The 144,179-nt window shown below is 40.2% G+C and overlaps 1 pseudogene; it reads right to left on the bottom strand.

Moving 5' to 3' along the window:
- Positions 1-135,128: 135,128 nt before the first annotated feature.
- LOC144520397 (uncharacterized) lies at positions 135,129-138,172 on the bottom strand (annotated as a pseudogene).
- Positions 138,173-144,179: the final 6,007 nt, after the last annotated feature.

The following is a 144,179-nucleotide window of genomic DNA, read 5'->3' on the forward strand; positions in this document are numbered from 1 at the left end:
GGTTGTTGGGAAAGAATCTGAATGAGTGAGTAAGCTAGTGGAGATGCCTTGATCCTTTACTTGCATCTGGCAGTCTTATTGATTTTTCACAGATTCCTGTTGTGTTTGAACTAGGTGGGCCAGGTTATGTGACAAGCACCTTAATGGTAATGCTTTGTGTCTCTTTGAAGCTGACTAAGGTGGTCACCCACAGATACAGTGGATCCTAAAGATTCACTGTATCACATGTATGTGTAACATTAAAACATGATTTATAAAATAATGCCAACAGTTATTAAGCTATTTTACTGTAATAGCTTAGTATTCTATGCAAAAAAAGGTATGTATAAAGGCTTTATGCCACCCTACACATTATTGTAGGCCCAGTTTAATATGCAACTTAATGTAGTAGGGGGTCCTCGCTCTGGCTCTCTTTCAGTTAAGGGGTCATTGGCTTAAAAAATGTTGAAGACCCCTGTCCTTAACTATTCAGCAAAATACAAGGCATAAAAATGAGTGGTATCCACAATATCACATTTTGAGTTTTTATATAAGAAGGACAGTGTGAGTTTGTACAGCTATGGCGAGTCCCAAGAGTAAAAATGTGTCACCATTTGCACTGCTAAATGTGAGGTACACTCTAACAGTCATTCATTACAGAGTGAGTTTGTGTAACGGAATTGATCTTGTAATGTTTTTGCGGTGACCCATGGAAGCGTGTAGCTAGCTTGATTATGTACATAAGCCACAAGTAGATGGGGGAAGGTGAGAGGTTTTGTCGGGTTCAATGTATTTACCAGAAGCTGGAGACCAGTACATACTGAGCTCGAAATATTATCGCCACAAAAGGGTTGTTGTTGTTCATGGCATGGCTGAGTTGCCATGTTTTATTTTGCTTTCAATAAGTAAATTGTTAGTAAAACTTTCTCCCATTCCAGCTGACCACAGTGTAGCATTGCAACGTCATTAACACCAACTGTGCTATCCTACAGTGTTGGAAAATTGCACTAGAATGTCATAAGATTGCACAGAAAGCAGCCTTCATACTACAGATTCAGTTAGCCTACATGATTTGAAAGCTCAGAGAAATGTATTTCCATAACATATTTAAATGATACATAAGCAGAGAAACAGTGTGTTGAATAAACAGAGCACAATTCTCATGTGATGTCGCATATGATGCCTCTGAACTGATTACAATGCCAACGAGTCATTTTAAAGCACAAGCTGGTAAGACTTTGTAGAAAGTACAGTAAATTGCCATATTCAATCAGCAATGGATTAAACAATCTGCAATGGATTAAAGTGTTTCTATTGTGGCTCAAACCTCTCATTATAAAACAAACAAATGTTGACATTTTGAACAGACAGAAAAATATATAACCAAGGGACTCATTACCCATGTTAAGATGCTTAATTGATCCCAAAGTGATGAAAACGGTTGGTTGATGCGTAAAGTGCAAGCAGAGCAAAATACAGTAATTGCCAGGCTGCTGCAATGTTATAAATGCTTAATTGGTCTGTGTTTGCACTGTTAACATAGAACACCACCTATGACATTCTGCACAATGGTGCCATTTTGCCAGAAGCCCAAAACACAGCAAGGTGAGAAAGGGAACTAGGTTGCAATAATGGTCTGACGCTTGGCTCTTGGCATAATTAATGAACCCTAACAGTATTGGGGTCATGAAGAGGTAAGAGTCGTCACGAAAGTATCGAAAGAAGCCTAAAGATGAAAAGTGACCAAAAGACTTAACTGTCAGCCACGCTGACCTTTTTCCTGTAAAGAAACTCATTTGTGGAATTAATTTAGAAGGATATCATACGAATTGGTGTGCATCATTTTTCATACAATATCATAAAAACCCATTCATTAGAATGTTGTTTATTCACACAGTTTCAGGTAGTGAATACAATGCTGGTAGATTTTTTGTTTCATACTGAGCTTTGCAGGATGCTCCATCTGTGGTTTACAAATAGGAGTGTGTGTGTGTGTGTGTGTGGGGGGCTTGCTGTAAATGTAAACATCCATGCTTGCCAGCTCCCTGCCAGCAGGTAACAAATAGTAAATGCTCAAAGCGGGCGATGCACAATGAGAGCTGAGCTTTTGTTTATGTAACTTTTTCTTTTTTGTTAGTAGACAACGTACAACAAACATACAGATAGCACATAGCTACAAATTGAACAACAATCACATCCTCTATTGCAATTGTAGTTAATTGATGGAAAAAAAACTATAATTAGGATGGGAGTGATCCCAGTGGCATTGATAGAAGAGAAGTAAATCATGAATCATGATTCATGCTTTTGGTGAGTAGGCTGGAGAGTGGTCCACACAAGCACTCTTATGTATCACAAATAAATGGGAAGTCATTGAAATGTGAGACACTACATCAGTGTGTCAAAACTGATATCAAAAGCTGTCCTTCCAGACTAAATAGTGAATAAATTTTGTGATGTGAATTAAGTCTGAAAATTAACTAATCATCTGCATAATAATTTACAATTGAGGTAAAAAAAAATGTTTTGGTGAAGCCAAAGTAATTTCTAAATTAAAAGAAGTAAAAACAACCCCAAAACAAAACCAAAAAAACATCCCATTCTCTGCCCATGGAAGTGAAGGGTCTGGCATATGGATGCTAATTAACAGAGCTGGGCATGTGTTTAGTTAATGTGATTACCTTTTCAGTAATGAGTAGTGTAAGGCATTATTAGAAATTAAGTAATTGCAGCAACTACGTCCAATAGACTGCCTACATTGTTAATGTAAAAACACTAAATAGCACTGCTTAATATGCACAGAATCTGCAAAGAAAACAAAACCTAAGAGAATATTTTGCATTGAGTTGGGATTTCGCTGTCCACACTGCATGCATTTTCCTTGCAAGTTTGAACCTTCCATTACTACTGCATTCTGCTGCACCTCTTATCTTAGGTTTTATCTCTATTATCCACTGTCATGACTCAGTCAAGCAAGATACTAAATTAGCCTCAATGACACTGAGCACTTAATGGCCTTGAAGTAAGCACTGAGCTATATGCAATTAAGGTTAATAATGTTGAGAGCAGGCTTCCTCCGATTAAGAGCATGTTTACAAAATGTCTGACTTTGATAGGATGAAAGACACTCTGAGAAAGCATGTCAGCAGTAAGTCTAATCAGTGTATCAAATCTTCTTTTGCACCATTTCACACACAAAAGTCTAGTCTGAACTCTTCTTGTAACAAGACGCAAATGTGTCACACTTAGGGTTGGGTACCGAAACCCGGTTCCACTATGGAACCGGTTCCTACGCAACCGGTAGTACTTGGACCGGATTAGTACTTGGACCGGATTAGAACGCAAATGTTTTCTCTCTGTCATTTCGAAACAGACGTAAAAATATCATACTTTCTCTGTAGTCTACCATTAGCTAGCTACCGGAAATGTAGGCTACTTTTAAAATGCCATATTTTCCCTCTGGGCTCACCAAAACGGACATAAAAGCATATTAACCAACCCGAGCCGAGGAAACCGAGCGCAGTCGATAGATTTGTGCCCAGCGAGACAACGGATAGAGCTTTCCACGGAGCCTGGCATGTTCTGTTTTACCTGGCAGTGGGAAAGGGCCGCTGCCTGATGGCGACGCTGGAGAGGCAGCTAGGGCGCAGTACAGGATCTTGCACTTCCTGCAGCATGAATGAGCCTGTTTCGAAGTAGAGAGAGCACATTGGGAGGTGGAATGGGCTGAATTACAGGTGAAAACCACTACATTTTATGTATACACGGTTATATATTACTGGCACTACCTGGGTTTTGCGCTGTTCCTTTCTAGTAACTTGCGTTGAGTTTCTGTGTTTGATTGTTCTGGTTAGTAGGCTAGCTTGTTTGCTTTAGCTCAGGAGCTAAAGGAGCTGCAGCGCCCCCTGACCCAACTGCACGACGAATGTTTGCGACGTCTTTACTGTGACTGAAACCACTGAACTTGCTTGTTGCCTTTAGGAGTTGCAGAACAGGTGTTAGAGTAGGCTTATAGTAAAAAATAAGTGTAATTAAACGACCTACTGGAAGCTACATTTATTAGCAAAGTAGTGAATTTATAGTGCTAAAACGTTGTGTAACACAACGGCTACCTGCCGTTAAACGTATAACAGCTAGCTAAACGTATAACGTTAGCACCCCGCCTTAATTTGTATTGCATTTTACCTCTAAACCCACAAAAAAGACGTGTAGGAAAGGTAGTAGCTACACTTCTTAAGTGCTTTGATATCTTGAGAGCTGTCAGTGCAGACAGCTTACAACACATAAGCAACTGTGGAATCAGTAGCCTATGTCTTGTTTAGGAATCTTATTATACAGGCCTCTTGGACACCATCTGAGAGAGTTTTCTCATGTGCAGGACATGTCATAGGTCAGGAGAGGTGTCGTATCTTGCCAGAGAAGGAAAATATGGTCATTTTTCATCAAAAGAACTGCTAAAGTTTGAAGCTGGTTTAGTTAGCATAACAACTCAACATTTATTGTGTTGTTACTTGTTAATAGTGTAACTGTTATTTATTGTTAAATGATTGTAGTTGAATGTTAGGTGACTTAGGTTTACTTATTATATATTTAAGTACTTTAAAATGTTAATATATTGTTAAATTTAAATAATTTTCAATTAAAAAAAAACCTCTATAAAAGAGCCTTTCTTTGATGTCATTTTTCTGCTTACTTTTCCAGATTATTTACCCCATTTCCCCCCACTTTGCAATGGGAGAGAAGGTTCTCATCCTCCACGCTAAATCCAACATATTAGGAGGAGAGCTGTAGACATGTGTGACCTCCATGACAGCTGAAGAAGTCAGTAGTACACCGACAAGACACACCTAGCAGCTGTTAAAGGGCATTTCATGTCACAGGTTAACAATATGGGATGATATTATGTGTTTAAATTTGTGCCCACACTCACTCTTTTTGAGTTTGTAGAAGTAGTTAGATTTAACTGCATGCATGCACTGCATGTAAGAAAGGTCACCAGGCTTGCCTCTGACTAGTTTACATTTGTTTCCAGTCTTGCTCTCAGACTGTCTGACATTTTGGATTCCTGTAATGGAGATACAGGAGCTTTCGAAGGGGTTTTTATAAGGTGCAAATCTCAGAGGTGGTTTGACAGCTCTGCTGAGAGTGGTGAATGAAATGGCCTCATTTGGAATGATTCTTGTAGCTGAGTGATAGACATATATCTGCAGAGGGGCTGAGGAAGAACGCCTGACCTTCTCTCTCTGATTGCTAAGGGAAGGACCAAGGGCAGGGTATAATGACATGTTAACCTTGTATAAGAAAAGTGTTAACATTGTACCTTTTTTTCAGGCTCAAACTTGATTGAGTTTTAATTTGTACAGCAAACAAACAGAGGCAAAATTAAAATACTGTATAACTGTAACTGTATTGTGTTGATAATGAAATATCAGAGTGAGGGCACTAAAATAAGATAATAAGGATAGAATTATACTTAAAAAAAATAAATAAAATAAAATAAAAAATACAATAGAATAAACAGTCCATGACAAGAAAAAATAGACATGTTAAGCAGTCTTTCCAGGAGACTTCCAAAACACTGCTCTCGTGCTCGTGTCCATTTATTGTCCAATGTGAGGTTGAGGTAGTCCAATAAACAGACCCCTGTATTGCACCCAGACCACTTCCACCCTCAATTCCGTGATAACTCCCCAGGAACAGGCCATAATGATCAGAGTGTATACACATACCTTCTAGCTACCATGTAATGAATACAATCTTAAGAACAACATTGTACCTTTTTAAACCAGATGAAAAACGAGACAGACTTGTTTGTTTCCATCTCAGTGATTTAGATGTGCCAAAGATAAAAACATTTCAGGCAGATTTCCTGGTTTCCAGGTAACACTGTATTGTTGTATCCCCTGCTAAACAGTACTCAAAGAACTTGTGATTAATTTTTTTCTCTTCTGGTATCAAGGGGGCCTGACCTCAGAAAATCTCTACATCTGTGAATTAATGGAATACTTTGCACTCACACAACATAATATTTTACATGACTCAGCCTTTATGCAAACTTTCTGCTTACTAAAAGAGTTACTGTGCATCGGTGGGCATGTTTACTGTACCATCCTCCAAACAGAAGATGAAGCTGCTCAAAGAAAACAAAAAAACTGGGTGCAAGCAGGCAGGGAAATCTTCATGGATGTTTTTTGTACACTGGCTGAGTTTAGGCTTTGAAATGTTTTGTAGTAGAATCCTCGTCATTAGATGCATACACTTTGTGATTACATAAGCTGTTGTATGGGTGCATGTTAATTGCTTTTTGGCTTGGGTGTTATAAATGCTGTTGCTACAGTATGTCTATGCTGCACAAGGACAGCCGCTTGACAGGACGTAAATTCCGGGTGGTTTAAGGCAGATGAGAAGCCCTGAGTGTGCAGGAGGCTTCATCTGTCTCTTTGGTCATGTTTGCTGAGCTTGTGGTTTTTACCTTAATAACTCAACCCCATTTAAAGTGAACCGGACCTCCCTGACAGGGATCACCTCCATCCACACCACACAGAGCCAGGGAGGGAGCAGGGGGGGGGGGTTAATTATGGGGTGCTTAAAAAAAACACAGAATAACTAAAGTAAAGTGGTTACTTGCTCTGTGATTGGCTTTTCAAAACTGGGATTGGATTGTCGAGCAGACAGCAGTGGTGAAGAAACACATTCACAGAGCATATGTATATGAGCAAATTCCACTAAGTTGCCGTAGGTCAAGAAGAATGACCTGTACCCACTGAAACAGCAGAAGACAATATGAAACACCATCAAACATGAAAGTATCATTAGCATAAAATTAAAAGCCTAAAGGCTTTAAGGCTGCATCTAGAGGCTGCTGTGTTTATTCATTCACGTGAAGTTTGTCCGTGTTGCCTGTGTTGCTAGAGGAAAGGCCATTAAAATAAAAATGGTTTATTCCCCCTGGGAGCATGAATGTACACAGTAAATTGTATTATGAAATATTTTGTAGTGATAAGAAGACCTGTTCTTTTAAGTAACCTGGATTGAGTCGGTCACCCGCCACTAGCGAAAAGATTCATGAATGACTCTTTTGGTTTACTCCCCCCACACTGCCACCAGCTCAGGCTGGGAGATGCGTTCGAGAGAAGAATTTGCTACGTGAGGTTAGAGTTAGGTGAGAACCTGGCTATTATGCACAACTACACATGCACCATACAGCAGCAAGATTTTGGATTCACTTCCGCTTGCCAGTTGAATTGTTCAAAAAGAACAATTCTGTGCACTGAATCTAACATCACTAATATTTTGTGTAAGAAAACTTATAATTTGTCTTGAGGGTGATGCTATAGGGAAATTCATAAAGCGTCTGAAACGGAAATGGTTCATCCTCTGGAAATGTCTTTGCCTATTAGATATGTTACGTAAACAAAGAAATCTTGGCTTAAAGATGGCACAATGGAGAGGTCAGGGGGTCGACAAAAATGATTTACCTTTTGAGAACCATGCATGACTATTGGCAAGAAATATCATGGAAATATTTTTGGAACGCCTTGTCTTGGAGTCAAGTGTTGCTCAAGCTTAAGCCTTTATGTACCAAAAGGGTAGATAAAGAAATGAATAAAACAAGATATTGACGATTGATCTTTTTTTGACTAAATGGTGGTGATAGTTAAAGGACCAGGAGGTCACTAAAATCTTTAGGAATCACAAGCTACAAGAAATTTGTCCAGTTGTCAAGATATTTTGTTCTCGCTTCTTGTTGGGTCTAGGCCTGAATGGATTGGGGGGGGGTAAGAGCTTAAGAGGAGCCCTAAAACATGGTCCAGGGATTGTAGATATTTATGGTGTCAGAGCTGTAATTAAGCTGGTTTCAGTGGACCCAGGTGCATTTGACAAATGCTGACTGATCTCCGTCAACAGCTAATGTACAGGGGGTGGACAAATTCAGCATAAACTAAAGCAAACACTAATTTTATTCATTTGTTCATGCAGAGTCCAGACTATTTCACAAAAACAATCTCTCTATATCACACCCGCCACTTCAATGGTAACATAAACTTTGATTGCACAACACACATGCATCACTCAAGCTGCTGAGCATAAAAATCTGTATTGTTGACATCTTCACTCTAGCATTTCAGCAGGATTGCTCTGTGCTAAAAAAAAAAAAAAAGCCAGTAGATTCAAAACTAATTGATGTGCTCCTAATCTGCATATTGATTGGGAACTTCATCAGGCATCCCTAATGAGCCCACACAAAAAAGACCTGAAGATAAGATTTGTGATTATGATGAAGTTGCCATTAAAAATCATACGTGGCTCCTCAAATCAAAATCCACACACATTTAAACATAATCAATTACAATGTTTCTCCTTCAGATCTGCAAGAGGGACGGCTCTCCGAAGATGTTTACAATGTGGATGTTTTGAAGATGATTTAAATGATAACATCATGTTTAAAATGCTCCAACCAAAGTAAATCAGTACCGTGCTTGTTTTTACAGTTGTTGATGAATCAATCATGTGGCAAATTCACTTGTATAACTGCAAGTGGAATTCTTTTACAGATGAACTCGTAAAATACGGACACTTGGGAAGTGGCTGTCAGCGTCAGATACGACGCAAAAAGCACCCTTCAGCGTGTGTGTAGAACGCACCAGGCAGAGCAGCAGCTACATGGCGCTTGAAGATGACGTAGTATTAGGAGCGACAAACACAGGAAATTCCGCCGGATGCATGTATTTTCCATTTCCTTCCGCTTTCTATGTGTTTTTATATTTTAAATTCAGTGGATTTATGAGGACTATGGTTAACTACTCCTACAATCTCTGCATGGTAAATTGAGACAGCTAGCTAATCGAGTTTTCTCTCGCACAACTATTTTGCAGCGGCTTTGTGCGGAGTTTAGCACCGCCCATGACAATTCTGATTGGTTTAAAGAAATGCCATTAAAACAGCATGTTTTCCTCCCATCCCCAAATGCTATGTGGAGTAGCTAGACCCTCCTTCAGCGCGCTTTGGAGGAGGGTCTGGCAAAGCGAGACTACGTTTCCTAAACCCAACTGTCCTGTTCTTGTCCCGTTCTTCTTTTCCTAAACCCAACTGTACCATTCTTTTTTTCCTAAACCCAACTGTCCCTTTCTGGTCCCGCGTGTCAAGGAAACTTACCTTTTATAAGTCCACCTACGATCTTTTCTTTAACCTAACTGCGTCAAAAGTGACGCCAGTAGTCCCGACTAAGCGCGTTTAGATAAAGCGTGTTTAAATATGACGCTAAAGGAGACTTAAGTATCCATATTTTACGTGATGGGAGTGAGAATGTGTTTCTTTCACAATATTATGGTATCCTGGTGGCTAAATTGTCATAAGCAAATTTTTAATGAAAAGTAACAAGACTAAGCGTCTACTGCCATGCTAGCAGCTCTGTGAGACTGTACTTAAGCACAGTAATGCTTTGAGCTAAATGCTAACAACATATCCACGGTGACAATGTTCACATGCTGTTAGGCAAGTATATTGTTTATCACGGCCCCCATCTTAGTTTGGTGTGTAAGCATGCTAATATTTGCTAATTAGCACTAAGTTTAAAGTACAGTTGAGGCTGATGGGAATTACTTTTGCAGATATTTGGTCACAATTCAAAGTATTGCACAACTTTCGACCTGATCATGGCAGTATATAAAAAGTGTTTACAAATTATCCTGTGGGGAACATGAATGTCTGTACCACATTTCATGGAAATCAATTCAATAGTTGTCAGGGCATTTCACTCTGAACCAAAAATGTCAATCTCATAGTGGCGCTAGAGTAAAAGTCAGAGGCTCTCCAAAGTCACTGGGATTCATCCTTTAGGGACCACGAATGTCTGTACAAAATGTCATGGTAATCTATACTATAATTGTTGAGATATTTCACTCTGGATCAAAGTGGTGGACTGGACTTCCTACATTGTAATCCCTAGAGCCCTGCCACTATAATGGCATCATAAAGCCATCAAAAAAACTAAAACAAAACAAACACCCACAACTCATATAAACAAATCCCACAGCTCTGAGGGATTCTGCTGGAGAGATTTCACATTTATGGAGAGATGTAAGGATTTCTGCCATGCAATGTTGTAAGTGTGTCCTCATGTCCTTGTGTTATAATCCTTAACCTAAGAAAGGTTCTTTCTCCCAGGGAATGTATCCCCTGTTGTCTCCGAGCCAACCATGGCTGCAGCAAACCAATTAAGTGCTGGCTCATCCTTACCTAACTGTGAGCCAGCATTTTCACTTAGCACACCTTTCCTAACAAAACACGGCTACTGTATAAAAAGTGTGGTTACACTAGACACAGGCCTGTTACAGTACAACATTGGAAGGACCATCACTGTCATGGCTTCCTGGTAATGAACTGTGTTATCAACCCTTGCTATATATAAATTAGGGCAGTCAAAATAACGCGTTAATTTCGATTAATTAATCTGAGAAAAAATAACGTGTTAAAAAAATTAACACACAATCCATTCCATATTGACGTTTGCATACAGACGAAAATCTGGTGCCACTGATATGTCTGCCCTTCTCTCTGCTGCTCTGAAACAGACGTTACAGGAAACACAAACACCGCTGCATGTGACGCTAGTTAACACAATACTCAACAGCAGCTAACGTTAGCCTACCGGTAGCTAGTGGCTGAATTAAACACGGTTACAATGCTGACAGCTAACGCTAAACGGTGTAAAGTTTGACTGTGTTTTACTGTAGAGGATTCAACACCGGTATGTAACAATCTGCAGCTGCCGTCGGAGAAAGAACACAGCCGGTGCGTTCAATGAAACTGGTAAACTACAGTCTCGTGGTGCATTTGAAGTTATTGTAAATGTCCTTTTCCTATCTGGTTGTTGTTTTTGTTGTTCAACAGCAATTTTAGTGAAATAAGTTATTGTTATTGTTATACATTTTTATTAAATCATTTAATTTTGACCATATGGCCTTAGCAATAAACAAGCCATTCTTTGATGTCACCAACTGTTGTTTAGTACCCTTTTTTTTTCTTTTCTTTTTTTACTTTCTTAAAAAGTATCGGTTCAGGCACCATTAATTAAGTATGTGATTAATTTCGATTAATTAATCACAGAGTATGTAATTAATTAGATTACATTTTTTAATCGATTGACAGCCCTAATATAAATACATCAACACTGCACAACTTCATTATGTTCTCTGGAATTGCCTTTGGCCATAAAGACATCCTTTAATTACAACACAGTGTTGCTATTAAAAGTATTAGTATGTACTTATTTATCCAATGGGTATTTTAATAGCAGATATATAAGCATAGTATAGGGGCAAATAAAACATAACATTGTAGCAGAAGCTAATTTACAGTTTGTTAATTAATGGGTTTGTACTAAAAAACAGATATGATAAACACAATAAAAACAATAAAAGTACATTGAAAATTGGGGAGGAATAAGGCTGGCTGCATTACTGATTACTTCAAGGCGAAAATTTCAAAACTGTTCCCAAACCCAATCAGTTTTGAGTTTTAGTGAAGTAAGACTGTCTGGCTTTTGCGATGAGGCACTTTTGAATTCCCCACAGAAGCATCTACAGTAATTGAGCAAAAAACCGTAAGAGGCTTGATCATGTTTCTGAGAGCCTTGGCAGCCTGGGCACATACAGTAAGACATTATAAATCATTTTAATTTTTGCAAAGTTAACGAGATAGTAAGTTAAAATGTTCAACTTCTTTAAAATGTTGAAGTGTAACTGGCTCCCACACCAGAATTGTTATTGCTTGGTTGTGTATTACAACACGGTATCACGGCAGTTCGTGTAATTGTCACTTTATTTTTAATCTATTGATTCGTGTACAACAACATGTTTATTTTCGTGGTGGCCATCTATTCAGAGGTTGGGTTTCGGAAAAACTCAACGGGGAAAGGATGCCTCACACACCGGGGGACGGCCGTGGGGGACGCGCGACAATAACGGGATGGTTGTGATTAGGAAGACAACAGGGAAACACACACGGGACACGATCCCCGGTCTCCCGGGTGAAAGTCCTGTATTGTTTGACCCATCCACCACCCTGACCACCCTCCCTACCGTTTTGTGCTGTGATCACAAAATATGCTTCCCATTGAAATATATTACTTTACATTTTCTTGCTGGCCACCACGAGAAAAAAAAACGAGAAAAACGTCCCCGTGAACACGACTCAATAGATTAAATAACGCGACCATTTCACGAACTGCCTTGAGACTGGGTAATATACTTGAGACCATGCGATTTTGCAATAACTTCATTGTGAAAAAAAATCCCTGAATGCATAAAAATATTCACAGCAAGGATTTGTGAACATGTTTTAACGAATATAACTGTGTATAAATTATGCTTTAGTTGCTCATGTCGCCATTGCTGGTGCACATTTGAAAACTTATAGTGAATATAGTGTTACATTATGTTACATTAAATTTAGATAGTAGACTTGTTATCCATGCAGAAACAGTGGGAAAAACAGTTTCCAAAAAAGATTAGCTGTATCATACAGAAGCTCAAGGCAAGCTGCTAATTACAAATAAAACCCATAATTTTGCTCAGTTTGTGCGCACAATTTAAGAACGAGGAAGAAGGAACAGAAATAAGCTTGACAGCTACTCAGTTGTAGTGTGTTTTATTGCAGCTCCTCAGCAGCAACTTCCAAAACCTCTGATAACGGGTTATGCATTGATATTAAGATTGAGTTCATGAACTTTTTTGAAGAAGGCCTTCACCTGGATAATTGAAGCCAAATTTTTCTTATCAGTGTTTTCAAATCAGTTGATTGTACTACATAGTTGTGTTAAACCTAAAGCTATTTTTTGCCAGCCATTATGTCAGAGACAACCACATGTTATGTAATGTTCCACGATGGTAATTGGTAGTAGAGGCATCTTTTTTTAATTTGTGCTGTAATCAGGGCTTCATTGGAAAAAAGCGTCATTGGAAAAGAGTATATATATGAGTAGCTGCAGCAACTCAAGTTTGCCAGCACTGATTTGGGTCGTTTTTTATCAACAGTACTCGCATATTTATAGCGATCAAGATTAACGTAAAAATTGGCCGGAATTCTCCTTTAATGTCTAGATAGGGATAATTACGCAAGTTACACATTACTAGCTTGACAAAAGAGGCCAAAGTGGCCATGTCAATACATGGCTGTAATAAAGCTGGACAGAGAAAAGAATCCTGTCATATACTGATACTGTACAGTAACTCTCACAGATGCCTGTTTAGTGAAAGGAATAACCAGAAGTTGCACCCCTAATTCATGCATAGTCTCATGGGGCTATACATAACATGTGTACTGTTCATTACAAGAAAACAGTGGATACCTGCCAGCCAATCAGAATAGAGAATTCCCTGTCACCAATAAGTGCTTATGTGTAACCTCAGTTTGTGCTGCTGACTTATTTAAAAATATTTCTCTGGCTTTTCAGAATTCCTGCAGGAAAGGAGAAGCGATGCATTTAAAGGTTACCAGCTAAAACTACTGTCCATGGCCAGCAACCGGAGTGGGCACAATGTCAGGAGAGTGGAGGTTTTTTTTATACAGAGATAATCTGCTCACCATGGCAACAACAGTGCTGTGTAGCTCGAGGCTGGCTTACTGATTTGGCTTCGTAATGCCAGTATAATGGGCAGCCAGTCATTGCTTGGGCAGAAATAACCGTCACTGCAGCATCACCACTCAATAGCTCTCAGCCCACACTCATTTCCTGCTATTCACATTTGTAAAATGTTGTACCGGCACTTGGCAACTGTCAATAATATTTCAATTCTATGATAGCTGCCTACTCAAAATAAATGAAGACATGTCAGAATAAGTCACTGTCATGGCATACTGTAATCCACATACAGTACAGTGTACTTAAAATCAGTTTTCATTTTAATCCTACATACTGCTAGTTTTACGTTGTATGATCCCTGCACACCAGAGGCCTGTACTACGAAGCTCTGGATTTATTTCAGTTACCCGGCTTCACCTAACCTAACAACCACGGTCCTGCATAAGCTGTGTCACGACGGTGGTTCACAACTAGTTCAATCGACCCGGGGTTTCCCAATCCAGCAACACGCGCGTTCACATAAAAGAGGCGGTGTTTGCACTGCATGACCAATCACAAACATCTACCAGAGCCTCATATTTTATATAAGAAGAATAAACTATAATTCTACATAAATATGAAGAACACAGACACGGTTTTACAGGCAAAACGCAAAACTATCGCTGCTTCCTAAAACAGGATGGAAAGCTGGCAAAGAAATTGCAGATGCTGTAATGCGTAAATCACAACGCTTATCAATATCACTTCCCCGTCAGTCAGGACCAAGATCTGACCATAATTACACTTGTGCTTTCCATAAACTTTAGCCTGTTATTTCAGTTGCAACCCTGGCAGTGGGAAGCCATCGTGAGAGCAAATAAAAAAAATGAAAACATAATTCAAACCGATGTGTGGCATTGGTAACGCACGGCTCAAAAAGCCAACAAATAGCCTACGTAAATCTTTCAAAAAAATTACCCATCAGGGAATGTTAACGTGGTTGTCGGTCTCTAAATGTTTTAACTTTTCTGAGCGCACCTCTCTCTCTCCGCGCACCGTGCTCCACCGGATCTTCTAAGAACGGTGACATCGTTATCAATCGAGTATTGATTGATCAGTAGGCGGTGCTTTTACACCGGTTGATCTCTAATCTCCAACATAACCTGCTCCCAAGCAGGTTAGGTGTTCAGCATAAGTTACCACGGCGATTTAACCCGGTAACAAGTGATCCACCGTCGTGATACACAAAACCCTGGGTTGAACTTGAAGTTACCTCGTTAACGCCAAATCTTGCTTCGTAGTATAAGAATCTAGTCTCATCAAAATAAAGCTGGAAAACTCAGGACTCAGTCAGGTCACTCAGTTAAAAACCGCAACCCGGATGACTTCCTCCCCATTTCAAGGGCTCCTTAACGGGTCACTAGAGGTCAAGTGCAGCAAGTCACCTGAACCTAAGTCTTGACATTTGCCACTTCTACAGAGCTTAGGGAGCATTGGGAGATCTTAGGGAAGCATAGCTAAGGGGAATTCAAAACCTTTAATTTAATATCTAATGTCTTCGTGTTTTCCTGGCTGTTATGCAATGCAGGAGGATTTTCTGCTGCCCGGGCTATCAATATGTCTTGAATTGTTGTATTAAAAATAGATCTACTGCCTCTATAATCTGAACATGTTCATGCCACATTTCCAAACCGACCGTATCGGACAAATAAATTATCTTCGGACTTTTCAAAAGTCAAACTTTATTCACTCCTCAGGCTATTATTGAAGGGATATACATGCATAGATGAGCCCTGAGTGGGAGTACAACAAACATCTCTTTGAAGCATGCAGGAAATAATACGCACCCCTCACAGCAATATCAATTAACACTGGATAAAAGATAAAAAGTCAAGACTTTCTCCCTCTACGTTTACATGTGTATGTCTATGGTCTATACATTGTGAACAGCTGTTTGTTAACAGTTTGGTAATGATTACACAAATATGGAGAATAGCGTTTCCAATGATAAATGGATATTTACTTGGATTTATATGGATCTGTCTCAGTTTATCCAATCATTAAGAATGTAGCAGTTAGGGAAGCCCCTTTGGAAATCAGTAGCAATTAAATACCAACAATAACATTATCTGTTTCTTTCTTCTAGTACTTGGTGTTTGGTATGTGTAATGTCTCACAACATGTATTTCAATTTTGTCAACTTAAAATTTTAGATTGGATTAGCCTAATGTAGGCATGTCTGTATTCTGCATGTGCAACAAATTAGAATTTAGCTGTGGGTAAACCTGCGGCTGTATACTGTAATGGGCATTGTTTGGAATGGAATTTGTCCCTGGTGATAACTGGATATAGTTTAAATTAATCACCTTTTTACTGCAACATCACTTCTTATAATGAGGTTGAATTAACACAGGCCCTGAAATAGATTGTGAGTCTTCATCCCAGCAGCTTTGTGACAGCTACTGGCTTAATAACAGCAGTGAACAGGGCTGTGCCAAAAGCTGCAGTAGGGAACATTGAAGAAAAGGGATCTTTTACAGCTCCCATTGTTATTAATAGAACCTTATTAATTACTCACTGAGGTATCAAATATAGCACAGACAACAGGCCTTGGCTCAGCTGGAGAGCGCTGGCCATGCAGCGCTGCTGAACGTGGAGCTGGCCCTGGAACAGCTGCTCAGGCCTCAAACACCTGAGTCCACAGCAGCCACAGCTCATCCTGCCCTCCATCAGCTGTGGATTAGCACTGAATTTGCCTTCTCCTTGGCTGTGCACGATTCAATGACACCACCAATCCGTACGATTCAGAAACTCCGTAAAGGACGTTAATTTGCTATTTCTCTACACATTGCCCTATCAGAATCAGAATCAGATTTTTTTGCAATGTTTTACTACCTCAAAATGTGTACATTTATACATTTTGTTGGTTCACCTGCTGCGTGGAAATACACCATGCATTGTAGCAATGTTAAAGATAGCTAGCTGATAAACAGTAAAACTCAGGTTTTTGGTGTTTTGTAGAGGCTGACTTTGCGGGAAAAGAGTGGTTTTAGTTAAACTGAGTAAAGAAGAAGTTAATATTAGCATATCCTTAATTCTGATTGGTGCATGGAAATACCTGACGTCACTTCCTTCGAACAACGTCCCACCTTATTTAAACCAGTGAGAAATACAAAAAAGAGAAATCTCTTAACTGAAATAACCACAACCTTCAAACTAGGGCTGGGCGATATGGAGAAAATCAAATATCACGATATTTTTGACCAATTACCTCGATATCAATACCACAACGATATTGCAGTGTTGACTATTGGTGCTTTCACAAAATATTTACACAATGAGATTTTTGATAAATAATCATCAGTAATGTGGATATAATGACTAAGTGGGTAAAGGCAAATAATAGAACAGTTACACCAGTCTGGTAAGTTCAGAAAATGACATAACTTTACTGTAATGCAGCCTTTCAAACCAGGAAAAGACAACAATTATGCCATATTACGATATCCAAAATCTAAGACGATATCTAGTCTCATATTACAATATCGATATAATATCGATATATTGCCCAGCTCTACTTCAAACCATACGATAGAGGTTGTTTATTTTTACCCTCTAATATGACCCATAGGGGCATTTCATAAATTATCGCCCCTAGAGGTGGCAGGAAATATGACCCACAGGAGCGTTTACCATCCTCATATCTAAACCGGAGTACGTAACAGCCATGGTTTAAAACACGCCGTTAACGTTGTAAAACAGTTTGGTTATGTTTAGGCACAAAAAGTAGTTTTTGACTTGGTGTTTGCTAAGGCACCTTAGTTTTTTATTTGCCTGTCCCTCTGCTTCAGTTTCACTCACCACTGAGTCTGACCTAATGTCGCGTTCACTGTAAATGCCAATCGGTTCCAAAAATCAGTTATCAGTTTCATTAACTACTATCAATCATATCGGCCTTAAAAAAAACAGCATTGGTCGATCCCTAGCTGAAACAACATTGTAGTTGGGTTGTTACAGACACATGCTTGAATTGAAATGCCACAAAGTACCCCCTGTTGCACCGGAAGCACTCTAGCGCTTGTCTTTGAGTTATAATTCTTGTATGACCTATAGTTGCCATCAAAATGCTGTCAGCAGTGATGGTCACCAAAATGCAATAACCCTTATGGCAGATTATATAAATACACATCTTGCCTCTCAGGTACAGCAAAATGCTTTTATGCCGTGACAGAACTGTACATGTTTCCCTTATCGGAGGTCTAGAGCCACTCTACAATCTGCATGTACTGAATATGCATCAGGCAGAGTAGGGCATGTACTGTGTGGAAGCAGCATCTGTGTCTCCTTTGTTTCCGATGAGTGGAGCGTTTTCTGATGCCCAGTGACAAGCACCACGGTTCACATCACAGGCAGGTTCCCAGCCGTGTGGCGTACAATAGGCAACACAGTCGTTATGCTGTTGTGGAACACAATGCTCGCTATGACCTGAACAAGGAACAGCAAGGTAATGTGTCATACTTGACCTCTTAATTGGACGTTGTTGGCGTTTGGTCTATATTCCACTGTCGTTTATCCCCATATGGTTACCTCTGTCACTTAAAAAACAGAAACTAATGAAATAATGAAATTTGTCAGTAGACTTCTTGACAGTAAGGTGAAAGTAAGGTCTGTTGAGAATCTACAGAAGACTAAAATATTTCAGCATACATTTCTTTATCTTCACTTCATATGATTACACCTTCAAAATATGATACACTCTAGCAAGATAGACTTCAAATCTGCAGTGCAATTGTTTGATGTTTTGCAGAAATGTGAAAATAATGTGACCAGTCACAAAAGACCCTCTCCAGATTGTCTCGCCGCAGCCTCACGAGTTGCCTCAGACTCCATTTCTGTAACCTTTTCTATAATGCGATGGAGGATCAATGAAATTGCAATGGCTGTAGTGCTCTCACGTATTGATCGTAAGTTGTCTGTGGCTGTAGTCAATAACCTGCAGTTGTTACTTGGGACTAGGTCCGGGACAATCGGCACAATCCCATAAGGCCTCTACAATGTGCTTTCCTCATAGGCTTGCCGGTAACAGGTGATTGTGTGGCTTGTGAAATGCTCAATAACAAATTTAAAGGAGGTCATAACGGTGAGAGTTACTTTGTTGCTTTGGTGGGGTGAAATTTCACACTGTTGAATTATGCCAGCAAAAGGCACATTACGCAATCTACAGTATGAAGTTTATTGACCCATTACATTTATTGTAATTTATTTAATTTATTGTCATATTATTTACTTTTTTTAACAGGCAATAACAATTGCTTGAGAAACATATCACGTTGTGTGATGCTGTGTGCGATATGTATACCAAAAGACAAAAAATGTGAGACTCTGCCATGCTGTTATAACCAGCATCTGTTACAATAACTAACAAAGTAGTTTTCTAGAAGTCAAATAGTCTGAAGAAATGGATATGAAATATGATTTATTCTATCGTTTCGTTTTCTGTTTTATTCAGATGTAACTTCATGTAGCAGTGATCGTTGTGTTTTGGGATCATTTTTGTCAATGACAGCTAAATGTCAGTTACAACCATTGGATGAATTGCCATGACATTTATAGAGTAACTGCAGAGCCGGAGCACATATTTGTGTGCACAAATTACTATGGTGTATATGTTTAGCTTGCGTTTAAATTATTACATTAACATTTATTTTAATAAAAGTATCACTACAATGATCTTTTTATAGTGCTAGCAATGCTAAGTGTCACTGCAGAAATCACACATTAGCAGATGGATGGTTGTAGAGGGAGGCTCCTCCCCTGAGGAAAGCTGGCTCTAAAAACCTTTGACTCACCTTACTAGAATAAGCATTAATTTACATAACTCCATCCATCTTCCTACATCATCAGGGGGTTAACCATACAAAGTTAAGCCTCTACAAACCATCTATTTTAGTCATCACTTTGAGGTAATGGATCATCTCAGAGTTGCTTTAAAGACATTTCCCTAAAGATTTTGTCTGAAGTCCCAAATTTTGTAAGTGGAAACCCAATCAGTAAGCAATCGCCATTATGTGGTTGACAGCTGGTCAATCCTCTGAAAGTGGCCTAACAAAACAAAAACGCTGCCGACAGCTCTGATGTGGTTAGCAGGTTTTGGCCGGAGAAATCTTTGCCTTTTCCATGACACTCGCAACCTTAGTTAATTAGATTTTTTTAAATCAGATATATAATCTCAGAGTTGTTTATCACCACAGAAGTGACATGTTCCCTCTAATTATTATGTAGTATTGTTTGTGTGAGTCTGTGTTCAACAGTGGGTGCAATATTTTTCCCAGGCAATTATCTCTCCAGTGTGTTTATTTATCTCACTGTTTCTCCAAGTTGAGTCTAATAAATATGTATGATTAAAGCAACCAGGTCTTTTGTTACTTCATGTAGAACTAATTAGAATTTAATGACAGCTTTTAATGCTGCTGAATCTGGTTGGCAACCAATTAATCACAATTTTATGAGCAATACATCGCTACGTTTATCACTTAGGTTACGATGATATGAAAACATACGTGAAAGATGCTGCTGACAAACCCTCTGCTCCGCTGATGGTCTGTGCTTTGGAAGAATGCTTCTGTCTGGTCCTTCTTATCCTGTTGGCTAAGCCAAACTTTATAGTAAATACAACCTTCTTTTTTATTTAGCCATTCAATGACTGTTTTCACCACTGAGAAGTAGTGCTTAAATTGGTAATTAGTCATCTTGATTGTTGCACTGATTCTCCCCAATTTCAGCCTGAAATAGGAGTCAAATTGCAGGCAAATTGAAATTGATTGGACCCACACTTTGACATAGAAAAAAAGGACAAATTTAAAGATTCTCCTTTTTTTTTGGTACAACAACCCATCAGGTATAAAGTATTAGATCATAGAAGTGCAGCAGGACACTTGTCCATTTCATTGATTTTGCACCGCATGTTTAAGCGACTGGGGAATCTTCCTGCCCTCACATCATTAAAAAAACGTAAAACCAGCTCTTGTGTGAAATATTGGTCAATGACGTGGCCAATATCACAGCCCTGGTTGCAGAATGCAGCATAGATGAACTCTTACTGAACCACTGGTAGGAGAACAACATATTTTCACCCAGAGATTTTATTACTCAGACTGTTTTTCTAATTTTAAGGCATTTTTGTTTGTATTCTTAACAGTGGGGCGCAATTAGGACAGACCGTCCTCACCCAGAAAAATTACCATATAGGTCAATTGTGCAAGAAGCTCATAAGAACTCATAGGTACGTTTGTTGTTAGGCAGCAAACTCTTCTGGCCGTAGTAATCATCACAAGAGCAAATGGGGCAGTGAGGTGACAAGTGTGCTAAATTCTGCGTAAATAGGCAAACAAACAGGACTTTTACTAATTAGACCAGGGTTTGTGTCCAGAGTGAAACTAAAAGTCAGCTGTCACTTTTTGAAATGAACCAAGTTTTATGGACCTTAGTCCATGATGCAATGATGCCCGTGACGTCATGTTATGCGCTGATGTAGTTTACCCGAGTCATTTTAAGCCAATTCCTGACATTTTACTAACCCTAAACTAGTTCCGTTTTACAATGTTAACTACGTGTTTAAAAGTGCGACTGTTACTCTAATTAGAACTGTCACATGATAAAAACTGTCATGACTGCGGTCTTGTTACAGTCACATGTTAAAAATGGCCATTGTGTGGCCTTATCAATAGAACACTCATATTTGTCGTTTTGCGAGTCTATAGTATTCTGTCATTTAGGTATGACGGTGTGTTGGATAGGGAATATGGAAAGAGAGGGAGAAGGGCTCCATTTAAATGGACAGACTGCACTCGCAGGGTTGTTCCCGGGAAGTCCGTGAAACCCTAAAGTTGTCCTTGTGACTTTAAGTCTTGGCCTCAAGCTGCCTCGGGTGCAGACTTTAGCAGACTTCGCTTATAACAGAGTTTTTTAAACTGTGAGGCGTGCCTTCCCAGGGGGACACGGGAGAGGACCTCTGGGCTCACATGTTCAGAGGATGGACATCTGGAATCAGCCAAAAAGTAGATTGGATGGCATGTAGGCAATTAGGTTACAGGAGGAAAGAAATAAACAAGGGGCAAAATATCAGTTTGAGAGTTTCTTTCTCTGCATCACACACCATTATCACTTAAACGTCCCATGGCATGAAAATTTCACTTCATGAGGTTTTTTAACATTAATATGAGTTCCCCTAGCCTGCCTATGGTCCCCCAGTGGCTAGAAATGGCGATAGATGTAAACCAAGCTCTGGGTATCCTGCTCTGCCTTTAAGAAAATTAAAGCTCAGATAGGCCAATCTGGAATCTTCCCTTTATGTCGTCATAAGGGGAAAGGTTACCTCCCCTTTCTCTGCTTTGCCCGCCCAGAGAATTTGGCCCGCTCATGAGAAAGAGAGAGACATCATGGCTTACAAACAAGCGAAGTATGGCAGTTGGTCAAGGCCACACCCCTATCCTCCACCTTGCCCCCCTATCTCCTCCTCAATAGAATTTAAAGCTACAGACACTGAAATTGCACATCCTATGTAAAGCTCATTGTGGGACTGGCTCTAGTGGCTGTAATTCTGCACTTAGGCTGAATTTCGGGAAAGAGACTTCAGATACATATATTATATTAGGGGACCACTAAGTCCGATATAAAAGCATCCAAAAAGCAGCATGTCATAGGACCTTTAAACTGCCAGTAGTTTTCATTGTAGGGATTGAGCAAAAGGATTTTGCAATAACAATAGTCATCCAATCATTTCTGGGTTACATTTGTAGCTTGAGAAATGTAATAAAACAGTGAAGGCAGCTAGATGTGTGGACAGTTTCAAGTTGCTGGCAGCGACACAGCTATAAACACTCCATGTTAGAATGGCTTGATTCAGAAATGCTGTGCTGGCATATTTTCTACTGACATTAATGGTTTAGCATAGTCTCATGGTAGCTTTGCAGTTGCTTAATTGGCTGAAGTGGCGTATATTAGCTTCAGTATTAATGTTTGGGCAGCTGTGTGTTGTAGTGGGCAGTGGTGGTCCAGTTGTAACAGGCACGGTGTTCATTCATGGTCAGTGATTCCACTGTGGGTAGATAAAGGTTAACAAAAACTGTAAGTCTATGTATAATGATTCCGCTCCCATCTCAAGCTTGTCAGTGCATTGATCCATCTACAGCACCCTTAGTTAGGAAATTGTAAACCCTAGTTTAATGATTGTATTTGTTGCAGTGAAAACACAAGATCATACAGTAGCAGTCAGTCCAGGACCACACAGCCGCTGTAATATGTAAATCACACATATAAATATAAAAAAATATAAATATAAAATATATATATGGCACCTTAAATCACATGAACCTGACTGCACATAAACAAATTTGATTCCTTTGTTGTTCAGTCCCACTGGGAATTCCCCCCAGTGTTAGAAACAGTTCACTGATTCAAGGTAAAAAGCCAATGAGGACATGCAGCAGCCTGCAGGGACAGTTTTCTGCTACAGGAGGGTTCATCAACCAACCAGTCACTGATATCTATGCAGGATGCAGCCGCCTCCACACAGTCCTCCTGTGCATAAATACTGTGCTGATGAATATGAAACATACTGTACAGCCAAAGACATTATATGTTCACAAAGAAATGTTATGTTAGGTTGATATTAAATTGTGCAATACAGTATATTATCCACAAAAATGGTTACTAACAGGGCTGCACAATATGAGGAAAATATGCAATAAGGTTGTTGAATATCGCAATAACAATATTACTTGCGATAAATAAACAAATATTAAAGTGTACTTAGTTCTGCATTTCTGCTACTTTTAGTATTTTGCTAAAATACAACAAATTGCTTGTTGAATTTAAAACAAATAATTTCCAACATTCTTTTATTGAACAAATTGAACATTGTCTGTCGTGATATGTCGCAACCTTTCGCGATGTGTTTATTGCGCCAGTTGATATCGCGATGACGATGAAAAAAAACCTGATATATTGTGCAGCCCTAGTTGGTAACCTGTAAAAAAGCTCTCATGCAGGACTGTCAAAGAACTTCCCAGCTAATTTAAGCAGTTTTCACACCAATATTAGGCAATGTAAAGTAACAAACCCACAACTCAAACAGTGAAAGTGTGTGTGACATCCATTACAAAAAACGAAGCCAATGTAAAATGTTAAGATTCATCTGATATGGATTATGGGATTTAATGGAATCTAATTCACAGAATTGGGGATCTATTTCAGCGACATTATGCAGTTAAAACATACCCATTAGAGGAAAATTCTGGTATCTTATGGTGTTATGAGACAAAGTTTAAAAATACTGTGCTTCCTAGCCCCAAAACAGATCACAATGAAACACATTAGATAGTATACAAAATACTATCAATGAAAAGCCATGCAAGCTATTTTTAAGGTGGAGCCATTAAGGTGTCCAGTTACTTTACTAAGTTTAACATAGTATAGACCTACTGCAATCCACGTGTGCACTGCACCACTGCATCATATAGAAAAACATGAAAATATAATAAAGATTATTATAGGATCAAAACATTCCACAGAGGCATAGAATCGCCGGTCACCAAGCCACGAGTTGCTCTGAGGCATCCATTACAATTGTGGAACATCAAGATTGTTACATTTACAATGTTACAATTATAGACCACAGGATACTGTGTGTTTTCGCTCATACCCCAGCCACTTGCCAACAATCTGCAATATGTAATCAAATTTAAAAAGTCTGACATCTGGTCGATCTTTGCCGCTGCTATACAACCCTTTAGGTATTATCTCTTACTTAAAGGATAAGTGATGAGGACATCTGTAGAGCAATGTAGAGCCAGGTGTTTAAATTAACCAGTCAAACAAAACTATGATACATCCAGTAGTATGACTGTATGTGTGACTAAGCCTTGTACCAGATGCCTTTATCCTTATCTGAACCAGGCAACCATTACCAGGCTTTGACATTGATTACAGTTAGATGACTGAATTGGCTGCATGGTTACTGTGAACTGTTCTTGTGCCATGCAAGCATCATGAGTAAATCAATTAAATAATACCACCATGCGTATATTTATTCTTTCAGCAGTGTGCAGGTTATTTTATGCTATCACGACTCCAAAACACACAATGTTCTTTGTATGCTAGAGGACATAACTTCCAGAGGAATGATATACCTACAGAGACCAGTGAAGTAATTTATCATTTAGATGATTACAGATCCTGCTCTTCGATTTCAGTCATCTCTGTGCCACTGTTTACCTTTTCTTACCCTCTAGGGCACAGTGTGTGGGGAATAGCAGAAAAAGAAAGATCTATTTTTCTCCATCAGACACCACTGTTTCAATTTGGGAAGCTTTGCTGCCATTTCAGCCGAACTGCTTCATTGGCTGAGGGAAAAGTTTGCAACGTTGATGAGACTATTTATAGTGACAGAACAGAAACTGCCAAGTAAATCCTCTTGATAGCAAAGCTTAATTACTTAATTACATTTGGTGAAAAACAAAATATTTTATTATGAGATTAGTGGAAATGGTGCCTGTCATCATCACCCGGGACCTATAGGAGTAGGTTGCACATTGGCTAAACACATTCAAGTTTTTGCAGTCGTATTTTTTATTCCATCCTGACAGATCTGTAGCCCTAGTCGTTTAGCTAAGTCATTTAGGTCAGGCCTCTGTGGCTAAAGTATGTTAGCATAGGGAGCACATGTTGGCAGAGTATGTTAACCTGCTAACAAAAGTCATTTCTGGTAATATCATTGTGCATACTGTCATCATTCACATTGTTAATGGAATAACTGCTCAATTCCCTTATTAATACATTAAATTAAAATTAATTTATGTGTTATATTCAACTCTCATTAACCAAATGTTTGTTGCATCAGCTCCTAATCATATTACCTGCTGGTCATCTGTGTCTGTGCCCGATCCATCCCAGCTGCCCAATACGTTCTTTGTATGCACAAAAGTCTTAGGTCTTTAACCTATTTTCCAACACTGCCCAATCCGTTTCACATATGCAGGATTTTTTACATGGCTTTATGAGATGTCGCCTATGTCTATGGAGTTGGTTGGTACTGGCGGTCAAATTATCTTGTTAGTGATACAAGATTGAGTGATTGAATGTAGCTTCAGGCAGCTAGGACGGATCAGACTCTGACAATGGGTTCAAACTGCCAAACAGGAAGTGAGAACATCCAATAGACCTTAGTCAATCAATCATTATTCAAAAAAATCTGTCTGTTCCTTTAATTTATGCATTAGAAACAGTAATAATAATAAATATATATGCGTATGATGGGGGTGGTCGTGTCGTCATTTAGGATCTTAGTGGCCTGAGGGTAAAAACTCCTCCTGAGCCTCTTAGTGCTGGCCTGGTGTATACAGTACTTTCTCAACAGAGAAAAAAAGGCTGTTACCCCGGGTAGTTTGAATCTTTAATGATTCTCCTAGCCTTATTCTTGCAGTGCCTGGAATAAATATCCTTTAGGCAGGGTAGGGCACCGCCATTCATTTACTGTTCTTCTCACATTGTAGGCTGCTGCTTTATAATGCATGTTTCCAGACTGCAGTCCTAATTTCTAGGCTACAGTGCATGCATGTATGGCCTTCAGGGTGGTTCAGGTAATCCATGGTTTCTGGTTGTGGAATGATTTACTGTAACTGCAGTTTTGGGTAAAAATTGTTGTTTTACAAATTAAATCTACTACAGACTCATTGAATCCATTGATATAATCTGGGACACTGATGGTGGTGTCCTGGAAGGTGCTCCAGACTGCGTTGTGTAGTGCAGACTGTAGGGCAGCCTCTGATCAGCTTGACCATTTCCCGACCTCATGCGTCACTGGGGCATGTGCCGTAGTCTGCTTACATACTTTGACCTCAGCAAGATGGTTGATGTCGATTTTGCTCTATAGCAGTTTTTGAATGGCGTATAGCAGTGATGCTTAAGAAGTGTTTATTCCCCTTGTGGAACATTCAATATGTTGATGGAAGTCAGGCATAACCTTCTTAAGGTTTTGCTTAACTGAAGTCACAGACTGTATCATGTTCAGTAGAGTTCATTTTAGTATTTTTGTTTAGTTTTCTTATTTTTGTACAAACCCCAACTCCAATGAAGTTGGGACGTTGTGTAAAACGTAAAAATACAGAATTACAATTATTTGCAAATCCTTTTCAACCTATATCCAACTGAATACACTACAAAGACAAGATATTTAATGTTCAAACTGATAAACTATTGTTTTTTTGCAAATATTCACTCATTTTGAATTTGATGCCTGCAACATGTTCCAAAAAAGATGGGACAGGGGCATGTTTACCACGGTGTTACATCACCTATTCTTTTAAAAACACTCAATAAGCATTTGGGAACTGAAGACACTTATTGTTGAAGCTTTGTAGGTGGAATTCTTTCCCATTCAGTTTTGTCTGCCTGCTGTAAACTACAAATTAAACATACACCAGGTGAAGACGATGCCAGCCTCAGTGTGTTCTCCCTCCACTACTTGGGCAATCCTTAGCTTACAATGTTTTTTTTAATTGAAAAGGCACTTTTCAATTAAATTTTCTTTTTCAAGTTTAAGGATGCTTTTACCCCTTTCATTCCAAACACACTTGTTGCCATGATCCAAATCTGTATCCCTCTCGTCTCTCACATTTATTAAGTTGATTCCTAAAGCCTTGGGTTAAGAGCAAAATTTTTAACTCAAGTTGCAAATATTTCAGCTCATGTGTATGCATCTCTGCTCAGTTCGGGCCGCCCTGGGCTAATCCGTGTCTATTCACACCCACTGGTGTCTTTCTGTTGACTCTGTATGCAATCCTGTTAAAATTCACCTCACGTTATCTGAACACATCTTCACACTGCTGTTTGATTCATTCCTTGAAGTTGCTAAGTTTACTGTCATTTTAGACAGATGTTCTGGTGTGGTGCGCTGCCTTCACTGGGTGTTTATACCCTCACTAATTGCTTGCAGGTTGGGTGGCAGGTGTGGGGAAAAAGGTTATGTTTTCTACTTGTGTTAAATCAATGCTGTAAGATTAACGATATCATGCTCCAGACATGGATTGCTGTAGTCCTTTAGGAGCAGGGTTTGCAGAGTGTAGGCTTGCGGCGGAGATGACACCTGCCATTGCAATATATATATATTATATATTATATATATTGTAGGAAATTGTTTTATCAAGCCAAGGTACCCTCTCCATTAGATACTTCCTTGGCTTTATAGCTTTTGTATTTACATGTATTGAAACGTGTGCTAAATTACCAATACATTGATGATTTCCTTTTAAGATCTATTTTCACTGCTGCTTTTTGCCTTCAAAAATAATGCCTATACTTCACTGTCGGAACTATTGCTGTATTTGGCCCAACTGGGCTGTATTCATTTTAGCTATACTGTTTGTTTGAATATTTCTTTTGTCCAATTTGGATTTTCCTTCAGAAACTTGACTTGGACTCGAGTCAAAACATTTGTACAATTGACCAAAAAAAATTAAATTATTTAGTTAACGTAGCTTTAAACTGGCCAATGACATGTACCTTTGTCTCATGTTCTATATATATGAATATATAATATACAGACACAATATATGTTTGTGCCTGTTCTTTTGAGCAGTGCATTTTTTTCTTCTGGACTCTTTCCTTTATTCTTTCATTCTCTCTCTTTAACTTTCTATATTCAAAATGGCTCACACCACTTAGTCTTTTGGTAGAAACTGAATTTGATGTAAAGCCGGCAAAATGAAACATTTGATCAAGCGAGGCTGCGAAAGCAACACAGTCAGTCTGAGGAACATATGTCAAAATCAGTGGAAATATAATTAGAGCTGCCGCATTACGTTCGGATTGCTGACATATTCAGACCCCCCACTGCATTATTCATACATGTTATAATTCTCACCCAGATGGACGCCATTCTTACTGCCAGTTTTGGCAACGTGTATTATGCCACTTTCCCATTGTGGCGGTGCTGAGATATTTCGCTGATAAATTAAGTGGCTGTGTCATTTGCGGAGTATAAATGGAATGAACCCCAGAATAGAGAGGTCTTTCATCTTTTCTGATAAGACTGTCGTGATTACATCTAAATGTAGAGCAACATTTAGAGGACTATCAATCAAGTGGAACCAAGAAAAAAGGGGATGGGGACTGAAAGAATTATGCCCCAAAATGGCCTCCCTCCCTTTAATTTCCTGTGACAGTACGCATTAGCTCCCATCACCACCTCCCTGCCATTAGACTGGCAAATGATTATGGCTACTGCCGCGACCAGCAATAGAGAGGGAGCTAATGTAGCGTTTTCATGGTGTTTTCGTCTCACATCTCGCCCCCATGATGCCGCCTTTGCATCTCTGCCTCTTTTAAGTGTCTTTTTAGACTTTTTCCACTCTATCAGATTCCATTCATCTTCAATCTTCTGGGCCCCATCTACCTTTCTGGCCATCAGGGCCAAACTTTAAAAAGCTGTAGGTCTTTTTTGTGTTCTCTCCTTGCTAAGTACGGGCTTCAAACTAACTCAGTGTTTGAGAATCCTCTCACAAAAGGAGGGGTCTGTTTGTAAGTGTTGTGACGTGTTTGCTTAGTTTTGCTTTGTCATCGTTAAGGAGTGATGATAAAATGTTATTGCTGTAGCTGGATGAGACGATGGTGTGTTCGTAAGAGAGAGAGAGAGAGAGAGAGAGAGAGAGAGAGAGAGAGAGAGAGAGAGAGAGAGGAAGACATTTCCCGTTTGCCAGCAAAAGATGTGTGATTAAGTGAGGTGTCTCTAAATTTGGAGCTATGAATTGCATCAAAGACCATGTTTCCCCATCATTGATGATGAGGTTTGTCCCAGTTTAGAATCCCATCGGACGACCCATATTAAGATCTGCAGCTGGTTAGCTTCGTCATTTTCTCATACACTGACTGGCATTCACAGAATACCATTGCATTGTAAGTCCACCATTATGCATGTATGAGTGTTTACACTTCAGGTAACATGTCTTTTATTATTGAATTTACAGTGTCTCCATTTCATCAGCAGTGTAACTAATGGCCAGAATGATGGATTACAGTAATACTGTGTCTATTGTATCACAACTGTAGGTCCTCAAGTCCTCTTACTGTATATTGTGTTGGTAACCCACCTCATCTATCTTCCACCATCCCAGCACCCTACTGGGTGATTCCCGGAAGATTTACAAAGACCATGGCCATACACTGCTTAATGTTTAATGGGGACTTGCTGCTGGTTTTGACAGGGGAAATGCATTGAAATGCACAGGCTGTGTGTTTGCTTGGTGACATCAAACATGTCTTCACTTGATATGTCTGTATCCACAGAGAGTTTTGGTTCTTTTTTAAATAACATGTTGATACAACCCAGTCTCACGGCAGTTCGTGAAATGGTCACGTTATTTAATCTATTGATTCGTATACACGGACACGTTTATCTCGTTTTTTTTTTCTCGTGGTGGTCAGCACATTTGTCAAACTAATGTATTTCAATGGGAAGCATCTTTCGTGATCACAGCACAACTACGGTAGCGAGTAGTATGAAATACCAAATATCTGCGCAGGGAGATTGGTTGGGGTGGTGGATGGGTCAAACAACACAGGACTTTCACCCTGGAGACCGGGGATCGTGTCTCGCGTGTGACGTTTCATTTCCCCGTTGGTCTTTTCCTAAACCCAACCGTCCCGTTGTTGTCGCACGTCCCCCAGAGACCGCGGATCGTGGCCCGCGACAATCTATTCTCAAAAAAAAAAAGAAAAAAAGGAGAGCACTGAATACGTTTTCACCAAGCTCTACATCTTGGGCATCCTGCTTCTCTGAGATAAAGTAAACATCCGGTTCTCACAAACGTTACACTGAGCACTACTGTAATATGGCACGAGAGTCAAAGGCTAAATGTCACAATGTCTGTTATCGAGCGTGTCCCACAGTCATAATGAAGCTCTTCGCCGTGAACTGTGGGCCGCAGCTCATGTAAAGTGACAACTTAATGTCCTCATTACAATAGCTTCTGATCAGTCAACAGGCACAAGGCACTGACAAGGCGAGCGCACTTCTGGTAGAGCATAAGAGACATCAATCCTGCTGAGCTAAAGGCATATTTCACTCCAAATCTCAATAAGAAAGTCAAACGAAAGACAGCTAGAAAAGCAATCAGGTCATATTCAAACCTGCATTTACACTCTATATTCTATAACTTTAGTTAAATCTTACAACACTTGCAGGCTTTATCAAGAAAGACCAATCTCGCATGAAGTTTCTTATATCCAAATTGGTAGTGCAGATACGGACAGTTTGAAAAGCTTGGTGGCTTCTGCTTACACAAAGGCTCTCTCTTGAGAAACAGCTCACCACAGCACCCATCCAGTCCGCCCACACAAGGATTAAAAAGTGTTAGGCGTAGCATTATGTTTCTCAAAATGAGGACCACATTTCACTCAAATTCCGTTGCATCCTGCAGCAAAAACTATTTTGTTGTATGTCCTCGGATTTCCAGTGAAATCCAACTTGGTGGCATAAAAACGTCGCTGCACATTTTAAGACTATATTTAAACCTCCCTGACAGCAGCTAGTGACAAATGTGCATATAGTTATATTACTGTACAATGGAGAACAATGTTAATGTCTCCACACCCACAGTGATTCACTGGTGCCCTTGCATACTCATTTGCACTACTTGCTTGCCTATAGGTCTGATAATATTCACATGAAGATTTATGTCTGACGTCATCACATTACTCCTCACAACTATTTGAGAAGACAATAGCAACTTTGATATCAAGTAACCAGTAGTAGAATCAAAGTAATACAGTACTTTTATATTTCTCTTTTGCCTTAATTAGTCCAAACACTGCTCATACCTCTGTGAGTGGCAGACTCACCTGAACCTTTCATTTGCATCATAACTCCAGATTTAGCATTTGCCAATATTTCTCACACTGTCAACTCATTATCAGTGAGCTGGATGTTCTCATCAAACAATTCAATTTTTCAACGCCCTCTGTTACTGTAAAAAATAAAATCCTCTGGTTTCTGTCAGACTTTAAAATTGTTGCTTTCTATGATCCTTCCAGCTGATATTTTAATGCTACATTTCTAACTCCACTCCTTCGCCTCATGTGTTTTTTAGTCAATCAACTCCAGGGACCAAATGTGTATGCACAAAAAACATGCAAATGCCATTTCCCACATATTTATATGAACAGAAAGTGCACCTCTTAGATCAGTGGTAAACACGTTTTTTCTAAAAGTGATCAGAGGGTGACATAGAGGAGATATATGGTGAGACATAGGGTGAAGATGGAAAAAAAGGGTGATAGACTGAATCTGACAATAAACATTTTACTTCCCCAATGTTGATGATGATGAATTAATGATACAGTATGGGTGCTATGAATAGCTACAGTCATGTTGGCTGCTTTGGCATTGAATGAGAACTTTACTGGCATGCGTCCAATTCCACAATGATTAAGATTTATGAAACAGAACCATGTGTGGGATTTTTGCTGTCAAAAAATTACCCAAATAACCACTGTGTAGATCGCAGTTTGCGCTGTGACAAACATTGCATTTCCACAATAAAAGCCACCCCGTGTTTTGCCAGTTGAGCGATTTTAATGTAGTAGAAATAGCTGTAGGAAATATTCCCTTTGCCTTAGCAGTAACTTAATAGAGCTATGACGCAATGTAAAGACAGTGAACAGTGAAAACTGGGGCTGTATTACATTTTCCTGTGAATCCCTTGTGCAAGCGACTTCAATCCAACACAGGAATGTGTTGTAAAAGGGGCTTAATTAAGATGTGGTTAAGTTTAAACATTAAAACGTATTGGTTAAGATGTCATGCAATCAATAAAAATACAAATGCTAATCATAATAACTATTCTCACCTTATTAGTCTTTGATTATTCAGCAGCAAATATTAAAACATATTTTTAGGAAAGTCACATTCAGTTACCATAAAGGTAAGGCTATCAGCCTTATGGTGCTTGGATTAATTACATTTTGAACAAAGCAGGACGGAATCAAGAAAAATAAGTCTCAAACACACAGTTTCCTATTGGTAAGAATGAGCACAGAGCTGACCATTGTAAAATATCCATTCAAATGTTAGTAGTATGTGGAGGGAGAATTAACAGAGCAGTTAACAGTTATTGAACAGAGAAGTTGCTCAGAAGGATTTCACAGGATACCTATTTAGGTTTAGTTGGGGAAGAGTATTTTCACAAAAAATTTGAATTCAATAAGCTTATAAGTATATAATATTTATAGGCTTTGGGCAGGAGGGCCTGATGAACTTAAGTCTATTTCATTATTAACTGGATGAGTCATGCGTGCATCTCACATACCTGCATTCTTTCAGTACATCAATGTCTTGATATGTTTCTCGCGGACATCAAGTTGTCTCTGTTATCTATTATAAATGTGACAGTGCATTTCTGTGCTATTCAACCATCATCAGGCTGACAGGTAGGGGACATCATTATGACTGGCTTCAAAGGGAAAGAGGAAAACAACATGTCTCGCCTTTGAAATACAATTCCACAGGCGGTCAAAGTGAAAACACCAGTGAACAGAGACATTTTAATCATCATATCCCCAACTCATATCTCTTGTCATGTAAACCAGATAACATTAATAGAGATTGCCAACAGCTGCCACCAGGGGTATAATCTCGAGTTTGTGGGGAAACACAGGGATAACAGACTGTGACAAAACGAGAAATGAAGAGCAATGAATGTGACTTCAAAGCAGGAGGCAGACATAATACAAAGCTCAATTACTGTAAAGAAGCTAGTGTCTGAATAGGACGAAGATGCTGCCAGTGTGTTTCTTTATACACTTGTCTCTGATAACAATGACTTCAAATTTAGGACACATGTAATAATGGTCACATTGGAAATGCTTTAAGATTTAACATTTTCCACAAACCCCATTGCAACCCATTCGCTTTCCCCTCATTGACTACGTTTACATGCACATAATATTCCACTAATATTCCTGTTTACACGCAGCCGTGCAAAATCCGATTTTTTTTAAGTTTTCCACTGGTGGCAGACTTGTTGGACCGTGCAAACACAATCTCCTCTTTCATTCCTTCAACCAGCTTCTTAAAAAGGTCGGCGTTGCGATGGTTGCTCATATCCCAAAACTCTTGATATCCAACTTTTTCCTAATGTTTAAAAGCTGGTGTGTTTCTCCTTCTTTTTTTGGCATGCATCTCTACTGCAGCCTTGCAAACTGTTGGCTAGTTGGTTTGTGTACAACAACCATAGCAACGCACAGAGCTGACCGTAAGCCATAAACAGGCAAGAGGCTGTAAACTGCGGCAAAAAAAATGATTGAGTAGCATATTCCAATTGCACTGTATACATGTCCAAAGAATGCCTCTAAAACTCAAATAATACCTGCGTATCCCACATGTCTTAATCGGAAAAAGGCCTATGCTGTTTACATGACCTGTATCAAATTCGGAATATTGTCATATTCGGAATAATAGGGGAATATTGGTGTGCATGTAAACGTACTCAGTGATACCAGTGCTGAAACAATTTCTGTGTATTAATCAATTAGTCAGTATTATATTTGCTTACATGAAGACAGTACAAATAAAAAAGTAAAGACTTTGTTGTGTGTGTGTGTGTGTGTGTGTGTGTGTGTGTGTGTGTGTGTGTGTGTGTGTGTCGTCTGGTGCTGATCAGGTAGCATACATGGGGTTCAGCAGAGCTTTTTGGCAGTAAACATTGCCTGCTGTGGGAAACAGCAATGCAAGTAGTCAGAGTGAACCAAAACATTAAAGTTGTGGGCCTTAAACTCAAAACAGTGACCTAAAAGATGTTAAAGTAGACCGGAGAGGAACTGCAGATTTGGTTGATAATTCTCTGTAAGTGTCCCCTTTCACATCATACTTAGTAATTTCATTAATTGTTAATGTTAAAATATAAATTAGAGTAGCTTTACCTGAAGGTGACAATTATTTATTGATGGTAAAACCTTGTACAGAACAGTATGTAGCACCTTTAATCTGCTTTACGTTCTGTATTTTACAGAAGGATCAGTGAGTGAATCCAGCTTGTATATACCTCAGGGGTGGTGACAGATGGACAGAAATGTCTACGCCACAGGTCAGACCTTTGACTCTGGTACTGCGGTGTTTATTATCTTTAATAGTTGGCCTGCAGATCCTTTAGATGGCTCAGACAATCATCAATTTCTACAACCAAATAAAATTCCTGGAAAAATGCTGACAACAAACAAAAACACGTAATAAAAGAGACAGTAAAATAAGGCAAGTCATAGCATTTTCAGCGAGCAAATCCTTGGCCCCCATTTTTTCTCAGAACAAAATGTATTTACAGTAAAGAAGTCATGCCATGGTATCATTCCTCTATTTGCATCTTCACAACGTGAACACCTAAATATCTCTTCTTTTTATTAAGTACCTTCATTTAAGGTGTAGCAGTATCTCTGTGTGTGGTACAATAATCAAAACATTCTTTTTTGTTCCTGGCCTGAACCCCTCTGTTCTCTGGTAATTATGGCGATGCATCTCTCCTCCCTGTTAATCTCTGGACTCGTCTCTGACTTTGCCTTAATGGGGATTTTCAACTGTGACCAGGGCAGAGGCCTCTGATTTCACAGTTCTGTCAGCCCCCGTTACAGCACAGTCTTACTTGCAACAGACATGATGTATATTTTCTTTAGGTGAGATGCCAGCTGTGCAGGCCAGTGACAATTAAATTAGCTATTCAGATTTAGAGAATGACAGACCCAAGGCATTCGCTGATATGATTTACAGTATACTGTTTCACATGTGAATTGCTCCCTACTCATAGGCGGCCTTGGAATGATTCTATGATGTAACCTTTCCCTGTTTTATGGTGGTAAGTTACACTATTGTTTTTTTAAATGGTAGCAACTAAATGTACAATTGAAATCACAAACAACTTTTTGCAATCAAAAATCATGCTGGATGAACTTTTAAATATTCTTCATATTACTGAAAGTAAGAAAAACTTACAGGTTTAAATCACAAATGAGTCTGGGTGGGCGGGCCGGTGTACTATTTAACTGACACGTTGAGCTAGCAGGGCCATGGAGACACGAAATAAACTAAGTTGCACTGGTAAGTGTAGCTTCCAAACCAAGGACAAAGTGTTTTTAGCAGTACTACTACCATTTAGCATGTAAAGGGACCGAACCATCGTTAAACCTGCAGTACGGGACTTTTGTCTCCCCCCTCTGGCAGTGAGAGTAATTACACAATCACTGTTGATGCATGCTTATGATGTATGCCAGCAGGTGAGCGATCCGCATCTCCTCTTACCCATAAGAGCGCTCCCTTTATGTCTTCCCGGGAATTTAAGGGCAGAGGGAACGAAAAGGCCAAGTAATGTAGTGATCAGATGAGGTAATTATATCTGCCCTCAGTCTCTTCTCTTCTTTCAGGGCTCACCAACGAGGAAAAGCCACACCAATGGTAATGTGTGTTTGTCCTCGCCGTCGATCGCTTTCTCTTTTTGGCTTAATTCCTTCCTCTGAACACTGACTTTTTTTTCTTTTTCTGGAGCATCTACTCCAGAAACTTTTCTTAGACGCTTCCTAGGATTTTCTGCCATACTCCTATCTGCTGCTCCGTCAATATGGTCTCCAATCTTTGCCCTTCCTACCCCCTTAAACTCTGGCTGGTTGATGTAAAACGTATCACATCCGGTGCGCAAGTCGCCACAGACACCAGACTCTTTAGGCAAGGGCTTGAATGTAACAGAGGTTTATCTCAGACCGTACTTACCCTTAAACAATGGTATAGGTAGATTGTGCAAGTTGCATATAACGACCCATATTTAACGAGAAACTAAGGTGAAAAAGCCAAATGCCACATAAGAACCTAGGTTGAGGTGGTGGATGGCTCCATTTGGTGTGGAACCAAAAGTCAACGGTTGCTTTTTAAATTGACCGACTTTTACAGAGCTAAGTCTGTGACGTATGTCCTCCTTTAAGAAGTTTTACATGATTCATTTTAAGCCAATCCCTGATGTTTTACTAACCCTACAAATTGTTGTTGCCTAAACTGAACTAGTTCCGTGTCACAACACTACACTTAAAAAGAATGGTGACGTTTTTAAAAGGGCCACGGAATTTATTTGTCTACATAACCAACAACATTGTGGCCGTTATTTGCATAGTGCAGACAGGGGTCAACGTCACCATATAATAAAAAGTATCATCTCCCTTTTTTTTTCTCTGAAAAAAAAATATTTGAAAATGTATGTTTGTTAGACACAGCTACACCAAGATGGCATACCTCTTCTCACTGCAACATGTAGTACAGTATATTAATGCTCCCATATTATTTCAGCTCAGTTGCCATCTTAGTGTTCCTCCACTATATTTTTTAGAGCTTTTTCTTAGCAAAGGAAAGGAATTATTTTAGAATCATTCATAAAAAACCCTCCTTTAGCTATATCAATATTAACTGAACTTGTGCAGCACATGAGCAACCACGTCTGCAGGCCTCAAGCTTACGAGGTCATCTCAGTCATACGCTAGAGGATTTAAAGTAAAATAAAAGGCCTTAAGAGATATCAGCCCTAAAACGTCTTAACACCTACCCCTTGTATCCCTTCCGCCCTGATTGCACCACAAGGTGCTGATTTAATCATCCAGATTGACCGGCTGCCGGCTGGGTATTTGACTTTGTCTCCTCTGCTCCCTGTCAACAGTTTATTTTTTGCCCAGGCCGAGTGGCAGCTACTTTGCCTTCTGCCACATGCTTGTCAGCGAGCAGAGACTTGCCTTGTCAATATCTCTTAGTCCCAAGCAGATACACATTTAAAAGGGCAGCACTGTGAGCTGATGGGTTAATCAATTAGTAAATAATGAACTGGCCTCCCTGTTTTAAACATTAACAGGAAAATCATTGAGCGGTGGGGCGTGATGGTTTCAGGTACGGCAGGATGGGGATTTTCTTTGGCTTTTACAAGCTTTGCAAGTGACTTAGAGAAGTGGTTTCCAAAGTGGACTCCAGGGAGGCCTGCAGGTCCCTGAAGGAGTTTCAGGGGGCAACATGAGCAATATGTCATGTTCAGAATCACTCCCTCGTTCACATATTCACTACTCCCTACATAATAAACACTCAATACTTTACTTCATAGTGAGATGTTTTACACTTTCCCAGCATCTTTTTGTGCCCTCACTGACGTGTCACATAACTATTATTTTCACATCTATCGAAGGCAAAGTATTGAAGGGCATTTTTCATTCCAGTGTCGGAATCTTTGAGGGCAAAGAAGGTAAATATAGTGTACTGGGGAGAAAATAGGGGTTCAATTTCAGGCACAGCCATCGTTTTATTTTAGTAAAGCCTTTTCCCATGTTGGACTTTGACTTGTCATAGTAGGAGAAGCACAGTCAATTTAAACTGCTTCCTACTAAGCCATGCAGCAAAGGAGCACATGCAGCACATGCAATACCAGAGCTGTGGATTGATTGATCGATCAATCAATCAATCAATCAATCAATCACGTACAATTTTAGTGAAATGTAATGTGAAATATAATCATTTTACTACAGTTACTACAATTTATGCATTAAAAACAGTAATGCTGTTTCCCCAACACAATATTCCATGGAGCACCCACAAGTTACCCTTGCGCACAAATTAACAGTAACACTTCATAATAAGGTTTCAAATCATATACTTGAGTAATGCTTGAACAATGCATGACTCGCAATGATTTAATGCATGCATTAATGCAGAATTGGTCATGATTTTCTGTTGCTCACCATTAAAAATTGGTCTCTATGAATTTATGTGATTAGTTTACTTAATACAGTACGTCATCAGTTAAGTAATGTTAATTTCAGGTAGGAAAAAAATTTATTAATTCGATAATATTGCTAAATGCTGTTTGACACAATTAACACATAATGGCTCATTTTTGCCCTACTGTACGCCATACAAGTAATGTCACACTAGATCTCAGCTAATACATTGGTGAGTAAACTGTTGCAGGTATAGGATGGGTAAAAATACAAAAATAAGACCCAGGCTGTAAAAACCCTTCCACTCTAGAAACTCAGAGGCGTTACATGCTGTTTTCTTACTTTAGATATCATCATTACATCAATATGTAATATATGTACTGTAATAAAAACCAAAATGACCCCAATGTGTCATCAGATATTAAGGAAAAATGCTAAGTTTTCTGACAACAATGCTAATGCCAGTATTTTCTCCTTTTGAAATTTCCGTTCCGTAACGTGTTTCTGTGTTTTGGCCTTTGTGTTGTTATCAACTGACCAGTTTGACAGCCAGGTCGGGTTGCCAGATATACCTGTAAAAACATAAACCCAGCGTTCTACAGCTGTAACATTAGTACAGCCATGAAAGCAGCAAACAAACGAACGGGATCAACGGAGATACTGTACAATCTATCTGACCTAAAAAACCCTGGCATGTTTCTAACAGTTGTGTGACCAGAGACGTTACAAACCCCGGGTAAATATTGGAGATGTATTTGAAAGATGGAGACAGCTTAGAGCCCAAAATGACGCTGAGTTGGCTACTTTCCTCCTGAACAGGTAAGCATTAGCTTCAGGCTAATTTATCACGACTACAAGGGATGGGGATTTTATGTAATTTCAACATTCATGTACTCACATGGAATTATATAGCTAGAGTACCCAAGTTGGTTACTCGCAAAAACAAATTGAGACACAGCCAGTAAAGTGATCCCGACTGGTCCTGGCTAACGGCGCCATGCTAACCCTGCTAACGTTACAGAGGACCAGGCAAGTGGGCCACGGCTGTTTACAACGTGTAGCCTGTTCAGCGGCCGTAGCCAACAACGGTGAGTTATTTTAAGCCAAGAGATGGGGGCTGTAAATCGGGAAGAGAGGACCATGAGTTTGCAGTGTGTTTAGCGATTGTTACCATAATTCTAAGCCAATGAAGTGTGTTTAGTCGGGTGGAGAGGACAGCAAGGTAGTGTTATTTTAAGCGAATCCTACTTTAATTCTAAGCTGAAAAAAGTGTGTCTGTGAGTTGGGTAAAGAGCTCTGCATGAGCATGGGCTTCTATGACTGTCAATATAGCCAGCATCTAACGTTAGCTACTCAGCTGTGCTGTAAAGTAATGTCTGGCTATGTGAGATAAGCGTCTAGCAACATTGTTGTGGATGCTCCTTAAGCGTGCTGTAATATCCTTTTGCCATAGCAGAGGGAACTTAGATGGCAAATGCCGATTCTTTGGAGAATCTTCTGAGGGGTGGCAAAATGTACAACCCAGTCTCACGGGAGTTCGTGAAATGGTCACGTTATTTAATCTATTGAGTCGTGTACACGAACACGTCGTTTTTTTCGTGGTGGTGAGCATGAATTTTAATGTAATGTATTTCAATGGAAAGCATATTTCGTGATCACAGCACGACTACGGTAGGGAGTAGTATGAAAAGCCGCGTCCTTTCCCCGTTCTTCTTTTCCTAAACCCAACCTCTGTATAGATGCTTCCCATTCTGTGCTGAGCACCACGAAAAAAACGAGATGAACGTGTCCGCGTACACGAATCAATAGATTAAAAATAACATGACCATTTCACGAACTGTCGTGAGACCGTGTTGAAATGTAACTGTGGTTCCGTTGTGCTTTGAAAAGTGTGATTGTATGTTGAGAGATTTGATTGGCTTTACTGAGAGCTGTGTTCCTGCTGCATATTTACAAGATGAAAGGGTAGAACAAGAAGGGGGGGAAAGTCACACAGCAGAGAGAGGAATGGGTGGAAACCATCACAAAAACAAAGGAACATATGGGGTGGCAGGACTGTAAATTGGGTAGGTTTGACTCATGTGGCCTTGGTCCTTGGTTATAATTTAGCATTTTGACTCACCTGAAATGGGCAGTGCTTTCTGTAGAATTGGATTTGTGTGTTATATCAGCACAGAGCTTGAAAACAAGTCGACTTGTTTGTGACATTGGAAGTATATGCACTCAAAAATAAGGAATTTTCACACAGAGGGCACAGTGTATTATTCAAATGTTGAACTGTGCATTCCACTGATAAGCCAACAGATTGTGGTGATTTTTTTTTTAGCTGTTTAAGATTCATGGCAGGACCACAACATTCCCTGATATCCACAACATCCCCGCTTTGCTGTTACATCACTGCCTTTACAGCTGCAGTAGCAATAACTGTTCAATTCAACCACTGAACAATAGTTCAAAATGTTGTTGGAGGAAGTACAAATACAGGTATTCACGGCTAACTGTTCCTGCAGATCTTCTCAGTTTCCAACAATTTAATCACTGTGGTTATGCTGTCTGCAGCATCCGTGTTATCAGAGACAACTCTCTATGAAATACAGCTATTGTAAACCGAGTGGTTGCAGGATATCACTTATAGTGGGATTGCTGATGAATAGGTTGACCATTTTATCTTCAAAGCAAGCAAACAAAAAGTCTCCTTGGTCTTTTTCAGTGTCAAAAGTTTCCTTATCCTTATCTTAAAATTGGAAGTAACTGGCTTCAGTGATGACCAACCAAAATGTATAGTGCGCAGGTATTCAAGTAAATTTTTAATTGAACAATTTATCATATGTGTAATGCATTCTATGTTTGTCTAGCTCTGTAAACCTAAATAAATACAATTAAGATACGTTTTGAGAACTTTTTTCTATGCATGTCAAGCCTGACCAAGGGCCCAACACTCCTCTGTTGGCCTGTTGCCACTGGCCAGCCTTATAGAAGGCCAGCCGGATGGCAGCACCAGATAAGCCCTCGATTTGTACTCCCTGAGCCAGGCGCCTTGGCTGGTGTTACAAGCTTGAACTCAAGTTCTAAATTTACTTGGAAGAGATAGCGGAGAGAGCCAGGCTGCACAAAGACATCTGTAATGTAGATGAAAGAGGCCAAACGTCCAGATCCCTGACAGGGTTGCCGGCGAGGCGGGTTGCCAGCGAGGCGGAGTGCCAAACAGGTCACAGCCTGGTGACAACATTGGTGCTCGTCCACGCTTCGGATCCATCTCCCCTCACTCCGTCTTCCTGAGGAACATTTTCGCGACCTGTCTCATCAGGAATGTGCCACCAGGATGTCAGAGTGATAAATAGGTCTGGTTACATGCCAGAAGAAGTCGTCTGCCTTTGTTACTTGTAGGCAGACCACATCAGATCCGGCTATGTAGCTAAAGAGGCTTGCAGCTGCTTGTCTTATTTAGTTAGGGAAAACATATTAGTTTTCATATATAGTACGTGTCACACATATTAGCCTTTTATTAGAAAATGAAATATTGTCCAGTCTGTCTGGATATGATGCAGTGTTTGATTGCATATTTGTTGCAGAAGTGATCAGTAGCATATATGTTGTCTATGAGAAACAGCATAATACTGTATTAACTGATTGCACCCAATTTTTATATTGCTCTATGTTTTAGTGCATAGTTTAGCATTTACAATGACAAGTTCAAAATGTCATTAATGTAAGGAGTACAAGACATTTGATTTATATTATACATTTAATGCTGCATTACACTTTAGCTTTGACACAATAACGGCTGAATGCCTGTCTAGATAATTTGAATAATGCCATTTAGAATCACACTACGTTACACTACCCGTTTGTTCAAGCAGCAACAAACGGAACTACGTCAATCTGCGTCATATGTGTAACCGGAAGTGAAATAACATGGCAAATGTACTGATTTTACCCAAACCACAATCTATTTCTAAATTTAAGTCATTTTTTAACCAAACTGCAACTGTTACACTAACAACTTGTTTAAAACCTCAACCGTTGCTTTCTCTGGTTTAGATAGGAGGATGGAAAATGCTCCTATGGGTCAAACTTTCTGCTACCACTAGGGGCGCTAATTCATGAAATGCTTCTATGGGTCGTGTTAAAGGGTACAAATAAACGACCTACAGTATATTGCCATATGTTTTGGAGGACTTGCTGGTTTTAACTCTACCTTCTAGTATCCGCTCTGCTCTCTTGGATCCAAAACTTTGGTACTAAGAAAAGTAGGGAGTCGAGTTGTGCTGTACCATGCAGTGTAAATGAGGCTTAAGGGTAAGATTTATGTTACCCTTAGTGTTTAAGCAACCGTGAGGAAAAGTTACATTCTATGATTTAAAAAAAAACATTATTGTATCGGCAGATTCCCGATAAATGGTGGCTACAGCCCATCTGTTAATCTGGTCAATCTATTTCATATTGCAGTAATTAACTGTCTACTAGCTGGTCAGGCTTTCCCCTCACCACTATTAGTCAGATCATAATTTACATAAATTAAAGCTTTATCAGTTACTTCAACAGTAACAGAGGAGTGGTTATGAATTGGCCAGACATATCTATCAGCTGCATTTATGGTGCTGCAATGCTCTTAATTCCCTCACACTAAAAGGAGAAACTGTTTCCTCCAGTCTGTCAATGCTAAGACAAAGAGGAGCAAAGTAATTTACATCAATGGAATTAAGATAAAAAAGACAGATGGAAGGAAGAAGAAAATAAGCAGTGAATGTCTCGGGTACTCTGCATGAATTTGAACCTCTCACTGTTTGTTGTGAAACAGGATGGGTGGGGCTGGATGGATAATCTACCCATGATAGCAGGAGGAGCAGATGAAGGCAATGCTCAAACAGAGGGAAGAAAAGATGAAGGGCCGAAATCAAAGCCCATGCTGACCAAACCTGTGGCAAAGACGAGTTGGTGCGCTTCTTTTTTGGGGTAATGGATCTGTAAATGGTCATAAGGACTCAAAGAACCGTACAATTTGGTCAACCTGAACCAGCTTAAAATGATTTACAGCATACTCTGTGAACCCTGTGAGACAGCTGCAAGTGCTGTGGTGGATGGGGGGGGGTCATAACTCACGTTACCCCCAATATATGAGAAAAATGAAATTCCACGCAGCTGGCGAGTGTTTACCAAGGTTTCTGGCCATTCTGTATCCTCCACCTGCCATGCACAGTTGATCACTCACAGGTTCACTACACAGGTAAAATACAGTTGGTTTAAATAACATCATCGCAGTTTATGTTGAATATAAACCAGTGTGTAATTATTGTTGATGATCACATCTGGTCGGGTGTTTGTCAGGCTTCACTCAGTCAGCCATACAGGGCCGCTAGCACGACTGTAGACTCTTAGGGCCATATGTACTAACGCTTTTTCGCCCACTTCAGGCGTATTTGTTTCGCAACATGCGCGTAAAAGCATGGTGAGGTATGTACAAGCAGGCCGCACTGAGGTAAAAGCGCAGACAGCCTTGGGGACTGAAAATGGCAAATTGTGGTTTTCTGTGTCATGCATATGCATTCATGGGAGGGTGAAGGGGAAAGTGGGAGTTTCCCATAAAGAGATGGGAGGAGAAGCGTAAAGTGCGCCTAATTATGTGTCCACGATACAAAAAATGCCCGTGAAAGCACGCTTCTATTTTGCAGTGAAAATTCTCTGCCTCTTAAAAGCAGGTGTAAACCAGCCACAAGCGGGTTTCTTTGCACATGCCTCCTGGTGAAATGGCATCAGAAATCCGAGCAAGACGAAGCTAAGCCAAGGAGACGAGCTGAAAAGATTTTTGCCACAAGGATCACACTTTTTTCAGTTGAGTGAACACGAAATTATTAAGCGTTACAGATTAAGCAGCCATGCAATATTACAGTTAGTGGAAGAAATCAAAGATGACATTGACTCTCCGACTCAGCATTCACATTCCATTCCAGCAGTTGTTAAACTCCTCGTTACGTTACAATATTGGCATCAGGATCATTTCAAACAGTCATAGCATCAGCAGTGGGAATATCGCCGTTTGCACTCAGCCGTATCATAGCACCAGTACTTAACGCTTTGCTACAGCGCACTAGTCAATACATACATTTCCCCACCACTAATGCCAAAATAACACATATCAAGATGTTACCTCATAAACAAGCAGATCAACTTTGTTATCGCTAAATCTTTGTTTTCGCTGTTTTGACTGACTTGATGGCTGATCCATGATAGAAAGATGTGCGCAATGTACGGTATAGTGGGCGGAGAAAGGCGCTGATTACCCGATGAACTGAAGGTTTGGTAAATACGACGTGAGCTGAAGTATCACAGCGTGCGCTTTCTGCAGGTTGACCATGGCGCTGATAACGCTACATTCGCAAATGTACGTACATCTGGCCCTTAGTCTTGTTGTAATACATTTTGTCGTCTACTATGTCCCTCTTTGTCCCAAGAGTTTCAAGTGTGAATAAACACAATTTAAACAGCAGTGTTGCAATGTTAAAAATACGACCTCACAAGTTCCATGTGAAGGCAGCATTTATCCTCTTTGCAAAAGAAAGCAGTGGGATTTATGAGGATCATTTTTCTGCTGACTTGGAGACATTTCATACATTTTAAACCCTTGTTTACAGCGTTCTGAAAAACCTCAAGAATCTCTTTCTTTGCAGAATAAAGAAAACCTTTTTGCTTATTTGACCTGAGCAAGAAGAGGGCAGAGAAGAAGAAGAAAGGTTATTGGAGCAGAACAGCGACACCACGACCCGCTCCCCGAAGTCCTGTCAACCCCTCAAGGCTGCCCGTAACAGACCCAGATGGTCTGTCTCTGCTTAATAGCCCCCCATACTTTTCCATCCAGAGGGAGTGACCGAGACATACAAGGCCAGGTTAACCCAGGTTAACTGTGGAGTATTTCCACTGGAGTTAACTTTTCTGACCCCAGACAATTCCAAACACCTTCCAATTAATGAATCCACTATAGCTATCTACTTTTTCCTCCCACAAGAAATCGTTTTCCCCCTCAAAGATCCAAAGGCATATAGAGTCCCTGGGAAGTAAATAGATGGTATAGTGAGAGGCGGGTCCTTTTTGTATTATACAACGGCAGCCTCTATGCTTAAGGGATTGATTATGGCTCCCACCAGACCAGTGTTTGCGCACTCTCTGATCCCCTAGTAGAAGTGAAGTTAGCTTCAAAAAGAGCAGAGCATTTAGCTCTGACACTTATGTGTGAAGGGAAGGGGATAAAGACTTTACTGGAGAAGATGAATAACCCTCTCTGCTCTTTCAGAAGTGCCAATTTAAGAGTTTAACTTAAGAGATGCTCAGTGTGTCAAATGAGCTCCTAAGTAAGCAAAGCCATTTAAGTTCTCTCTCACTTGGGTCCATAATTTGAGACGAAAGTTCTTTTTTTCTTCCAATGATAGAATTTGAATCAAACTCTAAAATGTCCTTTTTTATTTTTCACCCCTTTTTTTTATTATTATTATTTTTTTTTTTTTGCATAGTTGTCATCTGGCTCCCTAATTAGCTGTCATGAGTTCTTACTTCCAGAAAATCCATTCATTCCTCACTTGCATGGATATTGCCAGCTTACACATCTTAAAGCACTTGCTATGCTTTGCTAAATGCCATCTTACCTGCAGAAAAATGTGAGACGGGCCAAGGAGGTTGTCTCCATTAAACACTTTAACAATTCAGCTTAACGTGTTTATTTTCTCTGCCATCCGAAATACAAATACATGTAGTGTGGAGCAACATACTCAGCCATTCAACACTCAAGATGTTTAGCATTGCATTGCATCATCACGCTGTCATGTTGTCAACATGACACAAAAATCAGCATAGAATTCTAGGGAGCTAGCTGCAAAAGTCTGTTTTATCTTTCAATCAGAAATGTATACAGCGCAGTGAGTGAGGTCACAATGATGCTATCATGACTGGGCCGGGCATTTATGTCAAGCCAGAAGAAAACTGACTAAACATACATTAATTTTGTAGCTCAGCAGTTTAAATGTCTAATCCAGCTAACTTGTTTTTCTTTCTTTTGTGAACAAAGGAGCAGCACCACTGATTTAAAGATTTGTAACCAATCCTAAAAGCAGGCTTATGTCATCCGAACCCTAATGGAACCGACAGAAATGTAACCTACGCTCTTAAATGTCATCAGGGGATGCTTAACTTCTTCAACAATGTCTCATCTTCAACACAGTATACATTTTTACACTTTTCTCTTAATAAATTACTAAAACATGTTTTCTTCGTAGCTATAGAGGCAAGGCAGGCAAGGCAAGGCAGCTTTATTTGTATAGCACATTTCAGCAACAGGGCAATTCAAAGTGCTTTACATGAAAACAGATTAAAAAATTAAAAACAGATTTACATGAAAACAGATTAAGAAATTAAAAACAGATAAAATACAAGAAAAAAAGTTACAATGCAGTATAAGAAATTAAACATTGAAGAGCAGTTAAAATAGTTAAATATATAAAAGCAGATAAAATAACTTTCGTGGACTCAAGGATCCATTTTTTGGAAAGCCAAAGCTTTTTGACCAATATGACAGATATATCAAGTAGTCCGGTCCATATTTTCTAACCATCTCACCCACTATGGGTCCAGATGCATCACACGGCTTTGAGGTTTCATTCCCCATATTTACAGAAGCTTTTCTTGAGTATACTCTTATCTTTTTCGATGTGGTCATCACCGCAAAGCTTAGTTCTTTTCTTGTGCAGTCTGTCTCTAAATAGTCAAGAACTCGCTCAGAGCGTTGATAGACTATTTTTTTTTCTTTTTAGGCCTTCTGCCTAAATTAGTTAGTTACTTCAACTAACTTTTTGACCAGCCCAACGTCTGTCTCTTCTGTCACTCTATTGCCATGCCTGCATTAGAGAAACAATCAGAGATATGTCCGTTTCTGCAAGAGAATGTCACTACCAATATGGCAGACATCGCATGTAATCCGGTCCATATTTTCTAACCATCTCACCCACTATGGGTCCAGATGCTTTGCATGGCTTTGAGGTTTCATTCCCCATAGTTACAGAAGCTTTTCCTTTACTATACTCTTATCATTTTCGATGTGGTCGTCACCGCAAAGCTTAGTTCTTTTCTTCGGCAAACCTTGTAAAACCCAGTACAGCCCTGCAGACAAAAATCTCTTAATAGTCCAGAACGTGTTCTTAAACTATTTTATTTCTTCTGCAGTCTGTCTCTAAATAGTCAAGAACTCGCTCAGAGTGTTTATAAACTATTTTTTTCTTTTTAGGCCTTCTGCCTAAATTAGTTAGTTACTTCAACTAACTTTTTGACCAGCCCAACGTCCTGTCCCAGACGACCTGAGAGGTCTGGGTGGTTCATAGTGTAGTAGCAGATACTAAACCGTTTAGTGATTTATAAACCAGCAAAAGTATTTTGAAATCAATTCTTTGAGGCACTGGAAGCCAGTGTAGAGACTTCAGAACTGGAGTGATGTGATCCACTCTCTTGGTCTTAGTGAGGACTCGAGCAGCAGCGTTCTGAATCAGCTGCAGCTGTCTGATTGATTTTTTAGGGAGACCTGTAAAGACACCGTTACAGTACGGTCTAGTACAGTCTACTGAAGATAAAAGCATGGACAAGTGTTTCCAAATCCTGCTGAGACATAAGTCCTTTAACCCTTGATATATTTTTAAGGTGGTAATAGGCTGACTTTGTAATTGTCTTAATTCGGCTGTTAAAATTCAGGTCTGAGTCCATGACTACACCAAGATTTCTGGCTTTGTCTGTTGTTTTTAACATTATCGTTTGAAGCTGAGTGCTGACTTTTAATCGTTCCTCCTTTGCTCCAAAAACAACCAGAACATAGTCCTGAATGAGGTGATGTAAGAACTTGAGAGATCAGAGCTTTCACAGGGTTTCCTTTTTTCTGCCAATTGGTTTTCCTAAAAGCTACCTAGCAGATCAGCGACCTCAGTCTAGGTGGCGGTAATGCACATTAACGCCGGTTGCCACCCTTCATAAAAAGGAAAGAAGAAGAAGAAGCGACCTCAGTGCACTTGCCAGTCAATCAGAAAGCACAGATGGCAGAGTGACAGGTAGGGTGAAAAAAAGGTCAGAAACTGACAAGTTTGATAACAGAATGTAAGTCAGGGCTGCAGCTATCAATTCTTTTTTTATTGTCGATTAATCTGACGATTATTTTCTCGATTTAATCGATTATTTGTGTGGACTATATAATGTCACAAAATGGTTAAAAATGCTGATCAGTGTTTCCCAAAGCCCAATATGACGTCCTCAAATGTCTTGTTTTGTCCACAACTCAAAGATATTAAGTTTACTGTAGGAGGAGTGAAGAAACTAGAAAATATTCACAATATATAATGAGACAAGATAATTCTTACTTTTTTTCATAAAAAATAAACCCAACCGATTAATCGATTATCAAAATAGTTGTTGATTAATTTAATAGCTGACAACTAATCGATTAATCTTTGCAGCTCTAATGTAAATTGATATTCTGCTTACAATTATTCACTTTCATAAAAATTATACTATAACTTTGATTATCATTTTAGTGTTCAGAGCAGAGGGTCGTCTCACCTTGTTATACTTTATTTACAGTTTGTCAAATGATAACAATCAGATTTTGTAGTGTATGCACACACACACACGCACCCCATGGCAACCCTGAAACCAAAGTTTCACTTCTTCAATACGCATGTTCCCTCTGTCGAGTCGACAAGTGATTTTTATGTCTGTATTGTTAAAGTAATTGCAAGTGCACATGTGTGATGTGATGTGGCTCTTCAAAGCAGTACCACCAATTTTAGGATCTTGGTTGGCCTCACCTGCAGTAGAGGTCTACCCCGGAATAACTTTATTTAAACGAGCGGTAAAGTTTGTAGGTGCAGAATATCGTGGTGGAGCAACAGACTGCGACATGCAGGCCAATCATTTCTGAGCTGAGGGAAAATGTTGTGATGAGTGTTAGGGTTAGGTTGTGCCACCCAAGGATGTAATTTCCACCAGGGAAGGAGAGGTCCTCCTCTCTTTTCAAAACCCTATTTTTGTCATCCTCACATTTCCTCACTAAAACATTTCTTACTGTACAGCCACCACAATTCAGACGAGAGAAGAGCAGGTTTAAATACTGCATGCTCATCTGGTCGCTTTTAGTTATTACCGCACACTTGCAGCAATTGAGCATTACTAGCAGCAGCATTACTAGCAGCAGCAAGTGTGTTTCACTTTAAGACTTTAATTTCTCCAGGTTTTGCCCCTCAGGCTATGTACATGTCACTGTCCTACCCTCTGATTGGTGGAGGTTGTAACTGCAGCCCAAGAGAAAGACTACAGACAATTCTGGGCTGGAAATTTTGAATTTAAAAAATGTATTAAAAAAAGTAATATGTAATCTTTCATTTACAGTCACTATTTTCCTGAAATCATATCAGAATTGAACATCAATCAAATATATGGCAGAAAGGCACCGTGCCCTTTGTAGTGAAGACGCAAATACAATACTTGTCTATCATAAAGTGCAACAAGTCCTCCAAAACATATAACAAGATAGGTAGTCTATTCCTAATCTCTAATACAACCCATTGGAGCACTTCATAAATAACCACTCCTAGAGGTGGCAGGAATTCTGACCCACAGGAGCGTTCTCTGTCCTCATATTAACGATGGTGTTAACGTAAAACCGTCGCAGTTTGGTTATGTTTAGGCACCAAAACTACTTCGTTAAGTTGAGAAAAAGATTGTGGTTTGCCTTAAAATTATCTGTTACATCACTTAACTTCCAGTTAAGCACGTGACACAGAACGTGACGTAGTTCTGTAAAGTTAAAAAAAACCTTTCCTTTACTTTTATTTTCAAACGGGACACAAACCCTGGTCTCCCATCCACCACCCAAACCTACCTCATGTGGAATTTGCCACTCCTATACATCTTCACCTTACTTCCTGCGTTGCTCCTGTTTCATGACAAATGTGTTATTTGCTGGACAAATATGAATACATGCATGCTAAAAAATAAAAAAAAGTATTCACAAGTTGTTCTTGATTAGATTGAAGAACCCCTGCTGACTTCACGTCTCTTCCACTTCTACATTTTCATCCTTGACAATACCCCACTACTAAAAAATATTTGCATTGCTTCTGACACCTGAAATTCAGTGAATATGTTCCAGATTGCAATTTTCTTTAAAGAATATGGCAGCAATGACCACTAGTATGAAAAGGGATGCAGGGTTGTTGGGAATGTACAAAGCTTTACACACTCCCAGCTACTCTTACTACAGCTGCATGTTGCCGTCATTTTTTAGAGACAGGGTTGGTCATTCAGCTCCAAACCAGTTGAGTAAACATCTGAATTAAAACAAATTGTCTCTTAACTTGTGCATTGAAAACGTCCATTGCCCAGTTCACTTTAGCATTACAATTTTGTCTGCATCCATTTACTTTTGTGGGTGCAATGCAGAATTGTATGAAAAGTTCTGTAATTAGAATTGACTGCGGTTGGATAATTCAAGAGGAAAACTGAACTGTGGCCAAAATGCAACAACAGCCCTACAGCACTTATTAAATGCCTGTCCACATCATTTGAGCATAAAAAATAATAATAATTTACAGTAACTACAGCTTTTAAAAAAAAAATCATGAATGTCTTCATGTCAAAAACTAGAGCCAAAATACTGAGCCAATAAAACTGCTTAGTCCTTCATTATAGTTGACGGCTAGGGCTGCACAATGCTCTTCATTCATCACCTGTCAGCACTGGCCATTGTAATTGAAAATTGCTTGAATTACTTTCAGTGCAGGGGTGCTGATGGTTGTTGTGAGTAGAGTCGAGGGGGCATTCAGCATAACATGATGTTCTCCAGGCTGAAGAAAAGTAAGCCAAAAAAGTACAGCGAATTACTGTCATTCTCCTCTAAGTGTGTGTGTGTGTGTGTGTGTGTGTGTGTGTGTGTGTGTGTGTGTGTGTGTGTGTGTGTGTTTGTACATCCTTCTGCCTGTGTCACTGTCAATCACTCTGTGAGCACACAAGATGCACCATGTGTGTCTGTGTCTTCTGGGAGCGTTGTTCTGGGGAACTTGTGTGCCGATACTTTGTGTGCTCTCATAAATCTGACATTACTCTGCACAGATGACTAAATATGTCCATCTACTTGCTTGTGATTCAGGCAAACTAGCCACTCTCCCGATGCGTCCACCGCTGTCCCGATGATGACTGTGGCTCACTAAACCCTTCCCCATAACTAGCACCCACACACCCACCCACACCACACACACACACACACACACACACACACACACACACACACACACACACACATTTTGTAGAGAAATTGAGGATGCTTTGTCAGTGGCCAGGCGGTGAGGAGCCTTGTACCAGGGGAGTAATTGAGATGGCTGGTGAAAAGGGGAGCGAGGCTTAGATAACCATCCACACAAGTTCCTGGCTGTTGTCCAATTATACCCAGCAGCCTTCACCACCTCCTGAACTCCAATTACGGCCGGCAAAGCTTGGCTGGTCAGAGAACCTGTCACCCTTTCCTGCGTACCCTCCTCCCCTCCCTCCATCCCTCCCAACCAACCCCAACTGCCTGAAAGAAATAGCAAAGTCAAAGCAATGTGCAATGTCCTCTGGTGCCTCAATGTGTCAGTGTGTGCGCGTATGTTTGTGCGTGTATGTGTGTGTATAAGAGAGAGAAAGACAAGGATGACGTTTTGAACACAACTTAAAAACTAGCTTCTATAAGAAGATATGTAAACATTTAGAAAATGCCATTAGACTTCAGGGGGTTAAGGTACCATTTATAAAAGGTTTATAACATAGGCTATGGAAAAAATAAGGAGAGCATCAGTTTCAGGTAAACATTTGACCAAAGTGTGTTTGTTCACTGGTTGACTTTTTACTATATCCGTCCATATATCCTCACCTGTCTCTCTCCAGGGTCCTAAAGACCTGAAGGTTTGATGAGGCTCCTAAATGTTTAATGGAGCTAAACTAAATCCAGCTCTAGACCTACATCCCTTGCTGTACTTGCCGTACTGTATGGACAAGTAATATTGTAACTAAAGTGAACCAGGTATCCTACTAATATATGTTTTAAAGTTAAGTTACTCTAAACATTGCCATGTTTTCCGTGTCAAACCTTCTGTTACTTTCAGATAATGCAGGGTCAATCAAAGAATGTCTCTGAACAGCTGATTGTGTTTGTAAAAGTACAACTTGACCTTATCAAAAGAACAGAATGAACATGCAGTATCAAACATCAGTCAAAAGTTAACTAAATTAATCAAAGCTGCACTAATCCATATTTTGATATTAATAACAGGTCAAATGTGTAATGTGAAAGGGGTTGCTCGGTGACATGAACCCACAGGGAATTATTACCCAAATCTGCAGTTTTCCTCAGCTTGAGGGAGCGCTTTAGTCTCTTTAAACTCATTGTTTTTTTTTTTTGGCGCATAAACTCTGGCAGCAGCAGGCAGCCGTTTTCAGAAAGAAAAAAACTCTGATGAACCCACTGCACACTACCTGCCCAACATCAAACAGCAGACAGTGGTGCATTTAGCAGCCAACTATTATATATATATATATATATATATATATATATATATATATATATATATATATATATATATATATATATATATATATATATTACCTTCAGAGCTAAAATCGAGGGTGAACATTGGAATTAGATTCCTCAGGTGGACAGAAACCCAACTTAGAATGAATGCTAATGTTGCTCTGTGAACATTTGCTTCACATGCATTGCTATATCAGCATTATTAGGTGAAATGTCCACTGCAACCACATTGTCCAAATAATAATAATAATAATAATAATAACTACCTACTACTACTAACACAAGAAAAAAGTTAACTGATCTGACTGTAATCTGTAAAAATTACAAATGTTGTAAAAATTGTGCAACGATTTAATGTCATTCATTTCATTTTATCACATAGTTGTTTTATACTTTATTTGTTTGTAGACCCAGGCTCTGCACGCCCCCCGACGGCTCGTATCCCCAACACCTTCCAATAGGTTCTTTCAAAGTTTTACCCGTTCTAAATATAAACAATGTTGAAATGAACTCAGCCATTCCACAGCCATATAGAATATTTGATGAGTGCAGTAAAAGTGGTGAGAGCTATGACTTATACTGCGGCCTCATGCTGTAAAACAAAACTAGTAATAACCACAGAGCAGATCAACAGCAGCAATCAAGAGTGTGTTTTCAAATGTAAATGGTCCAAGATGTACATTTCTATATCCATATACCATTCCATGTCTACCTAGTACCCTTGGGAATTCTAAAGGAATTGAATGAGTCAGAAATGCACAGCAATCTTGCAAATGTAAAATTACATCATTAGCATTTACAACTTCAGAGAAGCTGTTCGATTGCTTTGTTGTTCTTCTTTGCGGACAAGGTTTATTGTTCTATTACTACCTCACTCCCTTCCCTGACTTCTGTTTTCTTCTATTGAACAAAATCTTTTAGTCATGGCCCGAGGAGTCTTTGGAGATTGCCATCTTTATCAAATGTATCTGATCGTTTGCTGTGCATTGTTGTGTTACCGTGTGGTTGTATGGCTTCTTTTTTAATCCACCCTGTTGTGGGTTTCATTTGTCCTTTGGGATTCATAACCAATCCTAACATTTTGATTGATGCATTTATTTCCCAGTTTCCGCTCGCCCCTAAAGCGATACTTGCTCTTCTGTTATACTTACTCAAAGCACCCTGCCATAAGCGAGATGTTATTCAAAACAGTTTGTGGTAATGACTCCAATCTGGAATGAAGTAGCTTGGCCTCAATTTGGGTGAGTGATATGAGGCTCTGACTCTCACCATTGCTTTTGAGTAGGGTTTTTAAAATAGTGGTCAAAATGTATACTGAACTGAGACCAGTTAAATGCTATTGGCCATCAAAATTCCACTTTGGGTACTTTTTTATTCCTTGCCTCTGTGTGTGTGTGTGTGTGTGTGTGTGTGTGTGTGTGTGTGTGTGTGTGTGTGTGTGTGTGTGTGTGTGTGTGTGTGTGTGTGTGTGTGTGTGTGTGTGTTGCAGATGGAAATGTTTATGACTTCCTGCATGAGGCTAGAAATGTGAACAACAGCACTTATGGCTTTGCAGTTTTAGATACCATGGACAGTGCCACTGCCTCACAATGTGATCAGCACTTTGGACAGCTCCATTGGCTTTGCACATACAGCACTGAGCCTGAACAGGCCCATTTACTCTTAAGCACCTCTTAAGGACTTTGGATAACTTTTGACTTCCATCACCTTTTGACCACAGTGAGCAGCTCAGACAGCCCTAAAGAGCCATGTAGGAGTACTTAGAATTTTAACCCTTACCAGCATATGGATAGCAGGGTAGCTATTTTGTCAGAGAAACAGCAATATGCAACTCATGGAGGGCATTAAATTGTTAGTCGCTGTTGAGCTGTATTCTGGCAATTATGACACCTGCAATGGTACAATTTTAGGTCTTCCATCGTTTAACTGGGCTGGATAGAAAATTGCTTATCTGTTTATAATGAAACATCAGCACTTAGGTTCCATGGGTACTAAGTTGGTTTCCAAAAACCTAGGGTATATCTTTGATTCACACATAGACTTTGAGAAACACAGTCGGTTATTTAGTCCTGTTAATTTCTATTAAACATTGCTAAACTATACATCTTCTCTCTAACAGCTAGAACAAAACATGCATTGTTTAGTCTCCTCTTGTTTCCACTTTTGTAATGCATTTCTTCAAGCCAAGAAGCTGTAGCTAGATTTCAGTGAGTTCAAATTTCTGCTGCACAATTACTAACCAAGACTTCACAGCATTCCCATATTACACTGGTGCTTGCTTTGCTACACTGGCTTCCTGTCAGATTTTAAAGCGGAATTCCCTATAATTTATTTCAAGGCCTTACACAGCTTGGCTCCATCTGTGAGTTACTAATGCTATATTGGTCCACTAGGCCTCGCAGGTCATCCTAGCAAGCACTCAAGGACAAAAGTTAAGACTTGTGGTATCTGAGCTGGATGTCAGGTCAGGGAACTCTGTCTTTGTTTTAAATCTCATTTTAAGATATATTTATTTTTAAATTGATTTTACTGATGCTTCCCTCCCTCGATTTGTTCTTGTTGTTTTAACAGCCCTTTTTCTTCTTTATTTCGTTCTCTATTAAATGGAGTTCAGAGTTCTGCTTATAAAAGAGCAACGTGTAGGACTGGGCAAGGCTGCCAAAATATCTTACTGATTGACTCAATGAAGTAATGCTATTTTGCTTTCAGCAGATAACACGCACAGTAACATTTTAGGAAACATTATTAGTAATGTGGATAGTAAGCCAATTGTTTTCAGTCATAGGCATTCATTGTGCTTTTGACGTGGCTGGAACAGACTTACTTTGGAAAACTGTATCAGTTAACCAATAGTGTAGCTTTGGTTTCTGAAGTGGGGAAGACATGATTAAGTCTGGGATTCTTCAATATTTACATATTAAATAACATAATGAAATTGGTTTGTGCTTTCTACAATAATTGTAGCCTAACAAAATACTTATTACATTATTATTGTTACAGCACTAACTACTTGATATCTATCAATATTTACTGTCACTGTTGATACTTGAAAATAATGTTTTTACATCTTTAATAAACCATCCACTGTCCTTTTACTGTCTTAATTACTGCATCTTTAAAATATATATATTTTACAACTGTAAAAAAATAGACAAAGAAAAAGAAAAATATAACTTACTGAGCTTTGCCTGCTCCGTGGCCGGTGTGAGAGTGACAGCCCGGTCAGCGAGCTTATTACTTTGCGCCTGCAATCTCTTGGAGCTTTTTAACTTTGAAAAACCACAGGTTCCAGTTCATCTTACAATGGATATGTGTGTTGTGTTATTTAAACAAATCGGGGAAATAAACACCTCTTGTCCGCGAGTCTCCTGAGAGGGCTCCAGCCAGCTCAAAGCGGGGTCTGTGAAGGTGGACAGGCTGACCGGCAAGCCAGCGACCCTGGCAGGCACCGGCCGGCTGTCACGTCAGACCGCTTCTGAACTCCGACACGGTCGCCCCAAATTTGTAATTAGCCATACATTTTCGTAAAACGGCCCATATTTTAGCTCTAGATAGTTGATTTCTGTTGTAAAAAAGTCTCAAAAGTGATTTTAGTGATGAAACAGCAGACAAACAATGTAAAACATTTCCAGATGTTTGCCACAACAGCAATCCGCGGTTGTTGTGATTGTTTCGGCGCTTTGCATTGTGGGGTACAGTAGGCGAAATAGACTGGTCCGAGGCATACTGGAGATTTTCTCCGAATCAGTACAACATCCGGGTATTTTTGGCATTCTGCAGATTTTACTTTGTACATTTTGGCCAAATCAGTACGCACTGCTAGTATAGTATGCAGTTTGGAAAACAGTAGTGTCTGTAGAGCAACCAAAGGATTAGGTTTTTAAACCTGGAGAAGCATATGCAGATCAGGCTCCATAGTGGACCACCAGTCAGAGGGTAAAGTCTGTGCTGTATTTACAGCTGTTTTTCAGCACTGGGACACACTGCTGTATCAACATCTATTTAACATCAACATATTTGCAGGTAGACTTTAGTTTGTGGTGGGGGAGTCATAAAGTCATACCCACAAATCAGGTTATAGTGCAGTGTTTTCAGAAAATGTCACCCCAGTGCCTGTTGTTTATGGTCTTTGCAGACCCAGCTTCCTTGCTAGACTTCCCAGCAGGAGCCTAAGTGCCTAGTTTGCCAACTGGCATGTTTCTGCTCCCAGCCTGGACTGCAGCCTAATTATGCATCTTAGGTCCTTTTTTTGTAAGTTGAGTCACTGAGTAAATTCTCCTCTCAGTTCCTATTTTCATTTGCTTTTTGCTGAGCGAGACCGATTGGCCAACTGGCGAGAATCTGGATTCATCGGTCTGATGGGTATATGCATATAGATGATGTTCTCTTTCCACCCACCAGGTGACCTTTCCAACACGTATACAGGAAACAGAGGGTAGAGCAAGTTGTGCTTGAGTTGTGCAGCTTGAGATGTACTGTACAATAAACACAGATGGAAGATCCGTCTGGCACTCTTTTGATGTCGAATACTCTTCAGAAACTTTGCGAGTCCAAACTTTTCCAGAAGCGTCTCTCTGTTGTGTCAAGTCTGGCAAATTCACTACTCCTAATATCTGGAATATCATTGCAGGGGTTCTGCTTTGTCATCCAGGCTGCTTGTGTCCTGTAAAGTCAAGGTTTGTTTACATGACCTTTTCCCATGCCCCATTGTTATCCATCTTCACCCATTGATGTGTTGCAGTTGTTAGTGTCAGCGAAGGTCATTTCTCTACAATAAATGAGGCCAATTGAGGCCATCTCAAGCAGCTTTATTTGATTGTTGACAATTTTTCTGTTCTTAAGATGGATAGTTTGGATATTTTAAAGTGGGGTTCTATGAGGTACTTATCCATAGTCAGTGTATTACCTATAGTAGATGGTGGTCGGCACGCCCCCAGTTTGGAGAAGCAGATGGGAGTACCACCACAGAAGCTAAGCAATGTACTGCTGTGGATGGGGGCTGCAGCAAAACATATTTCAGCCAAAAAAAACAATATCACTTTAAGTGTATGCTATATTTACATAAATGTCTTTCCTTTGGCACTATATTTTCTCAACCGCAGAACTTCCATACAGTGTTCAACCTGAAAACTGGCAACCATGTCCAATATAAATTACATGTACATACTAAATACTAGGGATGTGAATCTTCACTGGTCTCACGATTCAATTCGATTACGATTATCCTGTCAACCATTCAAATCGTTTTGATATCACGATGCATCACGGTGCGTCACCTCCTCAATATTATTATGTATTTCTACACATGGTTTTCATCCACAAATTCAAGCAGTCAGACATATATGAACTCCCCTTTATATTGTATCTGCTCTTAAAAAAGACACTTCCTGAATGTAGCGGAGTCTAAACACAGCAGACTAAAGGCAAAAACAAAAATGCAGCGACCAGAAAATCAACAAGTCACATCAGTAGGCAATAATTGATTATGTCCTGTCACTGCATCGATGCAAAATCATCCCTGTCCGCATTGCAATGCATCAATGCAATGATTAATTTCAACACCCCTACTAAATACTAATGGCAAATAAATGTACAGAGTATGTTTTTATATATATATATATATATATATATATATATATATATATATATATATATATATATATATATATATATATATCTCCGTGGGGTCAAAATGATCACAAGAACGGTGAGCAAAAATCCCAGAACCACACGGGGGGACCTAGTGAATGACCTGCAGAGAGCTGGGACCAAAGTAACAAAGGCTACCATCAGTAACACACTACGCCGCCAGGGACTCAAATCCTGCAGTGCCAGACGTGTCCCCCTGCTTAAGCCAGTACATGTCCAGGCCCGTCTGGAGTTTGCTAGAGAGCATTTGGATGATCCAGAAGAGGATTGGGAGAATGTCATATGGTCAGATGAAACCAAAATAGAACTTTTTGGTAAAAACTCAACTCGTCGTGTTTGGATGGGAAAGAGGACCAGGACGACTGATCCGTGTAAAGGAAAGAATGAATAGGGCTATGTATCGTGAGATTTTGAGTGAAAACCTCCTTCCATCAGCAAGGGCATTGAAGATGAAACGTGGCTGGGTCTTTCAGCATGACAATGATCCCAAACACACCACCCGGGCAACGAAGGAGTGGCTTCGTAAGAAGCATTTTAAGGTCCTGGAGTGGCCTAGCCAGTCTCCAGATCTCAACCCCATAGAAAATCTTTGGAGGGAGTTGAAAGTCCATGTTGCCCAGTGACAGGCCCAAAACATCACTGCTCTAGAGGAGATCTGCATGGAGGAATGGGCCAAAATACCAGCAACAGTGTGTGAAAACCTTGTGTAGACTTACAGAAAACGTTTGACCTCTGTCATTGCCAACAAAGGGTATATAACAAAGTATTGAGATTAACTTTTGTTATTGACCAAATACTTATTTTCCACCATAATTTGCAAATAAATTCATAAAAAATCCTACAATGTGATTTTCTGGATTTTTTTTTCTAATTTCTTCTCTCATAGTTGAAATGTACCTATGATGACCATTAATACAGGTAACGAGTGGAGGACAGAGGAGCCTCTTAAAGAAGAAGTTACAGGTCTGTGAGAGCCAGAAATCTTGCTTGTTTGTAGGTGACCAAATACTTATTTTCCTGAGGAATTTGCAAATAAATTCATTAAAAATCCTACAATGTGATTTTCTGGATTTGTTTTTCTTATTTTGTCTCTCATAGCTGAAGTGTACCTATGATGAAAATTACAGGCCTCTCTCATCTTTTAAAGTGGGAGAACTTGCACAATTGGTGGCTGACTAAATACTTTTTTACTGTATATATATACTGTATACTGTATATATATATATATATATATATATATATATATATATATATATATATATATATATATATATATATCTGGAGTCACAGTCCTTAACTATTGGGAAAACATTTTAGTAATATATAAATGTTATTTTGAATGGACAAGTTTAAAACTGGCCATAAAATTACATCTTTCCTAGTTATACTATGTTGAAAGTAAGATATTGTGGCAAGCTTGAGCTCTTAGATAGCTCTCAGGCTGAGAAAAGATGATCTCATAGCAGACAGGATGTTTATTGGTGGCACTAGCTTCATCATCAACACAGCAACAACAACTGTTTGCACACAATGGGGAGAACGTCAATAATCATGCACACATCACTCACAGTCCAACCCCATTCATTCATAATTACTAATTGTATATAGCAACAATGGAAGTGTTGAAACATTGTGGAGCACAATGGGAAACACAAATAGCAATGCAGGAAGACAAAGAATGAAACCTCCGTCCATGAGTGCATTATCTCATGTAAGTGCAATCATGTCGATGGCCGATCATGGATTCAACTCTCTGTATCATGTTGCCATTATTTCAAATTATTATTTGAAAACAAATTCAAATTTAATTTATTTTAAAAGTGCGCTGTTATTCAAGATAACTTCATCTAAAAGTAATAAATCCTGCAACTGCATTTGAAGAACTAAGTTAGAAGGCTGAGAATTAACAGAAAAATATCAGCCTGATAAGAACTTGTTATCCTGGTTTACTTAAGCTACATTTAAGGAACAAGGCTGTATTTTCATATAGTCATGTGAACAAATTTGGACACCCATGCTAAAGTTGACTAAAAAGAGGAATAAAAAAATCATCTTTAGGAAATTGATCTTAATGCCTTAATTAAAAAAATGAGGAAAAATCCAATCTTTAAGGACACCAATTTTCTTTGTGAATGAATAATGCATCATAAATAAATAAATGTTCTCCCTTAAAATACAGGGGACAAAGGTAAATACACCCCTATGTTAAATGGTTTTATTTCAGTTAGCCTAATAGCTGGTTTGATTTGCATTGAGAGATGATTTTATGGAAAGTACCCCATGCCAATCTCTAGGTATGGTGAAGGGTATGTGATGATTTGGGACTATTTTAATTCCAAAGGCCAAGGGAACTTTATCAGGATGCATAGTATACTGGATCCATGAAATAACTGGCCTTTAAAAATAAAAATCTGCCTGCCTCTATGGGAATTTAACATAGGGGTGTACTTATGCCCCCTGTATTTTAAGGAATACATTATTCATTCACAAAGAAAATTGGTGTCCTTAAAGATTGGATCCTTGGTCCTAATTTTGTTAATTAAGGCATTAAGATCACTTTCCAAAAGATTATTTTTTTCTCTCTTTTTAGTCAACTTTAGCATGGGTGTTCTAATTTTTTCACATTGCTGTACTGCTTTGGCTATCAGTCCTATTTGTTATGATAGCATATTTCTTTCTACTTACATTGCTGAAATATCAGAAAACACCAAAATTGCTTGAATGGACAAATGATAGCAGTAATAATGACCCAAACTATAGAAAGAAGGGCCAGAACATACCCTTTAAAATGCCATCACTCTGTCTCAGCTTAAAGCTTTAGTGCGTAACGTTTTTATAGGCTAATAATGAATGTCCGTTACATTCAAGCCTTTGCCAAATGAGTTGATACAAAACTAATTGACTATCAGCTCCACACAACTCTCTCTGTATTTCTTAGCATGGCTGTGTTTAGAAATTGGTGTTGTCCGGCGACTTTCGCACGCAGAAACTCGAGTGAAGATACCCACATTACTTCTTCTGAAGAGTTTTTTTTGTTTTTAATCCTCCGTGTCCTCCTTGGCTACTAGTAACTGTGTGGAGGAGGGGTTGGGGTGAAGGGTGATCACGGAAGGCTTGTATCATGCAGATACACCGATAGAATTATTGTCATTACTTAGAATTCCTCATGGGGGTGACAGAAACTACACACAATAGCTTTAAACCTCTGTGGTAGGGGTGGAACGGTACATGTATTCGTATTGAACCGAAACGGTACGGGCGTCTCGGTTCGGTCCATGAATTTACACGGAGAATACACGGTATAAAAATAAATAAAACTTGCGTGCAAATTAATTAATGTAATGCGGAACTACTGTTAGACACGCGGTTCTTTAGGGACACCTAATCTGTAGCCCTGCCCTTAGCTCGGAAGCTCACAAGCTCCGCCTACATGTCGAGTCAGTCAGTCCAGTGAGTCCACATGAAGCAAACTAGTCCCTTCCATATACAATCAAACACTGACTTAGCTGTATCCCTTCTCGCCTCGACCACAAATGGCCTCCAGGCCCGTTTGCTCCGGTATTAGCTGTTAGCTCCGCCGTTAGCTGTTAGCTTCGCCGTTAGCGTGTGAAGCTAACACCAAAACTCGTCAACTGCTCTGTGTAACCGAAGCTGCTCTTTTAACACCCCTGCTCTGTGCATTCACATATGAGAGCAGTAGACTACTTGTTTTCCATATGCTCCCATGTCAAACTAGTAACTGATTGTCTTATTTTGTTTACAAGTTATGCTACAGATGGAGTCTGGAGATGATGCAGGGTAGGGGAGAGCCGGGACAGTTGAAACACTTTTTAGTTAACAAAGCGATTAACAAAGCGATCATATCGCACTGAAAGCTAATATTTTCCCACTAGCAACCTACACCTGTCATCTGTCAAATACAGTTGCATTTTTAGCTTTGAACAAAACCGTTCAGGAATTAGCCTATTACAGCAAAAGTGGGACGTGCGTAATGTTTCATTTGTCCCTCCTGGCTGGGACAAGTCTGGGATTGTGGAGAACACTAAATGGTCTACTGAATAAGCATGTAGTCAAACCTTTAAATGAAAAAAACTCATTAATAATCGAAAAAATGTAACCGCTAATGAAGTTTACTTTGGACCATCAAAACTCGTTTATCGCCTGTAACTCTGTGATAAAAGGAAATAACAGGAAGATATTTGGCTGATAGAAGGAGGTTAACATGCTCTATGTTTTGACCTAAGGAAGTCTGTCTATCATCATTGCACTCGGAGAAAACTGGAATGTTTCATCCGTCCCGCGTTTTAATCGTCCCGGCTCTCCCCTACTTACTATTTACTGTTTACATCTTACTGAGACATGCACAATAAAAAAAATTGCCTTCTGCATTTTTGTTTTGCTTTTCCCTCCATTGTAGCAAACCGAACCGAACCGAACCGTGATGTCTGAACCGAGGTATGAACCAAACCGTGACTTCTGTGTACCGTTCCACCCCTACTCTGTGGGCGAGATAAGTGTTCAAATTCATAACGAACATGCTGGTGTTTACCCTAACAAAGCAGGTGGCTGAACAGAGATCGCTGTAAAGTTTAGGTAGGATGAAAATGTACTTTGGAATCTGAGTTTAGAGTGACATTGTGGCTTAGGGCAATACATCAGATTGTGAGGCTGCACTTCTTCACCATTAGCTAAAGCTAAAGGTCAGGATCTAACAGCAAGGCAATTTATTTTCGCAAATACCAAGTCATAATAAGCTTCTACATCTTGCTGCTTTGCTTAATACAACTGGGCAAAGAGCCTGTGTCATAATCAGATTCTTGAGTCCCTCAAGTACACTTTGGAACAGTTCAAAATTATTGCTGTTATGTAATATACAATATATCTATTTGAAGTCAATTCTGCTGCCAAACTTAAACCTTCCTTTCACAGAAAATATATAAATCTGCAATACATGGCAAAGCCAAGGGATGGGAAACTAAAGAGCTGTATCTCTGGGCCCCCCTCCAATTTTCAGTCAGTCAGTCCTCTGCGTCCCCTTTAGAGGACATTGCAGGAGACGCAATGGAGCACATTTCTCTAGCAATTACTTCATTAAAACCGGAGCAGTAAGAGTCCAGTCAGCTGAAGGATTTGCAGGCTTGTAAAAGTCTTTATTCCTCCAACATACACTAATCTTCTTTTTCTTACCATGCTGCAGCCAACATGACAGCTCAGATAAGAACAAATGAAGAGACAGGGGTAAGAAAGCAGATAAATAAAAAGTGACGCATCTGATAAAAATGTTGTGGAGACAGCATCATCTGATCAGATATGAGTGTTTCTGGAATTTATGAAGGCTTTTCACAAACCTTTGTGCAACAGAATACTAGCTTGAAAAATATTTTTAGAGTAAAAAATGAAGTCTGTTCCTGAGCTTTTCAGTAATATTCAAGCTTGTTTCTAAAATATTGTCTTACTGATTGTTAATGGATGTGATCATGGCATTGTTCAAATTATTCTGATGGCATAAGTGTTTCCTTAATATAAAAGCAAGATAATGGTAGTAACAACTGATATTGTATGGGTTTCTTTAAGCTCATTCATTCTCATTATACCAGGTCAGATCAGGCCGGTAGTAAGAATTTAAGAAATTCTAAGATCATTAGTCCAAGTTCTAAAACCCCCACATTCTCCTGAGGACAACCCTGAATTAGTTCCATCTGTAGTTCGCTGCCTCCAGCTTCTGATGCTGACCAATACTCCATCCACCGGAGCATCCAAGTGGCGATAGTCAGGGGGTTACTTTGCTCTGTGTTATCACCAGTGTTATGTACCATTGTTTCCTTAAACTTTAATCCTGATTGAAATACAGTTTTAAAGCAAGCAGCTTTATTGAAAAGCTGATTCATTAACAAGAAAACAAACCCTTGCTCAATTCAGTACACTCAGAGGTCTGGCAGCTACAGCCTAAATCGGTCTGGTAGGACTAGTAGCTAGTTGTGGCTAATGTTTGCTAATGATAACAAACTTTTTTAGCTTTGTAACTGAGTCAGTTTGCTGAATTTAATTATTGTAGCGGTTGTCCCTTTCCACTCAGGTTGCCTGATGATGATGTCCTGACGCATAAGAATCTTGGGAGATGGGGAAAAATTCAAGATCTTATTTTCCTGTAATTGCAACTTGTGGCCACAGTTGCTGTTAAAGCGAGATTGTGTAACTTTTGCTTAAATTCTAGACTTGAATAAAAGCAACGTCTGGCCCTGTTGGGAAATCTGTAGTAGGTCAGCTTTTAAAAGGCAATTTCATCTAAATACATAAAGATAAACAGACCCCCAGTTGCACAGTTAAATCCTAGGAAATTAATCTGAATTATGAAGGAGAGTCGATATCCGACTGTATAGAAGAAATGTTTTAAAACCCAGCAGAAAGAGTTGAATAAGAAAGTTGAAAGGCGGAAAAGTTGGGATAAAGATTGCAAAGAGATGAGACACGGCTCTATGTGGAATAGAGGCAAGCTGTGATTATCTATATCAAGAAGAATCCCCTTAATGATTTAACCAAAAAAGGGAAAGTGTCATCAGTGCAGACAGCTCACTGCATTATATGAAGCAATCACTGCTCAGTTGTAAAAAAATCTTTCAGTCAGACCAGACAAGTGAAACAGAGGAGCCTGCAACCTGCTTAATATTGAACACAAAAACAACTAATTGAACTCTTCTTAGCTCAAATAGACACTTGACAGTATACAAACTGGCAGGAAATTAAGCTACAGGGAAAATGAGGATACAGTATCCATTGACACATCTTCAAGTGGTATACTAATGCTCATTTAGTCATCCGCAAACTAGCTTTTTGTCACAGCCTCGTCATCATGTGCTCAGTGGAAATACACAGCAGGTTTGCAGCCGCCGGCTTTGCAGCTGACGGCTTTGCAGCTGACGGCTGTGCCAGCGTACAAATTTATTTCTTCTTCCTAAACATTAGCCTGCGTCCTCTTTGAACATGGGCTCTGACAGATCTGTGGCAGACAGCCGCCATCTTTTTATAAACAAATGAGTCATGCAGCTTGGTCTCTTGTCACCAGAGCCTTGCCTTGAGGCCGCATTCTGCAATGAAAATCTGCAAGGTGGGGAAAACAGCAATGTTTTGCTGTTTCACAGTGACTACAGCATATGGCATCACTTGATATTAACTCACACTAGCGTTGCTGCAAAATTCTTTATGCTGGCAGCGAACAAAGTGTCTCTCTCTTTGCTGTTCATAAAACAAGAGTTTTAACTGGGACAAACAGAAAACCATATCATAACCATTATTCTGGCATCTCTTCAGTTAAAGCAGGACTTTAAGACCAGTCCATACATTATGATACACACTCTAATGTGGAAGCTTAAAGGGACACAACCAATTTTACATGTCAAGGCCTGTTTACAGGTCTTGGAGAGTACGACTGTATATGTGAAACAAGTTGTATAAAGCCTGCTGTGATTCCAGAAGGAGCTGCAAGTCTAGTAAACTGAACATTGGTTGATGCTGAAGTCTACAAGTTTGAAAATAAAAAAACAATGTGGGGGTGTGGAGTTAGAAAGAAGTGAGCTTGCCAGCCCTCTGTAGCCAACTCCTCACTTCTACTTGAGGCTAGCAGCTCGATGCTAGCATAACACACCTGAATCTCCAAACGGACATGGGAGAAGTTGGCCTTCAGGGCTTTCTGCCAGAAAAATCTTTAGGTTTAGGCAACAAAACTACTTTGTTAAGTTAGGGAAAAGATAGTAAGGCTAACTTCTTCAGTGTGCTCTCCAACCAAACTGTCGGCAGTCAAGTAACGTTTTGGGGTAGGTACAATAGGCACCAGGTTTTAACAAGGAAGAAACATGTTTTGAATCTGCTGCATTTAAAAGATTACAAATGGCGTTTTCAAAAACCAATGTATCCATTGCAACATTTAAAAAATATATATACTGTAAATATACTGTAATTTCACTAAACAACATTGTCAAACCACAGACAGAGTGTTACATAAAGTTTTAATTATCATCTTGCAGGTCGTAGTGGCCTGCAGAGTCACCTATCTGACAGCTTGTTTTTTAGTTTTTCTTTGCCTAGTGTTCAGAAATAATGCATTTTGGCTTCCTCAATCATACAACTTACTACTGGTATCACTAATACTAATGTAATTAATCATAAACCTTAAGGAATGACAGAATGCTACAGTCAGAAATATTACCTCAGGATCCTTTCTATCTTAAGCTTAAAAGGTTCAAGTTCCAAGTTTTTGGATCTGGATTTTTGGAATTCCACAAGTATCCGTCAAGAGAGTTCTCCAAAGGATAAACATGACACTGCCTTCCTCATCTCCAACTTCTTTTTAGGATTTGAATACAACCCCAAAGACTTGAGTATTCGGAGTGCATAGCAATGAAACATTTTGTCTTTTGAGGATTGCTGTCAGAAGTCACATGTGGAGATGACAGCATGGCTGGGCTTATTCCCATCTTTCTTCTGTCTTTTTTTCTTTCCTCCTGCTCTCTCCCCTCCATTACCTGCCCCCATCCTTTCCATGTCCTCCACCCATTCTCTCCTCCTCATCTCTGACTCTCAAAGACAGAGTGCCCTGTTCTGTCTGTCTGCCATTGTCTACTAGCACAAGAATACCAATGGCCAGCTGCACAAAGCAATCGATACCTTCGAGGTAGATCCACTGTTTGCCTGACATCAGCCTCTCTGATTATTGTCTCCAAACGCAAGCCCATCGATAGCAGCCACCACCCTGCCTCCCCACCACAAAAACCCTGGCATAATACTTAAAGCCCCTGGCTTTTAAAGTGCTCCTAGCCTCATCGGCCGCAGTTTGGAACCCGAGCCCCATAGAAACTTGTTGCTTCAGAATATTTTTGATGCAGTTGTTTTGTGAATAGAGTTGTTGGAAAGGGGATAATATGTACTGTATTGAAGAAAATAACTGGCATAAATGATGTCCACAGGGCAAAAAAAAGCTTGGCAGATGTGTAAAGTTGGCAGTGCTACGACGGTGAAGTATTGAGCGCTCAAACAGAGTCTGCAAATCTTCACTTATGTGCTCGGTTACTGAGGGTGATGTTAAACCACTAAGGAGTAAGAATAGTGTTCAATTGAAGCACCACAACATGACATGATGTTACAACTTTTTTCTGATCTTTTTTCCTTCATCCTGCCAAGAGGCAATATGAGTAACTGATTTTCTTATTCTACTTCTGCCAGCAACTTCGATACAGCTACTCAACTACCATGTTTCATAATAACAGCATGATCAACTGTGTGATGATTTATTTTTTCTTTTGACATTTGTTATTCGAAATGATGTCTCTGCATAAGATGTTCTTGGTTTTCTAAAATAAAAAGACTCTTTGTCAACACATGAGGTGAACATTAATGTCTACTTCAAAGAACTGAATGGAGTAGAAAGAGAAATGTTGCCAACATGTGCTGCATCATACTTTAGTAAACATATTCAATGTCTGAAGCGAAAGTGAAGCTACAAAACTTGCTCTCGGTTTAAATGCTTGTGCACTAAAAAAAACAATTTAGCTGACCTCTATCATTACAGCTTCATTGATACAACCTAACTGTCCTGCTGGGCATCCATCCAAACTGTCAACAAGCTTACCTGAAAGCAACTGATGAAGAGTGATACTAAGTGGAAGTCTTGGCTTCATGCTTAGGTGAGAACCTGTACACCAATGCTGTCTCAAAGTGATAGGAATGTAGACAGCTACTGTTAATAGGACTGCCACTGACAAACATCAGAAACAATTGTGAGGTATTCAGCCTTCTTCAGCTCTGTCAACGACAGTTACAGTTGTACGACTGTTTTCTGATCTGCCACCTTTACGGTTAAGGTTTTAGTTAACATTAAATCCCCAAAAGCCATTTTTTGTACCTTGAGTTCAGATTATTTAGTAACTAACTACTATTTTCAAGGTCCTTGGTAGCCGAGTGGTTACAGCACTTTAGGGGTGTCACGATTCTCCAAATCCCCAATTTGATTACATTTTCGATTCTAAGGTCACGGTTCGATTCGATTCTCGATTTAAAATTATTTTTTTTTTAAAGCACAGGTTGCTATGCCATTTTAGACTACACATTTATGCAATATAATATCTGACCTTTGTTCGCAATGTACCACACTACATTGTCAAATTTAAAACATTTGTTAACAACATAATGTAACAATAACATATCTTCAGTCAAATGGAAACTTAAGCAAAATAACCTGACATCTAGTTTCTCTTTTGTAACTGCAGTCTTCTTCACAGAAGATGACATTCAAGTTCACAACAAAACAAACAAAAACAATAAAACAGCCATGTCCATAGTCTTCTCTGAACAATTAAGTGTCTTACACACACATAGCAGAGCTAGCAAAACTGTGGCTTTTTTGCCGACAATGCGAACATTGTCAACATGACTCACTGGAAATCCAAAATACTTCCACACCGGCGACTTCAGTAAAAGAGGAGGGGGTTCAAGTTCTGTCGATGGGTCTCCTGCATCTGCAGTTGCCATGCTATCTTTTGACTGGCTGTAGCTAAGTTAGAGGAGGTTGACTCGCAGCACTTCAACACGTGTGTTTTTTTCCACTTGGCAAGCCGACCGGATGTGACATGGGGGCGTGGCAGCATTGACGATTCCATTTTTTTATGCAAAGTTTGAGATTGTGACTTAATTTTGGTCGATATCAAATTAAAATAGAAATCGTGACACCCTTACAGCACATACGTACAGCCATATAACTGCACGATCCAATTTGATTCCAGCCTTGAGACCTTTTGTTGTTTAGCTTGGTACACTACCCCTCTCTCTCTCTCTCCCTCCCTCCCTCCCCCTCTCTGTGAAATAAAGTTGAAAAAGTGATTAATAGAAACCACTGTTGACCACATCAAGAGGCATTGTGGAAGTGAGTATACCTGCGGTGAATGACCACACTTGGGGGAGTAGGGGGATGAAAGGCCCGGCATCATAGCCTCTCTCTCTCTCTCCAAAAAACTCTGCGTTTCTTACGTGTCTTTATGGTCTTGCCGCAATGATTCGTACAAATTGGGATAATGGCACACATTTGTCATCATAGGTTTTCATGATGTTGCACTCAGTTATACTCATGAAAGTAATGGAAGCAGTTGTTGAATTAAAGTAGCTGTTTGCAGAATGAAAAAGAGAGCATGAGAGCAAAGTTCAACCCTGCCGTACTTTCACAGCCTCACGCACCCGGCCAACTCTTAGCTATGAGTTGGAAAATGAAATTTTATTTCAGAGTACGGGGAATGAATGGAATAACAGTGACAGCTGGACAGTATGATGCAACCCAACAACAACCCAGCATGGGGCTTTATTGCAGCTGTTTCATTTGTTATGTCTATTCCCTGTATTCCTTATTCATCTTTTATTGATGTAGGTACACTTTTCATTTTAAGCCTGATGTAGTTTGTATAAAATAGAACAGTTCTGACGTAATGCATGCTTGTTATTAAAACAATTAAAAACAATTTTATAGAAAGATATAGAATCTTAGCTTTATATGTCTCACTGACAAGGTGGAATTTGTATTTTCTATAGTGCAGGGTAATATGCAGTAATGTGTATGTGCATACAGTAAGCAACTACACCATGTCCTTGTTCTATTCCTTTTATTTGGCTATCAGCAGCTTAATTACACATTATTAGTCAAACCCCATCAGCCACCTGTTGGAAGGCACAGCATCTGCCAGAATCAAAAGGTTAATCAAAAGGTTAATGATCTCAAGACCCCTGCTGCAACAGAAACTTTTTTTATTTGATATAAATATTGTCACTGTTGTGTATGTGTACGCATTAACTGAGTGTTACAATGTTAAGCACGTTGCTGACCTTTCTGCACAGCTATTTTTACTGAAGTGAGGAGAACTTTGCTTTTTATGTGGACAAACACTAAATATCTATATATTCAAAAGTAAAATAACTGTAAGATCCTTACCAAGACTCACTTGAATTTACATGAAGTGTGACTGTATGCATTTGTTTATGTGTGTAGCTCTGCATATGCAAGCTTGTGTTTGCCTGTTTGTTTATGGGTGAAGGAGCGTGAAGGGGAGCAGAATGACCTACATTGTGTATCAACTGGTGACACGTGGCTAGCTGAAAAACCACCCTCCAAATCCATGTTTTAACAGGAGCATGCAGTTGACCTGAGGACACAGAGAGTACACAAACCCTGCAGACTAGCCGTGTCCAAACATTTCTCACTTTGTAACCATCCCAAACTAAATAACCCTGCACCGAGCATTGCTAAATAATTGCGTTTGCTCTGCATGAAGCCTGCCAGGAGAGCAGAACATTCATGATAACTCCAGCAGAGCAACATCACACCACTGAGCCGCAGCGTTTGTCATGTTGTATTGTTAAAGCAACTAGACAGACACATTGAGCTGTATAGCTCTCTCAATACTCAAGAGCAGAGTCTGTGTCAATACACTTGACTGAATGCAGAACTGTCTGGCCAATCCGACAGACAGCCACCTTGAGTCAGGGGATGGTTTCAACTTTTGAGTTCTTTGTTAGTGGTGTCTGCATTCAGGCAGTAGCGCAACAGAGTGACAAACACCACATGGCATTAGACAGCTATTGTGCTGTGAGCGATAATTGTATTTTTGAAAATGTTGAATATTTATGGATCCATCTACAGTATTGTGTGAACACAGAAATGATACTTAGGGGGGTTTTAATTATTAACTATTTTTGCAAACACTGTGCTTTGGAAATTTTAATGCAATTTTTTCGCCATTCCAGGCATTCTTTTACATCCATTAATGCCCGAACAAAATGAAAATGTTTAAGGAGGCTGAGGCGGGTTGTGTGTAATCATCACAGTGAACTAGGGGTTTGCCATATCATATCGTCCATGATAATACTGGTATAATCTTTACTATAACAAAAAAAATCATATTGTTATAATGGCAATATTCTGACTTGTTGTCGTAATGACGTCATACTGTTACGCACAGCAACAACAAGCATGGCTGAAAGCAAAATTGCTATAGGTTCCACCAGTTTAACGTCAATCATTATCCTGAGTTCACGTCAATTCAAAATGACAGTCCACAGCCTCAGAGTGCCATTGAGAAATGTCCTGTTTCCGCAGACTTACTTCACTTAAAAATAATAGCAGAGCACCTCAGCGTGTCACTTAGACAATATCAGGACATTCCGATGTGGAATTTCAAAATGAAAGCCCTGTAAAATGTCATATACAAGCTGTTTTTTCCTATAAATTCTGATTAGTTTACTAAAATGATCATGCTGGTATGATCATATACACCAAAGGCTTAAATTAAACAGTTAGGCCAAATTATTTTAGATAAAATATGAAAATATATACCGCCCACTGAGGTATACCCCGGCATAACCTAAAAACATATTTTTTATAAGCCATATTTCCTATCCCTACAGTGAACATCAAGTATGCATTCATTTTTAGTCAAGTCAAATATATATAAAGAGGTTAAAGCAATAAAAAATATATAGGGCATGATGGTATGACAGGATGTAAGGGACAAAGAAGAAGGACCTGAAAGAGGTTGCTGTGAGTCACACAAACAACTTTTGTGTGATTGATGCACATAACTGTGAACTGCAGTGCATCTTTGGCATTCAAACATAGGTCTCAGCTATGTAAATGTTCTGTAATGGCTCTATTCAAACATGATAGGACCATTTACATATAGAGCTAACCAAACTATGCAGCAAAATAACAAATAAAAATATAAATAAAAAAAAAGAATAGCAAATAATGGTGCAGGTATGCCAGCTAGGACTAATTGCTCTAATAACTCACTATGCCAGTATTGAGAGAAAAGCTCAATATGTCTTTTTGTAGCATATGAGATGTGGAAAGGTAGGGTGCTGTTGTACATAATAGCACACAACAAAAGATAGCAGAAGAGTTGTCCGGCGATAAAAGGTGTCATCTCCTGTCGACAAGAGGATGCCATTAAGCTTGTCATCTGACAAAATAAAGCCCAGTGTAAAATTAGGTTGCAGAGAAATAGCAAAGGTACTGGCATAAGAAATAAGCAGTCCTATGATGGCATTTTCCTCTCAAACTAATGGCCTCAGCTTTAAATTAGGTATAACGCTTTCGGTGGGAAACAGAGAAGCCCGTTTCTCACCACACCAAAGAGTGGAGCTCAGAGCAGACAGGATATTTACTGCTTTCATTTTGTTTTCAGACAGCAGCTTATTGCTTATTGTGTTCCATTATTACTGCTTCCAACTGGGGCAAATTTATTTAGATTAAACAGCACAGTTGTTTCTTTAATGCCTTTTAGGAAGAAAAAAACCTTTGTATTGTCTGAGGTGGTGTGAGAAATATAATTTCACCAAGAGATTGTTTTATGAAGTAGCAGAGAAATAAAGCATTGCCATGTTGATACCAAAAGATAAAGAAAAGAAAAGTCTGTAACTGTTCTAGCCTGGAGGTATTTGGCATGATAATTTGGCTACACCAACAAGCACCGTTATTCATCCTTACAATAGATGATGCTTCTATAATAAAGCAAATGACTCAGGTTATTTACCCATTTGTCAACACACAGTAACAACTCGTGTTATTTAGGGCTAACCTGTCAAGCGATTAGAATAACACTAATCAACACCATACTATTTACTCCTAAGGCTGGCACAAACCAAACCATCTCCAATAAGGGAGTAGTACACATTTAGCAACTTCTTCTAAAAAGTGAACACACTATGACAGTACTTTTGAGAATTCACAAAGATTTACATATTCTGGGATAATCTTTTCACATCTTCTTAGTCAGCAAACATCCCAGGGAGTGGAGTCATTGCATGCAGTACTTGGTTGTTGCATAGCACACAATAGGCCACGACAGTGAAGGACAGTCAACACTCGAAAAAAGTAACAAACTGATAAAAGTTTTACAAAGAAAGTGACTAAATAATAGAGATGAATCACATAACTTTTGCAAGAGGATGTCTGTGAAGGTTCATTCTGTGAAGTCAGCCAGGTCATAGTCTAAGGAAGGATTAAAAATCAAGGCCAACTGGACTTGGTTAAAGGTGTCCCCAAGACGTTTCGTCTCTCATCCGAGAGGGAAACCCATATATTTTGCAAGATGAGTGTTTAATAACATACTGAAATGAACTGAAATCAATGGTTGCCTGTAAGGTAGGAAATCAATCTAGACTCAAGTTATCTTTTGGGATATTCTCAGTAGTACTGCCTTGAGTAGTCAGCTTTGGAGGTAGTCCAATTCTTTTACCCACATTAAGAGTCGACAGCCACGCTCTTTGAGGCTGGACTAAATATTATTATCAGTTAGTATAGCAATATCTGCTATTTAGCACTGCAACTGTACATGTAAGTGTTTTTTTATCGTCATCGCAATATCAACTTGCACAATAAACACATCGCGAAAGACTCACATTTATTGAGTTAGTTAAATATGAGTATCAAAACTACACTTTCAAATGTAAATATTTTCTTTTTTATTGGTGCATTTTGTGTTCATTTCAATGTTCAATTTGTTAAATTAAAAAAAGAGGGAAATTATTTTATTTTCTGTTTTTTTTAATTCAACAAGCAATTTGTTGTATTTTAGCAGTATATTGAAAGCAGCAGAACTTAGTAGCCTTTAATATCTGTTTATCGCAAGTAATATTGTTATAGTTATCGCATTATTCAACAATGTATCGCATATTTTCCTTATATCGTGCAGCCCTAATTAGCACTACCAAATGTTAGTAAGCCATAATATGTACTATCATAAGCAAATATCCCATGAAAAGTAAACAAGACTACTACAGCCATGCTAGAAGCTCTTTGTGACTATATATGCACAGCGGTGCTTTGAATGCCAACCGCTAAAGTCAGCATGTTAACATGTTCATAATGACAATGTTTACATGCTGATGTTTGGTGGGTGATGTTGATGTTTGATCATGGTTACTGTCTAATGTCTGCGTATTATCATGCCAAAATTAGCAGTAAACACAAAGTAGAGCTGGTATTGGTCAAATTTAAACGTTGACATGATGGCGCTGAATAAGGAGGATCATCAAAGTGATTACAATTCCTGAGGAAAACATGAACGTCTGTGCTAAACTTTGCAATACATCAATTAGGTGTCGAGACATTTCACTCTGAACTGAAATGTGAACATGCTGGTGATGCTACGTGAAAACTACTTGTTGAGATATTTCAGTCTGGAACAAAGGGATAGACCTACCTAACGACATTTCCATTCTTAGAGTTATGCTGCTAATGTGGCTAAAAATCCCAGTATGAGTATGGCCGCTGAATCACAAGTTTCTGACCATCTTACAATAAATAACGTAGCGACAACCGGGCACTCCTAACATCCCGAAAGATAACAGAATGTCTTATGATCTTTAAAATGTGTCTGATTGGTAAGTGCCTGCCTTTAGGCCTGTTGACAGACCCCTGCTGTCATAGAGCTCATAACTCCTCTTAAAGTCACCGGAGAGATTTTCATACTTTGAACCCTTGATTCACATCCCGTCTTCCTAGCCATAGCCAGACTTAGTGTGGCCTGCTGTAACCCTTGGCCATGAATTCCCAAGTCACTGATTGAACCAACAGCATTCAGCATGTGACTAGAAATTCAAGCCCACACACACTCTACCCTGACTCTCTCACCTCGGAGTGTCTCAGCTTTTGTAGACTTAGTGAGTTCTATTAAGTAAACAGCGACTGTTAGCTGCTGGGCTGTGTCTGCTCGCATTCTGCCAGAATGAATGAATGTAACTTAATGTCTTCACATTTGGCTATGCAGCCAGGTGTTGTGTTCTTAGACAACACTTTGCATATAGACAGAGGGTGTCTGACTGTTTTAATTTCTGAACGCAAAACACACATGGAAGATCTTCACCCAGTCAATGGTTAAGATTTCGGAATGGCAGCACAATTTTAAAGCTCCACAGTGAATGGTTTAAATAATGGTTTGGACATGTTAATTTATGTTTAAATTTCCAATCAATGGCAATTGCATAATTTGCATTATCAATACTGGATAAAGCCCCCCCTTTTCCCCACAACAGGCTGCATTCTTTGTGGCATGGATTCAACATGGTGGTGGAAACATTTCTAAGAGATTCTGGTCCATGTTGACATGATAACCTCATGCAGTGTCTGCAGATTGTCAGCTGCATATTCATGCTGCTTAACTTCTGTTTCACTTGATCCCGAAGTTGTTCTATTAAATTTCAAATCTGGTGTCTGTGGAGGCCATTGGATTGGAGATCACTAAACTCATTGTCATTGAGAAGACGTGTGCTTTGTGACATGGTGCATTAACCTGCTGGAAGTGAGCAAACAAATAAAAGCCAGATTTAAAAGAACACATTGAAATGGGGGGAAAATTACCTGTAGCCTACTACAACCGATCACATAGTAAATTTAGTATAATGTACATTTCAGCAGCACATCAGTACAACAAACCAACAATATGTCATGCTCACCACTCTGCTCGGAGTTTCTTTAAAAAAAAATGTGAATTTATGTTTTAATACGTTAATACTTTTAACAAAGCTCAACACTTCTTTTTTCTAATTAAAAGCCAACCTATAAAAGTAAGACTTTTAATATTAAAATTGTTGAGACTGTTTCATTTATATTGTTCGGGGAGAAAGCCTGACATGGCTTGTACTGATGGAATTAGTGCTGTGGGCATGGACATTATACAGAATTTATCAAGACAACACGTAAACGTGGAGTAAGCTTGGAATTTCCATAGACTATCAGCAGTTTACAGGTGTATCGAAGAAAGTGGCCATTGAGTGTATATTTCACATATAAATGTCATGTTTCTCTGATATTTAGAATCTAGTCTGATTAGTGTGCTAATGATTCTGCAAATGTTCTTCTTAAAATTTGAGAAAATGGTCTATAGGCACCTTTAAAACAAAATGGGGTCCATAGTCAGCAATCAGTACTATTAGCTTTTTGGAAAGAAAAACTAAATATTACCGTTTGAAATCAGTCCCATCAGGATTTTGCGGCCTTTTTTTAGATGTTGCGGCACAAAATGCCTGATTTCGCTGGGGCTTTTGTAACAAATTGTTTGTTCCAATGAAGTTGCGAGAGACAGTGAAAGTTGCGATTATGTTTCTGTATAGTTCTTTAAAAATAAAAAGGAAACTTGTTTTGAAGAGAATAAAATTACTCTGGGCTGAGATTTCCTAGTAACCTTACCAAAAAGGCTCAGAATGCTGCAAATGTTGGTATAATATGAAAATGGCTTGTGGATTTAAGACAAAAAATAATAATTTATTGAATGAATAAAATTTGAACATATGTGTCAGTGGCTTGTTGATCTTTACCTTGTTAGTTAATTTCCTAACCTGGCCTGCACACACATTCATACAGTTTGAGAAAGTATTTATTGGACTTTAACTTATCATTGCACTTACAATAATGAGCGTAGCTGTCCTCAATTTAGGTCATTGTGTCGTCTCATCTCCGGTTTTTCCTGCATCCACCTTGTGTGTGTGTCTGTGTGTGTGTGTGCGTGCGTCAGTTGCAGGAGGAACGAAGCAGCAGCCCCGCCCACTGCAGAGAGCTGACAGGATTGAAACAGCAGCAGATTTTAGCGACTTTAGAGTGAAAAATCGTTACAGCGTACATTGATGTTAAAATGTATACAGGTTGGCAGGATGGTCTAAAATGTTATGCATGTCTTTCGAGGTAGCCTAGGTTTTGTTGGTAAATGTGAGATGTTCGAGTCGCTCACGTCTCATCTTCAGAAAGGAAAGGATCAACCCGTTCTCACTCCTGCTTGGTCAGTGGCTCTCAGAGTGCACATGGGACTGCTGGGATTGGTTTAAGTCACGGGAAACTTCAGGTTATTGGTCAAATTTGTGGAAAAACTGCGGTGATTGGTCAAAATTGCGAGTCAAACCAAATTCACGGTGATTGGTTGAATTCACGTGAATTGGCGCAATCGCAACATCGCAAAATCCTGGAGGGACTGTGAAATGCACTGTACTAATGAACATATTCCTGAAGGAGTTGGTTTCCAGATAAGCCTTTTAACATCAACGACCTGAAATGTGCTGGAGAGCATAACATAGCCTAAGCACAAATCCAATACCAGCTTCTGATAGGGAGCCAAGGCTCTTGTTGATTTTATTCAACACGTACACTTTCTGCTTGGTCAAAGAGAGCCAAAGATAACCGAGTGACCTCTCTGTTCAGCTGAATATTTTATAGGCCCACTGATTGTCTAATCAAAGTCAATTAAAGTGAAATTAAAATACCATGAGCTGGATCGTTTTGTTCAACTGAAGTGGCTGGTGTCTGCTGTGATCAAACACACGACATAAATGTCAGTTCCAGTAATACTGGAAGGAGTGAAACCAAGCTGCGTTTGGTCATTCTGTCAAGAGCCCACCAATCCTCATCCTTCTGCTGTTTGTATCATCTGCGTCACTGTATTCACTGTATAATTTTAAGTACTTCATTGTGGGTGAAGTGCAGGAATTTTTACACTGTCAGTGTAAAGAAAATACTATGTATTCTGCTTTGTCTACCAGCAGATAAACAAGGAACCAAGACTTTTTCTAAAGCCTTATCTCTTGTTCTCTCCTTGAGTCTGTAACAGCCTGTGTTTAAACAGAAGAAAAAGGCACATGAAAATAATCCCTTAGACCCAGGAGCAGCACACACTGTGCGGGAGGACATTATTGATTTCATGTCATGAATAGGTAATGGCGGGAAAGCATCTCACCCCAAAAACAAAACAATTCTTTCACTTGGAGTGGTATACTGGCAGTATTGTCAGCTGTGGTCATTTCAATAAAAACAACTGACTTGACAGGATGTGTAATGGACTTTTGCAGCTTCTTAAACATGGTGAAACTCTCCTAATTGGGAAAAGGGCTTTCATTTGGATCTATAACTCATTGCTTTAGCATATTTTCTTGTCAAATAATTATTATATTCCAATGTAAGGGAATCTGTCTCAGAAACCACTTTCATCTTTTGAGGCTTTTCACAATACACAGGTGTTTTGCTGCTACAACCTTACTTTGTCTGGTATGACCAGGATCTTGGATCGTCCCTTCAATCGCAATCACAGCACAAGCCTATATGTCACATCCGTACCTCACTCGGGAGTCATGCTTGTTGTATTCTGCATTTGGTACCATTTGTGCCCCCAGGAATGGCCAAAATAAACTTTTTAATTTTTAATTAATGTAGCATTATGATTTGTCACAACCCATTGAAGCCAAAAGACAAACCAAAGCAAGGCACTTGTAGTACAGTTGTTAAAATAAATAATGTTACATTTTTCACAATTAAAACTGCCATTGCTGCTTTTATTGAAAGGAAATGAGCACTTACTGTACCGAGACAGTCCCTTGTTTCTAGAGTATTATTTCAAAAGAGGCACGTTCAATGACATAAACCAAGTAAAAATCACTTGATTTTGCTGAAATATGACCCGGTTCGGTGAGGTAATATGACTTATTTGATACATTCTAAAATAAGCTTGATAAGCCTTGATACAAGAAGAAATGTTTTTGCCGTGTAGGGCAATTTCAAATCTCTGTTGAGATAGTGTGCAAAGGCATGTGTGGCACAGCAAAGTGACTGCATCTGATGCCTTGTGGCAGCAGCAACACATGGCCGTTTTATCCTAAATATGTCCTCTTTCTGACTCCAGGGCTTTCCAGGGGCACGCCTATGGCCCAGCCAACCTCTAAAAGCCACAAACATCTTCAGCCATCATTCTGTTTGCACTTTTAACTTGTTGGAGGCCATGTTAGATTTTGCTGCGTGTTGAGAGTCATGGAAAATTTCTCTGAGAGTGCATGTTGTCCTGATGGCTCGAGCGGTGCATGGGGGCAATGAGGGCATTGCTACTTGTTTTTCACTCTTTCCGTCTCTGAGGACCGCCACAGTCTCACATACAGTCCCTAATTGCATAAGAGCATGTTGGGTTGATACAAGAGGAGAAGCAATACAAGATAGATTGTTTTTTTATAAACCTTTTTAACACACTGCTTCACATTCATGTAGCTCCCCATAATCACACCCCCGAGCTTCCTGGTTAAACAAAGTCCTACTAGGAAATGGCAGCTGGTGGGGTAAGTGCTTCACGAAGACCTCAGTTATGCTCTGAGGTGTTAAGTGCGTAAGTGTTATTCACTTCACCCACCTACATTTTTACAGCTGGGTTGACAATTGGAACCTGTGACCTTACAGTTGAAACTGTAATGTCCATAACCTTTATTTCACCCAGGGGTGCAGGATGTATGTGCACATCATCTGTATATTGCAAAGCTTTGTGATATTGCCTTGGTCTAGTTATAATGCACCATCCCAATAACCTTTATTTGTAACTATATGACTTGTTAATGTGATAAAATAGTCTTGTGATGTCACTGGATGTGGTTTGTAGTATAGGCACAGAGAACAATATCACTAAATGAAAGAACAGTAGGAGAGAAAAGAAGTGAAGCAATATTGTACCAGCTCCAGGCCTCCGGCACTTAATACTGGTTGGTGAATTTGGTTGCCAGGGCAACAGAGCATCCAGCATTGCAGAAGTGCTTAAATATATTTTTCATGAGATTGTATAAAATGGGGAAAAGAAGGTGAACGGAGAGCAGTGGTGTCAGTGTTCTTGCATAACTGCAGGAGCGCAACTACAAGTGCGGCAGTAGGTGGGCACGGTGGGCCCTATCTCCCTACTTCGGATGGTTATCAATTATATATATATATATAACAGGATCATTTCATAATCCAGACAAAATAAATAGCCCAAAGGCAAAGTAAGCAAGAGGTAATCATAGAAAATCCCCCATGTAAATAGCAAGTGGAAAAAAATCTAATTGGCTGTTATGTTTTGTTAGTGAGATATCCTAATTGGTACGCATGCTGGAAGTGTAAAGGGAATGGATCCTGTGTTGACACATGGAATACACTTAAAGCTACACTACAATACATTACTACAATTATTCCCAGGCAATCTTTTTTCCTCCCGTCATGCACTTCAAAAGCACATCAAAAGCCTCGGTGGCTAAACTTAAATCTCACAGTTGGCTGGCCATCAAATTGTGTACATCAATGATGACGATAATGCTGGGTAATAATGGTTGTAACGCATGTCAAAGAGGAAACACGGACAACATCAAAGGCAGCAGCTCCAGCAGTTTGTAACAGGCTCAGAGTACCAGGATGGAAGACAAAGTTGCAGGCCTCTTTTTGCTTCAGGCCTATCAAATTTCTAATCTGATTTTCTCCATCTGATGGCTTCTAGGTCCGTGGCAAAACGTTTTTGTTCGCCATGCAAGAGTCCCTGATATGATCCCCAAAACTGCTTTACTCAGTGCTCAGCCCATTTCCAGTTTGCATCCAGCCTAGATCATTCCAGTATCAGAAGCACACAGTCAATAAGTTGCAATAGGGATCTGAAGATGTTTCCCAGTGGCAAAGATAAAACTACTAATCCTTTTGCTCACAAAATAAAGTGAAATTGCTACTCGATGCTGAAGGATAAGAATTATGTATCTAGAGTGATCTACTTCAGGCTGGCTGAAGCCATATGGTGTTCCACAGGGCTTATCCCAACTCTCATATTCATCACCTTCACAATTCAGGAAGAGGTGCCCAGAGCAGGGCTATGTAGCTGTAAGGCTTTCCTGTGTCCATTTGTGCTCTCTAGGTGGATGGTACCCCCTCTGAGCAGCTTGTCCACTAATTACACTTAACCAGACCCCACACCTACCCACTGGTGTCCTGTGTTTCCAGATCACACCTCTCTGTTGCTGCCCTCTGTCCTCTCTTGTCTTCTTTTCCTCCTCTACTGATGTGTTTTCCCAGAGGCAATGACCATGAAATGGCCACTGCGCTACATAATGAATTTTCTTTTCTTATCCCTGTTATTTCCTTCTCCTTCTTTACAACCACTCCCACTGGGATTCCCACTGGCCGTTGTACAAGAATTTAGATAACCCAGCTCACCTACTTTCAAATTCCAGCTTTTTGTCCCTCAATTGTCTCTCCATTCTTTACATGACTCCTGGGACTATAGGAATAACATGTTTACTGATGCATTGTTTTACCATTACCACAGCTGTGCTGAAAACTTATAAAATTATGCGTTGGCTGTAAACATTAGCAGATTTGTATATGTAAGTGTTTCTTCCTGTTTATTAGAAAGGTAAACTGGCAGTAAAATGGTCTTAAAATGGCTTTTCTTTCTTTCTACAAAATGTGTTTGCCAAAGAAAATTATATGAACGTAATATTTTAGAGACATAATATTTTACAACAAACCTTAAAATTAAGAATCAATAAAGATGTAACCATGTTTTCCTTTACTTTTAAAAACAAAATTAACCTACGTATATACAGAGAAAGCTGTCCGTCTAAAATTCTTATATCTGTCTTATTTCTGAATACAGATGCATTCACCAATAACTGGTGGCCATCTGAAGGCAAGCACCTGTTGTATAAAATACTCAATATTTTCTGACTTTTACTGTTCACTGTTAAAAAATGCAATAGCCCCTTATGGATTATGGTACACTCAGGGCCGCAAAGGATACACTGTCCTCCACATTTTACCAAAGAAGGCTAAATTTGCAATAGTGTAACAGTATTGTGTATTCAGTATTGAAATGTGGACTTTGAAAGATGCAGCATCTGAATTGGGATGCAGCCATAGTTTGCAACCAGCTTTAAGGGAAACCTAACCTCCCTTGATACATAATATCTGTTTAAACCAGGTTCCTACTTGAAAACAAAACGAGATATTGCACATCTAGTTGGATAAAGTCATTGAGACATTAATAGTTTTCCTCATATAACGTTTTTTAGGTTAATATAAGGACTTAAAAAGCTTGTGAAGTTCTAGTATATTGAACCAGTTTACTGTAATAGATTTTGGCAGATTCAGTGTGGTGCCTGAGGGGGAACAGAACATCAGACAAATGATATATTAGACCTAGGAGAGATAAGTGTTAGAAAAGTTTTTGAAAAGTTCAAATTCACTGATGTATTGCTCACTCTCTGGCCTTGCACTAGTTTCAAAACAACATTTATCTTAAACCAGGCTGAGGTATAATGTATGTCAAATCCTGCCATGAAGCCATCATGGTGATAAACATACAATTTCAGGCTACTCCAGAGCAATAATGATTAATTAAAGTCACACACTGACTGTTTACCACTGGGAAAAAAAGAACACTTCCCCTGGAAACAAATCACTGGCATTAAAGTGGAAACAACAGAACTTGGTTCTGAACAGTGCTGATTTTAGCAACAACAAAAACATGTGTTGAGGACCTTCTTTTTAGGGATCGGCAGAACATCGATATCAGCAGATTTTCATATCCAATGCGAACATGTAACAAACCAGAAATGTAAGGCTGCTTGTTTATATATATTAGGGCTGTCAGCATTAACGCATTAATCGCGATGCGTAAATCTTTTTTTTAATCGCATGCCGCCATTTATTAATTTATTTTCACTTCACTCAGCTTTGCGTCATGCCTAACAGGCTACTATTTTGACCCTTTGCTGCCCTTTGCCATACTTCCTCGTAGCAACACATCTTGCTGCTACAGGCTGCAGGCAGGATGGACAAAGACAGCAGCAACAAAATTCTGAATCGCGTTTATTTGAATTTTTTTACATTTTGTAAAGCCAAATTAAAATATCACAGAAGCACGTCAAGCTTGAGCTACCACCTACGAGCTAAGCATAGTAGTACAGTTAACGTGACTCAGGTTGATGCTAGCAGGCTCAGGCAAAGCACTATTTTGGAGAGTGCTACTTGCCAACCTGTGGATGAAACCAAATCCCAAAAAATTACTACCGCTCTTGCACAATGGGTGGCAACTAACTGCAGACCTGTCAGCATCGTAGAAGACTTGGGTCTTAAAGACTACGGTTGGCATGAGCTGACCCGTCTTATACATTGCCGTCGAGGGGGACAGTAGTTTCACGCATACACAGCCTGTGCGACACGGAGAAAGCAGCCAAACTGGAACTGCTGCAAAGTGATGCAAGGTGATAACTGGACGTCAGTGAGTAATCAAAATTATTTAGGAGTTACTGCACACTATATTGACTCTAGATTCAAATGTGTGACTAGATTCACACATTTTTCTTTTGTTTACAGTAAATAAATAAATAATAAACAAATACAAATCTTAAAATCAAGTTCATAAAGTCACTTTCTTTGCATTCATTTGATTCCCAATCAAGATACACTGGTAAGAATGGCTTTCCATTGTTAATATGTACTTAAAAACTGTTCTGAAATGCAAAATTATATAATTTTAATCATGTGATAAAACATGCGATTAATCGCAATTAGCTATAGAAAATCAGCGATTAATCGCGGTTAAAAAAATAAATAATCGTTTGACAGCCCTAATTTTATATATATATATATATATATATATATATACTCTTCTTTTATATATCTGTACAATCTATAGAATGCTAATGAAGCTTGAGTGTGTGTTATGAAGCACCGGGTATTATTGGGAGGTCATCCATATCTCCAAGGCCCAGAGTTTTAGCAGTACGACCCCGGATTTGTCATCTTTCTGTCAGATGAGATGATGTAGACTTATTTTCATTCCCCCAAAAGGGAGATCTGATGACACTGCAGCTGTGCTTGAGTATTCCCCAGCACTTTTCGCTAAGACACATGTACTCTTCTTTCTTTGGCCACTTGTCTTGTTTTCTTTCAAGATGAAAAAAAGAGTTGTCAGAAGTGCTCTTCTTTTCAACGGAGAGTCTGTCAACCTCGCAGGCGACCACTTGGCTAAAATTCAAAGAGCAATGCACTTTTAGAATGATAATCACCTTTCAGTGGATTTTTGTGACGCCCTCCAGTCTTGATAGCTGACAGATGAGCTATCGAATCAGAAAGATGACAGATGATATCTGAATTAACACAACCCCCCCCCCCAAACATTCCCCTGCTGTCACAAAGTCAAACGTACGAGTATGATGTCATGTCAAAGGTGACAGCAGGAGTGCCTATTTCCTCCTCTTCAAGTTTATTTTTTATTAACTGGCACAAAGGGATCCCTGTGGTCAGCTGGCACAAGAGAGGAAGAGGGGGGAAAGCCAAGTGTCAGATTTACATTCCTCACTGACATTGATTTATTGAGATCTCTGTGAGGTAAACTCAAAAGATAACATTTAGATCATTTTTTGACTTTGGATTTGGAGTTTCAAAGAAAACTAATGGCACATATAGAGGATTACAACAATGTTAATGTGACTAAAGGCTTCATTAGTATCTTTTAGCACTGCCGGGTCACAGAGAGAGAAATGTCACTGGTAATCAAAGACACAAAGGCAGAGATTCAATCAAGTTCTAGCCTAAATATCTTTACAAATAGCTGCCCCACAACTCATAGCTGCCCTACAATTGTGTAAAATAATTCCAAAGCTGCATCAGGCAAGAATATGGTGACAAAATAACCTCATTCTCAATCATTTGTATCAGGCTTTTATGCTGACCAAGTGATTACATTCACCCTGCCTGAGAAACTCAACTGTCTGAACAGCATCAAGGTTGTTACATATGAGCGTGCAGTGTGCAAGTTGTTGATATAAGATTTTATGGTTACACTTTACTTGAAGGTATCTACATAAGAGTGACATGACACTGTCATGAACGTGTCATAAACATTATAAACAAGTCATAAACATTAATGACATAATGCTTCTGTCATTAAGTGTCATTTGGTTTTTGTCATGACAAGTTAGGGTTAGAGTCAGGGTTAGGGTTCATGTGTCATGACACTTTCATGTGTTCATGACAGTGTCATGTCACTCTTATGTAGATAACTGATAAGTGTTACCGATTTTATTTATTTATATTTAAAGCTGCATTCTTTCTTTTTTGGCAAATGGGGGCAGAGAAATATGACTTCATAACATTGTTAAAAACATTACCTGATGCTTAAGGTAATGTCTACTATGTTCACCTTCTTAGTTTAGCATGTCAGCATGCTAACATTTGCGAACATGCAAATTCACACCGAAACTAATCGGAATGCTATTAGTTTTCCAGGTATTTGGTCATCAACCAAAGCCAATTGGATGAATTGATTTTTTTACCTGATGGTGATGTTGGGTGAAAAGGCAGTGGATCACCAAAGATGTTATAATACATGGTCGAGGCAACATGAACGTCTGCGCAGAAATTGATGGCATGGCAGACCAACCAAGTTACCAAACAATTGCCTTTGTTAGAATCGCGCCGCTACTGTGGCTAAAATATAGCTTTCATTTGTTTACAATAGTCTGATATAATGTGTCACACACACATTATGTGAGCCACACCACCTGCTGTAGGGCACAGAGTACTGTCCGTCACTCTGAAAAGCTTACTGTATGTTCTTATTGACTTTCAGCAGGCAGGAAGTTTACATAGGATAGGAATACAAGGATCAGCACCATTTGTGGACAGAAAGTCATGGGTCAAATGTTTCAGTTTTTTTGGAAATATTCCAGCAGGCTGTATTAAAAATCCAGCTGAACTAGTCTTGTTTTATTGAATTTCCTAATAGTCAGAGTGCATCTTATGAGCAATGACCTTGTGTGTGTTTACTGTACTTCTGCTGTAACCATTCCCTTCATATTGCAAAGCAATTACACTGTTAAGTGGAGGAAGTTTACTAAAAAGGAGGAAAAAGCAGTTGCTAAGTACCTGGGGTTGTCAGCATATAACATCCTTGTGCAGCTTTAAAAGTGTATTAATCCAGGGAAGGTTTATGCTGGACATGTAAGTACAACTTTGCCTAGATGTGTATTATCCCACAGTGCACAGTGACAGTACAACTAGTACAACTGTTATGAAAGCAAGTACAGCATAGGATTTACATGTGAAACCTGTGCACTGAAGAGGTGTTGTTAGGTAATATTTCCCTGCTTTTGATGTGTACATCAGAAACACCAGTGCTCTAACTTTTTCATCTCACCCTTCTCTTTAAAGTTAATAAATACAATTTCAGACGTTCAGGCAAATGTCCAGTCATGGTGAGTTAATATGTTTCAACCTTTTCAATTACGTGCTCAGCAGGTTATAAGGAGAGAACGTCCAAAGACTATGATGGTGTAAGCCGATTTTCTACTTCGCTTCAATCCTAATTGAGTCTCATCGAGCCTCTGATTGGATCCTGATAGGAATCTGCCGTCATCTGATTGCTTGCCAGCTGTAATTTATTTTTTAATCTAATTAAATCAATTGGCAATGTAAAAGAGATTTATTACTAAGTCTTTTTAGCAATTCCACTGAGCTCAGGCATTTATTCAGAATAATCTGGACCTTAAAGTAAATTAATATGGTACAATAACATTATTTCTAATTACTGAGAAACTGGTTACATTTAATTATCCTGGCTTTATTGTGGATCTACAAAGAAGATTTTTTGAAGGCCACAAATTAAATCCTAAATTAATTTCAGTTGTATTATTCAAGAACAAAAGTTGCTCAGACCTCAAAAGCGAACGGAATATAATAAAAACAGTCATGAAATGGCATTATCCATTGTTTATTATAATCAAATTTTAAAGCCAATTGGAAATCAGCTAAATGCTGTGACTCTCAACTGTGCTGAAGGGCCTCAAAATGGAGGTTAAATTGGCAGGCAAACTCACAATGGTTTACGATGCCCTGAAACGCAAAAACAATCACTTCATTTGTCACGCTTAAATTCCCGTAGAACGATACTTCAAATTCCCAAGACATGCAGTCTGTACATCAGAAACTCATTACACGCTTATTACCAGGCAATTAAACAGCAGCGAGTTTGTGAGCCAGTTCAAGAGATATCTGACACCCCTTGTTATGTGAAATAATCATCTAAAGAAATTCGGATTTTGGCACTGTAGACTGATGTATGCTTTTTTTTATTGCCATCATTGCAATGTGCCCTCACACTTCAAAATGCTCTCTGAATGTAAGAGCAGTGTGGGCTGGAGTTAGACTGGAATATTAGTTTACTGAGTTATACCAAAATTAAACTTTTATTAAAGTCAGATATCAGCCAGACAGTGTTGTGTCTCTCTTATATGGATATGGTTTAGTTTCATTTCACTCACTATTGGAAGTCCTTTAAATAAATGTTTTCTAATGAAGTATGTTTTTTGAATTTCCATTTGGATTCTGTTAATGTTATTATTGAAGAAGTAATATTAACTTTGTTTCCATTAATGCAGTTAAAGTTTCATTCTTATGCTGCAGGTGTGAAACTATTGGGTTTTTGAGTATTTGGCATTGTGCACTTTTCAGGCTAAAGGATTGCAGGGCATGACCACAGATGTGCTGGTATTGAGTGGAAGTAAAGCTATTCATGCCTCATTATCCCTCCAAAATATTAAGGTATGTTAAGCAACTTATACAGCTACAGTATTTAGCTGATGATTTATGAAATTATGGAATGCTTTACTTTACTTCGGGGGCAATCAGACCCAAAAATGAATGATAGATCCATGTATTTGGAGGCTTATAAGATGCCAATATACTGCTCAGTGGAAAAACATGGAAGGATTTCACAACTCTGGAAAGGTATGGAAGTATATTGACGACAAAAGATTTGAAAGAGATAAAAAACAAATATTCTCCAAGTCAACATTTGAGAGTGCAAAGGCACTAACTAATGCTAACAAGCACATTAAGTAGTCTCTTAACCAAACTGCAACAGTGAGTGTCACCAAACTCCAGGCAGCCAGGAATAGTATCAAAAGGCACTGACGGACAAATTCACAAATAGAGGATCGCGGCCGCTGATGGCACCATGACTTACGCATCACTCAAAGTGCGATGGCTTAGGGAGGTTTTTGACAGTGTTGCAATCGGTACATACTGAGCTCAAATACGTACCAGTAGAAAAGTTTTTTTCATCATTATAAGTCGAATATTTAGATTTATGCTTCATGGTCTATATAGTCAGATTTAACAATACTGTACTGTAGCCCAGGTTTAGCCCAAATATATTGGTATTATTAATGGCCTTAAAATACCCAGATGAACCATGGTTTGGAATAAAGGCAGTATACTGCATGTCTGTCTTAGGACTCTGTTGTAATGAGGCTTGCCCCGACAAGTAGTAATGAGGTAATGAGGCCGGGGAGGCTTAAAACTGCATATTCATTCTTTCTGTGGTCCTCCCTGCTCGTCCCTTCATCTCAGCCACTAATCCATCCGTTGCAAATTCCCAAGGTAATGTAAACTGAGGGAACAGTGCAGTGGTTGCAGTTCAACAGTGCATGTAAGGGAACACTTCTGATATGGGTTATTGTAATTCGTCTCACATGGGGAAAGCTGACTTCAGGATACCCAAAGAGATAGCAATGCAGTTACAGTGGACAGCTTTGAATATTGTTTGAGTCCCATTTAGGGATTTGACAAAAAAACTGGAAATACCTACAGTACATGACTTTCAAGCACTTGTTGGAAGTTTTCTTTTTGTCAAGAAGCAAGTACTGTTGTAGTTTAGTTGAGTGAGGAAATCTCTTCGATCTGCTCACTGGGGCAATGAAGACAATTCAACATTACATTGCTGTTAATGAAATCACTCTTAAATTTATTTAGCAGTGTTTGTGGGCTTTATATTATACAAAAAAAGAATTGTGATCCTGCAAAACACTGCAAAGTGGCCGTATGAGGCCGTCTCCACACTTCTGTTTCTACTGTTAAGGTGTAGCACATATGTAAAAAGATGCATAGGGTAGGCTGGTAGCAAAGAATGCTGTAAACAACAGACGGCAGTAATATAAATAATATATAAAAAATATACATTGATTTTTACATTGCTGTTTTACAACTTTAACTTAATTAAAGGCTCTGAATACTTTCTCTACCACTCACTGTTTAAAATGGGGTGGCAGAGCTGGTCACGCTGTGCAGCCACAAACTGCAGGACTGAGATAAGGGCCTCAACCAAAAGCTCCCGTTGCTTGCATGTGTTCGTGTTCTTAAGGTGGATCTACATTTAGTTCTAGGAACTACAAACATCCTGAACCAATTCCATTAGGAAATATTAGTTGCAATATCTTTTTACAGTATATGGCCTCGTTTCCAACAATAACAGCTTCTTGTTTACCCCCATATTTTCACAATGCAGGACAACTTTGATGATTTATGAATGAATCATCATGAGTATACTTAACTAATTCAGGCCTTGCCTTTGAAGGAAGAGCACTGGGACGGTTACATTACATAACCTCTACCCAACTCATTCAAACATGTACAGAGTGTATAGCACATGTGGAGGTTTCTGTGCACAACTTCAGAAACTGCATGCTGTGAAACAGGAATTTCAGGCACACACGTTTCTGATCTCCCCCTTGACAAATCACTTTGATGGTGTTTCGCCTGTCTGATTGCATTCACAGCAACTGTCCTGAATTTTGTACAAGTCAATTTTCCCATGCTTCTATGCATGTGGCACTTCAAAATTGTCTTATTTCCTGCCTTAAACTGTCAAGGGGCAGAATTCAAGATGTCATGATTAAAATATACCTCAGGAAGTGGCATGATGACTTTGTAACTGTCACTCAGGCTTATACTGATTTATATTTCAATGTCCATTGCTGTTGCTTCTCTCCTTTGTGTTATGCTCTATGCTTGTCATATGGTTACTATAGGAAAAAATATGGGGAATGCATTTTGTCTATTACTTCTGATCTCTTTTTCATTTTAAGTGTGGTGGTAGCTTTGAGGGTAAAGTCAATTCAGCAGCATCAAAGTGAAATTTATTTTTCTACGTCTTGCCACTGTCCACAATCCACAAAATATACAACTGCAAATACTGTATGTGGATCAAGGCTGCAATATTACAACAGTTCAAATTCCATGTGCTTTGATATATGAGATAATGCATGTCAGAATAAATAAATATGTTATGTAAATATGTAGAAATTTAAGCTTGAGGCAAAATACAGACTAGTGATAAAGTAGTACCACTGAAGAAAAGTAACATAAAGTAGATTGAATACATTCTCTATCAGTTTAATTACAGCAACTCCAAAAGAATAATGAAAATGTTCACTATTTGTTTAATGTTTAAGCAAGTTTGACATTAACCCACCCAACCCCTCTGTTCTTCCTACACACACACTTACACTATTAGCTTTGTGCTGCTGACCCCATTATAATGTGGTGTGCGCATGAGTAGGGAAAACAGAGGGGTTGGGCACACACCTCTAAAACACCATCCAGAGCTAAATTATGCTGCGACAGTATTTCAAAGTACATCAACAGATGAGAAGCTTTTAGAGTGACTAAAGTAAAGTGCATTGCTATACTGATTGCCAAATGTATTCTGAAGGAAGTGTTTAGTTGTTTAAGCTGAAAACAATCATAAAACACAAGCATAAGAAACAATTCTTGTGTATTGCCAACAAAGTACTACAATTATCATTTTAACATAATTACCACATCAATTTAAGTCATAAGTAAACACACAAGACAAATGCTGCATGCTTTCAGTGAATACCAACAAAAGATGGTGGAAGCACTGAATGTGTGTTGGCTCGTGGCAAAACTTGAGAGAATTTCTAATAAATAAAAATAAAAATATCAAAACTCTAATCTGGCCTAACCATAAAGCTTTATGTTACTAAATGGCCTGAGCTCGATCTGAGAGATATCAGAACACAATATTGAGCTTTGGGTAGGAAAACTGCAATGTTCATACAATATTTGATTCCAGTCATCATTTTACAGCTGCAGCATAGTGTATCTAATTATTAATTAATTAAATAAATTCACTTCCTTTTCAACGGGAATTGCTACCATACTTTCAGCAGTTCTTATGGTGTCAGTAAGTACTACAATGAACAGAACAAAGCCTTAATTTATTTTCCTCGTCACCAGCACCCTCTTGAATGGGTCTTACTCTGTCAATTACTATGCCCTCTGTCAGTAATAGGAGAAAGCTGTTAATAATGTATTCATTCATGAAAGAAAATTCTCATTTTCCTGGAGGTCAGAAGTCAGACTCCATCACAGAACGGCACCCTGGAACTGGTAGGCATTCAATGTGTTGCTCAAGGACACATGTATTCAATGTGGAAAGTGAGAGTGGGGGCTCATAATTACAAAAATTGAAAGCCTGTGAACAGGAAGGTTAACAATATACACTATTTATGTCTTCTTGCCTCTTTACCCTGATCGACAACTGAAATGGTGGTGTTCCAGCAGAGCAACCAGCAGTCGTTTTTTCTCTTCTTTGTTCCAGACCTTAACCATTGACTTGTTGTATTTTCATAGATCAAGCTCCTCAAATCACTGTTAAATCACTGTGCTTTGTTCCCTAGCCAAAACCTTTGGAGTGCATGTACACTTGCTTTAAACTACTTGTTCACATGTGCATGATGGCTGCATAGAGTTGCTTCGGAGTTTTGGTAGTGTATGTCCTCTGATATTAACAGTAAGGTGTCCGCAAGTTAAAGTAGAATTCCGGCCAATTTTTACGTTAATCTTGATCGCTATAGCTACGCGAGTACTTTCGATAGAAAAAACCCCGAACCCAATCAGTGCAGGCAACACGGAGTAGCTGCAGCTACTTGTCGGGGCAAGTTTGCACAAGAGTGCTTTTGTGCCTCTTAACAGACACAAAATGCAATTAAAGTGATGGATGGGCCCTCGCGCCTCTGCGCGCGTCGGGGTTACTGGCGGACGCCGCTCCTTGCGACCGTGCATTTACACGACACTCAGACGCAGCAAATCGTCAACCATGAAAAGGGAACTCAATGCTGAGTTAAACGATACCTCACACAAGACTGTACGTCATACAGTTTATTAGCTGTGAAAAGGGGCGTGGATAAAGCATAGGGGGCGTGTCAAACCATCACCAATTAAAAAGGAACTCTGCTGAGTTCAATGATACCTCACACAAGACTCTACCTTAGATGGATCAGCATTTATGAAAGGGGGCGTGGCTTAAACATAGGGGGCGGGCCAAACCATCACCAATGAAGAAGGAAGTCTCTGCTGAGTTCAATGATACCTCACACAAGGGTCTACATCAAACGGGTCATTAGTTATAAAAGGGGGCGTGGTTAAAGTATAGGGGGCGGCTCAGTATCACATGTAGACCACACATTATAAGTTTCATGTAAATCAGATGATGTTTGTCATATAAGGCGCATTTCCTGCGCTATGACCAAAAGTCAATTTTGGCCTGTAGATGTCCTCAAGCCTGGACCCTTGTCAATCGTGAGAAATTTCGGGCAGATACGACAACGTACACTCAAGTTACAACAACTTCTTTGTTCATCGCTAAACACTCAAAATGGCCACCACGCCACGCCCACACTGTTTGACGAAAAGTTTTTCTTTTAATAACTTTTCATCTGTAAGGTGTTGAGATGGTACAGACCAAATTTGAAGTCCATCGGATGAAATCTCTAGGAGGAGTTGGTTAAAGTATAGCACCTTAACTTTAAGGCCTACTTCCTGTTGACACTAGGGGGCGCTATGACTTTGAGTAAATTTTGTCCAGTAAATGTCCTCAGAGTTGGCGTGTTATGAATCCTGAAAAGTTTCGAGCCAGTTGAACAATGTACACTCGAGTTACACCCACTTCCTGTTTCGCTAGCGAAACGCACAAAATGGCCGCCCCGCCATGGCCACGCCCTATGACGAAAAGTTTTTCTTTTAACAACTTTTCATCTTTAACATCTTAAGATGGCACATACCAAATTTGAAGTTGATCGGATGAAATCTCTAGGAGGAGTTCGTTAAAGTACGACATGTGGAAATGGACGCACTAATTTCGAACTTTGAAATCAAAATGGCGGACTTCCTGTTGGGTTTAGGGTATGGCTCTAATGTGAGTGAGTCTACGATACACGCACTGCAGGGGCTCAATTTTTTAATTTTTGTAGGGGGCGCTAGCAAGCCATTTTTGTGCGGCTATTCCCGAAACCCTTAAAATATGTAAATTTTCACCAGACTTGATGCGCCCGCCAATTTTGGTGAGTTTCTGAATATGTTAAGCCCCTCAAAAAGCCAATTCATTTGCAGAAAATAATAATTCCTTCAGTTCCAATAGGGCCTTCGCCGCTGTTGGCGCTCGGGTCCTAATTAATGTCGGCAGTTGTCGCGACAAGTTTTAGAGTGCCTTTGTGTCTCTTAACAGACACAAAATGCAGTTAATATGTCTGTGCCACATGAACACGGCCCTTACATGTCAACAAGATGCGTTTCAACTCAGACATTGTTTAAATTCACCTACTCTGGTCCCTGTCTCGATCCTGCTGGTAGCTAGCTTGCCCTGCTAGCTGATAGCCGTTAGCTGCCGTCCGGTGAGTGTATTCAGACAGGCTTCTGTGATAATCATCCTAATAACAATCCACGGAGCGGCGGTGATGTGGCTATGTCCTCCAGAGGACAGGTCATGTCACGTCTTTAAGTTTATTCTCCCCTAAAAAAAGACAGTAGTGCGGTAGTAGATGTTAGCTGCTAGCTGCCCTCCGGTGAGTGCATTCAGCCAGGCTTCTGTGATAATCCCCGAGCGCCCGGTGGTCTGGTTGATGTCCTGCATAGGACAGATCATGCCTTCACAGCAAAAAGTTTAGTTTATTTCCCCCTCAAAAATAGGTATCATATCAGTGACTATGTAACTACAAGGAAACGGGATAAACGATGTCTGTGGCTTGCACAGTAATAGCGTTACTGAAGCTTAGCTGTAGCATCGCTGGGAATCAGTTTTAGCAGGAAAAGGTAAACAGTAGTGTGCAGATCGGAGCGTAGTGTGTGAAGAGTGAATAGCGGAGTTGTTTACAAGGGAAGAAGCTTGGAGTGACGTAACTATGGAGAACACACAGAAGAGCCTTTTGAGTTTGATGGTCGTCCTTCTTTATTCGAACCCGAGTATACAGACGAAGAACTAGCCTCACAAGAGGGGCAACAGGCAGATGAACTTGCTGCTCCAAGCGCAAGCTAAAGCTTTCAGTAACTGGAGGACATAGCAACACCACCGTCGCTCCGTAGATTGTTATTGGGATGATTATCACAGAAGCCTGGCTGAATACACTCACTGGAGGGAAGCTAGCAGCTACTACCGCACTACTGTTTTTTGTAGGGGGGAATACACTTCAAGACGTGCTAGCAGCTAACGGCTATCAGGGCAAGCTAGCTACCGGCAGGATCGAGACAGGGACCAGGGTAGGTGAATCTTGTTGACAAGTAAGGGCCGTGTTCATGTGGCACAGACATATTAACTGCATTTTGTGTCTGTTAAGAGACACAAAGGCACTCTAAAACTTGTCGCGACAACTGCCGTTTTAGCTCAGGGGACGCTTGTAGTACGTAGCTGCAGCTACTCCGTGTTGCCTTGGGTTTTTTCTATCGAAAGTACTCGCGTAGCTATAGCGATCTAGATTAAAAATTGGCTGGAATTCTCCTTTAAAATGAAGCTCATGAATGGTTGAGTCTAGGGATGTCCAGGGATCAGCTTTTTTGCCAACCGATCCAATTTTTTTAAATATTGACTATCTGCCGATACCGGGTCCCGATCCGATACTTGTATTTGCTCAGATAATAGAGCTGCACACCGTTTTCTGGCAAGCTACGAGACACTCTGAACAGACACTGGTGAGTGGACGCACCATGTTGGTTTGAAAGTGCCGGCATCCAGGCAGTCTGGCAGGGAGCGTTTGTGGCGCAGGGCGTGTGTGATTAAAGGCGGTGATTACAAACTGATGTACATGATCGGAGTAAGGTAAACGGGGTAAATGCCGATCCCCTGTCAGTTAAAGAATGCCAAAATTGTCTCTGATCCAATACTGTGATCGGGACATCCCTAGTTGGGTCAGTGTATCAGGATGCAGCCCAGTCTCATGGCAGTTCGTGAAATGGTCACGTTATACTGATTCGTGTACTGAACACGTTAATGTCGTTATTTTCGTGTGGTGAACACAAATTAAATTTCAATGGGAAGCATATTTCATGATCACAGAACGATTACCGTAGCGAGTAGTATTAATAAGGTGAAAATCCGTGCAGGGAGGATGGTCGGGGTGGGTCAAACAACACAGGACTTTCACCCCAGAGACCGGGGATCGCGCCCTGCGTGTTGCAGTTCCTTTCCGCGTTATTCTCTTCATAACCACAACCGTCCCATTGTTGTCGGCGTCTCCTGTGTGTGACGGTTCCTTTCCCCGTTCTTGTCAGACGGTTGTGGTCCTTTCCTGACCACAACCGTCCCATTGTGGCATTTCATTTCCCCGTTGTTGCGTGCCACAGAGACCGCGGATCGTGTCCCTGCGCCCGGGGATCGCGTCCCGTGTGTCGGGCCATCCCGTTGTTGTCGCCGGCGTGTGCCGTTTAATTTCCCCATTGTGGTGTTTCATTTCCCCATTGCTGCATCCCCCAGAGCAAACGTAGCAAATCGTTACCTGTACACGAATCAATAAATCTAAATAACGTGACCATTTCACGAACTGCCATGAGACCGGGTTGCAGGATGTGACGTAAGGTCAACAGGAAACTAAAAAAACCACAACAGCAGCAGAAATTTCTGAGGAGAAACTAATCTTCAGTTCTGCCCCTTTTTGCTTTGACCTTTACATTACTTTAACACTATAATATCCTCCTCAAGTGCTAAATGTTTATGTTGTGCAAACTTGGAAATGCTCAAGTCAGAGATTCTGGTGTTAGCCAGGGATGATCGGCTTATGTAGGTTTTAATTCTCTTGGTGCAATCAAAATACATAGGCAAATATATTAAATACTGCTCACATCGAAGCCGCTTTTCTATGTATACATATTATATACGTTGGTAAATAGTATAGCATGAGCCTTAAAAGTACTCTTCAGTTATTTTCCTACCTGGTGTTATCATATTCTCTTTTGTCACATCTCACTAATTGATTTGTATGCAGATGATACTCTACTACCCCGGTTCAAACTGCAAACTTCACTGCATGCATGTTTGATATCTGTGGGTAGATCCTCTCCCAAAATATTTCCTGCTGTAATTTCCTTCATTTAACACTTTCAACCCCAATATGGCAAAAGCTTTGTGAAATACTGTATTGATCTTTACCACCTGTCCTACAAGGTAAATACTAGGGCTGTGTATTGGCAAGAATCTGGCGATACAATACGTATCACGATCGTATTGCAATATATTTCAATACTGTAGGTAAGATGATATATTGGGATTTTTTTAAAGTATAATTTTAGAAAAACTAATATTTAAAAAAAAGACAGGATGTGCATAAAAGTCAAAGAAATTTACTTTAGGTAAACAATTCAGTACACAGAAAATCAAACTACCAGTTTGGGATTGTGGTTCACAGGTTCTTATTGAGCAAATTGTTATATGCTAAAGTAGGCCAAAGTTCAGCCATAGCTACATTGTTAGCTTCTAGCAAAAAGTCAGGCACTGCTAGGCACTGTTAAGCGAGGACACTAGTGGTGTGTCTCAGCATAGCAGAGCAGCATCTAGCAGTAGGGGGTTTAAACACAACATAAACATGAACCGCTGTCTTACATGAATATTTTTGCACGTAAACTAAAAAAAATAAATTGATGTGTTTTTGAAAATCGATTCAGTATTGCAAAATAAAATATTGCAATACTCAAGTGTATACATTTTTTCTTACACCCCTACTATTACCACTGCCTGATTCTGCAACCTACTGTATTGTATAGATGTTTAAAATCCAACATGAGGTTTTGTAGCTACTGATCCACCCTCTTGCCAGTTATGCTTGTCTAATGTTATATCTTCTTTGCCTGTATCTGAAACACTTTAAGCTCATGCAGAATTCATCAAAACACCTCCACACATCCAGTCCATGATTCAATTCCCGTAGTCACTGCTCAGCCTTCCTTCCCAACCAGGTCATCGCTCTGACTGGTCCGGACTCTTCCCATTTATGGGATCCAGTAGTTAAGTGATTTACCTTCGTCAGTCAAAGCTGTACATTCTCTCCTGATAGCAGTCTCAAAAACCCCATCTCCTTAGCTATTATGGCGCGTTCATGCCACCTCGGAATGACAGGGACCGCCCCCGTGATTACGTTGTTTTTCCTACTACCAGCGTTCACATGTCGGGATGCGTGTTCTTCTTCTTCTGTTATATTGGCGTTTGGCATAACAACTTGTTGCATGACTGCCACGAACTGTTGGGCATAGCCTAGTTCGTGGCAGTCATGCAACAAGGTGTGTGAAAACAAGGAGGCCACAATAATTTGCTGCCGTTTTCTTATGCGAGCATACAAACAGCACATCGTCAGGTGTTTGTGTTATCTGCAGGACAACGAACGGGAAAGGACACGGATAAGGTGTTGTTTTGTTTTTTTATATACATGGGCCTATTTATGAATAATTTGAAACATGTTATGTCTGTGTATGTTTCTCAGCAGAGGCGTTTGTCCACAATAAATAAGTTTATTGTCATTGAAATATGTTCAGTGAACCAAATTCGCCTACATCAAACGTCAGCTGTCAACAACGCGTCACCAACTGGGAAACTCGGTTAGCAAAATCTGGCCCGAGTTTCCCACCTCTGATTCCCACAGGAAGGGACGTGAATCACTTCACTCGGAAAAACGTTTTTCCGATGTCCATGAACGCACAGTTAGCCCTCCTCCCAGCTCTGGCCCTCTTACCGAAACCAAGTTCCCATCCACAACCACAAGCCTTTTCTTAAATCACCTAGCCACCCCCTACCCATGATTGATTCAGATTTTAGATAGCATCTGCTAAATGCCTAACTCTAAAGTGTCACCTTAAACATAAGTAATATGGAGCTACTTATATACTAATATATATTATTCTTAGCTAAAATTAAAAAACACCACTCTCACTTGAGCAATATTTGTGTTTTTTCAACCCTAATGGGTATAACATTAAGGCTACGTCTACTCCTATGAGAGCAGCCTTTAGGAAAAAACAGACTGGCATGAAGGAGACTGTCTTGGCCTTATGGCTTTATGTGGCATGTCATTAGTCTGCCTAATTAGATAATAATGACTGCCTTCTATTACAGGCTGGTGTAGTATACATGGTGCTCAGAGCTTCATAACACCTTGCCCATGCCAAGAAAAGTCAACTCGGCTGACAAAGTAGTTCTGAGATTGCTCGCTCTCCCACATCTCTCTCCTTGTATGTCTTTGTGATTACTCACACAACCAGTCTTTTCGCATTCTCAGGCGCTGTCAGGGTTAAGCTCAGGCAAAAATTCTATTCTGACAGACAAGTAGGCATGTTCATTTGCACCTGGTGTTGTACTGTATGTGTTCACAACAAAAATATGTGAGGAATGCTGTACATTAGACAGGGTTTCTCAAATACTTCATAACTCTTGAGGCAATACATGAATTTTGCAGAAAATACATCATAAAGGAGGGCCAACTATTGTCCCCTGTCAGTGAGCATCACAAGGTACACAATCAGGTGTATTTTCAGCAAAGTCTTATTTTGTCCCTTCGGACGCTGTCTCATGAATTAAAATGACAAATATTCAGAATTTCTTGCAATAAGAATTTCAGCCCACGGTGATGACTAAGCTCTATTGTGCAATTAATATAAAGGTGGGTAAAATGGGTTACACACAGCATCCCTGCCTTCAGCTCATTTTAAACAGTGAGTGCAGCCAGGGTACATAAGTATTTTTTTTCATAGGTTTTGCGATTCCAGTTTAAAGTGCCATTTCAGGAAATTTTAAATATGGGGGAACATTTGGGGGAGTTGCTATCACATGAAAAGTAAAGGTAGGGTGAAAAACCAGTTGCCATTATGGATCTCTGGGGCATTTTCTTTGTCTGTGGCTGAAAGCTCATGAACTCTTAACCCCAAATCCAGCTGAATTTTTCCATTAGGTTTCCCAAAGCAACTCTCAAGTCCTCAGTTCTTCACGTCCTCAGAAAAGTTAGGGAAAAGGACATCTACATATATATATATATAAATATGCTTTCATGTCACTGGCTGTAGCTGTGTGGCAGTGCACTTAGATTGACACTGTTTAAGGTGTCAGCAACACAGCAAGGAACCTTATCATCTATGGGTCTAAACCTGCTGTACCTGTAAAAGCTGCCCACTGTCAAACCTTAAACAAGTTAACAAGTCTTGTCTCATGTCACCCTTGACTTTTTCAGTATTCAACCAAGACGGCAATCTTTCCCTAACCATAGCCAGGTGGTTGGCTAAACATACCCATAGAAACATAAATCATACTTCAGATGCAACAAGCAAATATTGTAGGAAAGGAATTGAATATGTTGTCCGTGAATATGTTGCAGATATGTTCAATATGAATGTTTTGCGTTTTGGTTTCTTTCACAACAATTTTGCTGTTGCAAATTACATGTATATAGACCCTTTGCAAACATGTGACCACAAACACGTGACTACGACCACGTGACCACGCCATGATGGACGGCAAAATCGGCAATAACAAGCTAAACAGTGTAGTAGACGAACGGAAACTTTCATAGTGTATATGATCAGTAGTAACCACACATAATTGTAACACCTAGCCATCTTCTTATCTGTGATTATATTCGCTGTAGTCTATGTTAAGATTTGACCGGTAGATATTACGACACAATGGGCAGCAGCTAGCTCAGTCCAAAGCTAGCTGCAGCTAGCTTGTCAGCTAGCCGGGCTAGGAGCGCCACAGACCCGTATTTAACTCGTTTTTTTGGCCTTTTTGAAACTAGTTTCCGTGCCATGTCATCTTTAATTTAACCAATATGTTTTGAATGTGTGTTAAGTTAATGTTAGGAGCTAGTTCTGAACCAGAACACAGAGATATCACACAGACAATGTAGAACAGTTTTAAAAGGTTTAATTAAACAACGTGTACTCAGAGTTACACAGTTGATTGTGTCAGGGCGGGAAAACTCCTGGCTGGCGCGAGATAGAAGCAAGACGACGGGGAAGAGTCCAGGTGGTTTCGGGACACGAGGGAGACAGGCAGAGATGAGTACACTGGTGGTTTTCCCAAAGTGGAGACTGAGGCTGGACGGTGAGGCTGGGAGCATGCAGGCACAGCGGAGAAAGAAGCAGGTCTGAGAAGGAACTAGCGAGACACACGTGGTAAGTTTAAGCGAACAAAGGCAAAACTAGAAATCCTCTGGGACTTGGAGCCAAGTTACCACATGGGTTGTAGTTAACGAACTGGTGCTGAGGGGATGATCAGCCCGGGTTTAAATACTGCTTGGTTGAATCTGGATGATTAGCTGCAGCTGTGAAGATCGGCAGTGCATGGTAGAAGCGGCCACGCCCCTTTACCTACTTTCCTCCAGATCACGCCTCCAGCACTCCAAACGGAAAAACACAGACAAAACACAAACAAACACAGACACACAGGAAAAAGACATCCAAAGCAGGGCGGAGAGAGAGCTGACCATAACAGTTAAATGATCAAGGGAACGGCTTTCTTTTTTGGATATGTAACCAATGTTAGTTATGTGGGTCATCATCGGGTTGGACCTGTTAGCAGGAACAGCTGGTTAGCACGGCAGCTAGCTAGCTGGTTGAGGATCATTTTATTTATCACTCATTTAAAACAGAAAGGCAATACATACACAAGCTTGTGTTGGTGAGGATTACTCTGCAGATTGTGAATGTGAGAACACAAACACGAACGAAAACGTACATGTTTAGCTTGCCGTCCGTCTACAGCATAGATCTTCCGCTGTCCGTCATGACGTTCATAATTTGTGCGAGTGGAGCGTGACGCATGTCACGTGCAAAGGATCTATAACCAGAATTTTTAGTAGACAGGGTTGCTCCATCATTTAGTGAACACAAAGTCAATTGAAATGTTTTCGCTTGTTTATACAGACCTGTTGGGGAATTATATTGACAGTGTGATGCACATAATTACAGTGGTCATATGCTAGGTGTCACTTATCTGACCCTTTTTTTATTTATTTTTGATGGAAATTAAGGAAATCATAGAAAAAAGAAAAAAAAATTATTGAAAAGTTACAGTCTTATAGTCTGGCTTCAAAAGGGAATAGTGTTAAGATTATTACAATGTGTGAGAAGCACAGAGACACTGATTCGACAAAGCAGTCACGGCTTAAAATGAACCAACAGAGATACAACACTACTTGAGCAAAATCTTACTTCGGACCAAAATTATGATGGATAAACCAACTAACAACATTGACATTTTCATAAACTTTTAATTTCCTCTATTCTTTTTTTAAAATTTTTTAAAGGAGAATGTGTATTCATGACATTGTTGTCACAATTGTGGGTCAAAGTGTCAGTACAGAAATCAGACGACTATCTCATCTTATCTCTTCATTGAAAATAACTGCTGAAGTTTCTATTCCACAGGTAATAATTAGCTTTTCCTGTCGTACATTTCAGCTTTCAATTACAGTATCTTGTTCAGCGAGAAAGTCTAAGCAAAGCCAATATATCCGGCAGACTCTCCATCACCCTTGACAATATCAAGCCATTGAAAAGTGGTTCATAGTTTGATATAAAAAGGTGAAATTCCAGTAAGCTGTAGTCTGAACCCATTTTAACTGTGAACACCCCCTCCCTCCACCCTAAACACACACACACACACACACACACACACAGAATTTCCATACCCCAATCTATTGAACATTACTGAGAAAATGTGCATCAAGTTCAAATTAGCATTCAGGTAAGCGAAATTGTCATGTTGAATAAATGTAGTCAATATACGTTTGCCCTGAATGTAATGAGTGTGTTCATGTCACATAAATCACCACTGTTCATTAATAAGATGTAATTACCATTTTAAAGAATTTGATAATGGCCACAGTGATATGGGGACAACAGGCCTTCAGTCAAAATCAAAACAATTTAAGGGGTTGATTTCCCACAATGACTGCCAATTCATCTACTGAAATGAACGTTCCGCTTCAGCAGCCTGAGAGTATAAAAAATTAGTCTTCTTGTCCACTTCCCCGTCTCTACACTGCAAATGTAACCTCTTCTACCTCGCAAGCAGGGGAAAAGAGAAGCGGGTCTCATCACGCAATCAACCAATTAATCATAACAAGACACAAGAGGGGCAGTGATCATTACGCACACAAATCAAACATTTCAAAAGCAGTAAATCACAGAAAATCACCCCAGCTGACAACAAAGTCATCCTACCCACCGGCGAAATATTTTGGTCAGTGTTTTTCTATTTAAATGCAAATTAAGTAACAGGTTTCTCACAGGCACAGACCCCTGGCCATGGCGATTAATTTAATATTTTATATTTAAAGCAGAAGAATTGCTTGTGGTACCAAGCACGTTATTCGCCTGGGGCATTCAGTAGAAAATTCACATAGAGTATGTGGTGAAATAGAGCAGCCCAGTGTAATACAGAAATACTAGTGCATTTTGGATAATAGGCTCAGTCATAATTTCTTTAAAAAAGTTGATTCAATAACAGAAACCCAGATGGTGCATTCGTAAGGCCAAGGTATGCTTAGAATAAACAAGTATGAAATGTCATCCAACTGCATTAAAAGGCAAAAATTATGAAAGTCGCAATAATGGTTCAAACGGGGAGCTTTGTACACAGGCCTTCATGGCGTGTTTGTACACACATAAAGTGACCAAATAAATTCTGTGAAGAATAAAAAAGCAGTTCAATGTTAAAATCCTCCAACTTTGTTCAATTGTCACGTAGAACATTTCACAGATCCGTTTTAATCCAGTTAAATATTTTGGACCTGCAAAGACCTTCAGTTTGACGATCCAATACTATGCTACACATGCTCTTACAGAATCGATTGATCTTATGTCAGCCACTCTTCACTCTATACATTACACAAAGCAAACTACCAAGAAAACTTGACACAGACAACATATAGTAACCAAATAAAAAGCAAGTTTCGTTATGTTTGAATTTCCTGAAGCTCTGACTCCAACTTGTCGAGTACTGACGCTTGGTCAGGACCCCTTGGGGTCACCTTTAAATACTCTGGGTATTCCTTTGGTGGCATTTTTCAACGCGCTTGGTCAGGAACCCTTGGAGAACCTTTTTGATGCTCTGGGTCGGGACCACTTAAGGTTAGGAAAATATTGTGGGTGGGGTTAAAGTCCTGTGTTGTTTGACCCATCCATCACCCCAACCTGCCTCCCTACACAGATTTTTCGGTCTTTAATACTGCTCCTTACCATTGTTGCTCTTCATACTAAGTCCTTTTACAGCGCCGCGGTCAAGCTGCTGCTAGGTCCAGTGCATCCATACAGATGCTAAAGGGTAGCTTAGTGCAGCAGTTTATGGCACGACTATAGCGAAAACTGTGTCTAAAGCCTCAAGGTAGCTCAGCACCTCTTTCCTTAAAACAAGGTTGGACATCCTTATATCCTATATGTGTGTGAGCAAAATATTTTAATTTCATGGCTACATAAGGAAGAAGGGATGAATGAACTAGCACAAAAGTGTCTCTAGCACTCCCTGTCTGTTTGCTGATGAGATATTAGCATTCATATTTTGTTTCAAGAGGGAGGAGAGCACAACGATGCCTGCAGAGCAAGAAGTCCTCCTGCCTAGCCAGCTTTCCCCCTCGTTCTGAAAACTTTCCTCTTCTGGATCCTCTGGAGATGTAATTACTGTGCAGTCAACTTGTAAGAACCATAGTCACGGGGAATGCATTTTCCTTATCGACCATTCCTGGTTGTTATTTTTAACATATCGGATCAGAAAATGGCTGTTATGCAGTTTTCCTTTGGTAAAATGTATATTAAGAGAAAAGGGTATTTATTCACAAGATGTGTCAAAGACAAAGTATTGTGGGTCCTTTGGTGATTCAGATGGAGTAATTTTGTTTAGCTGTGCCATTAAAAGGGTTATGGCTGAGATTGTAATGTGCAATATCAGACACGGATGGAGATATTGATCAGTGAGCAATCATTTGCCATGCATTGCCCATGCATAATATTTCAGCTTTCATTTTCCCAGCAATAAGCAGAGCGGTGACACAATCTCTTTAATGGTGCTGCAGTCAATACAGAACTGACTTCTCTAATAATGTGTGCATCTCCAAGGCTCATTGGTTTTATATTGAGTTTTATAATTCTGTCAGCCAAAGGGCTACAGTGGAAACTGATAGTTCTGGTATCTGCCAAGTAACTACTGTATAAGAGAAACTGTGCTGATGTTTTTCCTTTCAAATACATTTCATTCAAATTTTTTCATCTGCTGTATTCAAAAATCAATTCAAATTGAAATCTTTCAACCCTGTAACATTACATATGTAGTTCATATGCATTTCTATGAGTTGCCAGTCATTGTGTTTAATATGCTATTAAAGAGAGCTACTTCCAGGCACATAGCCATGTACAGCTATGGAGTGCTGGTAGTTACTACATGATAAACACACTGCTTATGCGTACTAGAAGTGTGTATGTCATTATAGGAGATTATCAACAAGAGACATGGCAAACCTACCAGTTCTCCAAGCCATCATTGAGGTCTTGTCAGTCCTAACCTCCCGCTCACACTCTGACATCACCTAAACAAACATTTACTATATTATATCACAAATGTTTTCTCTCCCTTTGGATGCTTCAGAATACTTTTCAGGGTATTCCGTTATGCTGATAAGAATGTGAGTTGTGCCACTTAAAAGCTCCAGCCCATGTTTTATTAATAAAGTGTGCAAAATACAACCGTCCAAAGCAGTGCCGATGAAAACAGAAACAAATTTAGTGCCTATTTATGCGGCAAGGATATATAAGAAACACACCGTTGCGATGAAGAGTGAATTTTTTAGCAGGGCTCGAAATCTAGAACTACTAAAAAGTAGTATTCAGACAAAAGGCACCTTTTTAATCCTATACATCATCAGAATATATCAAGGTTCATTTCAGATGAGAGCATGTGGAGTTAGAAGAGAAGCTTTTGAAGACGTGGGCCACAGACACACACTCTGCACTGTGCTTAGAAGGAAGCTTTTAGTATGTTCCTTGATCTCACAGCTTACATAATATAATTAAGCAGTTTAAGCTGGCTTTAATGACGCAAGCACTGAACGCAGCAGTGTCATGGGGAGGGGGGGATCCCATCAGAGCCCCCCCCACACACACACACACCACACTCCTCCATTTTCCTCCTCGGCATATGTGGACTGATAACAAGAAAAAAAGTCATTCTTGCATCGCTGTGCCAGGGATTGCCAGGAGGAATCGGTTTATTCCACAGCTCTCCGCTCTCATTGGCCTTCCAGCTTCACAACCTACCGGCTGCTACAGAGAAACATAGGCGGGAATTGCGGGGGGGCCGGGAGTCAGGACCCACCCCATCTGAGGGTTGTCTCCCCCTAAAAATATCATTAAAAGAGAACTCTGGGCAATTTTTACATTAATCCTGATCGCTATACGTATGTGAGTACCGCCCTGAACCGGCACTGACAGCTCCCCTAGAGTCTTCGATGACAGCTCTCCCAGAGTCTTCGTCGACCGACCTCCCAGAGTCTACGTCGACCAACCTCCCAGAGTCTACGTCGACCGACCTCCCAGAGTCTGCGTTGAGCGTTCTCCCAGAGTCTGCGCTGACTGCGCTGACCGTTCTCCTAGAGTCTACGCTGACCAGTCTTCTAGAGCCTCAGCTGACCAGTCTCCCAGTGCCTTCGTTGACCGTGGCCCCAGGGACTGTGCCTGTTCTCGACTCCTCTGGGATTAGGTTGTTGTCTGGCACTTCAAAGAATGTGCCGTTGCCAGACACCTCAGAAACTGCCCCTGAGAATTTGCTGGTCTCAGCTGATCCGTCGCCTGTCTTCAGTCCAGCTGACCCGTCGCCTGTCTTCAGCCCAGCTGACTCATCGCCTGTCTCCAACCCAGCTGCCCCTTCTCCTGCTCGGTCTGCCTGTCCTCCAGAGGGGTATCTCCTTCGCCAACATTCTCCAGAGGGTTATTGCCTTCGATACCCTTCTGGCGGCCAGCGGCAAAGGCGATACCCCTCTGGCAGTCGGCGGCAAAGGCGATATCCCTCTGGATGGCCGTCTGCGAAGGCGAATCCCCTCTGAAGGCCGAGCAGGTCTGCGGCGAAGGCGAAACCTTTCTGGCAGCCGGTGGCAAAGGCGATAGCCTTCTGGAGGCTGTCTGCGAAGGCGAATCCCCTCTGAAGGCCGAGCAGGTCAGCGGCGAAGGCGAAACCCTTCTGGCGGCCAGCGGCGAAGGCAATACCCTTCTGGTGGCCGGCGGCGAAGGCGATACCCTTCTGGCAGCCTGAGAGTCTCTGCAGTCTTTCTGTCCCCAAGTCCCACTTTCCCTAGTTCCCGAGTTCCCACAGTCCTCAGTTCCCAAGCCCCGTTGATTTTTGTTCCTCCCTTCGCCCCTCCATGGGTTGACTTTTGTTCGTCCCTCCTCTGTACCCCCGCTGCCCTCCCTGGGCCATTTTGCCCTATTCTGTGGACAATTTTTGTTTTGTTTTTTATGGGCCGTCTGGTAGCCGTCACGTTTAGTCCCTTTGTCAAGTTTCTTTGTTTAGTTAGTTTCATGTTTTCTGTTGGTTTTCCCATTTCCTGTTTTATTTTGAAGTCTGTCTTTTCTCCCTAGTCTTGTCTGGTTTTGCTTCCTGGCTTTTGTTTTTCCCGCCCTTGTGATTGTCTGATGTGTTTCACCTGTTCCCCAGCCCTAGTGTCACCTGTCCCTCGTTTCCTCATTACCCTGTGTATTTAGTCCCTGTGCTATCTGTGTCTGTTGTTGGTAGATTGTCATTTGTTTTTCGTCGGCAGTCTTTGATATAGAGTTCTGTTCTGTTAGCTGCTGTGTTTTTGTGCTCCTGGATTTTTACCCGTTTCTTCCATGTTCCTGTGTTTCTGGATTTCCTCACCTGCCCTGCTTATAAGTTTGTAAGTCTTCTTGTGTTTCCATTAAATTACTTTTTTTTTTCTGCTGCACTCTCCTCACCTTCCTGCATTTGGGTCCAAGCCTGCACCCTGACAATAAACACAAAACTGCTTTGATAGCTCCCTCGTGTTGTAACTAAGACATCTGATGAAAAAATAGTTTTATTCATTAGCATGATTGCCGTACTGATTAGTTAAAAAACATCCATAACACCGTACGAAAACACAACGGACCAGACGCAAGCTTTTATTTTGAAAAGTCAAAGCTTGCGGACTGCACCAAGCCGGGAGGGCATGAGACGAAGGAAGGAGTGGTAGCATGCAAGCTCCCAAATTGCCGCTCGTCTGAGAAATGGAGTTTTGGATAATGTTCAGCTTTGGCAGCTTTACGTATATGCTAAAATATACAATGACTGCGGAAGCCTAGAGACGAGTCCATAGCAACCAGTGTTGAATTTGTTATTACCCAGTGTGCTTTGCTGAATGGTCTCAATGTTTTATTGTTTTATTTCATGTGAATACTAGTTTACTAGATGAGTAACGTAGTATTAGAAGTAATGCAGGAAGTCTGCACTTAGTTTCCATGCTTATTTTGTTTCCACAACAATGTTAGTGAGTAAATCTACTGAAATGGCCACCACACCATAACAGAGGAGTGTGATGCGTAAGATGAGAATGCAGAGATTTAGTCACGTATGTCATAGCTGTATAAAAACAATGGCTATCTGTATGTCTTCGTCAAGCGCAAACCAGTACAGAAGGCAACAAATTGTTGGGGAGGGTCACCCCTTTTTTCCATATCATTTTGGAGGGTCATCTAAAATGTATTGCTGGTGAAGGGTCAGATCTATTTTGACTAAAGATCTCAAAACTCCTCCGGTGGCCCCTGAAATAAATAATGAACAGTCCCTAATACAGATGATCCTGAGTCATTAATTAGTCATGACAAAAAAATTATGTATTTAGTTTTTACACGAGTCCGCTATGTTAGCAGCTATAAAGTTATTAGCTTGTTTGGTAGTTTGTTGGATATTTAGTTAGCTAGCTTGCTAATTTCACCCGCTGTGCATGAAAGCAGTGGCCGGCTCGCAGTAGATGCTAGATCAGATCCGCTAGACGTGTCGACATCACAGGACGTGCCTCGTGGCCCGCCTTATTCTGTCTTAGTCTGCCTCTGATTGGCTTAACCCAATTCTTACCCTAACCAATCCCCACTCCCCATGCCTAGACCTAAATACTTCAAGCTTAGCTAGCTTGCTTGCTAGGAGGCTCAGTTCTCAGTTCAGCATCATCTGTATTTGAGAAAAGAATAATTTCATCCGATGTTTAAAGTGAATAAAACAGCTTTGCCAGATTGCTCTTAAGAAATGTTATGTTCATTGTCACACCATCTTTTGGATGAAATGTATGCCCATGCAGAGAAACTGCCAGGAGGTTGCCTCTCCAATATCATTCACAGAAAAAATAGGACAGCAGTTGGCAAGATGGCGGCGCACGCTGACGCAGCAGCCCGGAGCTCTCTAAGTAGATGCCAACGAACAGTGGCAATGGACAGCTGCATGTCACTTTTCACCGAGACCTGGCTGGATACCAGACGCAGCCATAGAGCTTTGGGGCCAGACTGTATACCACTCGGATCAGACTTTAGAATCTGGCAAACGCAGAGGAGGCGGTGTGTGCATAAATGTGAGTAATGCTTGGTGCACCTCTGTAGAGACTATTGAGAAATTCTGCTCCCCGCGCTTAGAATTTATAATACTGAAGTGCAGACCCTTTCACCTGCCAAGGGAGTTTACAGTAGTGTTTCTCACTGCGGTCTATATCCCTCCAAAAGCGAACGCTAAGGCCGCACTGTCCAAACTGTCCAATAACCTCCCTGAATGACTATCGCCCAATTGCCTTGACACCTATAGTCATGAAGTGCTTTGAACGAGCTGTCCTAAAACACATAAAAAGCAAATTCTCCGTTTTTTTAGACAAACACCAGTTTGCCTATCGAGCAAACAGGTTAACCGAAGATGCTGTTTCACTGGCCCTCCACACTGCAATGTCACATCTTGAGCAGCAGAACAGCTATGTGCGCATGCTGTTTATGGACTACAGCTCCGCCTTCAATACCATCCTCCCCAATAGCCTGGCTGTCAAACTCAACAACCTTGGAATCAACTCTCATCTGTGCAACTGGGTCCTAGACTTCCTGACCAACAGACCACAGAGAGTGTGCATGGGTAAGCACCTCTCCTCCTCCATAACACTGAGCACTGGGGCCCCCCAGGGGTGTGTTCTGAGCCCACTCCTGTTCTCCCTCTTCACACACCACTGTAAACCCACTGCGGACTCCAACATCATAATTAAGTTTGCAGATGATACCATTGTGATTGGACGTATGAGCAACAACGATAAGGAGGCCTACAGGAGGGAGGTGGAAAACCTAGTGGAATGGAGCCAAAACAACAGTCTGGTTCTCAACTCTAGGAAAACGAAAGAAATTATGCTGGACTTCAGGAGGCATAGAAAAGATGGTCACCATCCCAGCATCAACGGTGAGGTGGTGGAGGTGGTCCAGAACTTAAGTATCTGCGAGTACATCTCAGCGGTGACCTGACTACCAACACCAAAGCTATGGCAAAGAAAGGGCACCAGAGGATGTACTTGCTAAGGTGCCTGAGAAAGGCCCAACAGCTGCTAATCAACTTCTAGAGATGTACCATTGAGTCTATTATCACATTCTGCATCACTGCTTGGTATCCTGGCTGCACTGTGGACAGGAAGGCCCTAAAATGCATCATCACTACAGCACAGAAAATCATCGGAGCACAGCTCCCATCACTGGAGGAAATTCACAGAACCCGCTGTAGCAAGAAGGGCCTAAGCATTTGCAAGGACCCAACCCATCCTGGACATTGCCTCTTCACCCTCCTGCCATCTGGCAGGCGCTACAGAGCACTCTATGCCTGCACCAGTAGGCTAAGGAACAGTTTTTATCCACATGCAGTTGTACTGATGAACACACTCCACCTCCTCTGCCCCCCACCACCCCAACCTGTGTGCTAGTGTTAACACATTAGTCACTGCAAACTATTGAAGTGCAATTTGCATATCCTGTGTAACTACCTATTTATTTAACTTATTTTGTGTATTTTAGTCTTTTTTTAGCTGTAGGCATCTCAGGTTTGTTCCAAACAATGTATTGTATCTGTAACAATGACAAATTAAGTATCTATCTATCTATCGAAGCGTAGTGAATACACAGACTGCAGGATCCATTCCATTTGATTATTGCGCCATTTGAATTATTTAATACAAATGCAGAATGGCTGGTGGAGGTGGGGTATCAGGGATAAGTGACGGGAGATGAGAAAAAAAATATAACAAATCAAACCCTGAGTACTGAATTTTAAAAATGAAATGCATTATTCATGACTAATCACTTCTGGCAGTGATTGCGTGAATACAAATTGCAAGTAGTGGGGAACTGACAAACGCACAAGAAACGCAACACATTTAAGATGTAAATACTTCTATTAAGCCAACAACATACAGGAGATGACGTTGAAATAATCAGAGGTGCTTTGGCTTGACTTTTGATTTATGACACTCAGTAAGACAGTAAGACTTCTCTGCAGTGAAGATTGAAGAAGACTGAAACTCTGCAAAAGACACTGATAATCTTCTGCATATGCATTAAAATTTCTGGTCCAATTAACGGTTTTCCAAAAAATGCATTGCCATTATCCAAGCGTGCTGTCGCAACCCTGTCTCTTACAAAATGTGTTTATACAATACTTGTTGTAAAATTGTTTGTGCTGGACGGAGCCACAGTGTCGCTGCAAAATAGCCTTGGGAAGGAACTTGATTTGGTGGAACATGTACGTTCAGAATCTGTTTTGGTCCTGCAACAGAAAACTCAGATTTGACAGTCTAGCTAGCTGTCTCAATTTATCCTGCAGAGATCTGAGGAGCAGTTAACCATAGTCCTCATAAATCGACAGGAGTTTAAAATTACAACACAAAGAAAGGTAACGGACATCCGGCCAAAAAGAGTGACATTAGGCAGAATTTCCGGCGGCACGGGATCAATCCCAGAAGTGGAACGTCGTGAATATAGACTACTCAGATACTAATAGAAACAGCTATGGTGTGGGCAGTTTTCCCCATGTTTTCGCTGGATACTGTCACAATAACATATTTCACGGGGTTATTGCAATGAATATTTTATTTGAAATTGTGTTCATCATGAATATATGTTGAAATTGTGTTTACAGCTTGTCCCACTGCCCCTAAGTAATCAAAAAAATATTGACTAATTGTAGCTTTAACTAGCTGCAAACTGTAGGGAAAACAAAATACATTACTAGTGAACAGGTTGCAGATAATTTCTATATAAAAAATATGTTGTGTTAAACGTAATCTAGAAGAATTGATTATTACAAAATGTAATTGTTAATGCAAGTTGATTGTTGACAGACATATACATACAGGTTTAAAGTTAGAACATACATGCAGTACAGTCCAACATAGAATTACAGATGGTATACAGTACATATCTACGACTCCAGTATCACAAATCTCCAAAAGTCCTTGCGACACTGATGGATTTAAAATACTTGCTGTGAGACCTAGGAGCTTCAAGATTAGACCTCAACAGCACCCAGGGTACTGAAAGGAAATCCCTATTTGGAGCTAATATGTAATGGTTTGGATGTCTAATGTCAGTAATAAGAGTAATGTGTGGCAGGACTGGAGGGGTGGATGAACCCTGAAGGGGGTAGGCGGAACCTATTTTAGTCTGGAGGAATTAGCTGCGAAGATGCAGAGCTTGCAAATGTGTGAACACCCACGTCATATCAGGGAAAATGAAATGTGTCTCTGTGTTACTGAAAAAACTGTCAAATGAAGAGGGGAAATACCTACTATGTGTTTATGATTTGAAAGGGCTCTAATTGTGATTACTGTGTGGGTTTCATTAGGAATGACGTCTGGGAAAATGCTCTTTGTGTCAGGTAAACAGCGGAGCCTGGGAGGCGCAATCAGAAAATTCAAGGGTTTTCAAACCCTTTTCTCCTGTGCAAAGATTGATAGTTTACCCAGTGTGTTTGCCATGTAAAGCTCTCACTTAAAAGCCATTTTACATTCATAAAAAGGTGCCTATCTGTAAATGTCATTTAAACACAGAGGAGTCAGAATCATTTAGTCAATTCAACAGAGGAAATTACATAGTCCTAATGGAACGATATGTGACCAGACTGACAAGGACATGGAGGCAACCTTACTTACTTTCTTGATAAATCATACAACTTGGTCTCAATCCAATCTTATGTGCAGTACCCTTGTATCACCATGCTACTTCCACATGTGCCTGTGGTGCGCCAGGGAAATGTATTTACATAAAGAGATTAAATCTCATTAATCATTCAGGTAGCAGAAATGTTTGCTTTGATTTATGGTAAGTGGCTTTAAAGTTAAATTGTTCCATCAGCAAACAATTCAATCACTCAGTGGCATTTTTCTTGTGGAGGGCACAGGGGATAAGGAGCGGGGGGTACATGGAGTTGTGGTGGTTGAATAATTAACTAAGCCTCGGGGGAGGGCTTTGCATACTCTTCAACATCGCGGTGGGGGGCGTCCTCGCGGGAAAAAATGACCAGCTCCAGTCTAAAAATACTCCAGAGGTCATTTGACAGGCTTATTACGATCAATATTTCTTTGCTGCCTCCACCCTAACCAGCTGCTCCCAGGTGGGATGCTCTTGCGCTCTGAAAAGCTATGCAGCACCAAGGGAGTCCCAGTTACAGTACGAGTGAAGTGCATGAGGGTCAGATCGGAACGGCAAGCCATGACAGGAAACAGATTGCTGTTTTGACATAACATAGGTCAAAGTAGACCAATATATCCTTTTGTTAAAGTGTAACAGGCCAGTGTTGAATAGTGATTAGCAGAGTATTGGCCAGTCTCTGTCGGCCAGTGCTGTCTGCACGGATATGACAGCAAAGAGAATCTGACTTCACTCGATAGCATCAGGGGAGTTGCCCTGTCAAGTCTCGCGTTCAGGAGCTGCTAACTTACCTACATTTAGCATTACAGACGTAAATTATAAGAATATTGGGGAAAAAAAGGAGTTTAATCTTTAAATTGAAATAGAACTGAAATTAAACCCAAATTCACAGACAAGTGCAGTTTATGAAAGGTTTTCAGAGTGGGCGTACTTCGGTCCTGCAGGACTTCATCTGTGTGCAGGTGGCAGTGCTGGTAATTGGCATGTTTACAATAGAAACCATGCAGAGATAATTGTTCTGGCTTATGTTTCTCAACATGATGGTGCATGCCGCGCACCACTCTGTGCTTACATGCTTACATTTGTGATGTACTGAGCGTCAGAAGAGAGTAATTGTTGGGAATTCAGGGTCACTCAGGAAGCAGCAGGGAAGCTGCTGTGGCTAGCGGGAAGTCTAATACATTCCGTGGTCTACACATACTGCCCAGATGGCTTGGCTAAAAAAGTCAACTGATTGCTTGTCCAAGTTCGGAAAATGTTGCTGATGTGGTGCAGATACAATTACTTCCTGAGCTCCTTTCCACGTCTATTGAAGAAATGGCACCTGAGGAGGGAATAAACAGGGTAATGTATTTCTGCCATCGACTACTGTAAGGTGACTTGGAGGTTAGCTCTGTGGCTCTACAGCAGTGAAACTCACTCAGTCCTTTCTGTGAGCGGTTTGCTGTGCTGGTGCTCTCTTGGGTTTCCCACAATCCATAGGTTGTGCAGACCCTGTTCCTCACAACATGCAGCCATTAGAGTCAAAATGTATTTTGCTTCAACACACTCGCGGGGGCAATTGACTGTTCTATCTTGTATACCACCATCTAATGGCACCTCCAACTGAGATAAATCACAGTGTAATACACTCCCTCCATTTTGCATGTCCTTTAATTTAATTCAATTCAATTTATTTATAGTATCAAATCAGATATTTTTAGACAAGAAAATGTAATAACTGTAGGGGAAAAATGTATTCTAATTTGTTTCCTTTTGTGAGGGGTACTTCAGCTCTGTGTTATTGAATTTTCATAAAGTTGGGGGACTGAAGAAGGTAGGTCAGAATCGAAGCAACAGAGGCTGAAATTTGAGTCCCTATTGTGGGTAAAGCTTGAAAAATGCCGGAACTTATTGCATTTCAAGGCATCTTTCGTTACACCCTCCCTGCCCGATAAACATCAACTCCACACCACCAGTTTTTAACGCAGGCTTTTTGTTATATATTTGTAGACTACAAGTCCAATCCGAGATGAGATATGAAGTCTTCAGGGTTATTCTTTCATACTTTGGAAAGCTCCCTCTAGAGCCAGAGTTTCCACAGGCTGTGTAGTACTCACCTCATCATGACGAATAAATGAGCTTCATGTGTCACAACTTTGTCACTCTCACCAATATGTGGCAGTGATGGGAATAACGGCATTATAAATAACGGCGTTACTTTTTTCAGTAACGAGTACTCTAATTTATTACTCTTCCCATCTTAATAACACCGTTACGTTACTGCCAAAAAATGCGGCGCGTTACTATATTTGAAGCAGTTTTTTTCATCAGACCAACTAGATCTCTGAGTTGAGCGGCAAATACTTTTTTTACGGTTTTTCCTTGGTTAGTGGGCAGTGCACGACGCAAGCGCATAAATGCTGACGATTGGCTGAGGTTGAGTAAAATGTCATGGTAAGCCAATCAGAGGTAGAGTTGGGCGGGTGTTCGAAAGCACGCATAGTCAGACACACAAGAACAACACAAGCGAGTCAGTCGACGAGAGAGAGACAGGTATGGCGTTATGCAATCAAGGAGAGGGTTAACTTTTCCTGCTAAATTTGATTGGAAGCTAGTCCCACTTTTTCCCACAGCAACATTAAAATAGTTTAGATTCATGTACATTGTTTCTGTTAATGTATTGTATTTTTAATGCATTGTATTATTGTAAGTGTCCATTTCATTATAATATTCAGATTTATCATAAATAATTGGACATGCACATGTATTTTAAGTTCCATTAAAGAGGGGTAGGTGGAGGTGGGGTCACATTTGAGCATTTAAACTAACTAGTTACTTTCATAATTTGTAACTGAATAACTAATTTAGTTACTTTTTGGAAGAAGTAACTGTAACTAATTACTTTTTAAAAGTAACTTGCCCAACACTGGTAACGAGCTAAGTTTAGTGCTACCCGGTTCGTGTCGTTCACCTGCAACTAATGCACCAACTCATAAACGACTCTTTTGGTTCACAAAAATTGAAATAATAAATTAACGAGATTTTATTGTTCATTTTCTATCCCTGTCTGGACAAATTAGTGCTGTCCCGAATACCATTTTGGGCTTCGAAGCTTCGGTACTAATCAACAGTGAATATTAAAATTTTCGGGGTCGGGTGGGGGCTCACTTGGGGAGGACTCACCCAGCCATGTGTGTGGAGAAGAGAGAAGGACAGCATAATGCAGTAAAGACTCTGAGCTGAAATGGAAACACGTGTCTTTCGGTTTGATTAAAGGATTTTAAGGATTCAGTTATTCTAGCCTGGAAATCCAGACCCAAATCCGAAAGATTAAGGGGCTGGCATTGAGTAATGAAAATGGCCCAACTCGAGGGGCAGCACCAAGCATGCATTTGAAAATCTCACTGCATGCAATTGGATAACGACCAATCACAACAATACACAGGGTGACGTATCCAGAACCCCATACGCTTAGCTACCAGCGGAGCTAACTGGTAGATTAAACTGTCGTCATCTGTTTAGCTCGCCTCTGGTCCGCCTGTATCAGATACACCAATGTGATTGGTGCAGCTCGGCTACAAGGGCATAGTTAATGAGCATCATTACTGAATGCCAGAGTGACTCGCTGAGCAAATTCAAATTGTGCTCTCGCGAGAACTCTGGATTTCCAGGGTACTGTTATTCTACAGTATTGAGAAGAAAAAAAGAATCCCACAACTGAAAACCAAATACCTACCCAACGAAGGAATAAGCGATCATTCAGGTCCAGTCCAGGACAAATGGAGTGAACCCCATGACATATTGTTAAGCAGGGTTATGCTTGAGGGCTGCATTTGTATTAATTGTCATTGTTATGAATCCAGTGGGGTTTTGACTGAGGTTTTCTTACATCTGTGACAGAATTGGTTTCAATTTTTACATTCTCTCCATATTGTACTCTGCCTCCTTGTGTGAGTTGGACTAAAAGCTGATAATGTGCCTAGATTTTCTTTTTATTTGACTAAATATGTAGTACATTTAATCCTTGAGTTGTGTACAAAGGTGAATTTGTATTGAGGAATCATTTAAATTTCGTATGGAAAATGTTCAACATAGTTTTTGTTCTTTTCCTTGAACGATCAGGCCGTGCTCTCAGATCCAGGCAACGTGCATTGATCTGACCAGAGCCTTTACCTTATACTCAGTTTTCTTTTGAGAGCTAACAAAGTGGTCCACTGGGTCCCTCCTTTACGCCATTGTGAGTACACATGATCCAATTTAGGCCATTTCCCTGGAGAGACCACACAAACTCTAATGCTCCGCCGAGCATCTGCTGTAAGTGAAATGTTTGCCTGACAATCTTCTGCAGAGACTCAACTCCCCAACAGCACCTTATGCATGGCACTTTGCTGCCAAATTCCTCCAAACCCCACTGCTCTTACTTATTTACTCTTGGAATGTTTTTGTGTTTGTTTTTAAAGATTATTTTTTGGGGCATTTTATGCCTTAATTTTATAGTGAGAGAGACAGGAAATGTGGGGAAAGAGAGTAGTGGAATAGCATGCAGAAAACGGTCTGGTCAGCTGGGAACCATGTGCCATGGCTATCAGGTCCCCCATACTCTTGGAACGTTTTTGACAAGTCAGATAACTGGAACTCTTTCCTATATTGCTCTTAACTTCAATTTATGTAGTGTACCACTGCATAATTCAAATGATTTCACAGACACCTTCAGTGGGACAAGCATCATGAGACCCCAAAGTACATATTTTATCTGGTCCAAGCAGTCATTCCGGTTGTAAGGTGTTACACACAATTAGTTGGCGTGATGGAATTGTCAGCACCCAATGTTCCAGGAGGATAATAGCTCAGTTATCATTACTGACCATAGTGGTGATCATAAAAAGAAGAAAGGTTGTTAGAGGTCCCAGCGAGAGATACATATTTGATGGAGATTTTAATAAAAGGCTTATCAAGCTGAATTATTAAGGGGACAAGTCTCGAGTGAACTGCACCCAGAGCTAAACGGGTGTATGTTTAAATATTCAGCCGTCCACATTTAGCTCCAAAAATTCTTCATCAAGCTGATGACCTCCTGACTCCTTGCCAGAACCCTTCATCGAGGAGTGATATATATGTGTTCGCTGTCAGGTATTGATTTAGGATAAAGCTTTGACAGATTGATCCCTGAGCTTATGGGTTTTGTTTTTTTCCAGGGAAGCTGGGTACTACTAAAATCTATATATATGCTGTAACAGTAGCCGCATGGGGACAAGAACCCTGAAGTTCATTGTATAGACACTTGGCTGACACCTTCCTTATGATCACCTTTATTGACAGTGACCAGTCAGTAATAATAGTCTACAATGGCCTTCAAGTGTCTTAAGAGTAAGAAGTAGAAGCTAGCAAGTTAGAGTACAGTAGAAATTCATGACATGAAATGACAATGCTAGTACAAAATATGGTTCTCTTGCACCACTTAATTGACAATGTGGACCCCTTGAAGACATCCAAATAATAATATAGCTGCATGCGCCAATTCACGGGTTCAAACCCTTTTTCGTCTTCTCAAAGCAATTTCACATTCATACACTTTGAGATCAAACTGCAGGTCCTGGGGTCGAACTGCCAATCTTCTGAATGATTATTTATTTCTTTTTATTTATTTCTGTTTATTTGAATAAGGACAGATACAAAAAACATAGATTATTACACAAAGAACAATTTTTTTGTGAGTACAATAAAAAGTCCAAAAACCAGTTAGTAGCAATACAAATAAGTGTAGTTAATAAACACATTCACTTGAGCTCACACAGATGCACACCTCGCATACACACAGCTATACCTTTCATATGTCATGATCACACTGCTGCTGCTGTATGAACCATGCTTTTGATAGTTTTTTTTTTTTTTTAAAGGTGGACATTTTAGTTAGAGTCTTTTTTTGTAGGAAGCCAGTTCCACAGATTGGCTCCTTTCACAGAAAAAACATTTTGGGGAAAAGATGATTTACAAAATGGAACTTTACAGTCTCCACATATAGCAGCTCTTGTGGATCTGGAGGATTCCAGCCTGTTTTACAAAGTGGCTCAGGTGCAAGTCCAGTCAAACATTTAAAAAATAACTTTATGTATGTAAGATTAACAAAGTGTAACCGTGATGGAATCAAATGGGCTTTTTATCTAAAAATTTTAGGGCACGGTTATAAAGCCTCTCAATAGGCTTTAGGGTAGTTTGGCTAGCCTGGGACCAAAACAGCGTTAGGCAAACGCTCTACCGCCTACAGCTACAGCAGGCCTGGGAAGCAGCCCAATCGCCGAAAGTCGAAGCCGCGAGCAGAGTTGAGCAGGTTTGTATCTTCACAAAGCTAAGCAAAACCACTTCAGATGGTTTAATGCTCTAGAGAAAAAGTGCTGAAACCAACCACACACCTGTTTCATCACTACAATAGATGCAGCAAGTCCCGCGATTTTGCCCCCTTTATCGGATTTTAACAAAACTTGGTACATACGTTCAAGTCATGGTGTTAAATGTCTCCATCAATTTTAGACAGGATTGCTACGGCAGAACTTGAGTTATAGGCAATTCCCTGCTAGGAACTTCTTTAATGGCGGCCATGTTTTACGACTAATCTTGCTCATATATAGTAGTAGTAATGTGTATTTTAGTCACGCAAGGCCATATACCAATTCTGGTCTTGATAGAGTCAAAATTGACAAATATTAATTTAATTGTTTTTCACGTTATGCAAATTAGCTAAATACCATCATGGCGGACGTTTATGGTCCAAGAGACTTTTTTAAAGACCACATTGAGCTGGACTTGTGTAAGGAATTTAATGTCAATCGGACTCACTGTGTTTTAAAGGCCTACGCCCCGTAGGCCTTTAAAACTTTTGGCCTAAGTTATAGCGCCACCATTGGGCCAAATTGCATCATATTCTTTGGGGAGCGTGAGCACATCAATATCAGTTATGGTGACAAATTTCATGTCTCTAGCTCATTCCAGCCCCCAGTAACTTGAGAAAATGCATAATTTAGCATATAATGCTAAATAGGCCACGCCCACATGCACCAATCAATATCACACTTCAGTTCCTGGTTACTACTCGCCCCAAGACCATGTGTACCAATTTTGGTGAAATTCCATCTACCTTTTTCATTATAAGGCACTAGATGATGTCAACATAATCAATAATGCCATTACCTTTCAATTAGCCACAATAATGCTGAGTTTATTAAGTTAACATTGCAATAATTTCCCTCAATAAAATCTAGCATTCCTTTTTGGTAGTCAAGGGATGTACGACTAGGCATGGGTCGGTTACCGGTTTTAAGGTATACCGCGGTTTGAAAAAGTCACGGTTCCTAAGATATGAGCTGTTTATGAGTCTTCAAGGACAGAAAGTGCACTTTAGAAATCCCACTCCCTGCCAGTGTGCAGTGTTTTATTTATTTATTTTTATTTTTTTATTTTTTTTATAAAATACAGTTTAATGGAAACAAGTTTTCTTTTTTATTTTTTTTTACCCATATATTTAAAAAATAATACATTTTAAAGCTGTAATTGCGATACCGCAATACCGTGATATTTTTGCTGAAGGTTATCATACCGTCAAAATTGTATACCAGCCAATGCCTAGTACTTACCTGCAATATACACTTCAATGTGCACAGTGCACCAGTGCTAAATTATCTCTTTCTGTAACATCTCTTATACCTCAGTGATAAATCTCTGAGGTTACACGCTCGTGTAACCTCAGACTGCCCATTTTATACCAGAGAAGGGCCAGTATTTGGAAAGCGTCCAGGTAATTTAGAGGGACAGGCTTGATTGTGGTATTGAATATGCTGCAGACAGGTCTACCATACATGTGGTTTTATATCACCTAAACCTCTTTTGCTGGAAAAACATCTTTACTCATGCTTTACTACTTTTACTGCTTTTGAATGTACATCAGACCCTTTGCTGCTATCGAAAAGAAAACTTTACCAAAGTTTTCAAATGGCAGTTTTTAAGGAGTGTATCAGCTGGAGAAAACAATCCACTTTGATTCTAACATCTGTGCTGTAGTACTTCTGTTTCTTGTTATGTCATGGAAACAGCTGAATACTTTCTGTGAGAGCTTCTAACCAGGACGGGGTGTTCTCCTTGTTTATCCAGTTTCCCACTGGCCTGAAAGGGCTGTCGGTTAATTTTTAATTTCATCCTTTGAAATACATCAGTAAAGTGGGTTTTCTAATTAACCCCATTGCCTATGCAGATTGAGGCAAGAGACGGCCTGAAACAACACAAGCCTCCAAAGTGTTGTCTGTTTTACTAAGACCTAGTTCCATCACCTAAAACCTCACCATCGCCACCCACAGGCGGCAACCTAAACATCCTCTAGCAAAAATAAATCCAAACATCGTTTGTTCCTTTGGTCAAAAACAGAAAAACACGCACATAGGATTGTAAGGTTTACTTAAGTTAACAACCTCTTTCTTTTATCTTTATGGGTTTCATTATTCCCTACTTCAGTCCCCTTGCTGTGAATTGCCATTTTTCATCGTCCTCCATCCTCTTTCACATCTGACAGCAGAAATAACAGGCCTGCAGATGGCCACATATCTGCTATGTGAATGGAAAGAAAACAAAGTCCACATCCGCCCATAGACCTTGGGTTGAAGACACTGCTATCCATTATCTTGTTATCTCCTGTTTGGGAATTGAATCAGCTGCCAGATTCTATTAATTTTGTGTTCCAGTGAGCATAATGCAAACAGCCTGTTGCCCACACTGCCACAGCCCTTCAATCTGTCCCAAAAATGCTTCAGACAACATGTTGAAAGGTGACATTTTATCCTTGGTGTCAACCTGCTGCAGGTGAAAATTATTAATGCAACGGACCGATCCGAACCGTGAGTTTTGTGAGCCGTTGCACCCCTGGTGAAAACATTTTCTTAATCAAAATCATGTTCAGGTATTCAGGTGACAAAATACAGAGGGGGGGGGGGGGGGGGGGGGGGGTATGGTTTGTCATCTTGCTGTAGGTGTTTTTTAATCAATATATTACAGGGTTGGAAACATTACAAGGTTAATCATCCTGGCTGCTTAAGTCTTAACCATTTAAAGACCTTTTGTTGTCCCACAATAGTCAAAGAGAAACATACACAATGATTTAAAAAAAGAAAAATAGTCTTGGATATTATTCCATTCTCCAAAGTAAATCACCCAAAGGCCTTAATTTTCTTATATCACACACTTATATTTGCACAGCTCTATAATCCTATGACATTCCAGAGAGTAGCCAGTTGTTAATTATCCCTTTCTTGTTGTTGTATACCAGCCTAAACCCACTGGCTTGGTCTCACGTATTTACTCCAAACTTATTGTATCCAACATTTTCAGCAGTGGCATCTGTGTGGAACAGAACAGATTATTTAAAGTGTGACCATTTTATTTCAAATATTAAAAAATTAAAAAATATAATTAATAGCCATATCTCCTATTCAAACAATGGCTCCCTTTAAAAGTCTGTGCTTGGTGAGACTAGCCTAGAAATCTAGACACACCCTAGCGGCAGCAAATGTACTTTGCAGCCAGGGGGTCTAGCAACTCTCCGTTGGTTTGCGAGCTGTAAAAAGCAAACTCTGGCCGGGCCAATCACATTGTGTATAGAGTCGATGGGCGGGCTTAAGGCTGCTTCTGCTGGGAACAGCAGTCTCTCAAATTGGCTTTGACTCGGGAAGACTGGAGTTAAGCTTTTCTATGAGAAAAGAACAAAGAACGGCACTGAAGTCATTCTTTAAAAAGGAAGATGTGTTCGGAGTTTTGCCAACCGGATAAGGCAAAACTAATTAATTAAACTAAAACTAAAATTATTCTATCAACTAGGTCTGCTACCGTCTTCGTTGCTCTGCTTGGTTGTAGCGCTATCCTATTGCGTGCACAGAGAATTTGAAAGACAACCGTTTATCCCGCCCCTCGGATTGAGCCCTGTCAATGGTGAGTTCCCAGACCTAACCTCTTGATGTTGGTCTGGCTTGTCAGGCTATGGTGAGACAATATCACAGCATCTTGTTCTTTTTTTATATATATATATATATATATATATACACATACATATATATACATACATACATACATACAAGTTTTAAAGGCCTACGCCCCTCACATGGTGAGTCTGATTGACATTAAATTCCTTACACAAGTCCAGCTCAGTGTGCTCTTTAAAAAAGCCTCGTGGACCATAAATGTCTGCCATGATGGTATTTAGCTAATTTGCATAACGTGAAAAACAATTAAATGAATACAACTTTGTCAATTTTGATTCTTTCAAGACCGAAATTGGTATATGGCCTTGCGTGACTAAGATACACATTACTACTATATATGAGCAAGATTAGTCGGCACTTTTTCTCTAGAGCATTAAACCATCTGAAGTAGTTTTGCTCAGCTTTGTGAAGCTACAAACCTGCTCAACTCGGCTTGCGGCTTTGACTTTTGCGATTTGGCATCTGCTCAATGCTGCTTACTGCTTTGACTTTCGGCAATTGAGCTGCTTCCCAGGCCTGCTGTAGCTGAGGCGGTAGAGCATTTGCCTAACATTCAGAAGATTGGCAGTTTGACCCCAGGACCTGCAGTTTGATCTAAACGTGTATGAATGTGAAATTGCTTGAAAAAAAGGGTTTGAACCTGTGAATTGCTGCATGCAGCTATATTATTATTTTGATGTTTTCAAGGGGTCCACAATTAAGTGGTGCAAGAGAACCATATTTTGCACTAGCATTGTCATTTCATGTCTGTTGAATGAATATATACATACATACATACATACATACATACATACATACATACATACTGTTATGGAGCACAGAGCAAGCATATAGAGAACAGAGAAGCATGGTTTCAGATCCATGGAAAAGAGATGTCAAATTTATGGGGGTCAGTTAGCGGACATGCCGCTCCACCAGAAACGTCTCTAAATGCACAGTAAGGCGCAGATTCTAGAGATTATTTTATGACCTCCTAATTCTGATGGTAAGTTAGTTAAAACTGTTAGTATAACAAATGTCAGGCTACAAATGAGTGTCCTTATATCAATGTACTCTTAGGTACATTCAACAGTACAGCCAAAACAAATATGAATATATTTATACCTAGTTCTTGAAATGTTTGTCTTTTCACTTTTTTTAAAGGCATGCATGGATAAAAAGAATCCCCAGCTGTATACTTTGTCAATGTAACCTTGAGACAGAGGATTGAGCTTGTTTTAAGAGTCAAATTCTGCACATATACTGTATCCCCACTGCTGCACGGAAAATCACATGCTGATGACTTAATGCCTCTGAAGGTTACTTTTTTCTTACAAGGAAGAAGAACATATGAAAGGACAAACCGTCTGTCTTTAATTGGCCTTTTGAATTGTGGGAAGGTACTGCAGCTCTCATCCATTTTACTGCTAGATCACAGCCACAGACAGGGCTTCTGTTCCTTTCATGCAATCTCACCTTAGTTTAGTTTTGTTTTTAAATATTAGATTATCACCATTTAAACTTTTGCAAATGTCAGTTCAGGGAAATGTAAGCTGAAACAGATTTTTTTAAATCCTCACCGCTGGGTGTGACTGAATTTGACTCTGTCCCTTTTACAACATTTTCAACAAAGTCATTGCATCTCGTGTGTGCATGTGCATGGTAGTCTATTTTGTTGAGTTGCCTCTTACACTTAATTTTTTTTGTATTGATCCCCAGTGGGAAATTACAATTTAAAATTACAATTTACACCTTAACGTTTGTTAGAACACACTACACACAGGAATGTATACACACAAGCTATATATAAGGTATATATCCTATACATGCACAAATGGAGAGATGTCAGAGTGAGTGGGCTGCAACTGCTCGACAGGCACCCTGAGGAGTTGGCGGGGGGGGGACTAGCATCCCTCCAGCTACCAGTCCACACGCCGTACTTTGGTCCGTATGGGGACTTGAACCAGCAACCCTCCGGTTCCTACTTACCAATAGCTTATGTTATAAGAATATCAAACAAAGTGAATAAGCAAAGATCAAAAAAGTGTAATGTGTGTGTATAGAAGATATGAAGGAAAGGGTATGTTTTGAGAATCATCTGAAACTGTCCAACAAACACTGCCCTCATTCATCTCAACAAAGCTCCTGTTTTCTTAGTTAACATCAGTGGAAACTGAGAATCCTTGAAATAATCATTACAAAAAAAGAAGAAAAGAATGGGAAGCCATGGGAGGTGCTAAGGGATATTACGTGACACCTGCAACAGATAGGGATCAAAACCAAAAAGGGGGGGAGAGAATTCCTACTGAGTGACAACTGAGACCTGAACAAAAACAGGGCACTGCATGAAGACTGACATACACAAGGTGAGCTATTCACTCAGCAGCTGCGTTTGAGGTTACCAGCCTGTTTCTCAGTGTGTATTCAACAGCATGCAAAATAGCAGTGTGTTTATGTTTGTATGTGTCTGCTAACAGGTTATCGTTTCTATGTGGATATACATAGAATATTTAAATGATGACTTTGCCAGCTCAGCCTGTATTTCTGGTTCTCAATTCATCTATTTTTATCAGTAACAGACAAAGTGGATGGAAAAGGTCATCAATCTAAGCTTCACACAACCACATACTGTTGCTTTAATAATACACCTCATGTTTCAATCTCAAATAAACTGCAGAGATTGTTTTTGTATTTGCACCATTTGAGGTATTTTGCAGCACAGAAACCCTTTCAGGGACTCAATCAGTACTGCTTTTTTCCACACGAGTTATGATTTACATCCTGAAGTAAAGAGCTGAATTTGAATGCTGCATCTTCAACTTATCAAAGACAGAAAAACAACTGCATCAGTCGTTTGTTCAAATGACCATGATCTTTCCCTAACCTTAAAAGGAAAACTCCATTAAAGTCTGTTTACAGGTCTTAGCTACTACTGCATATCTGGAAAAAAAAAAGTTGTAGAAAGTCTTTTGTGGCTCCAAAGGGAGCTGCCAAGAAGTCAGATTAATTGGCTTGAGTGACACTTGAACATCAGTTGGGGCTGAAGACTCCAAGTATGAAAATGGGGGAAAAAAACAAACAAATGTAGCCGGGATGTGAATTTGTTGTATCAACCCCATCACATTTATTTCTGGTATGTTTCAGTCAAACTGTACATGTAAGAATCAACTGGAGTTTATTGTGAAGGTATATTTATATTGTTTTATTTTGTTTTCTATGTCAGTGTTCTAAGCCCACTGCCGTATGTTTTGGATTATTTCATTTCAATTATTTTTGATTTTGGTTTTTCTGTCAAATTTCAGGGAACTGCCAATGTTGCAAAAACAAAAGAAACCCGAAGAAGTTATTGTGTCCTTTTGTAAAGGTGATATGTAAGATTTTTGAAAGGCACTGACGAATGATGACACATCTGATCAGAAAAGCTTATTTGGTCCAGTTTGGATGGCAGTTACAAATGTGTTTTGTCATTTACTTTGGATGACTTGCTAGGTTTGGCATGGCTGGCACTTTATAATTATGTCATAATTTAAAACCAAATAAAAACCAAACAAAAATACAAGCATTACAACAATAAAATGTTACCTCATGCAACCAACCCTTCCCCTTTGGATTTTATAGATGATAAACATGATTTTATTGTTTGAGTTATGTAGAAAGGGCAGGACCACATTAGTGAAAACTTTTTCTTGAATCTCCTTCAGGTTTTTACACTAAAACAAATGATCTGCAGACTAAACAAATTGAGCAATATTTATCAAATTGTACCACTAAAACACATTGAGAAAGGATTAATACCAGGACATTTGCGTTTTGGAACCTTTAATGAAAGTTGGAGTCAGATGTGAACTTGTGGTGTTGGCACCCACAGACGCTTGTTCGATTTGAGAAACATGGTTAATTGAAACTTATGAGGTGGGGATTTCTTTTTGCTGCATTGATTGTATTTCACATTGGTGGGTGTCTTTCATTTCATAAAGCATCCCAAATGCCTTTCCCATCATTAAAATGTTTCCAACTCTTATTAGAAAAGAGACACAAAATCAATACGGCCTACAGTTAGCATTGTGAAAGCTTTTGGAATAGTCCTGCTGTTTTTCTGTGTTTGGCTGTGTGTGGTTGGGAAATCACTGAAATCTCATTAACAGAGAGTTATTCCATATAGCCGACAATATATACAGTAATTACTCAAATCTTTATGTTATATATGTGCTGGAGCTTTTAAATGTAATGGTGTCTCATTAAGCTCCTTTACTTTAAAACATATTTTGCTTCCCTCTTCTGTTCTGCTGCCAACATGTCGTATTGATAAGAATAAAATAAACACACAGCATAATAACCAAAATATATCCTCAACCTTAGTGGTAATATTTCAGGAGATGTTTGGCATTACTTTAGCTGGAAAACCTTCCCCTGTGTGTCATTACACTCACCATTGTCCCACAGCGTGTGACTAATTTTTGCCTGAGCTGACTTGGAATGTCATAGTCAAAGTCAAACCTCGAGCTTTGGACAATTCGTGCTCACTGCAGAGACCACAGAAATCCAATCCAAATCCAATTTAGCCTGTGATTGATTACCGTGCTTGCTACTTAATTAGGTGGGCAGCTAGGCTAATAACTGATGTAGATATATAGGAGCTTTTTTTCTTCAGCTTCCATGTAAACATAGCATTGACCTTTGCAGCAGCATCTGGCCATGTGGCATTACTTATCTGTCTCTGGCTTGTGAAAGAACACATCTCTCCCTTATTCCACTAATATACAGATCATCTGCTAATTCATCTTCCAAGCCTGGAATCCTTTTGGAAGTAAATTGAAAAAGTCCACTCCTCTATGCACTGTAATTGTTCTTGTGATTTGTGAAGTGACCTTTGCAGGGAAACCCTCTTCACCACATGTCACTAACTAAGCATGGGATTTAAAATAAGACAGAGGAGGCTTACTCCAGGGTTTTCCGCAGCACTTTTCAGTTAAGGCAGCCGCCTTAACAACATGCGCCTGCCGCCTTAACTAAGTCATCAAAAAAAAAATATATATATATATATATTAGGGCTGTCAATCGATTAAAAATGTTAATCTATTAATTAATTAATTACATACTCTGTGATTAATTAATCAAAATTAATCGCGTACATAATTAATGGTGCCTGAACCGATACTTTTTAAGAAAGTAAAAAAAGAAAAGAAATAAAAAGGGTACTAAACAACAGTTGGTGACATTAAAGAACGGCTTGTTTATTGCTAAGGCCATATGGTCAAAATGAAATGATTTAATAATAATGTATAACAATAACAATAACTTATTTCACTAGTAAATTGCTGTTGAACGACAAAAACAACCACCAGATGGGAAAAGGACATTTACAATAACTTCAAATGCACCACGAAGCTGTACCAGTTTCATTGAACGCACCGTCTGTGTTGTTTCTCCGATGGCAGCTGCAGATTGTTACAAACCGGTGTTGAATTCTCTACAGTAAAACAAAGTCAAACTTTACACCGTTTAGCGTTAGCTGTCAGCATTTTAACCGTGTTTAATCCAGCTACTAGCTAGCGGTAGGCTAACGTTAGCTGCTGTCAAGTATAGTGTTAACTAGCTAGCGGTAGGCTAACGTTAGCTGCTGTCGAGTATAGTGTTAACTAGCGTCACGTGCAGCGGTGTTTCTGTTGCCGGTATTGTCTGTTTCAGAGCATCAGAGAGAAGCGCAGACATATCAGTGGCACCAGATTTCGGTAGCCAGGGTTGGCAGGAAGAAGATTTTTACAAGTAAATGTTGGAAATGGATTAATCTGCGTTATTTTTTTTAACGCGTTAATTTCGATTAATTAATCTGAGAAAAAATAATGCGTTTAAAAAAAATAACGCAGATTAATCCATTCCATATTGACGTTTGACCCGGAGCCATTCTAGCCACCATTGGACTGTAAAATGAAGGAGGGAGAGTTATTTTGACAGCCCTAATATATATATATCCGCCGTGTTACTCTGTTCTGTTTGAGTGGCTGTAATGTACTGTAATGTAAAGTCGCATCAACACAGTCTTGTCGAAATACCACCAATCACAACGGAAAGAGTATTTGCTGGCAGTGAGTGTAAGTGTCGTTTATTCACATTTTAAAGGGATAAATCGCCATTTCACTGTCGCGTGCGCGTCAGAGTTTGTCAACAAATGTGCGGGAAGCTGGGGCATGCCCGGGCAGAGACGGGGTGAGTGGACTTACCGGAGCGTCATATGGCGGGCAGAGAGCATTTATATATGTATCTCTGTCCTGTTCTTCCAATCAGTGAGGCTTTCCTCTCTTATTTCAACAAAGTGAATACATGACGAAACGACTGGAGCTATCATCACCTCTCGCTCGTGGATTCTCAACGTCCTCAACGACGGCTGTTGCCCGGTCTTTGAGACACAGCTGTTGTCTGTTTTTTTTTGTATCACTACAACACATGGTTAGTTAGCATAGTTAACACTACACACAGTGAAATTACGTGTCCTGTTTTTATTTCACGCATACTATCTGCTTTGAGTGAGTGAAGCTATGGGCTGAGCTCTGTTATCTCAGAGCTGTTTGTTTTGGAGAAGAGTTAGGAGGCGAAGTGGAAGAGAGCGTGTCATGGAGGATAATGGGAGCCATGCGAGTAACATTGTTATAGCACGTTTTTTAAATAATAAAATAATTAATATTTAGTGTTTAATAAGTAGGCTAATTGTTAAATGTAGTACAGAGTCTGTAGTCTATCTACACCCCCACCGGTCAGATGGCAACCTCAACCTACCACCTTAACTAACACATTTTCTGCGGGAAACCTTGTACTCCTATCCAGAAGCAAGCCTGTGATTTTATCAGACCAATGGCATCCTTCTGGATGATAACACAAGGTGAACTAGACAAATACACACAGCTGATTTAAGTTCACTGGGAGCATCTGATCGTATGTGACGTAGATTTAGACAAACAGCCATCTTGACCTCGGATTGTCATGGGTAAATATTTTGGGATACAAATGGACCAGGCGCAAGATATTTGCCCTCCCCATTAAACATTTTCTCTCCATTTTGGCCTTCTGTCTACACCAAACTGTCATTTCTTTCACCTGAAGCTTTTAACTATGACTTAGCATTGACTGTGATACAAGAAAGTAAAGACAACTTTCAGTGAGAACTTATTTTAAATGTTAAAGGGATACTTCACCAATTTAGCATTAAGCTTTGTATCAGTAGAAACACGGTAGTATTTTCGAATGACCGTGCTTCCCTCCCTCATGTCCCCCTGAGACGAGAGATCTCTGTATTGTGGGTCTGGAAAAAATCTTACGATGACGTAAAACGACGATTTTTGCATCATCTGAAGATTTTTTGCCCAGAGGCAATGGACTACAGCCAGTAGTAGGAGCTACTTCCGCATGTTTTCAACCCGCCCATAGGGGGTTGGACTGTTGTCTTTACACAAAGCTTTCCAAAGCAAAACAAGCGTCAGCCATCTTGAATCTTCGCTAAACTGGCTTCTCAGCAGAAAACTTTTATGTGCATTCAAACTACCGCACATGTGTACCACCGGGATACATTGGTACAGATCGGAGAACATGAAGGAAACTTTATTACAGACGGAATACTCGACACTGCGCGAGCTTCACCTGCAATGGAGACCAGCAGCTGAGCCTGCGGTCTCGCTCTATGCCGCTAGCCGGTAAGGTGACATCCTCAGTGGTGAAACGCAGAACGAGGGCTGGACGGGGCTGGACTATGAGCTAACTAGGTGGAAAGCTAACACTAGCCGGCCACCTGATCCATCAATCCTGCTTGCAAGTGTCCGCTCGTTAGACAACAAACTGGACTACATCCAACTTCAACGAAACTCCCATCACGAGTTCAGAGACTGCTGTGTTTTTGTTGTTGTGGAAACATGTCTGTACAACAGTGTACCGGACTATCCAGCTACCAGGCCTGCTGCTCTGTCGCCAGGTAAGACTAGTGGAGGTGGGCTGTGTTAACACGGACTGGTGCTTGTATCCAACTAACTGCTAACTGCCGGTGGAGTTTGTGACTGTTAAGTGCCGACCATTCTACATCCCACGCAAATTTACGGCTGTTTTTATACTCGGTGTTTACAGCCCACCAAGCGCTAATGCTAGTATACGTTAGCTGAACTTTACGGAGCCTATGAATGTGTGTGCACTAAATGTAGCCTGTTTCGTATGTCGAAAGCAAAGAACAAGAACTAGTCAAAACCACCAAGGGCCAGGTATTAAAATGAGTGCACCACTTTTCAAATAGAAAGAAGAAAAGATGTTTTTTTGTGCTGTGTGTGTGTGTGTGTGTGTGTACTTCCTTGCCTGCTGTACACATTGTACACAGACATATGACTCAGCTAAGAGTGTGATAAAGAAATGGAGTAGAGAGAAGAAAACCACAGAGGACCTTTAAACAACACTTTATTTGGATGCTTAATCTTTTCAGTGCATCACAGGTCTTAACAGCATCTCAACAGAGTTGAGATGGTGTTAATGTCATAACATATTCATACCTGAATAAGAAAAGCATATCAGATCATAAATTTGCTCACATGAGTTGTCAATAAATGGGCTATTTTAGCTGTAGATTTTTGAATGAAGTTCTTACATTTATAGCCTCAAGATGACTCAGATGTTATAGATGCATCTATAACATATACTCCTTTTGACAGAAACCTGGATAGGTGCTGGTGAGTCCGATGCCCTCATTGAGCTTTCACCTCCAAACTGTACATTCTTCAACTCTCCTAGGACTACTGGACGTGGAGGAGGAATAGCGACAGTTTTTAAGAAGAGCTTATTTTGTAGGCCTCTGTCTCCTACTTTTTCCTCTTTTGAACTTAGCATGTTTGTATTAGGTCGGTCGCACCGCCCGCCGAAATATAACAATATAACATTTTATAGAAGACTTTTCCGATTTCCTGGCTGGTATTATGACAGATTATGACAAGATTTTAACTGCTGGTGATTTTAACATACATGTCTGCTGTCCAAAACCGCTTGCTAGAGACTTTTTAGATATGATTGATGCTTTTAATCTTTCACAACATGTTACTGGACCGACACAGGAATATGGACACACGTTAGATCTTGTTTTATCTTATGGGTTGCCTATTTCTAATATTCAAGTACATAATGCTGTTTTTTCTGATCACATGCCTGTCTTATTTGATCTTTCTCTGCCCTCTTATAGTCTCAAACTGCCTGCTCATATGTCCCTGTGTCGTGTGTTTAAGCCCTCTACTGCTGCTTAGTTTACTTCTGCTTTTATTAATATAACCCAGTCTGGTAGTCTGGCTAAACTTGACACAGAACAATTACTTTCTTCCTTCCTTTCTACTTGTGCCGACATTCTTAACACTGTTGCTCCGCAAAATGTTAGGTGCCTCAGATCTAAATCTGAGCCATGGCTCAATGATGCCACCCGTGAGGCCAGGCGTGTGTGCAGGAGAGCTGAGCGCAGATGGAAAAAGGACAGGCTCCATGTATCATATAAAGTCCTTTTCAAAAAATCATTAATAGTAGTTTGGCAGCAGGTGTCGTTCCAACATATGTCAAAGAAGCAGTTGTGGAACCCCTTATTAAAAAAAAAAATCGTGATTCCTCGGTTTTATCCAATTACAGACCTATCTCGAAGCTTCCTTTTATCTCAAAAATTTTAGAGAAGACTGCACTTCTACAGCTGCAGTCTTTTTTAGATGTACATGGAATTTTTGAGATTTTTCAATCTGGTTTTAAAGCATTTCACAGCATGGAAACTGCACTTTTAAGAGTTTTCAATGACCTCTTATTAACCAATGACTCTGGCAATTCTGCCATACGAGTGCTTTTAGACCTCACTGCTGCATTTGATACAGTTGACCACGCAGTTCTTATCTCCCGTCTAAAGCACTGCATTGGTATCAGGGACACTGCTTTGCAGTGGTTTAAGTCCTATTTGTCTTGGAGATGCTTTTCAGTAAAGCTTGGGGACTTTGGTTCATCTACTGCCCCCCTTCTTTCTGGTGTTCCACAGGGCTCAATTCTTAGACCACTTCTTTTTTCTCTATATCTTCTCCCCCTAGGAAACATAATTAGAAAGCATGGCATCTCCTACCACTTCTACGCGGACGACTCTCAAATATATCTTCCCCTCAAAAGAGGTGAAAACAACTCCCTCATACCTCTACTAGAATGTTTAAAAGATATTAAGGCCTGGATGGCTTCACATTTTTTAAATCTAAATGAAGAATAAACTGAGGTCATTGTGTTTGGACCCAGTCGGGCCAATGATATCCTTCCCGTTGACCTGGGCTACCTGCAACAATATGCGAAACCCATAGTCACAAATCTGGGTGTCAAAATAGACAATGGTTTTTAACTTGATAAACAGATAATGTTGTTAAATCCAGTTTCTATCACTTGAGACTTCTATCTAAAATTAAACCTCTCGTAAGCACTTTGAGCATGTGATTTATGCTTTTATTTCAAATCGTTGAGACTACTGTAATGCACTTTACATTGGCATTAATCAAACCTCTCTTACTCACGCTTACAGTTAGTACAAAACCGAGACCAGCCACGCTTGCCTCACTCATGAGGTTGTACTAAAATCTGCAATGGAAAAAGGAGGACGGGACACCGTGGTCGAGCCGAGTACAGCTGGTACTAGCAGTGGGTAAGCGCCATTTGACTCAAATAACCACTTGTTACAACCAAGGTATGCAGCAAAGCATTTGTGAAGCCACAACATGCACAAGCTTGAGGCGGATGGGCTACACCAGCAGAAGACCCCACCGGGTACCACTCATCTCCACTAAAAATAGGAAAATGAGGCTACAATTCGCACAAGCTCACCAAAATTGGACAGTTGAAGACTGGAAAAATGTTGCCTGGTCTGATGAGTCTCGATTTCTGTTGAGACATTCAGATGGTAGAGTCAGAATTTGCCGTAACCAGAATGAGAACATGGATCCGTAATGCCTGGTTGTGGTGGTGGTGGTGTAATGGTGTGGGGGATGCTATCCTATCAATATGGAGAATTACAGAATCCAGTGTTTTGGGTGTTTTATCCATACAAGGGACTAAAAGTCAGAATATCTTGGAATCTACAAATCTAAATTTCAGAAAATGGCACAGTCCAGTGGTAGTATTGTTACGGTCACAAATTGTCATTTTTGATTGGTTGGTAAGCTACAAGAAGGTGTGTTTTATCTAATATGAGCCTGTCAGAAGGTAGACACTATGAGAGTTGAGGATGAGGAGTGGCGTGCTATGAATGATCAGAAAATGAATCTTTTCATTAAACAAATTTTGTTCAAATAAGAATTAAAATGTCAAGTTGGATGCACACTGAAAGAGTCATCCTAGCAAAGTGCAAGCCCTAAAAAAAACATCTGGGCTCTCTCTTGTCACCATGTATTTTCAAAACACCCACACCAACACCCGACCTCTGTTTTGCAGTCGTATGTTTGGAGTGCTGTCTGTTCTTCTTGAGTGACAAAACAAAATTTGTGACAAAATTTCATGCAGACTAGAGAGCATTCATTTATGCAGACTCTTGACTGATGTCAGCTGGAGTGACAGGGGATGAATGCAAAGCAAAGCTGGGGGCATCATACCCAGCAGCACCGAGGTGCCGGCACATCAAAGAGAGAAGCGAAGCCTTTTGATACAGAGGGGAGGATAGCAGGACAAGCTTCAACCCTGACAGTTTGCCACAGTGTGCTTTTGTAGATTTGTGTTTGGTCTTTCCCAGGCGAAGGCTGCACAGACGGTAAGCAGTAGACAAGCTGACAGAACACACATGAGGGTATCTCTCCGCGTTAGCTGGAAGAAACAGCGGAAGTCAAAACAAAAGTTGTGTCAGATGTTTGCAGTGCCTGTAACTCAGGGTCAATGCACAGCTGAAAAAAGCACTTGCACTGTTAAACTTTGATTATGTGACCAGCTTCTTGGTGGCTTCTCTCTGCTAAAAACTTCATCACAGCATCTTGTAAGATAAAGCCGTGCAGTGGAATATTCAGCACAATGTAATAGAGTCATCCTCACATGTAACACAGGGTTTTTCGCCACAACCCATGATATCTGTTGCGCTGATATAGAACATCAAATACAGACCTTTGATAAAATATTGCATATGGCATTTTTTTTTTTTATGTTGTCCTGTGAGTGGGTGTGAAAATATTTTTCACTGTGAATGTCGTCTGGTATTTAAAACATTCATCAGCTTGTGTTTTATCCTGAATCCTGAAAGTTTTAAAAGGCTTTTAAGACTATTTTTTTCTTAACACAGACATATTGCCGTTAGGGATGGGCGATATATATCATCTACGATAATATCGTCATTGTTGTGTTGTCGTCAACGATGTGCAAATTGACATTATCGAGTATTTGGTTATTACATACATCTTGTGATGCACTTTTGGACACATCATCAGTGATAGTACCTAAGGTCATAGGGGGTTTCGGGTCTTTCAACTTCAGACCCCCTCACCCAGGCGACCCGACTGGGAGTGATCAGTTCCCGGCCTGTGTCCAAGAAGCGTTCGCCCACTGTTTGTCCCTCCTGATCCACAGACATCCTGAGGCTTTCTCTGCAGCCTCTGAAGCTGTACTGATGGCTCTTCTCTTGCGTGCCCCTGTGATTCCCAGGAGCCTGTAGGCCCTGCACAGTGATTTTCCTGCAAAGCCCCTTCCCCCAACCTCGATGGGCAAGCACTGTGCACGCCACCCCCGTCTCCAACACTCCTCTACCAGCTCCACATATTTCTCCCTCTTCCTTTCACTGGCTTCCTCCATCCTCTCCTCCCAGGGCACTGTTAGCTCCAACAAGATAATCTGCTTGGATGTTACTGAGAATAGAACCATGTCGGGTCTAAGGCTGGTCTCCACGATGTCTCGGGGGAATCTGAGTTGCTTCCCCAGGTCCACTCTTAGCTGCCAGTCATTCCCTGTTCCTAGCAGGCCTGTCTGAACTTTTGGTCGGGAAGGCGGGTGTTCTCCCGCTCTTAAGAATGAAATATTGCGCCTTGGTGGTTGTAAACCCTTGCTCTGATCGATGGCAGTAGTGATGGACTCAGCAACCGCCTTCAGCACCTGGTCATGGCGCCAGCTGTAGCGACCATCCCCAAGTGCTTTAGGACAGCTGCTGAGGATGTGCTCCAGAGTTCCCCTTCCCCAGCACAAGGTGCATGCTGGAGTCTCAACCTTGCCCCAACAAATGAGATTAGATAGGCTGGGCAGGGTGTCATAGACCGACTGAATGAGAAATTTGATGTGATAGGGCTCAGCCCTCCACAGCTCCGCCCATGAAATCTTTCTTTCCATGTCATCTTCCCATCTGGTCCATGCGCCCTGTTGCCTCAATCCCACCATATGGCTCACTTCTTTTTGGATTAGGTCCCGCCTTTCCTTGCCCTTCAGTTTGTTTTAATGGGTTGTTGGAGTGCTTCCCAGTCTTGCACGGCTGATAGCCACGGAACCCACCATTTCCTTGTGATTCTGCCTGGTCCACTGCCTCATGTGCCCTCCACTTTCTGCCAGTCCTGACCTCAATGCCAGCTTGAGATACTCTTGGGTCCTTGGATTCCCTATACTGAAGCACCTCCCTTGCTCTGATAACCATGAACTCCTCACTAAGGCTGTTGATCGGTAGCGTTAGCTTGTTTTTGTTGCTGTAGAGGGAAATGCTGCTCTGACTTCTTGGCAAGCCCAACCACCGTCACACGTAATTGCTCAGGCTCCTCTCAAATCCTTCCACGGTGTAGATTGGAAATTCATACACCAACAATGGCCACAATATCCTAGGTAGGATGCCATGTTGGTATAACTAGGCTTTGAATTGAACTGTAGTCAGCCAGCTCTCCAGTTGTTCATTTGTTGCCCTGATGGAAGCGACATCCTTTAGAGAGCAGTCAAAGGTTTTTCCAAGGCTCTTCACAGGCTTCATTGTGACTGATGGGATTTGGGTACTTCCTAGGGAGAAGTGGAACCGGTCTGTTACCTTCTCTCTCTTCAGTACCAGGGACCTGGATTTTTCTGGCTTGAAACGCATCCTAGCCCAGGTGGTTAACCTCTCTAAGCCCTGGAGGATCCATCTGCATCCTGGGACTGACAAAGTTGTTACTGTCAGATCGTCCATGAATGCCCTGATGGGGGGCTGATGGATTCCGGACTTGGTTTTGGGGTCTCTGCATTCCGGCTCAGCGGATTTGACTAGCATGTTCATGGCCAGGGAAAAGAGAATCACTGAAACAGTGCATCCAGTGATGATCCCCTTTTCCAGACGATGCCGCTCAGATGTAACTTTGCCGGAAGTGAACCTCAGATTAAAGTTGTTATAATAATCCATGATGAGGATCTTGATGCTGCTCGGAACATGATGTCTCCCCAGTGCCTCCTCCACTAGCTTGTGGGGTATGGAGCCATACGCATTGGCTAAGTCCAGCCATAGTACAGCCAGGTTTCCTTTCCCTTCATGAGCCTCTCTGATCAGTTGTGTCACCACTCCACTGTGTTCAAGGCACCCGGGAACCCCTGGGATCCCTCCCTTTTGCACAGAGGGGTCGATGTACTGCTTCTTTAGGAAGTAGTCTGACAGCCGTTGGGAAAGGATACTGAAAAATATCTTCCTCTCGACATTTAGCAGCGAGATGGTCTTAAACTGCTCAATGGTGGTTGACTTTTCTTCCTTCGGAACCCACACCCCTTCTGCAGATCTCCATTGTTGGGCAACTTTCCCCCTCCTCTGGATGACCCTCAGGATCTTCCACAGATGGTGCAAGAGCTTGGGGCACCTCTTGTATACCAGATATGGCACACCATTGGGTCCTGGTGCTGAGCTGGTTCTGGCAGCCTTAACAACAGTTTGGATTTCATTCCAACTGGGTACTTTGGTGTTGAAGTCAGTGGTTGGTGTAGATGGGTTGATGAGGTGTCTGCATTCACCGAGGTCCTCTTTCCGGGCTGTATCGCTATAGGTGTCATGCAGATAGGCGTCTATTTCCTCTTTTGAGCAAGTGAGGTGCCCACTGCGCTACTGGCCTAGCAGCTGTTTGGTAAACCCAAAAGGGTTTGCTAGGAAGGCAGCTTGTCTTTTGGCTCTCTCCTTAGCCCGCCTCCTATGCCACTCTGCTCAGTGGAGGGTCAGCAGCTTCTTTCTGAGAATGCCCTGTAGTTCTGCCAGCCCTGGCTTCATATCCTCGGTTGCCCCACTGAACTGCCTCTTTAAGTCGAAGTTCCTGTCTCAGCTGTGCAATCTTCTCTGCCCTGCGGTTCTTGGAGTACTGGTTTGTAGCAGCGTGCATCTCCACTGAGCCAAACCTTTCGGTGGCAAAGCTGATGATTATGGTTGTCATTGTTTGGAGTTTCCTGTCTGCCACTCCCTTCATCGTAGCTTACAGGATACCATCCACATTATCATCAAATTTCTGCCACTCACTTTGCTGGCTGGAGGCCACTTAACCCGCCGTTGGTGTTGTGGGATGCCTGGTGCTTGGGCTTCCGGGAACATGGAGGTTCTGAGCGCTCTGGGGTGACTCCGGGCTCAGCTCCTCCTGCGTCTCACCGCTGTGCAGCTAGCAGGCCGAGCTAGCTACCGGCAGGATCGAGATAAGACCTCCGGCAAGACCAGAGGAGGAGGACTGTGCATTGTTGTGCATAATGAATGGAATACCAACAGCAGGATCGTTGCCCAGCACTGCTCACCTGACCTGTCGGTAATATGCAGACCATTTTATTTACCAAGAGAGCACACTGTAGTGACTGTTACTGCCGTCTACATAGCCCCCGATGCTAACGTTAGCACAAGTTTGGCTCACCTGCTAACCATAGTCAACAAACTGCAGCGCGATCACCCGGAGGGGATACATATTGTAGCAGGGGACTTTAACAAGGCGTCCTTTAAGTCTGTACTCCCCAGCTTTTTCCAGCATGTAGATTGTGCTACTAGAGGGAAGAACACACTAGACCATGTATACTCTAACATCAAGAAAACATACAGAACTGCGCCTCTCCCTCACCTGGGCCGGTCAGATCACATCCAACTACTCCTGATCCCAGCATACACCCCGGTCAGAAGGACTGTACAGCCAAGTAGAAGGACTATCAAAACCTGGCCTGGACCAGGTCCAGGACTGCTTCCAATAAGGACATGGTTGTGTGCAATATGTTATAGAACAGAGCCCTTTGTTTATTATTATGATTTCATCTTGCTTGTGTGCCGCATAATTTACATTACAGCAGAGGTGTACAACTGAATGTTTACTCAGCGTTCAATGTTCCTACACTAGTTCAATTAGTATTTTGTATGTCTTTGAATTGTTTTTACTTGAATACTTACATTTTAAAGAAAATAAATAAGAACTGTTTTCATTCAACATTGTGCCCATTATTATCATCAGTGATTAAGACTTTTAAAAACACATTTTTAAAGGATATCTTCTAATTATCGTTATCGTCAAAATTACCAAAAATATTGAGATATTATTTTTTGTCCATATCGCCCACCCCTAATTGCTGTGTCTCCTGGATAATTTATTTTACTCTTATTTTATGGATAAGCTAATGCCAGCAGTTACACATATTTCAATTCATAAACCGTGTTTTTCATAAGTTTGCTATATGTTCAACACCACTAAACAGGGCTCTAGAGCGACGAAAATTTGTAAGGGTGCGACTAAGATTTTTCCTAGGTCGCACCGGTGCACCTAACGTCCTCGCATCCGCTGCCTCTCCACGAACAAAGCAATGTCGTTTATATTGATATGGTTTAATGTTGCGTTACATGACCCATTCCTTCTGTAAAGCCGTGCCTGTGTTTGGATCTCTCCTCCGCGCGGCCCCGCCCCCATTCACGCACACACGGCTCCGCTGCTGCTGACATTTGTCTGCAGTTTTAATTGTTATTAACACAGCTGTATATTGTTAAGTATGAGAGGGAAACCTGTATTGGTACCAGTGTTTCCGCTGGTAACTCTCTGTTATTGCAGCCGCCACGGCAAAAAACACATTAGAAGTTATTAAATGCAACTAACTTCAGTTGGTTGAGTAATAGCTTGTGAGATGGAGCCTGCTGGACCTGGGCAAGAGATGTGACCCATGGCCAGAATATCATAGTTCATAAAAATGCAGCGCAGTGACAATACAGACATGAGTCAGCCGTCACTCTCTGAGTAGCATACGTTTCAGTCCATCGCATTCCCCCTCTCTCCCCCTCTCTCTTCCTGTTTTTCTTTTTTTTAAAAGACTTAGGCCTTTATTTTGATAGGAAAGCTGAAGACATAAAAGGGGAGAGAGACGGGGGAATGACATGCAGGAAAGGGACGCAGGTCGGAGTCGAACCTCTATATATACCAACTGAGGTATTCAGGCGTCCTCTCTCTCTTTTAATCAGTCTGTTATTGTTGTTGAAAACAAGTGAAGGAGCTTTCTCAGAGATATATATTTTTTAAATATATCCTAGGCTATTTATTTCAGATAACTTTCATTTACATGTGTTGCAGCTGTATATTTTCAAACTGGGAAGGAAACCCTTTCTTTGCATTTTATTTTAATCACAATCTGTTTTAATGAAAGAGTTTGTGAAAAGTGGCTTTGACTTAAAACTGAACATTTAGCCCACTTTGTAAAAAAATACAGAGCTATATATCGTGTATCGCCATTCAGCGTTAACGGCGATGCAAGGAAAAATTTGGGTGCACCTAAATTTTGTGCTGGTGTACCTAAGGTTAGGCGCACCAGTGCAACCAGGGCACAAAGTTAGTCTGGAGTCCTGCTAAATACTACAGTACCCATGAGTCTCAGTGGCCTGCTACAACCACACTTTGTACCAGCTATTCATCAACCTGCAGCATGTAACATTTTTACATGGGTTTTAGAGTGGTCTGCCATTCAAACCTAAAACCCAGCGAGTGTTCCCTGTGGATCAGCCCAACCAGCTTGTTCACTAGTCTCAAGAGGGACATTGTGTGTGGCACCATCTGCTTGACTACATGAGGAGATTTCTCAGCTAGAAAAAGGGTTTTTTGTACTCTCAACTTTGAGACTAAGTTGGTCCTGTTAAAGCTGCACAAAGACATGACCGTGTACTGTGAAACATGACTCTTGTACTTACAAACCCACAGGTAATTATCACCCGACTCTGCAGTTACCCTCAGTTCAACGAAGCCTTTTATGTTTTGGTTTTTTGGCCCATAACTTTACTGTCTTGGTTCATTTTCCCCATTCTTATCCATCTTGTTTCCCACAGAAACAACAGCTGTTTTCAGCCAAAAAAAAGCTCTGATAAACTCACTGTAAGCTACCTAACCAGCACCAAATGGCACACGGACACAGTTTGCAAGTAGCTGATGAACATACTGTATGGAGCAGCTAAATAGCCAGATATTTTGTTCAGGACTTGGACTTAGACTAAAACAGAGCTAAATGGAAAGTCCTTATTTGTCAGGTGGGCAGAAAGATGACTTCTAATGAATGTTTTATGATGCTTTATGTTCATTAGTAAAATAATGCAAGAGATACAGGGACCCATCCATCAAAACATGGGTGGTCAATCAGGGAAAACATGCCACAATGGCCCAAAACACTTTTATTAGGAGAAACGTGATGCAACAACGAAAAAAAACAAGCTTATACATGCAACCTTAAACTTTAACATGTCAATTAATGTAACTGACATGTTTTCCACTAAGAAAAAACCTGACCTCCCAATGCACGGTCTAACCCCACTACCTAGACACATCCATCTCTGCCTATCTCAGGGGATCATGAGCACACCAGCCTCCAATCTACAAATGAAACTGGGTAATTATAGCCAACTGTCGGCTGCGCACAAAGCCATGAATTATATTCCATAACGCTTTCCACAACCGATTTGTTACATCACGTGATAGCTATCAACTGCTTAAATACAAGCAGCAAGCTCAGAAGCCAAGCCCATTGGTGTAAGATGGATGGCACACAAGACCTGAATCAATGTGTATCCCACACAATCTGGGAATCAAGCTAAAGACTAGCTGCTGCTCTCACTTCAAAATGAAAAAAAGATCCTGACTGGTTAGCCCACAGCTCTGCCCTACTTGTAGATTCTCATACAATCACACATTTCCTGTAGATCCTTGCCCAAGGAACTGTGAATGGTACCGATGAAAGATTTTATATACACATGTTCCCTGCATGAAAAGTGAGAGATATGGCTTCCCACTATGAAAGCATTATGTGGGAGACATGACTAGAAAAAATAAGCTGTTTGTCAGTGAAAAAAGCACAGTTCTAACTGATGTTCAGTTACAAATGTGTTAAGATGAGTTTTTCCTCATTTAATATTACTAAAATCTGAAAAGAACATTAGATTAAAAAAAATGTCTTTATTTGCCCTAAATTAACCATTAGTTGACATTTCCATGATGAACAGGGAAAGATGTCATCATATTTTTGCACTTATCACATTTATGACAGAGGATGTTCTTAGAAAGTTTGGGGCCACAACTAGTAATCAGGAAAGAATGTTGACCCTCTTGCATATTTTTTTCAGGTGTTGGTGGAGACCAAAACAAAGCAAAGGCTGAATATTGTATCAATGTTGCGTTTTCTACAGTATTTGTTGCACTGCCTAAGTGGCCGAAACAAACTAATCATTAGTGCAACTTTAATACTCACATGCTATTATTCTGCCCATGGTGCTATGAAGTGATCCCTTTCTAGTGTGACTACACTGTAAAATATGTCAGATAAAATCCACTGCTCATTGTCTAAGGTAGACTGAAATCAAAACATATCCTTTAAATATATATAGCAATCGGATGCTATTCCTAAATGGATGCCCTTACTAAATTAAAAGCTGTTGTTGAGTTTCTGAATCAAGTTCTGTCTGACTGGGGCTGTATAAAAAGCAGCATAATGCAGATTGGAAACAGAGACCAGTTTAACAACTGCTTTTGTTTTCAGCTTTACCTGAAAACCAAAAACCATATGGGAACAGCCCACAGGAAGACAACGTTGAACACAGGTTGAGATAAGGTGCTCCTGGTGTCTGTATCTCAGCTCTGCCCTCAAGTCCAAAAGCAGTCTTCCAGTCTTTCATCTGATTGCGTATGCATATCAGTATCACAGACAAACAAACACACGTGCTGCCTACAGAGTTGACTGTGTGTTTGGGTATATTTGTGTCTCTTCCATGAGATTGTAGCTGCACTCGCTTCCAGCCCTCCAAAACATTACTCCCTCAGTAGGAATAATTTAATTTGTTACGACTTTCCACACAGAACATTATCTGTGTGAACAACACTTGAGCAATCACTCAGTCATTTAGTTCAGGCTATCTAAAGAGATTAGGGAAATCACATATTGGAGGAAACACTAGGAGTGTGCAACTTCTCGGAACGCTTAATTTGCGTCACTCCCAAAACTTGGTGCCGGTTTCTGCTCCTCCGCCCATTCACAACGCCTCAAGAGGAGGCTGGTAATCACTGCAATTAACGTTCTTCTAATTAAGGCTTTGCTTGGTAGTACTTTAATGGACCGCACAATACTGACAAATTAATCCATGCTCAGATAATAAATCTGATTTGACAAAGCACAAAATCATTAAACTCATGACCCAATGACGGTATCCAACAGAGTGTGTGAGATGCTGTGATTGGTTGCAGCTGGGTAAAGGGCTCTTGTTGGCATTCGTCTTTGCTTTGAAACAATTATTTTCATATCCAGATTTTGTGTCACTGTTTTGTTTTTTATTGATGCTATAGATATGTCATAGGATATACCTGTCATTTTGGGATAGGCCTCTTAGTTCCCTTAGTTAGACTATAGTGTGCTTCCAAATTTGTAGCCAACAGTTTGGGGAAGGCTCGTTCCTGTTTGGACGCCAATACCTTCATGCACAAATCAAGGTTTTTGGCCAACTTTGGGATTTAGAACAATGTTGATTGCAAGCCAGGCCTTCTCACCCAACATCCGTGGCCGTCGCCGATCTTACTATAGCTTGTGTGGCTGAATGGGTGTAAATCCCTGCAGCCAGCTTCCGCAAAGCCTTCCCATTAGAGTGGAGGCTGTCATAAGAATGCTGATTTTTTTAAATGATACGTTTAACAATAACATATGGGTGTAATGTTTAGGTATCCATATACTTTGGCCACATACTGTGTTTAAGCGATCAAAGACATAAACAGTTAATATCAGGTTTTGGTCTCAGCCCTGAGAATGAGACAGGCAGTGTTTCTTTCGAGACTCTCCATTTTCTGCCGGTGTTGAATAGTCATACAGCTCTGCAGCATTGTACTCACTCTGTCTCTCTCTTTGTTTTTCAAAGACTCACTGCACTGCTGCTGTCACTCTCTCCACCTACATGTTTACAGTGCAGAGAAGCCTTTTGTTGGAGGCTGTTAAAAGCCATTCTGGGAAATACAGGAAATTTCCAACTGAAACAAAAGTTGACAATGCATATTGAGAGGAGATGGGTACAGGATTATTTTTTATTATTATTATTATTATTATTATTATTATTATTATTATTACACTTCAGCTACTGGAACAAGTTGGAAATCAAACAATTTTGATGTAGAACAATGT

The sequence above is a fragment of the Sander vitreus genome, chromosome 7 (assembly GCF_031162955.1).
Source record: "Sander vitreus isolate 19-12246 chromosome 7, sanVit1, whole genome shotgun sequence".
NCBI classification, from domain to species: domain Eukaryota; kingdom Metazoa; phylum Chordata; class Actinopteri; order Perciformes; family Percidae; genus Sander; species Sander vitreus.